Source organism: Dipodomys merriami, unplaced genomic scaffold (assembly GCF_024711535.1).
Source record: "Dipodomys merriami isolate MVZ:Mamm:240054 unplaced genomic scaffold, mDipMer1.0.p SCAF_70, whole genome shotgun sequence".
Lineage (NCBI taxonomy): Eukaryota > Metazoa > Chordata > Mammalia > Rodentia > Heteromyidae > Dipodomys > Dipodomys merriami.
The window spans coordinates 5,829,865-5,968,112 of NW_027206291.1; the positions used below are offsets into that span (position 1 = coordinate 5,829,865).

The 138,248-nt window shown below is 49.9% G+C and overlaps 7 protein-coding genes across 16 annotated transcripts; 4 read left to right on the forward strand and 3 right to left on the reverse strand.

Moving 5' to 3' along the window:
* The first annotated feature begins 251 nt into the window (after positions 1-251).
* Dot1l (DOT1 like histone lysine methyltransferase) lies at positions 252-66,902 on the forward strand. 8 transcript variants are annotated; one of them, XM_070007952.1, is made up of 29 exons: positions 252-588; positions 19,151-19,194; positions 23,720-23,794; positions 26,789-26,852; positions 28,970-29,198; positions 30,791-30,885; positions 31,445-31,507; positions 37,095-37,150; positions 37,850-37,929; positions 41,525-41,593; positions 43,392-43,498; positions 45,328-45,369; positions 46,473-46,583; positions 46,774-47,008; positions 47,378-47,491; positions 48,064-48,155; positions 48,353-48,454; positions 48,828-48,965; positions 49,601-49,726; positions 51,188-51,672; positions 51,833-51,968; positions 52,587-52,733; positions 54,213-54,342; positions 55,909-56,489; positions 56,979-57,184; positions 60,611-60,675; positions 60,967-61,923; positions 62,584-63,220; positions 64,321-66,902. In XM_070007952.1, the coding sequence occupies exons 1-28, from the start codon at positions 508-510 to the stop codon at positions 63,183-63,185; spliced, it is 5,232 nt and encodes a 1,743-aa protein (XP_069864053.1). In that variant the 5' UTR covers positions 252-507; the 3' UTR covers positions 63,186-63,220; positions 64,321-66,902. The 8 variants fall into 8 exon arrangements, with proteins under 8 accessions (XP_069864053.1, XP_069864047.1, XP_069864045.1 ...); XM_070007946.1 differs by lacking the exon at positions 62,584-63,220 and having other exon boundaries at positions 64,524-66,902; XM_070007944.1 differs by lacking the exons at positions 62,584-63,220; positions 64,321-66,902 and having other exon boundaries at positions 60,967-62,517.
* Positions 66,903-67,281: 379 nt separating this feature from the next.
* Positions 67,282-69,535, reverse strand: Plekhj1 (pleckstrin homology domain containing J1). Of its 2 annotated transcripts, XM_070007956.1 has the most exons (7): positions 69,444-69,535; positions 69,218-69,326; positions 69,067-69,134; positions 68,921-68,987; positions 68,029-68,119; positions 67,865-67,928; positions 67,282-67,792 (listed from the first exon to the last, which is right to left on the reverse strand). In XM_070007956.1, exons 2-7 carry the CDS (start codon positions 69,309-69,311, stop codon positions 67,685-67,687), a joined length of 492 nt encoding a protein of 163 aa, XP_069864057.1. In that variant the 5' UTR covers positions 69,312-69,326; positions 69,444-69,535; the 3' UTR covers positions 67,282-67,684. The 2 variants fall into 2 exon arrangements, with proteins under 2 accessions (XP_069864057.1, XP_069864058.1); XM_070007957.1 differs by lacking the exon at positions 69,444-69,535 and having other exon boundaries at positions 69,067-69,131; positions 69,218-69,388.
* An 85-nt stretch (positions 69,536-69,620) lies between these two features.
* Positions 69,621-77,938, forward strand: Sf3a2 (splicing factor 3a subunit 2). Its single transcript, XM_070007953.1, has 9 exons — positions 69,621-69,730; positions 73,738-73,901; positions 74,123-74,194; positions 74,345-74,391; positions 74,764-74,873; positions 75,910-75,959; positions 76,043-76,183; positions 76,886-76,954; positions 77,043-77,938. The coding sequence occupies exons 2-9, from the start codon at positions 73,776-73,778 to the stop codon at positions 77,817-77,819; spliced, it is 1,392 nt and encodes a 463-aa protein (XP_069864054.1). The 5' UTR covers positions 69,621-69,730; positions 73,738-73,775; the 3' UTR covers positions 77,820-77,938.
* Positions 77,939-78,468: 530 nt separating this feature from the next.
* Amh (anti-Mullerian hormone) lies at positions 78,469-81,139 on the forward strand. The gene is made up of 5 exons (XM_070008072.1): positions 78,469-78,874; positions 79,396-79,538; positions 79,713-79,821; positions 79,914-80,067; positions 80,160-81,139. Exons 1-5 carry the CDS (start codon positions 78,469-78,471, stop codon positions 81,043-81,045), a joined length of 1,698 nt encoding a protein of 565 aa, XP_069864173.1. The 3' UTR covers positions 81,046-81,139.
* A 998-nt stretch (positions 81,140-82,137) lies between these two features.
* On the reverse strand, positions 82,138-87,982 carry Jsrp1 (junctional sarcoplasmic reticulum protein 1). Of its 2 annotated transcripts, XM_070007955.1 has the most exons (7): positions 87,963-87,982; positions 86,508-86,658; positions 84,891-84,928; positions 84,642-84,759; positions 83,900-84,076; positions 82,818-82,909; positions 82,138-82,698 (listed from the first exon to the last, which is right to left on the reverse strand). In XM_070007955.1, exons 2-7 carry the CDS (start codon positions 86,623-86,625, stop codon positions 82,201-82,203), a joined length of 1,041 nt encoding a protein of 346 aa, XP_069864056.1. In that variant the 5' UTR covers positions 86,626-86,658; positions 87,963-87,982; the 3' UTR covers positions 82,138-82,200. The 2 variants fall into 2 exon arrangements, with proteins under 2 accessions (XP_069864056.1, XP_069864055.1); XM_070007954.1 differs by lacking the exon at positions 87,963-87,982 and having other exon boundaries at positions 86,508-86,828.
* Positions 87,983-100,158: 12,176 nt separating this feature from the next.
* On the forward strand, positions 100,159-104,209 carry Oaz1 (ornithine decarboxylase antizyme 1). Its single transcript, XM_070007959.1, is given in 6 exon segments — positions 100,159-100,382; positions 102,618-102,675; positions 102,677-102,763; positions 102,931-103,103; positions 103,409-103,494; positions 103,706-104,209. Coding segments are annotated over 6 exon segments (684 nt in total). The 5' UTR covers positions 100,159-100,236; the 3' UTR covers positions 103,840-104,209.
* Positions 104,210-112,615: 8,406 nt separating this feature from the next.
* On the reverse strand, positions 112,616-116,514 carry Lingo3 (leucine rich repeat and Ig domain containing 3). Its single transcript, XM_070008502.1, has one exon. The coding sequence runs from the start codon at positions 116,512-116,514 to the stop codon at positions 114,736-114,738; it is 1,779 nt and encodes a 592-aa protein (XP_069864603.1). The 3' UTR covers positions 112,616-114,735.
* Positions 116,515-138,248: the final 21,734 nt, after the last annotated feature.

A 138,248-nucleotide genomic window follows, 5' to 3' on the forward strand; every position in this document is an offset into this window, starting at 1 on the left:
GTAGGATTTCCCCGGGTTCTCATTTCCGGCTGCTGGGGGCGTGCAAGGGCAGCCGAGGACGTGAGCGGGAGCTTGCTCACGTGTGTACGTGCTTGCGTAGATACGTACAAGCAGGGAGAATCTACGGGGGCGTGGCAGCGGAGGGGTGGCGCGCACGCCGTGACGCGGAGATACGGTTGCGTACCGCCTCCTCACGCCGGGACTCCCCCGCATCCCCGCGGAAAGTGGTTCCGCCCAGCCCCTGGCTCATTGTGCTCACCTCACGCCAGCTCAAGATGGCGGCGGTGCTAGACATCCCGGGCCTGTGACTACAAAGAGGGAGCCGGGGGCCGGACGGGAGCGCGGCGGCGGCGGCGGCGGCGACAGCGGCCGAAGCCCAAGCCGGGCCCCCTCCCCTTGGCCTCCCGCCCCTCCCTCCACCCTCCTCTTTTGCCCGCCCTCCCGCCGGCGGCCCCGCCCCTCCCCCCACCGCCGGACTAGCATGGTGCGGCGGCCGCGCGCGCTGACATGGGGGAAAAGCTGGAGCTGAGACTCAAGTCGCCCGTGGGGGCCGAGCCCGCCGTCTACCCCTGGCCGCTGCCGGTCTACGTGAGTGCCGCCCGGGGAGGTCGTCCTCTGAGGCGCGAGGGACTTGGGCGACGGAGTCTTAGAATGGTGTTTGAGGACCCGGGTGTTCCCTCCGCGCGCGCGCGCGCGCTGGCCCGCGCCGGGCGGCTGCTGTTGCCCTGGTTATCCCCGGGGGCGGGCGGGCGCGGGCCGGCGCGGGTCCGGGCTTTCCCTAGGAGCCTGCGGCTTGCTGGCCTGGGTGTCCCTGGCGCAGGTCTGGGTGTCCCTGACGCTGTCAGCTTTTTGTGCCAGCTTTTGAGGACACGCTGTTCCTTGTGTTTCCCCCCACCCCATCCCCCTTCCCCTTTCCCGGTTGATGATTCTCAATGAAGGATTTCTGTCTCTGGAGTCTTGGGGGCCAGGGACAGAGTGAACCTGAGAAGTCGAGAATGGTTGTCCCTATCATGTTGGTAGACAGGACTGGAATGACTTTGGGAAGTCAGGAACGTCGTTCTTGTCATCCCAGTGACCCTTGTAAGATGTCAGGGAGAATGGAAAGTATACAAAGGCGTCCCTTCTGGGGGGTTTTGGGAAGTAGGGGGGGGCTGGGGCGTATGTATTTTGGGTCGAAGTCAAAGTAAGCAGTTTTGGTGGGTGCCTGTGGGCTAACACTGAAGTAGGGTGCAGTTTTGCCCGGGACCTAGTGGATAGGGTCCCCACATTGGTACCCTCTTCTGCTCTTTGGCTTGGCTTGTGGAAATGAGGCTGCCGGGTCTTGGGTGAGGTGCAGACTGGTACTCTGGCTTTTCCTGTTGGGCTGCTCGTGCATCCTGCCTGGGGTGGAAACTCCCACCGGGTTCCATTCTCAAACCTGGGAAACTTTTAACTCCTCCCACCACTCATTCTATTAGGCCCGAAAGATAACAGTTAATTTTGATTTCGTGCTCTTCCCATTAACAAACTCTTTTGGGGGGGGGGCTTGACAGGTACGTGGGGGTCTTATAACCACAGTCGAGTTGCAGAACAAATCCAGCCATCCTCAGACTCCCTCTCGCCTCCGTCACCTGTCTTTCAACTCTCTCGGTCTTAATGCCCTTAATTTAACCTTGTTTTAGAAAGTCAGAGGAATTGAATCTGGGTGTAGCCTTGCATTGTTTTGGGTCTCAAAGTCACGTCTAGAGTTTTTTGTTTGTTTTGTTGTTGTAATTGCCTGGGGGTCCAGGCTGGTGTGTTGGCTTGCTCAATTAGAGCTATGCCATCTGAACTACAGCTTTTTGCTGGTTATTTTGCAAGTTGAGTATCTCCAATTTTTCTTTTTTCTTGTTGTCAATTGTGGGGCCTGAACTCTAGGCCTGGGCACTGTCCCTGAGCTCTTCAGCTCAGGCTAGTGCTCTACCACTTGAGCCACAGCATCACTTTTGGCCTTTTCTGCTTATGTGGTGCTGAGGAATCGAACTCAGGGCCTTGTGCATGCAAGGCAAGCATTACTACTGAGCCAACTTCCCAGCCCCTCTCCAGTTTTCCTACCCAGCTTACTTCAAACTGTGATCCTCTGAATTTTAGCTCCCTAAGTAGCTAGGATTACAGGCCTGAGCCACAGGTACTGGGGCTGGTGTGCGTGCATGCGTGCGTGCTTGTGTGTGTGTGTGTGTGTGTGTGTTTGTGATAGTGATACTGGGGCTTGAACTCAGGGCCTCACTCATCTTTTTTGTTCATGGCTGGAGCTCCACGACTTGATCCACACCAAGAGAAGAGAGAAGAGTCTGTTAGATTTGGCTTTCTTAGCCTGTCTTTGAACTCTTGATTTTCAAAACTCAGCCTTCTGTGTAGCTAGGATTATGGGTGTGAGCCACCAGTAACCAGGCTTGCTGTAATATTCTGTTATTGCTGAGTTCAAAAACCATGGTCATGTGTGTGATCATGGTTTGTTGATCCATTCATTCACCTGCTAGTCACTGGACTCTGGGCTCTTTTCCAGTTTTTCATGACAAGCATAAAGCTGTTTAGACCTATAGACCTTCGAGTTTAGTTTTATGTGAAATGAGTTCCATTGACCCTGAAGACTCCTAGGAGCTGACATCTTAAAATTGCCATCTTTGAATGTCAAGGAGAGAGTTAATTTGTTGCCCCTGCTCTTTACTCTAAGGATGAAGATGAAGGCTAATGCAGTGGCAGTGGCTAGGTCCTGTCTTTCATGAAGGTTTCAGTTGAACCTGGCTGGCTTTGGCTTTCCATTGTCAGGCGGGAAAGATCACCAATGCACCAGTGCCTTTCCCTCCCTGGCTGGGACCTCATTTGGCAGGAGCCAGAGTGCTGGCCCTAATATACTTCTGATGTCTTGTGGGCTCTGTCCAGCTGTAGTTGTCATGGGGAGGGGTGAGATGGAGCATAGAAATTCCCTACTTCCTAAGCGTGAGTGAGGTGCAAAAGCTTTTTTTTTTGGTCAGTTGTAGGGCTTGAACTCTGGGCCTGGGTACTATCCCTCAGCTCTTCAGCTCAAGGTGAGTGCTGTACCACTTGAGCCACAGCACCACTTCTGGTTTTTCTGGTGGTTAATTGGAGAGAAGACTCTCATGGACTTTCCTGCCTGGGCTAGCTTTGAACTGTGGTCCTCAGATCTCAGCCTCCTGAGTAGCTAGGACTACAGGCCTGAGCCATCAGCGCCTGGCATGCAGCAGCTTCTTATAGCTCTACAGTGCCCTCTTATAGCTCTACAGTGCCCTCTTCTACCTCCTTCCACAGTTTCTATGAATGGAGGGATTCTGCAGGAGAAATGAGGGGCAGTACCTTGTAAGAAGGTTGCCATGAGAATGGTAACCCCATGACCCGTGGCATGAAATAGACTACTTGAGAAATTTGGATTCTTGGAGTGTCCCAGCAATTCCTGTGAGTGTGTACTTGTTAATAGTTCTGGAAGTGCCCAGGGCTGGAAGACTGTAAGACTGCATTCTTAATCTCTAAACCTTGTAAAGTGAAGGTAGGTCCTTTGTGCACAGAAAGGTCAGCAGTGTGATAGTGCCAGTTTGGTTGTGGGAATGGTATGGGTGGCTTCTTGGAAGGATCTTCTGTAGGAGGAGAAAGGGTCACATGGCCACAGCTGTCTTCACTTGGGAATGTCCAGCTTTAGGACTGGGTTTGCACATCTGACAAAGTGAGATTATTGAATTGAATCAGGTTCTGGGTAATCTCCTACGTAGGCAGTCCACAGCAGCATTTCTAATGCAAGATGACCCTTCTGATAGGAAAGGTACAAGTGCCATTTGTAGTGGCTTGCCTGGTGGGCAGCTTAGGGGAAAAACCAAGGTTGGCCTTCTCATTGGTGACTCATGAGGCTGTGGGTGGTGTTGGAGTCAGCCTCCTCTTGGCTGAGTGCCCCTCTGATGAGGGCTGCTGAGTAAGTTGGTGAGTAGTGGTGAGGGGTGGAGTGAGCCATCCTCAGTCTTCTCATTGACTCAGAAGGTATTTTCTGATGCTGACCCTGGAGGATGAGTGTCCTGCCTAGTCCCTGTACACAAGGGTAGGGGGAGGCAGATTAACCTTTAGATTGCCTTGTGTGGGCGGATGACTTGCTCTCCAAAGAGAAGGGATAAAAGACAAAGACTGGGATTCCATATTTGGCATCATGAGCTGTAGTTTTAGTGTTCTGGTCTCACAAATTCAGATTCACTGCTTACTCTGTTCTAGACAGATATAGCATAAGTGGGAGGGAGGCAAGCCAGGAACTGGGGAGATGTAGGGAGTTGGTGAGTTGAACTGCAGAGTTTCACCCCTTCCCCTTTCGCTTTGGCCTCTTGCTGAAAGTTCTTGTCTTTTTTTCAGGTTAACCTTTTTATTATGGGGTAATTGGAGATTCACGCAAGCACAGTCATAGGAAATAATAGAGAGATCCTGCTGTGTTCCCCTCGTTTTCATGGAACTCAGTCCCAGGTGAGGAAGGAAGGCCCCTCACCAACAGGATGGCAACCCTCTAGGCTGGGGGCCCATGCAGAAGTGATCAGTTCTGCTTCTCTTCTATGGAAAGGTTAAGCCAGTCATTCTATTGGGACTTTTGCCCTCAAGGGAAATCTGGGAATCTTGTGGGGTGGCGGTGGAGGTGGATGGGGAGAACAGGGATGTTGCGCAACACCCTGAAAGGCACAGGTGGCCCTACTGTGTAGAACAGGACCAGAGACTGAGAAAAATAATGTCCATTATTGTCTGAATTTCAAGGGCATGGGCTGCCCAGTGTCCTTAAGTTTAGATGGATGTCTGTTATATTTATTTCCTGGGATTCTCAGGAACTCAGGCTTTCACCAAAACTTTGGCTTGCTCTGTATAGGTTTTTACGTTGCCTGAGCATTAGTAATTTCAGTAGGCCTGATTCAGACACACACATGGGTGTGTGGCCTGTGTGGGTATGGGGCTGAAATGGGCAGGCACTCTCATGTGTAGGCAGGAGAGATATAATTATAATTTAGTAACTCTGCCCCTCTCCTGACACTGGGGGCCACTCATGGTCTGTAGCTGAACAATTTTTCTGGAGAGGTGGTTGGGAGTGGGTAAGATGGTAACAAAGGACTGGTTAGTTAGGACTTGGTTAGCCAGAGTAGGGACTTTAGTCCTGGGCCCTTTTTTTTCTTCTCCTTTTCAGGGTAACCTTTTTATTATGAAAAATTATAAAATAACCTTAAATAACAACTTGTCGCTAAGTGATAGAACATTTGCCTGGCATGTATGTAACCCTGGGTTTTGCCTCAGCACCACAAAACAAGAACCAGAACAAGTTTGAGACATAAACTCACATATCATAAAATTCACCCTTAAAAGTGTACATACAGGTCAGTGGTTCCGTCTTATTTGCATTTGAACTCAGAGCCTGTTCTTGTACAGCTTGCTTACCCAGCTGGCACTTTACTACTTGAGCTATACCTTCAGCCCAGTTTTTTGCTTATTATTTGGGAGATGGAGTCTTAAAGATTTTCTGCCTCAGGTGGTTTGGAATCATGATCATCTGGATCTCAGCCTCCTAAATAGGATTGATTACATGCATGAATGATTAATGCCTGGCAAATTCAGTATTTTTACAGATGGTACAGCCATTATATCTGTATAGGTTTAGAACACTATTTTGCTGAAAAGAAACACTGTCCCGGTGAGCAGCCCCTCTTCAACCTACAAATCCACTTCCTGTCTGTGGATTCTTCTGTTTTGTACATTTTCTGTCAATGGAGGCACCCCACACTGTGGGGCTTTTTTTTTTTTTTGGTGCCAGTCCTGGAGATGAGTTCAGGACCTGAGCACTGTCCCTGAGCTTCTTTGCTCAAGGCTAGCACTCTTCCACTTGAGCCACAGCTCTACTTTCTAATTGGAGATAAGAGTCTTAAGGATTTTTCCTGCTCAGGCTGGTTTTGAAATGTGATCCTCAGGTCTCAGCCTTCTGAATGGCTAAGATTATAGGTGTGAGCCATGGGTGCCCAGCTCACTGTGGTGCCTTTTGTGTTTGGTTCTCTCATTGAATAAATGTCCTGAAGGTTCCTCTACCTTGTAGCCTATTAGTTCATAGTAATCCAGTGTGTGGACAGACTAGGTCATTTGTAGTAAGCCACCAGTGAGGGATTTCATTCTGAGATGGGTCACTTGAGGGCAAGCCAGTGCCCCAGGTGGAATTTTTGTAGGTTCAGGGAGCCTCAGGGAGTTGAGTGTGTGTGTGGGGGAGCCTTTGAGCCAAGGTTCTTGAATATGTTCTTCTAGAAGGGAAAATCAATCCCTCTGTCACAGTGGTCTATGACAAGGAACCATTTTTTACAGTGAGGGCAAGAAGAGTTCTAAGAGCAATGGGAGCTTGTCATTGTGTCATGTGTCCTCCTGTCACTTGATAGTAGCCTGGGTAGGTGGCTTCAGCTTTTCCTTAAGACTTCCAAGCCCAAATTGTTTGCCCCCGCCCATTCAGGGGGAGACTTTTGTCTGAGGCCCTACCGTTGGCTTATGTGGGAAATTGCTATAGAAACAGCTGAAGATTTCATTTGTCTTTGGGCTCAGCCCTGCCCTGGAGCTCTTGTTCTATGGATAACTGAATCCCCATTCTATAACCACCTTCCTTCCTACAGGAAGAAGGCCAGCTAGGAAGCAGGGTTTCCTGATGTGTGGGCCAGTTTTTGTGTCAGTGAGCTGCCTTGTGCTGGGCCAGTCCCAAGGGCCCTATATAGATTTCTCAGTCAAATTTAAAAGTGTTTTTCTTGCCTGGTACTGGAGGCTTATGTCCATAATCTGTTACAAAGCGGTGAGCTCAAAGTGAGCTGGGGTAGGGAAGTCTATGAAAGTCTTATCTCCAATTAACTAGCAAAAAAGCTGGAAGTGGAGCTGTGGCTCAAGTGGTAGAGTGCTAGTCTTGAGCAAAAAAAGCTTAGTGATAGCTCCCAGGTCCTGAGTTCAAGCCCAGGACCAAAAAAAAAAAAAAAAAAAAAAAAAAAAAAAATTCTCTTGCCAGGTGCCAGTGGCTCACACACCTGTAATCATAGCTACTCAGTAGACTGAGATCAGAATCATGGTTTGAAGCCAGCCTGTGCAGACAAATCGAAGAAAGTCTAAGACTACTACTTCTTCTTCTTTTTTGGTTCTTGGACTGAGGCTTGAACTCAAAGCTTCTTTAACTTTTTCCCTTAAGCCTGGCATTCTATGACTTGAGTCACACCTCTACTTCTAGGTTTTTCTAGTTAATTAAGAAGGTAAGTTTCTCTCTCTCTCTCTCTCTCTCTCTCTCTCTCTCTCTCTCTCTCTCTCTCTCTCTCTCATCAGTTGTGCTACTTGAACTCTGGACCTGGGCACTGCCCTGAGTTCTTCAGCTCAAGGTGAGTGCTCTACCATTTGAACCACAGCGCCACTTCTGACTTTTTCTGCCTATGTGGTGCTGAGGAATCACACCCAGGGCCTTATGCATGCAAGGCAAGGGCCTTATGCATGCAAGGCAAGTGCTCTACCACTGAGCCACCTTCCCAACCTGACTTTTTTTTTTGCCAGTCCTGATACTTGAACTCTGGGCCAGGGCACTATCCTTGACCTTCTTTTGCTCAAAGCTAGCACTCTACCACTTGAGACACAGTGCCAATTCCAGCTTTGTATGTGTATGTGGTACTGAGGAATCAAACCCACGGCTTTGTGCATATGAGGCAAGCACTCTATCACTAAGCCATATTGCCATATTCCTAGCTGTCTAAGTAAGATTCTTTTTTTTTTTTTTTTGGTTGGCCGTGGGACTTGAACTCAGCCTGGGCATTGTCCCTCATCTCTTCAGCTCAAGGCAAGCTTTCTACCACTTGAGCCACAGCACCACTTCATCCAGGACTTTTATCTCCAATTAACCAACAAAAATTGGTAATAGAGATGTGGCTTTTATAGAGTGCCAGCCTTGAGCAAAAAAGCAGAGCAAGAGCTGGGTGCCAGTGGCTCACACCTGTAATCCTAGCTACTCAGGAGCCTGAGATTCGAGGATCGCAGTTCAAAGTCAACCCTAGGCAAGACTCTGATCTCCAATAAACCACCAGAAAACCAGAAGTAGCCCTGTGGCTCAAGTAGTAGAGTGCTAGCCTTGAGCTGAAGAGCTGAGGGAGAGCGCCCAAACCCAGAGTTCAAGCCCTAGGACTGACCAAAAAAAAAAAAGGGAGCAAGAATGGAAGGCCTGGAGTTCCAAGTTCCAGCACACACAAAAACATGTGGCTCAAGCCTGTCATCCTAGCTATTCAGAAGGTTGAAATCTGAGGATCCCAATTCAAAGCTAGCCTGGGCAGGAGAGTCCATGAGAAAGTGGCTCAAGTGGTAGAGCTTGAACTGAAGAGCTGAGGGATAATGCCCAGGCCCAGAGTTTAAGCCCCATGACCGACATGAAAAGAAAAGAAAGAAAGAAAAAAGAGTAAGTATGGTATAAGTAAGTAGATACTATATTGAAAATGAACTATAAAATTTGTGGGCAGGGATGGGAGAGAGAAGAAATGGGTGATATTGTCCAAAAAGTAAGGTACTCGTTATCTGGCATAGGTAATGTTAACCCCTTTGTATATCATCTTTATAATAACAGTTAAAAAACAAAAAAACAAAAAACCTGGCTAGGTGCTGGTGGCTCATGCCTGTAATCCTAGCTACCAGGAGGCTGAGGTCTGAGGTTTATCTCTGATAAACCACCAGAAAACCAGAAGTGGTACTGTGGCTCAAGTGGTAGAGCATTTGCCTTGAGCTGAAGAGTTCAGGGACAGCACCTAGGCCCAGAGTTCAAGGACCATGACTGACAAGAAGAAAACAGAAAACAGAAAACAGAACACACACACACACACACACACACACACACACACACACACACACACACACACACACACACACACACACACACACACACACACACACACACACACACACACACACACACACACACACACACACACACACACACACACACACACACACACACACACACACACCTCTCTAACAACAAAGTTGTGGAGAGCTGAGCACTGGTAGCTCATTCATATAATACTAGCTACTCTAGGGGCTGAGATCTGAGGATCACAGTTTGAAGCAAGGAAAGACTTACTAGCTACTCTAGGGGCTGAGATCTGAGGATCACAGTTTGAAGCAAGGAAAGACTTAGACTTAAATTAATCACCAGAAAATGGTGGAGGTAGAGTTGTGGCTCAAGTGGTAGAGTACAAGTGAACAGCACTTAGGTCCTGAGTTCAAGCCCAGTTCCTCCGGTACATACACATCCACACAAAGTTAGGGAGTAAATTTATTCAATGTACATGTGTGCACATGTTGGCAGTATGAATACAATCCAAGTAGACTTAAATTTTGGGCATTTTACATTCAACACATGCTCGTCTTTTTTTTCCCTCCCCCCAATCATTGGGCTTGAACTCAGGACCTGGGCAGTGTCCCTGAGCTTTTTGCTCAGTACTCTATCACTTAAGCCACAGGGCCATTTCTGGCTTTTTCTGTGTATGTGGTACTGAGAAATCAAACCCAGGGCTTCATGCATGCCAAGCAAGCACTCTACCACTAAGCCACATTCCCAGCCTCAGCTTGCTTTCTTTTTTTTTTTTTTTTTGTCCGTTGTGGGGCTTGAACTCTGGGCTTGGGAGCTGTCCCTGTAGTCTTCAGCTCAAGGTGAGTGCTCTACCGCTTGAGCCACAGCGCCACTTCTGGTTTTCTATTGGTTTATTGGAGATAAGAGTCTCACAGACTTTCCTGTCTGGGCTGACTTTGAACCGTGATCCTCAGATCTCAGCTTCCTGAGTAGGTAGGATTACAGGTGTGAGCCCAGCTAGCCTCAGCTTTCTTTTCTTTCTTTCTTTCTTTCTTTCTTTCTTTCTTTCTTTCTTTCTTTCTTTCTTTCTTTCTTTCTTTCTTTCTTTCTTTCTTTCTTTCTTTCTTTCTTTTTTTTTGCTGGTCCTGGGGCTTGAACTCTGGGCCTGGGCAATGTCCTTAAGCCTCCCTGTGCTCAGGGCAAATGCTCTACCACTTGAGCCACAGCACCACTTCTGGCTTTTTTTGTTTATGTGATACTGAGGGATCAAACCCAGGGCTTCATACATGTACTCTACTACTAAGCCACATTCCCAACCCCCTCAATCTTTCTTGATGCATGTCGTTTGCCACGGTTCGGTGTGGACTCTTTTTTTAGGGGGTCACCTTCCTCTGCTCCTTCATAGTATACTGTGCAGAACCATGTGGGATGCTACAGGCGCAGCCTTGGAAGTGCTGGGTGTTGAACACCTGGAGTAGAGGCTGCTTTGTACCTCACATGAGGCTGTGCCTGCCTTTCCTATCAACCTTTGGCTTCAGTCTCATCTGGACCCCTTACTGGATTCTCTGAAAGGCACCCAACTTTGGTTTTCTCCCTTCTCTTTTTCACCTGGAATTAAGTATTTAGGTGATCTTTGTAGGCTACTCCCCCCCTCCCCCCGCCCACACACACACACACACATCAGCCAGGGTTGGACTGGGAATATAAACTTCTTCCTGATCACTTGGCTAAGGACTCTAGGCTAGGATTCTGCAGCATTCCTGATTTGGGTTTTTCCTGATCACACAGGAAGTGTGTGTGGGTTGGGAGGGTGAGCTAGTATTGTTGGTGGGTCTGGCTAGCAGTGTGTCTTTTTTTTTAAATTTATTTTATTTTATTTGTGAACATACTGTACAGAGGGGTTACAATTACATGGGCAGGATAATGCGTTCTTTTTTTTTTTTTTGTCGGTCGTGGGGCTTGAACTCTGGGCCTGGGCGCTGTCCCTCAGCTCTTCAGCTCAAGGCGAGCGCTCTACCACTTGAGCTACAGCGCTACTTCTGGTTTTCTGGTGGTTTATTGGAGATCAGAGTCTCATGGTCTCTCCTGCCCGGGCTGGCTTTGAACCATGATCCTCAGATCTCAGCCTCCTGAGTAGCTAGGATTACAGGCGTGAGCCACCAGCGCCCGGCTAGCAGTGTGTCTTTAGCTGTGGTTTGGTTCTGATAGCTGTCACTGAGCAGGACAGTAGCCCAAGTGAATTTTCTTTCCCGGTGACCCACTGCCTGGGTGTGTTTTCTCAAAGCTGTGTCTGTGATAGAGCCAGATGAATCACAAATGTGGGCAAGTCTTGAGATCTTGACTCAGCCACCTTCCTGAGGAATCCTTTCCTTTCCCTTTCCTTTCCTTTCCTTTCCTTTCCTTTCCTTTCCTTTCCTTTCCTTTCCTTTCCTTTCCTTTCCTTTCCTAACTTCCTTCCTTCCTTCCTTCCTTCCCTCCCTCCCTTCCTTCCTCTCTCCTCTCTCTCTCTCTCTCTCTCTCTCTCTCTCTCTCTCTCTCTGTTTGTCATGAGGCTTGAACTCTGAGCCTGGGTGCTGTCCCTCAGCTCTTCAGCTCAAGGTGAGCACTCTATAACTTGAGCCACAGTGCACTTCTGGTGGCTAATTGGTGGTTAATCCTGAATAGCTAGGATTACAGGCTTTTTCTGTTTATGTGGTACTGAGGAGTCAAACCCAGGACTTCATGCATGCTAGGCAAGCACTCTACCACTAGGCAACATTCCCAGCCTTTACTCAACATTTTCAATTATAGCTGGTGTTCTACCACTTGAGCCATGTTTCTCTATTTTGCTGTGTATTTAGAGAAGAATCATGCCCTGGCTGTCACCATGACTCAGATTTTTGCCTTCTTAGCTGGACATTGGTGACTCATACTTAAAATCCTAGCAGCTTATGTGGCTAAGATCTGAGGATCGATCATTTCAAGGCCAGCTCAGGCATAAAAAGCATGAGCTGTGGCTCAAAAGTGGTAGAGCACTAGACTTGAGCAGAAGGAGCTTAGGGATAGTGCCTAGGTTCTGAGTTCAAAAGCCCCATGACCAACCAAAAATAAAATTAGTACCTGGCTAAGTATTTTTTATTTTGGTAGAATATCAGTACTGAACCTAGAACCTTACATTTGCTAGGCATGCAGTCTGCCACTTGATTTATGCTAACTCCCTTTGTGGGATTTTCGTTTTGTTTTTGTGTTGATCCTGGGGCTTGAACTCAGGGCCTGGGTACTGTCCCTTAGCTTTTTGTTTGTCCTCTAACACTTGAACCACAGCTCCACTTCCAGCTTGTGTGTGTGCCTGTGTGCCTGTGTTCCTGTGCCTGTCCTGGGGCTTGAAATCAGGGCCTGAATTTTGTTCTTGAGCTTCCTCTATCTCCTGCTCCCCACCCCCCACCCCACACCCAAAATCAAGGCTAGTACTCCCACTTGAGCCACAGCTCCACTTCTGGCTTTTTGGTGGTTAATTGGAGATAAGTCTCACAGACTTCCTTGCCCAGGCTGGCTTTGAACCATGATTCTCAGATCTCAGTCTCCTAAGTTGCCAGGATTACAGGCCTGAGCAACTGACACCTGGCTTCACTTTTGGCTTTTTGCTGGTTTATTGGAAATAAGTCTCATTGGCAGGGACTTTCCTTCCCAAGCTGGCTTTTTACCTTGATCTTCAGATCTTAGCTCCTAAGTAGCTAGTATTGTAAGCATGAGCTACCAAGCCCTGGAGATTTTTTTTTTTTTTGTCGGTCGTGGGGCTTGAACTCTGAGCCTGGGCGCTGTCCCTGTGCTCTTCAGCTCAAGCGAGCACTCTACCACTTGAGCCACAGTGCCACTTCTGGTTTTCTATTGGTTTATTGGAGATAAGAGTCTCCTGGATGTTCCTGCCCGGGCTGGCTTTGAATTGCTACCCTCAGATCTCAGCTTCCTGGAGTAGCTAGGATAACAGGCATGAGCCACCAGTGCCCGGCTTGGAGAGTGTTTTTAAGATAAGATCTTATTTCTTACTTCCTTTTGCCTGAGCTGGACGGCAGACCCTCCAATTTTTAGTACAGGAGTGTACCACTCACATGCAGCCACTCCTGACCTATACATTTAAGTTGATTCTTAGGTAGGTATATATGTATGTATAGATGAAACAGTTGTTTGCTGTGGCATCCACTGGAGTCTTGGAATATGGGGGACAACTCTGGTTGTATTTGCCAAGGAAAATTTTTGTGATCTCCATGGTAGAGGAATTGAGACAGTGAAGCCTGGCTTGCTACCTGTCTACTGCCCAGCATGGACAGATTTTTTTTTTGGGGGGGTCCAGTCATGGGGCGTGAACTCTGGGCCTGGACACTGTCCCTTAGCTCTTCAGCTCAAAGCTAGCACTCTACCACTTGAGCCACAGCACCACTTCTGGATTTTTTCTTTTTGCTTATGTGGTACTGAGGAATCGAACCCAGGGCCTCATGCATGCAAGGCAAGTGCTCTACCACCGAGCTGCCTTCCCAGCCCCTCCTTTTTTTTTTTTTTTTTTTTAAAGATTTTTTTTTTCGGGGCTGGGAAGGTGGCTCAGAAGTAGAATGCTTGCCTTGCATCCATGAGGTCCTGGGTACGATTCCTCAACACCACATAAGCAGAAAAAGCCAGAAGTGGTGCTGTGGCTTAAGTGGTAGATCTCATTCTCCTTAATAGCTGGGATTATAGGTATGAGCCACTGGCTCCAGGGCATGGACAGATTTTTATATGGAAGAACTACAAAGAACTAAGCTGCTTCTTTGACATCAGTGACACAGAATGTGCTAGTCATTCAACAGTTGGACTTCCTGGCTAGACTCGAATGCAGTGTCTTGTGGATGATAGATGTGGGTGCTCTTCTTGTGTAAGAAGATCCAGGCCAATGATAAACTCAGTATTCCTGAGACTGTTTTGTGTTCATTTTTTAGAAGGCTTCTGTATGATGCTCTCCTGGAGGCCTGTAGGATAAGTAAGATGAGGCCACAGCTGAGCCAGGGTTCAATGCATTGTTGATTGTGCATCTCAGGGCTTTCAGTGGACCTAATAATAGGAATTAGTTGTCATTTATAGCTTGATTCTTAGTGAAATTGAAAGATATACACTATAAAGTAATTCTTGCACTTGCAAGTTGGAGAAAGGAGGATCTCAAGTTTGAGGCCTGTAGTGAGACCCTGTCTCAAAAATTTAAGGGGTATAGCTTAGTGGTAAAGCATGTGCAAGGCCCTGAGTTCTATCTCTTGCAAATAAAAAGTTTTTAGGTGAGGGGCTGGGAATGTGGTTTAGTAGTAGAGTGATTGCTTAGCATGCATGAAGCCCTGGGTTCGATACCTCAATACCACATAAACAGAAAAAGCCAGAAGTAGTGCTGTGACTCAAGTGGTAGTGTGCTAGCCTTGAGCAAAAAGAAGTTCAGGGACAGTGCCCAGGCCCTGAGTCAAGCCCAAGGACTGGCCAAAAAAAAAGCTTTTAGCTGGGCTCTAGTGGCTCATGCCTGTAATTCTAGCTACTCAAGAGGCCAGGACAGTCTGTGAGACTTTTTAATTTCCAGTTAGTGTGGTAGAGGATTTTCCTTGAGCTTTTACAAGAGCTCTGGGACAGCATCCAGGCCCTGACTTCAAGCCCCAGGACTAGCACCCCCCCAAAAAAAGAAATAAAGCTTTTTAGTCTGGGCTAAAAAGAAAAAGTATAGCCAGGAGCCAGTGGGCTCAAGCCTGTTATCTTAGCTACTCAGGAGGCTGAGATCTGAGGATCGCAGCTCAGAGTGGTAAAGCACTAGCCTTGAGCTGAAGAGCTGAGGGACAGCATCCAGGTCCAGAGTTCAAGCACCATGACTGACAAAAAAAAGATATATGCCTGTAAACCTAGCTACTTAGGAGGCTGACATCTTAGGATCTGAGGGTCATGGTTCAAAGCCAGTCTGGACAGGAAAGTCTATGAAACTCTTACCTTCAATAGACCATCAGAAGACCAGAAATGGTACTGTGGTTCAAGTAGTAGAGCACTTGCCTTGAGCTGAAGAGCTGAGGGACAATGCCCAGGCCCAGAGTTTAAGACCCATGACCTACCAAAAAAAAAAAAAAAAAGTATAGCCCAGACTTCCCTGGAACTTGAGATCCTCCTGCCTCCAGTTCCCCAGTTGGCATTATAGGCATGTGCAGACTGGTACTTTTTTTTTTTTTGTAGAATTGCAGTTTGAATTTAGGTCCTCATGCTTCCTAGCCAAGTGTTTTACCACAGGACTATGCTTCTAGCACTTTTTCTTTTCTTTTCTTTTCTTTTTTTTTGGTCCGGTCATGGGGCCTGAACTCTGGGCCTGGGCGCTGTCCCTCAGCTCTTCAGCTAGAGGCTAGCGCTCTACCACTTGAGCCACAGCGCCACTTCCGGCTTTTTTTTTTCTTTTTGCTTATGTGGTGCTGAGGAATAGAACCCAGGGCCTCATGCATGCAAGGCAAACGCTCTACTACTGAGTCACCTTACCAGCCCCATCCTAGCACTTTTTCATGCCAGTACTAGGGCTTGAATTCAGGGCCTCACCACTGTTCATCTTTTTTGCTCAAGGCTGACAACTCTACCATTTGATCTATAGCTCCTCCACTCCTGGCTTTTTGGTGGAAATAAAGATCTCACATGCCTGGGCTGGCTTCCGTGATCCTCATAACTCAGCTTACTGAGTAGCTAGAATTACAAGCATGAATTACCAGCTGTGGCTTGCACTGGTTATTTTTTGAGAATAGGGTCTTGCTTTCTGTGCAGGCCAGATTCTCCTGTTTTTCTGCTTTCTGATATAGTTGGAATATCAGGACACCACTGTACTGAACTTCCTTGGTTAAGATGGAAGATGGACTTTGGTTGGTGGACTTTTCTGTCGGGGCTGGCTTAGAACAATGAACTTTTCTCACCCGCCCCCCCCCCCCCCTTCCTCCTTCCATCCCCATCTGCAGCCTTGAACTCTGGTGGGCCTGGGTTCTATCCTTAAGCTTTTGCTTAAGGCTGGTACTCTACCACTTGAGGTACAGCACCACTTCCTACTTTTTTTTCTGTGATTAATTGGAGATAGAGTCTCATAGACTTTTCTACTTGGGCTGGCTTCAAATCATGATCCTTAGATTCTTAGCCTCTTGAGTAGGCTTATAGGTGTGAGCCACCAGCCTGGCTTAAAGTGATGCTTCTGATCCCAGTTTTTCAGGTAGTTTAGGATGAGACTTAATGCCATGGTACCCAGCCATGGTTGAGAAAGGGGTCTTGCAAACTTTTCTGCGCAGATTGGCCAGTGGCCAGGTTTACTTAACTTTCATGTTTGTCTGCCTGTCTGTCTGTCTGTCTATCTATCTATCTATCTGTCTATCTGTCTATCTATCCTCTGTGTTAGAGATGGAACCCAAGGCTCCATGCATAGTAGGCAAATGTTCCGTTATTGAGCTATATTCCCAACTTGCTAGGTACTTTTTTTTGGTCGTGGGGCTTGAACTCTGGGCCTGGGTACTGTCCCTGAGCTCTTCAGCTCAAGGCAAACGCTCTATTACTTTGAGCTCAGTACCACTTCTGGTTTTCTGGTGGTTAATTGGAGATAAGAGTCTCACAGACTTTAGGGCCCAGGCTGGCTTTGAACCATGATCAAAGGATCCTTAGATCTCAGCCTTCTGAGTAGCTGGATTACAGGTGTGAGCCACTGGTGCCCAGCTAGGTACTTTATAAGACCCTTTAGTCCACATGTTTCTTTGTCTTCAGTTTCTGTGGGACAGACACTATTCTCCCTGCTGTAGAGCTATGAGAACTGTGGCCTGGGCTCAGAGTAGTCACTGTTACAGAGTGTCTTTCAGTATGAATTGGTCAGTTGTACTGCTGATGGCCTAGGGTAAACATCTGGCATGATATGGGTCCCAGACCTTCCTCTCAGTCTCAGGTTAAATTAGGCTATTTGTCCTTTTGTGCTAAGAGTTATGTTCTTTCAAGTCTCAGACTTGAACATGTATCAGGTTGCTCATATATCTAAGTGTCCAGAAGTGGGGACAGGGCTGGTCTACAGACACTGTGTGTTCCCTAGAAGGAATAGTCCCTCTCAAAACTAGATCTGAGTTTTTTTGTGTGTGGTTGTTCCTGTAGCCATGTTGATGGCAGAAAGGATGAAATAAAGTGATGTTTAATGATGTGCTTACTCATCATGTCTATAATATGTGATCTCCACACATGCACAATGTGAGGTTGTACCAGGATACTGTGTCCTCTTTTCACAAGTATAAGAGACACAGGACATGTGAGGGACGATCAGAGCTCATCTCAAAGTCTGCATGGGCTGCCTTTTCAGTGTTCTATGCAGCCCATTACTGCACTGGACAGACAACAAAAGTACATATCAACTCATTATGGTAGAGTAGAAGGGTGAGAGGTATAGGAAGAGGACAGCTTTGTGGGGAGTTGGAATGGGATGAGAGGGAGATCCAGCCATAGCAAGTGAGCCCAGGCTAATGGAGAGTGGCAATAGACATGAGCTGTGAGTGGCCTATAATGCCTGGAAAAGGGGTGGGCTGAGGATGGTTGGTGGCATACTTTATCTCACTGCTTCCTGGACTCTAAGGATTCCAGATACTGTTTGTGTGCATGTAGTGTCTCTCTTGATGGGTATGTGTGGTTCTTGTCCTTGCAAGTTCAGTGGTGGGAACCCATCTTTGGAAAATGGTGAGAAGTATAAATAGCTGCTTCAGAGATTCCAGATGGAACTGGCACTTCCTGATCCTCCTTGGCTGCCAGGGAGGTGAGGAACATGAGGCCTCTGTTCTTTTTCCTCATCCTTTTTTTATTCTTCTGATTTTTTTTCTGATGTTACTAGGATTTGAATTTGGGACCTTGTACTTGCTCAGCTTGCTTGCTTGCTCAGATGGTACTCTACCACTTGAGCCACTCATGGCTCTGCTTTTTTGCTGGTTATCTTAGAATCTTGTGAACTTGCCAGTTCTGGCTGACTCCACAATCTTGAGATCTCAGCCTCTTCAGTAATTAGGATTATAGGCATTATAGGCATGAGCCTCTGGTACCTGGCTCTTCTATTTTTATTTATTTGTTTGTTTGTTTGTTTGTTTGTTTTGGTTGGTTGTGAGGTTTGAACTCTGGGCCTGGGTGCTGACCCTCAGCTCTTCAGCTCAAGTTGAGCACTCTACCACTTGAGCCACAACTCTACTTCCAGTTTTCTGGTGGTTTATTGGAGATAAGAGTCTCATGGTCTTTTCTTCCCAGGCTGGCTTTGAACCGCGATCCTCAGATCTCAGCCTCCTGAGTAGCCAAGTTTACAGGCGTGAGCCACCAGTGTCCGGTTTCTCTTTCTCTTTCTCGTTCTTTCTTTCTCTCTCTTTCTCTTTCTCTTTCTTTTCCTCTTTCTTTCTCCTTCTCTTTCTCCTCTTCCTCCTCCCCTCCCCTCCCCTCTCATTTTGCCAGTCCTAGGTCTTGAACTCTGGGAATTGTTCCCCCAGCTTTTTTAGATCAAGGCTAGCACTCTACCACTTGAGCCATCGTACCATTTCCAGCTTTTTCTGTTATGTGGTACTGAGGAATTGAACCCAGGGCTTCATGCATGCTAGGCAAGCACTCTACCACATTCCCAGCCCCTGTTTTTTTTTTTTTTTTGTAAAGACCTGGGGAACATGTGTGCAATGATGTGGAATTGGTAGTTATACTTGGTCTCTGTGGTCACCTGACTTGGTCTCTATGGTTGAGGGTAGAGGTAGAGGTAGGGGGAAGGAGGAGCAAGAAACTTGGTTTCAGGCCTGGAATGTTCTGGGCTTGGGCAGCTAGGCATGTATGCTTTTTTTTTTTTTCTTCCTTTTTTTTTTTTTTTTGCCAGTCCTGGGCTTGAACTCAGAGCTTGGGCACTGTCTTTGAGCTTCTTTTACTCAAGGCTAGCACTCTACCACTTGAGCCACAGGGCCACTTCTGCTTTTTCTGTTTATGTGGTCCTGAGGAATCAGACCCAGGGTTTCATTCATGGTAGGCAACCACCACTAAACCACATTCTCAGCCTGGCCTCTGCTTTTGATGGGTGTTTCCCATTTCAAACACGGGGGAAGCGAAGCCATAGAGACTCATTGACTTGCTTGCCATTTGCTGTAGCTCCAGGCTGCTCAGCCTCTGGGGAAGGAATATTCTCTGTTCCTGTTGGGTCCAGGAAGGTAGTCAGTGCTGCTGGTAGGTGTCTGGCTCAGAGTCTGTATCAGTTAGAAGTGAAAGAAGGTGAGATGTCTCCAATAGAGCTGACCTAGGAAGAGCAGGCTGTTTGATTTTCACCCTCATCACCAACTATGCTGCCTTTTTGTTTTTCAGGACAAACATCATGATGCTGCTCATGAAATCATTGAGACCATACGGTGAGTCCTGGGGTGGTATAAGGCATTTGCATCTGGGTGTTTGTGGAGTTGTGATCCAGACAGTTCCTGGTGCAGCCTCTCTTGGAAGCCTTGTCAGAGAGGGGCAATATCAGCAGAAGTGATGAGGCACATATGTATACAGTACCGTCTGGTTTCTTTAGTAGGGCCAACAGCATTGGGCTTGCCATATACTTGGTGCAGGTCCTTTATGGTCTACTGTCATAGTCTATAACCTTCAAAAAATAAGATGCCCAGTTGTCATTGCTATTGTAGCTACTGCCCCTCCCGGTCCCAAAGGGATGAGTTAGAGCCTGTAGCATGCAGGCACATGTTCTACCATTGAGGCACATCCCAGCATTCACCGCAGTGGTGATTAGGGTTTCATTCACACTTCCTGTGGAATAAAGATGGAGCATCATGCTGGAGGGTATGGAGGCTTTCCCTCTTTCCATACCTCTACATGGATATGCAGAGATAAGCAGGTGATTTGTGTCGGTCCTAGGAGGATGCCATCTGCCCTACTGTGCTACTTACTAGCTGCTGTGGAATGATAAGGCAACACCTTTGTTGGGATGGTCACAACTCAGTCTCCTATCAAGCTGCACCTGATTTTCTGTTCTGGTGGCTTGCTGTGTAAACCTCATCCTCTGAAGTTTCCTAAATTTTAAGTAAATGGGAGAAAAGCTCTTTTGACTTAATTCACAACTCAGAGGCTGCAGAACAGCCAACTGGCCAGAGCTGAAACTTCTCAGGGAAAGGGATACTAGAGAGAATGAATTCTAGAGGGGTTTAGAGAGAATGAGTGGACCCTAGATTAATTTGGCAGAGATTAACTTGAGAATGGAATGAACAAATAGCACCTCAGGACAGTACCTACATGTCACATTCTTGACTTCCTTGTCAGACAGAAGATTCCAGGCAGGCCGACCATGAATTGTGTCCTGCTTTGGTGGGTTTGTCTTAAGGGAGATAAGAAAATTTCCGAGAGGGGCCCTCCCAGACCTTGGGGTGAACCAGACCCAGGTCAGACGGACACTGATATTGGGGAGGATGGAGTGCTGAGACCCCTCAGCCGTCAGAATGCCTAGGGACAGTTATCATTTCCTTCACATCAAACTGTCAGCCAGCAGTTATGCTACATGGCTGTGACATCTATATAAACAACTGAACTTGGGTGAACTTTCTGTAGGGGCTTATGCTCTAGGACTTTTGTCTTCATTGGGCTTCCCAGAGTGTTGGACAACAGTGAATGAGACCCAGGCCTTCCAGGGCCTGTGAAGCCATTTCTGTTTACTCCTTAGGCTCTGTGTCCTCCCTTCTTCTGCCCCATGAACAACAAAGCAGAGTTGTCTAAACTAGATTTTTGGTTTTTTTTTTTTTTTGGCCAGACCTGAGCCTCTCTGTACTCAAGGCTAGCACGCTACCACTTGAGCCACAGTGACACTTCTGGCTTTTTCTGTTTATGTGGTACTGAGGAATCGACCCCAGGGCTTCATGAATGCTAGGCAAGCACTCTACCATAAGCCACATTCCCAGCCCTACACTAGATGGATTTTTTTTTTTTTCCAGTCATGGGACTTGAACTCTGGGCCTATCCCTGAGCTCTTCAGCTCAAGGCTAGAGCTCTGTCACTTGAGCCACAGCGCCACTTCCAGTTTCTGATGGTTTATTGGAGATCAGAGTCTCACGGACTTTCCTGCCCAGGTTGGCTTTGAACCTCAGATCTCAGCCTCCTAAGTAGCTAGGATTACGGGTGAGCCACCAGTGTCTGACACTAAACTAGATTTTTTTTTTTTGCGCCAGTCATGGGGCCTGAACTCTGGGCCTGGGAGCTGTCCCTGAGTTCTTCAGCTCAAGGTGAGCGCTCTACCACTATAGCCACAGCGCCACTTCCGGCTTTTTCTGATTATGTGGTGCTGAGGAATTGAACCCAGGGCCTCATGCATAGGAGGCAAGCACTCTACCACTGAGCCACCTTCCCAGCCCTAAACTAGATTTTTGTGAAACCCTTTTTCTTATTTTCCCTAGGAAGATTTGTCACATTTTCACTGTATAGCAGTTAATGATTCCCCTTCACACCACATGTGTCTCAGAACCCAGTGGGCCTCAGTCTTACAGAGTCCTACCTAGCTAACTTTGGCCTTTCTTGGTTCTCTGCTTCTCTTGAGTTTTAGATTCAGCATCTATCTCCAGAAAGCCTCCCTTTACTTCCCACAGTGCTGTTCAGGAACAGGTCTAGAGAAGACTGAGCCTTGATTTTGTACTTGTAGACACAGTGTTCTCTATTTTACTTTGTCTTCAATTTTTTTTTTTTTTTGTCGGTCGTGGGGCTTGAACTCTGGGCCTGGGCGTTGTCCCTCAGCTCTTCAGCTCAAGGCGAGCGCTCTACCACTTGAGCTACAGCGCCACTTCCGGTTTTCTGGTGGTTTATTGGAGATAGGAGTCTCACGGTCTCTCCTGCCCGGGCTGGCTTTGAACCGCGATCCTCAGATCTCAGCCTCCTGAGTAGCTAGGATTACAGGCGTGAGCCACCAGCGCCCGGCTACTTTGTCTTCAATTTTGTCATCAGGTTTTTGGTTTTTTTTAAAATGGTTTTCAATGTTGATGTCTTTGTTTTTTTTATTTTTTTTGTTGGTTGTGGGACTTGAACTCTGAGCTTGGGTATGGTCCCTGCACTCTTCAGCTCAAGGTAAGTGCTCTATAGCTTGAGCCATAGCGCCACTTCTGGTTTTCTAGTGGTTTACTGGAGATAAGAGTCTCACGGCCATTCTTGCCCGGGCTGGCTTTGAATCGTGATCCTCAGATCTTAGCCTTCTGAGTAGCTAGGATTACAGGAGTGAGCCACTGGCTCCCAGCTTGTTTTTTATTTTTGTCTTTTTTTTTTCTTCTGATGCCTGTACTGGGGTTTGAACTTGGTGCCCATACCCTATCCTTGAGCACTTTTGCTGAAGGCTAATGCTCTACCACTTCAGCCACTTCTGGCTTTTTGTGGTTAATTTAGGATAGAGTCTTATAGACTTTTACTGCATGGGCTGGCTTCAAACCCTGATCTTAGGATCTCAGCCTCCTGAGTAGCTAGAATTACAAGTGTGAGCCAACAGCACCCAACCTGTATTTATTAATTTATTATTTATTTATTTAGGTTGGTTGGTTGGTTGTGGGCTTGACGAGCCTGAGCGCTGTCCTTGAACTCTTCAGCTCAAGGCAAGCTCTACCACTTGAGCCACAGTGCTACTTCTGGTTTTCTGGTGGTTTATTGGAGATAAGAGTTTCAAGGACTTTCCTGCCTGGGCTGGCTTTGAACTGTGATCCTCAGATCTCAGCCTCCTGAGTAGCTAGGATTACAGGCATGAGCCACTGTTTTGAGAGTCATATGAAGTCTAGGCTAGATAAGTACTACCCACTTTCCTGTCTGCCTCTTGAGTGCTTATATTAGAGGTATATATCACTACACCTATTTCTAGATTTTTTCCCCCTCTTTTCCCTTTTATTTCTTTTTTTGGTTGTTTTTTTTTGGGGGGGGGGAGTCTGGTTGTGGGGCCTGAACTCTGGGCCTGGGCGCTGTCCCTCAGCTCTTCAGCTCAAGGCTAGCGCTCTACCACTTGAGCCACAGCGCCACTTCCAGCTTTTTTCTTTTTGCTTATGTGATGCTGAGGAATCAAACCCAGGGCCTCATGCATGCAAGGCAAGCGCTCTACCACTGAGCCACCTTCCCAGCCCTCCCTTTTTATTTCTAAGAGTTGGTACTGCTTGGCCTTGTAACTTCATAAAATGTGATTCACAACCTGTTCATTAACTTCACATTTGTTATACTGTTGCCTTCCTTTCATACCTTAAGTTGGACAGTGAGAAATTTATTTATTATTTATTTTTGTGCTGATCCTAAGGATTATACTCAGGGCCTAGGAGCAGTCTCTTGAGTATTTTGCTCAAGGCTCTACCACTTAAGCCACAGCTTCACTTCTGACTTTTTTTGGAAATAAGAATTACACCAACTTTCCTGCCCAAGATGGCTTTGAACCTCAATCCTTAGATGTTAGCCTACTGCGTAGTTAGGATTATAGGTGTGAGCTACTAGCACCTGTCTAGGACCCCCCCCCCCCACCCAACCCTCAGCCCCCGGTCGTGGGGCTTGAACTCTGGGCCTGGGCACTGTCCCTCAGCTCTTCAGCTCAAGGCAAATGCTGTACCACTTGAGCCACAGTGCCACTTCAGGCTTTCTGGTGGTGAATTGGAGATAAGAGTCTCATGGACTTTACTGCCCTGGCTGGCTTTGAACCATGATCCTCAGATCTCAGCCTCCTGAGTAGCTATTATTACAGGCTTTTTCTATTTATTTGGTATTAATAGTCAAACCAGGGCTTCATGCATGTTAAGCAAGCACTCTACCACTAAGCTACATTCGCAGGCCCACCTGGCTTAGATTTTTGTTTTTATATTTGAGAGCAACTGGCATCAGGGAAGGCTTGAAAAGCAGCATATAGGCTTCTAGAAAAACGATGGCTGTTCTGCTTCTTTGTTCCAGATGGGTCTGTGAGGAAATTCCCGACCTCAAGCTGGCTATGGAAAACTATGTCCTAATTGACTATGATACCAAAAGGTAAGTGGTCCATGTCCAGCTTCTTTACTTTCCTGCTGAGGTCATGCTTCAAGTTAGGCAGGAACACAGTAAGAACCAGCCCCTCAGATTGTCCGCACTGGTGATATATTCCCTCATAGAATTGCCCCTGGTTCCCTGGCTCCCTTGTTATTTTGCTGGGAAGTGTTTATCAAGGATTAGGAAGGCTGTCACAATGAGGACATGATTGATTTCTCCAAGTTCCCCAGACTTGAAGTCATGTGGGTGTGAAATTACCCTGAGATATCCAGGGCTCTTTGTAAAAATATTATACAAGCTAGGTGTCAGTGGCTTACTCCTATAATCCTAGCTACTTAGGAGGCTGAGATCTAAAGATCATAGTTCAAAGCTAGCCCGGGCAGTAAAGTCCAAGAGACTCTTATCTCCAATTAACCACCAGAAAACTGGAAGTGGGGCTGTGGCTCAAGTGGTAGAACTCTAGCCTTGAGCTGAAAAGCTGAGGGACTGTGCCCAGGACTAGAGTTCAAGCCCCACAACTGAAAAAAAAATAAATTATTTATCTATTTATTCATTTTTACCGGTCCTGGGGCTTGAACTCGGGGCTGGGGCACTATCCCTGAGCTTCTTGTTTGCTCAAGGCTAGCACTCTACCACTTGAGTCACAGTGCCATTTCTTTTTATAACAGCTGTTCTGCCCAGAGCCTTCTGGAGGCTGGTCTTGGGCTCTGGCAGCTTTGTGTACCTTGGTTGGGTGTGGCTAGTAGCCGTGGCTGTTTCTAGCACTTTTCCTAGTGGAAAGTGGGTGGAGAAGGGCAAGGCATCTTAGGAATGTCTGTCTGGAATCTGTTGTTTTTCTTTGAGAAAGGACAGCTCTGGCTGGCGCCTGTTCAGTTCTAGGAGGTCTGAAGTGGACAGAGCTGTCCTGTTCAAAACTGCAGGACTGTTCTGCTCTGCATTTATTCCTGGAGTGGCTCTGAGTGACTTCTCAGGATGTATTGCCCACTGTGCTTTGCCTGATCTCCAACCTCATTGTTCCAAATGGAGGGACTTAACTGATAGCAATGTCAGTCTCTGTGACCACAGTTATATTCCCTGGCCTTAGCCTCCAACTCCATAATTGACATTTGGTGCCTGAATAGGAAAGGAGAAGGTCATACTTATGCCAGAGCAGTGGGCCTTAAGGTCAGGGGACTTAGGAATTTGGCCTCATGCTGTAGGCCCTGAAGAATCTGCCTGGGTATCTGTACTTAGGGTGGGGACTAGCCGTGGGCTCTTCTTTGCCCCACCAGAGCACAGGAACACTCTCACCTTTTACTGGTTTATTGGAAGATACAGACAGCCAGATAGGTGTTAGGGTAAGGCCTGGAAAGAACAGGTACTATAGCTTCTGTCCCCATGGTATTGGGTGTATCAGCCTTCTGCCACCCACTTTTGCTCACAACCTGGAAGCTGAATTGGATTTTTCCTCCCCTCCCCTCCCCTCCCCTCCCCTCCCCTCCCCTCCCCTCCCCTCCCCTCCCCTTTCACAGTGCTGGGGATAGATCAAAACTTGTAGCTAGGCAAGTACTCCCCATTGAGTCACACCTCAGCCCCTGCTTTACAGAGGCTTCATCCCTTAACAATGTTTTACTTTTTTTTTTTTTTTGTCCAGTCCTGGGGCTTGAACTTAGGGCCTGGGCTCTGACGCTGAGCTTTTGCTCAAGGTTAGTGCTCTACCACTTGAGCCACAGTATCATATCTGCCCTTTTCTGCTTATGTGGTACTGAGGAATCGAACTCCAGACTTCATGCATGGTAAAGAAAGCATTCTACCACTAAACCATATTCCCAGCCACATGTGTTACTTTGATCTCCAACCTTGCCCCTCTTCCAAGGATAGAGGCATGGCAGTGCCACCCTTATAGTCAGGGCTTGAGCTTTGTGCTAACCAGAGCTAGTCAGGAGCCCAAAAGTGGCCTTATCCAAATGGAACACACTCCTGCCACTCAGGACCTTCACAAGGACTAGCAACTTTGTCTGGGTAGAAATGGAGTTTTTTTTTTTTGTCAGCCGTGGGGCTTGAACTCTGGGCCTGGGCGCTGTCCCTCAGCTCTTCAGCTCAAGGCAAGCACTCTACCACTTGAGCTACAGCGCCACTTCCGGTTTTCTGGTGGTTTATTGGAGATAGGAGTCTCACGGTCTCTCCTGCCCGGACTGGCTTTGAATCGAGATCCTCAGATCTCAGCCTCCTGAGTAGCTAGGATTACAGGCGTGAGCCACCAGCGCCCGGCTAGAAATGGAGTTTTTATTTATTTTTTTATACTGTGGCTTGAACTAAAGGCCTCATGTTCTAGCTTATTTTGTTTTTGCTCAAGGATGTACTTTACCATTTGAATCACAGTTCTACTTTAACTTTTTTGTGGTTAATTGGAGATAAGAGTCTCTTAGAGGGGCTAGGAAGGTGGCTCAGTGGTAGAGTGCTTGCCTTGAGCTGAAAAGCTGAGGGACAGCACCCAGGCCCAGAGTTCAGGCCCCATAGCCAACAACAACAACAGCAACAAAGAGTCTCATAGACTTTCCTGGTTTGGGCTGGCTTCAAACCATTATTTTCAGATCTCAGCCTTCTGAATAGTTTCAAATTATGGACTTGAGGTGCCTGGCATGACTGATGTTATGTTGAGTACAGCTTGACCTTGGATTTGACTTAGGGTTTAAACATGTCTCAAATTACTTTTTTTTGTTGTTATTGGTCCTGGAGCCTGAACTCTGGGCCTGGGCACTGTCTCTTAGCTCTTCAGCTCAAGGCTAGCGCCCTACCCCTTGAGCTATAGTACCACTTCCAGTTTTTCTGCTTATGTGGTGCTGAGGAATCGAATCCAGGGCCTCATGCATGCAAGGCAAGCACTCTACCCTCAGCCAACTTCCCAGCCCCTCAAATTACTTTTGAGGCACAGGTATTGTACTCAGGGACTCCTGCTAGTCCGTGAAACCTGGTGTATTCTGGCTTCTGTGATTGTACTCTCCTTTCCTTTTGCAGCTTTGAAAGTATGCAGCGGCTATGTGACAAGTACAACCGGGCTATCGACAGCATCCACCAGCTGGTAGGTGGCTGCAAAACACATCCCTGCCCCTTCTGCTCCATGAGGGTCTTTATAGTACTGGCTCCTGGGCCCTCCAGACAGGCATTTGGACTCCTGCTGGCCAATGGGTGGAGAGAAAGGACTGGCAGGATAACTGGGGGTCAGGCAGCAACAGTCAGGAGCAAGTTGACTATAGAGGATAATTGTGTGCGCGCACACACACGTCTTTTTCCTGTCCTGCAACTGGCCTACAACATTTAGCCCCCATCCACACTAACTTCAGCCTGGTCCACCTACTCCAGACCTCATTTCACCCTCATCTGATTCAGCAGATAAACTAAGAACATAGTTGCAGAGTGCTTATATCCTATGTCCATGGTCTGCTTTCTAGAAAGTGCCAAAGCCAGTAGAAGAGACTAGGGATGATGCACTGAAAGGCATTCCTAAGTCAGAGGCCTGGAGGGTCTCTCCTAAGTCATAAGTATAAGATGATCTTAGGTCTAGTGACCTGCATATCATATGTTAATGGTATGTGTTGATATTCCCCACATCATCACTACTCTGTTTTTATTTAGTTAGTTTTTTGGGGGGAGGGAGGGGAAGGGTCAGTGGTGGGGCCTGAACACTGAACTCTGGGCCTGAACACTGACCCTCAACTCTTCAGCTCAAGGCTAGTGCTCTACCACTTGATCCACAGCACCACTTATGGCTTTTTCTACTTTATGTGGTGCTGAGGAATCGAACCTAGTGCCTCATGCATGCAAAGCAGGCATTCTACCATTGAGCCACCTTCCCAGCCCCTTACTTATTTTTTTATAGTACCAGTGTTTGAACTCATAACTCTATGCTGCATGCTGTACTACTTGAGCTACATCTTGAATTCAGCTTTTTTGGTCAGTTATATTCTGATTAGGTTAACTTCTGTGATCCTATTCAGATTCCTGAACACATTATGGACATAAGCTACTGGCATCTGATTTTTTTTTTTTTTTCCAGCCATGGGGCTTGAGCTCAGAGCCTGGGCACTGTCCCTGTGCTTCTTTTGGTCAAGGCCAGCACTCTGCCACTTGAGCCATAATGCCACTTCTGGCTTTTTCTGTTTATGTGGTACTGAGGAATTGAACCCAGGGCTTTATGCATGGTGGGCAAGCACTCTTCCACTGAGCCACATTCCCAGCCTATGTGTTTTAATCATGTTTTCTCTTATTTCTTTTTTCAGTCATAGAATGTATGTACATATGTACGTGTGTATGTATTTATGTCAGTGGTGGAGCTTGAATTCAGGACCTAGGTACTATCTCAGCTTTTCTGTTCAAGGCTAACGCTCTACTACTTTGAGCCATAGCTCCACTTCTAGTTTTTTGGTGGTTAATTGGAAATAAAAGTCGCACTGACTTTCCTACCCAGGCTGGCTTCAAACTGCAATCCTCAGATTTCAATCTTCTGAGTAGCTAGGATTACAGATGTGAGCCACTAGCACCTGGCTTAGAATTTTTTATTTTAAAATTTCTGTTAAGAAAATTAGGGAGGAGATTGGGTTGGGGCTTTTACTAATGAGCCACATCTCCAACTCACCACTGTTCTTGACCATGGGGAAGATAGTTGAGTCAGTTAAGTGAGTTTGGGGTTTGGAGTTTTCATATGGTTCTTGGTGCAGGGGGGTAGGCTGGGTAGGCTTTTGAGAGTTGAGCTTAGGCACCTGAAGCCTAATCAAACTTGGTTAAAAACAGCCATTTTGAGGTCAGAGAGCATAAGTGCACATGGCCAGCCACTGTTGTGCAAGGAGGTTTATCCTGAGTTAGGATATGATACCAGTGTTCCTGCATGGGAATTGGTGGCAAGAAAGGACTTTCAGGACCTAAGAATATGGAATTGAGGGAGGGAAGACAGAAATGAGCATTTCTTTAGCTGCTGATTGAAGTGAGAAAAGTTGAGTGCATGTTTTACACACACACAGAGGCACACATGCATTTACACTTTCTCTTTGTGATACTGGGGATGGAATCTGGAACCTTGTGTATTCTTCTAGGCAAGAGCTCTACCACAGTCAGGCTTGCATTGTTGTTTTCAGTTGGGTCTTGAGTGGTTGCTGCTAGCTGCCTGTGGTGTGTGACATGTCCATGTTGCTGTGTTCCTAGTGGAAGGGCACTACTCAGCCCATGAAGCTAAATACACGGCCATCCAATGGGCTGCTCCGGCACATACTGCAGCAGGTCTACAACCACTCAGTGACTGACCCTGAAAAACTTAACAATTATGAACCCTTCTCCCCGGAAGTATATGGGGAGACCTCCTTTGACCTGGTGGCCCAGATGATTGATGAAATCAAGATGACCGAGGATGATCTGTTTGTGGACCTGGGTAGCGGTGAGTGTTGGGCGACATGGCTAGCAAGTTGTTCTTGGAATTCTGAGTGCAATTCAAGCTTAAGTGCATTCTCGGAGAGGAAATGCCAAGGTAGGCTCCCTGCCTCTGCCAAGGTAGGCTCCCTGCCTGTACTCCTGCTCCTTGCCTGAAGTCCTTCTCTGAGGCTCAGATTCCTGCTTCCCTGGCCATTTTGGCTTCTTTCATAACTTTGTCCACATTTGCATCCCAAGAGAGTGTTAGTTTGTGTGTCTCCTTCACCAGAGCAGAGCTCCTGAGGCAGAGCCCCTTGACTTCTGGGTCAAGGCCATTGTGGGTCTTAATAGCTTACTTGATCAACATGCATTAAAGGAGCTATTAACTCGGGCTCAGTAACCAGACTTGAAGGTTGGCCCTGGCCTATCCTCAGCCCTCCTTGTAGTTTCTCTGCCTTTTTCTGTGTCCTCACAGGGAAGATAGTGGAAGAGCAGGAAGAGGCCTAGTTAATTTCTTCTAGCACTTTCATAAGGTGCTAATTTCATCTGTGAACAGAGTTTGTAAGACCTAGTCACCTTCCAAAGCCCCTGTACCGTGCCTTTGTGGTTAAGTTTCCACTTTGGAGATAATACTATCCTTGGGTTTTTCAGATAAAGACTTGATTTCTTCCATGATTCTAAATAGCCCACCCATCTGTTCTTACTTGACTATATAGTGTTCAACATAGAAAGTTGAGTGGCCCTTAACGTGTTATCTGCTTGAGATACAGAATTAATCTACCATAGTATGAGAGGCAGTTGCAGATCTTCCTGTGTTTATGATGCATCAATTTTCATGACCCTGGAGTGTGTAACCGTGATTTCACTTCTACCCAGGCCCTGCATGGGCATTGAGAAATAAGACTTCCAGGTTTTTTTTTTTGTTTTTTTTTTGTTTTGGGTCCGGTCGTGGGGCCTGAACTCAGGGCCTGGGCGCTGTCCCTCAGCTCTTCAGCTCAAGGCTAGTGCTCTACCACTTGAGCCACAGCGCCATTTCTGGCTTTTTTCTTTTTGCTTATGTGGTGCTGAGGAATGGAACCCAGGGCCTCATGCATGCAAGGCAAGCACTCTACCACTGAGCCACCTTCCCAGCCCCAGACTTACAGTTTTAAGGATACTTGCTATGCCTCCAATTCCAGCTCAGACCTCTTTGATCATGTCTGAACTCAAGGTGCTATGTAGCATCAGTAGCCACATGCTGCCTATCTGCACTGCAGCCATGACTTGCAGTAATTTGGGCACCACTCTAGGTGCCCCTAAGCCTTGTGCAGCTATGCTAGGTCTGAGCAGCCATCCTATGCATAGCTGCAGGGAGCAAACTGCTTCTGGTGTTTGAGTGCTGCTGTAGGTGATGGAGGAGCGATAGCTGACTCATGGTAGGACCTCTGCCCAGATCTGCTCTCTAGACGTGTCTGAGTGACCTGAGAGAGCAGTGTGTTTTTGAGGAGTACTATGGCCTCCACTCTATGTCAGTGGATATTGTCAAGTGGTCATGCCCTTGACTCTGGCCTAGCCCCCATAGGCTCTTAAGCTACTCCCAAATGCTGCATGGGACTCTGACCTCTCTTTCTCTGGTTGAAGGTGTGGGCCAGGTTGTCCTCCAGGTTGCTGCAGCCACCAACTGCAAACATCACTATGGAGTGGAGAAAGCTGACATCCCAGCCAAGTACGCGGAGGTGAGTAGTTAGTAGTTCTGCGTGAAGTTGTATGGACAGCTTAAAAGATGACACCTGGTATTCTGCATTCCACTGCTTCAGGGTTTTCCTGTCTGGAAGGCATTCTTCCAGCCCAAGGAATTAATAGCTGAAAGAAGGATTCACCTGTGTTTTCAATACTCAGCTCCCTCCTAGCAGATCACCCAGCCCTCTGTGTCTTGGTTCCACTGTTGTGGGACAGAGCTCCCATCTTCTTTTGGAAGGTGTTGGCTACACTCTTGCTTAACTATCCCTGTCTTAGCCTCTGTCTCAGATGGGGGATCAGCAGGGTCTGGAGAGTGGGACTATCCAGAGTTTGTGGCCTGGTGGAATCTGGCCTTGGAGAGTGTGCTCTGTCACACTGGCTGTTTCTTAGCCAGACTGTCTCTGGTAGACTCCGGTATTCCAGCCAATGCAATCCTGTCAGAGCAGAAGGGACCACAGGAGCTGCAAGCTATCTGGGTGTGTTCAGGGTCCCTGCTGTTCCTTCCTTTCTGACTGCACCAGGTTTCTGATGGGTTGTATGCTTTCTTTCCTCTAGACCATGGACAGAGAGTTCAGGAAGTGGATGAAATGGTATGGAAAAAAGCATGCAGAATACACAGTGAGTGCCATCGCTCCATGCCCTCGGCTATGGTTCCAGCCCAGCCCCTTGATTCCTGTTCTGTTCCCACTTCTTTCTTGCCTTGGGCAACTTTGCATCTTGCACATCTCCCTCTGATGTCCCAGTGCCAGAAGCTGGCCCAAGAGCCTTTGCTATAGCCTGGCCATTCCTAGTCTCTGTCAGGTCCCTGTGTCCTTCAGGTGATTGTGAACTCTGGCAGGAGACTCATGTTTCAGTGGAGCAGAGGCCTCCTAGCATTGGTTCATGGCTCTGGGTAGCCCAACATCATCTTGAAATCCTTGAAACATCTCTTTCTGTCATTAATGTCTTGGGGGTGCCTTATAGGTTGTGTGTAGCTCCCTGGCCCTTATACTTATGGTGGAAACACAGATGAGTGTGGGCCATGCTGCCCTCTACTGCCCACAGTTGCCTTGGCTTGAAGTACCCTTTGGGGCTACCCCCTTGAGTGTTTCACCTTGCTTAAAAGTATGTGGCTCACGTGTAGGACATATGAGCAGCTGGCTGAGTGAACACTGAGTGAATAGGATCATTTGACTTACATTCCATAATTCATCGGTTGTTTTTAATGCTTCATGATCCTGCGTGAGAGCTGGGGCCTCATGTGGCATGAATGAACACTCATCATTGAACTACCCCTTAACCTTCACCTTACTGCTGTGGCAACTGAGAATATAGCCATGTGAGGGTTCTCTTAGCTCAGCTAAGAAGTTGATGCCTGTCAAAAGATTCTTGAGGCTGGACCATGTGACATTATCAAGCATCTCCTGTCCTTCCTGTGCATATTTATTAGGATGCACCCTTTTTATTCAGCAGAGGGTATATGGATCACTGAGGGAAGGGAAGGGAAGCCACACGCCATGTTGGGAGGCAGCGGCAGGGGTCCGAAACATGAGATATCCTTTACTGCAAGATACCAAGGAGATTCTACCCTATGCTATGTGCTTTGTTGGTCTGTGATCATCCTGTCCCATATCTACTTTTAGTGTTGGACAGTGCTGGCCTCTAGAACTGAGTTAAAGTTGTTTTTTTGTTTTTTTTTTTTTTGCTCCCCCCCCGCCCCCCCCATCATGGGGCTTCAAGTCTGGGCCTGGGCACTATCCCTGAGCTCTTCAGCACAAGGCTAGCACTCTACCACTTAAGCCATAGCACCATTTCCGGCTTTTTCTGTTTATGTGGTGCTGAGGAATCGAACCCAGGGCCTTGTGCATGTGAGGCAAGCAGTCTACTATTGAGCCAGTTTCCCTGCCCAAGAAAGTATTTTCTCTGTTTCTGCCTTATTTCTCTTATGTCTGGGATGTAGGGTCTTAGCCCTCTTACCTCTTGTTAAAGCTTCCTATAGAATCTTGTCCCTCAGTGAGAGGGAGGACTAGACAGACTCTCCTGTCTATCCCATGTCTGAGGCTCATGTTTGTCCTCAGGCCCGATGAGGCTAGAAGCGTGTTTGCCTTCTGTTCTGACTCTTCTTCCTGCCAAGGAAAAGTTTCTAGGTCAGTCCATGTTCCTGATTCCCTTGTAAAATGATGATTCCCTAAAAGATGTCAAGGTTATCCAAGTTGACGGTTCATACACATGGTTAGATGTTATCATCAGTACACTTCCCTGAAGAATCCTTCTCAATCCCAAGTGGCCTCTTGGGCTTCTTCCTGGGAAACTGAGCTTTGCCAACTCCTGGGCTGGCTTTGAACCTCGATTCTCAGATCTCAGCCTCCTATATAGCTAGGATTATAGGTGTGAGCCACCAGCGCCCCACTCCCCTTGGCTTCTTATCTAGACAGAGGAGTTGGCAAAGCTCAATTTCCCAGGAAGAAGCCAAAGAGGCCACTTGGGATTGAGAGGGATTCTTCCAGGAAGTATACTAGTGATAACATTTAACCATGTGTATGAACCATCAAAAAAAAAAAAGAATTTGAAGGAAAGGGCATAACTTTCTCAAGATCTTGATGACAGTTGGATATCACTAGGCAACAGTGGATGTCTGAACTGGCCTCTGTCTCTACAATCTACAGTGTGTGTGTGTGTGTGTGTGTGTGTGTGTGTGTGTGTGTGTGTGTGTGTGTGTGTGTGTGTGTGTGTGTGTGTGTGTGTGTGTGTGTGTGTGTGTGTGTGTGTGTGTGTGTGTGTGTGTGACTCAAGGGCTTGAACTTAAGGGCTTCGGCTTTTTTGCTCATGTCTGTCACTACCATTTTACGATTTGAGCCTCACTTCCACTTTTGTGTGTACTGGTCTTGGGCTTGAACTCAGCACCTGATCATTGTCCCTGAGCTCTTGCTCAAGGCTAGCACCCTGCCACTTAAGCCACAGTTCTACTTTTTGTTGTTGCTGCTGTTCTTAATTGGATATAAGAATCTTGTGGACTTCCCTGCCTAGCCTGGCTTTCAATTCTCAGTAGCCTCCTGAGTAGCTAGGATTACAGATGTGAGCCACTAGTGCCTGGCACTTCTGACTTTTTGCTGGTTAATTGAAGATAAGAGTCTCATGGGCTTTTTTTTTTTTCCATCTTTCTGATTTTGAACTGTATTGCTCACATCTCAGCCTCCTCATTGGCTAGGATTTACAAATGTGAGTCTTCACTGTCTGACTTTGCAGCACCTACTCTCTTATCCCACAGTAGCTTATATGACAGCCAGCCTTCTCCAGGAGGGCACAGTCTGCCTGGCTGGGTTAGCCCCCTGTTTTGGCAGGAACTTGTGTCCTGATATTGGAACATGCCTCTGAGCAGCTTTGTGGCTTTGATGTGGTACTCTGGTTGGCAAACTGTGTGTCCTGTCTTCAATTATTGGAGAAACACAGAGGAGAAAAGCCAGCTTAAAAATAGCCCAGTGTACTTTTCCAGGCTCCGAGCTGCATTTAGGGATGCCCCTCCTCCTGCTTTTGAGGTTTGATGTAAGCTGCTGCCAGCCAGAGATTTTCCTGTTAGATTGCTCCCTCTTGTGGTCACATCTGAGTTCAGTTCTCAGGCTCCTGGGGTTGCTCTCCCTTCACCCCCAATCCCTCCCAGTCAGAACTCCTGTCTTTTTCTGCCCTCTCCCTTGTACCGTCTACCAGTCCCTGCCAATTCTCCAGGGCTCTGGAACCAGATTTGGGGCAGAAATTAGGTCAGTCTTTCTTCTGTGCTGTTGGCACTTCTTGATGGGATTATGCTTGGCTTGTGTCATACACCCAAGTGTGCCAGACCCATTGACACTGTGGGTGGTCATGGTGCTAAAGTACTTACAGGGGTACCTTCCTACGTATCAGACTAGGGCAAGTACATCAGGATTGTGACAGCAGACTGTGACAGGGTAGCATGAGTCTGCAGCTCCTAGAGAATCTGTTAAGGCTTCTTTACCAGGATAGGTAGCGGGGCTGTTTATGCAGGCCCTGGCACCTTTCAGCCTTCATGCCCTCTGTTGAGTCTATGCTGGCTTTCCTTCGTTTCCAGTGAAGTTGAAAGATAGTTCTTTAGAGTTGTGGCTATGCTTATTTATCTGCTGCTTGACATTTTGGCAGGAATAACCAAGCCACAGAATATGTGTGTGGTCATGGCATCCTGTAGGTCTCTCACCCATAGTGACAATGTTTTGGCTCTTTCTGGGTTCAAGTCGAGCCTACCTCAGTCTCCTCACTGGAGGAAGTGCTTCATGCAGGCCTTATCTGCAGGGATGGGAGCTTTAATCCTGCTGTTTGTTGGTGGTCTCTATGAGGGGCAGGTGTGTAATAGTCTTAAGGCTGTATGGAATGCTGTCCTGCAGGGCATTGAGAATCATAGTCATCCCTGCTAGTGTTTTTGCCCCTCACTTTCCCTTTCTGTTTTTTTTCTGCCAGTCCTGAGTCCTTACCTTGAAGCTCAAAGGCTAGGCAAGTTTTTCTAACTGTTGTGATTCCAGAGTATTTATTTGGCCCTAGACAGATTTAGCTCAGCCAGGTCACTGGCAGATAGCCCCTGGCTTGGTGTGCAGTGATTGGAACCATCCTCTTAGTCATGGTCTATAAATGCCAGGAGAGAACCAGCTTTATACAGTCACAGCCTGCCACACCGGGGAGGAACTCTTCTTATGTAGCCACAATTTGCTATGCAGGCTCAAGCCAGGGATTTGCATGAGTGCAAGAAGGCTAATTCTGGTGGTGCTCACGTGGCATGCTATGCTTTGTAGTGATGTGGTTAGAGGGCTGAAGTTGACTCTGCACAATGAGCTTCAAAGGAGAGAAGTCACATCAGAGAGGCCAACATCACCCATGTTAGGGCTCCAAGACCACCTCCTATGTGAGGACCTCATAACCTAGTTTGTGACAGAAACTGCCTTGGGAAAAGGTGTATGATGTGGGTGAAGAAACTTGGGACAGGTTAAAACCTCTAGAATCCTCTCCCTAGGAATCATGCAGAAGTCTAGCAATGAACTAACTCTAAGCAAATGTTGGAGTATTGTCACCAGGAGCTTACACAGACACCATGTACAGGGTGTGGAAAAGGATGTCACATGGTTCTGTCATGTGGCCCTTCTATTTGTCACATGCCAACATCCCAGATTTGGGAGGAAAGCAAGGGTTTCAGCATAAACTTCACATAGTTCACACCAATGGTTTAGGTCCAAGAACACCTGGCTGGGAGGGTGGGGCCTACAGGTCAGATCCCCATAAATCCTAAGGGCCAAGTTGGCAGGTACTTTCTGAGTACATGCCACAGGCCTACAGGGCAACTCTTGTGTTGCTCTGGGCTGTCAAAGACACGGATTTTAGTCACCTCTAATACCTGGCGGAGGGATGACTCATCAGCCAGGTGAGTGAGGGTCCTAAGGAGATGTATTGCACTCCTGCCACATGGAGGCTGCCTTGCCCTCTGTGCTTTCACTGTGGGTAGTGATGGAGTAAAGATGGTCAGCCTCAGTGGTGCCTGTTAGCTACATGAACAAATCTCACATGGTAGTGAGCTTTCTTTTCTTTCTTTTTTTTTTTTTTTTGGCCAGTCCTGGGGCTTGAACTCAGGGCCTGGGCACTGTCCCTGAGCTTCTTTTGCTCAAGGCTAGCATTCTACCACTTGAACTACAGCGCCACTTCCAGCTTTTTCTGTGTATGTGGTACTGAGGAAGCAAACCCAGGTCTTCATGTATGCTAGACAAGCAGTCTATTACTAAGCCACATTCCCGGACATGCTGGTTTCTTGAGGGAACAGATCACAGCACAGAGGGGATGGCCTGGACAAGGCTTCTACAGGTTACTCGGAGAAGTCTGCCAGCAACCCCTGACATAGAGCACTGGGGTTTTGTAGTAGAACTTCTGTAAGAAAACTTGTTCATAGCATGAAGACTTTCCGATGCTTTCTGCTCTGTCTTTCTCCTTCCTGTCCTGGGATGGATGCTGGCTCTGTGCCATGTGCTCAGGCCCTGTTCCCAGAGTCTTGGCTGGTCTCAGCTCATTACCCCCCCACTAGTCCTGTTCCCCATAGAGCCATTGACTTGGTTTCCTGCATCCTTCCCACTCCAGCAACTTTGATCATTTCATGTTTCCTTCACGGCAGTAAGGCAGGGCCAGGACAACAGAGCTTGAGTGAGACCCTAAGTAGTAAGTGTGTATGTGTTTTCTTCCTCAGCTGGAACGAGGCGATTTCCTCTCAGAAGAGTGGAGAGAGCGAATTGCCAACACAAGGTATGGCCTTGCCTGGGTGGTACTGACAGGACAGCTGGCATCCCAGGGTGCTCAAGAACTAGGGTGGTTTATATTGAGTTGGCTGGCCATGTCTCAGTGGCAGCTGTGAAAGGTGGCCTGGAATGTTAGTCCCACCCATACCATCTACCTCCTTGTGCTGGTCACACTTTAATTCCTAGTCTCTCTACACATTCCTCAAATGGAGTGGGTCAGCTTTGAGACCCCAGCTTTCATGCTGGTCCCTATGAGGTTCTTGGCTGTCCTTATGAAATCTGTCCCAAGGTACCGTGCGTGCCTTCACCCTTGATATCAAGCCTTACCATCTATATCATTTCTGTCCTGTCACCTTCACCCCCAATTGGTCTTCACAGTGGGTTGTCTTGCTTTTTCGTTTCCTTCCTATACTTGAGTATACCTTTCCAATTAACCCCTTCATGTGTGTTCTCAAACATTTTTTTTTTTAATTTCAATTAAAAATTATCAAGATTCACAATAGGCACCCCACTGTGAAAATCAGTTCACAGTTTTCTGGCATGTTCTAAAGAGAAGATATTAACTTCTGTCCATACTTCGAGACCCCAGGTGGCATTTGCTACATTAATCCTTAGCATTTGGGGTGGGCAGGTGGCATTGCACTGGGACTCTACATGCACATGAAATGGAGCCTTGGTTTTACTCAACTGGAACATTGTTTTGCAGTGTTATATTTGTGAATAACTTTGCCTTTGGTCCTGAGGTGGATCACCAGCTGAAGGAGCGATTTGCAAACATGAAGGAAGGTAACATATTACTCTCCACCCACCCCTCATGACTCCAGCCTGCTTGACCCAGAGGCCAGGCTGTGGGCCATTGTCTTAGGTGGAACTCTGTGAACCCTGAGCCAGGTCTCCTTCAGCTGTATAGAGTAAGCCCATTGTTTGTGGTTTGCAGGCCTGGTCTGCTCCTCTCCAAAGATCCTGGTGGCATGTTTGCAGGACCCTGCCTCAGTTGCCATAGTTCTTCAGGGTCATATGGGCAGGTTGGGTCTTCCTTGAAAGGACCATTATATTTCCCCAGACTCCCAGAGGCTCCCCATTACCCAGAGGTTCCAGGTTTGCCTGCCTTGGAGGATGCAGCTATTGTATCCTAATGTGAGCTCCCTGGGCTCTCGTGGAGACTTGACTGTAAAGTAAGGGACGTCTAACCAAAAATACTTCAGTGCCTTGTTTCCTAGGGGCTAGGATGTCCATTTGTCATGGGGGTGATACAGTGGGATAGGTTGGCCAGAGCCTTCTGTTATAATAAATAGGCCTCTGCCCTCTTACCTGATTGTGTCATTAAAGCTCATCACCAGGTAGTTAGTCCGCCTGTGTTGATGAGCACATGAGACACTGTAGAAGGGCATTTGGTGGTAACTGGCTGCCCTACTTACTCATAGGCATTGTATGTAAAATACATGCTTAGTGAGTAGCAGGCTAATTCCACCATGGCTCTTTCAGAAGTTCAGATGATACCAAATTGGCCCTGCCAGTTTCATCTCATCCCCCATCACCCATGAGTGTGAAGATTACCCCTTTGCTGGCACAGCTGGGGCATGGACTAACCTTGACTGAGCTAGACAAGACCATCCCTCTTGTTAGGGGACAGGACCTAGAAAGCAAGGCTTGACAGGCTTTGAGATGAGAGCCCAGGTGTGGGCTTATCTGAATGGATGTGTGTAATCAAGTGTGTGCATGTCTGTATGTGTACACTTTTGAATGGACTTAGTTTGAATTTTCTGATTTAAATTTTGCATAATCATCTCCAATTTTATTTGGCTTTCTCTTCAATTTTTATTTTATCTTTATTTATTTATTTTATCTTTTTGTATGCTGGTTCTGGGGCTTAAACTCAGGGCCTGGACATTGTTGCTTACCTTTTTTTTTTTTCCTTTTTGTTGGTCATGGGGCTTGAACTCTGAGCCTGAGCGCTATTCCTCAGCTCTTCAGCTCAAGGCGAGCACTGTATCACTTGAGCCACAATGCCACTTCTGGTTTTCTGGTGGTTTATTGGAAATAAGAGTCTCACAGACTTTCCTTCCTGGCTGGCTTTGAACTGTGATCTTCAGATCTCTGCCTCCTGAGTAGTTAGGATTATAGGTGTGAGCTAAGAACTGGGCTTCCCTTTGCTTGTTTGTTTTTTTTTTTTGGGGGGGGGGGTGTCAATCGTGGGGCCTGAACTCAAGGCTAGCACTCTACCACTTGAGCCACAGCACCACTTCCGGCTTTTTCTGCTTATGTGGTGCTAAGGAATCGAACCCAGGGCCTCATGCTTGCAAGGCAAGCACTCTACCACTGAGCCACCTTCCCAGCCCCTTCCCTTAGCTTTTTTGCTCAAGGCTAGCACTCTATCACTTGAACCACAGCTCCACTTCTAGCTTTTTGGTGATTAATTGGAGATCCAAGAGTCTCACAGATATTTTCTGCCTAGGCTGGCTTTGAACTGAAATAATCAGATCTCAGCTTCCCGAGTAGCTAGGATTATAGATGGGAGTCACCAGCACCTGACTTGTGTAAAAAAATTTTTAAGTCTGACAATGAAGATTACTTAGTATATGAATCAAAATTATGTACATTTAAGATGGTCTTTAATTCAAACATTTGTTGTGACTGCTAACTGGATAGCAGAAGTGGTCCTGTGGGTCTCTTAAAGCTGAGTTTTCAGACAGCTAAGCTGAGACACCCACTCTGGTAAGAGGTTTACAGTATGGGAAAAAGTCACTGAGATTTCTGATGGATGAAAAGCCACTGGGTACTTTATAGTTCATGAGTCCAACTTTAGGAACACCACCAGTTAATTACCATGGAGCTGGTTTGCAACCCTTAGCATTTAAACAATTATATCAAAGGTGAATCCTAAAATCCTTTTTAAATTCTTTAATTCAGGTTTTGTGATAAGAAAGACAACACAGGCTGGGAATGTGGCTTAGTGGTAGAGTATTTGCCTAGCATGCATGAAGCTCTGGGTTTGATTTCTCATTACCACATAAACAGAAAAAGCCAAAAGTGGTGCTGTGGCTCAAGTGGCAAAGTGCTAGCCTTGAGCACAGAGAGGCTCAGGGACAGAATACATGTTATGAGTTTAAGCCCCAGGACTGGCAAAAAGAGAGAGAGAGAGAAATACAACACCTTACTTAGAGTTCTTTTTTTGGGGGGGGTGGGGGGGGAGTCCAGTCGTGGGGCCTGAACTCTGGGCCTGGGCGCTTTCCCTCAGCTCTTCAGCTCAAGGCTAACACTCTACACTTGAACCACAGCGCTACTTCCGGCTTTTTTCTTTTTGTTTATATGGTGCTGAGGAATCGAACCCAGGGCCTCATTCATGCAAGGCAAGTGCTCTACCACTGAGCCACCTTCCCACCCCCTTAGAGTTTTTTACAGTCTGTTTTAAAATAAAACAAGACAGGTGATACAACTACCTTCTAAAGGGAAACAAGCCACGGCACAGTGGGTTTTTGAGGAAGCTGTTTTTCCATGTGCTAGCTGATTGCCCTGCTTCTCCCATGTAATGATAAAACTGGGGGGCTACAGTGCTCTCAGTGATCTTTCTCCCTAGGTCCTTCTGTGATTCTCTTCCCAGGACATCCCGGGTGCCACTCACAGTGCAAGGTTACTGCTGTCCATGGAGGTTTGCTTTTCAGGGTCCATCTTTTGTTCTGTTTGTCCTTGAGTAGAAGGTAGAACTAGGCAGATTTTGTGAGAACTGGAGAGCAAGTTAACCTAGTGGACATAATATCCTTTTCTTGTAAGAAAATGGACAGAAGCTAGGTAGTGGTGGTTTGTTCTGGTAATCTTAGTTTCCAAGGAAGCTGAGATCTGGAGTATTGTAGTTTGAAGTCAGCCCTGGCAGAGAAAGTCTGAGATGCCCATCCTCCCCAAAATAACCAGTAAAAAGCATGTCTGGAGGCAGATCACCTAGCAAGCAACCTGAGCAAACATGAGACCTTGAGTTCAAACCCAGCACTGATGGGAAAAGGAAAATGGACAGGATTGTTATTTATGTACTCAAAATGCGAATTTTTTTCTTTAGGTTCTTTTTGTACTCTTTTTCTTGTTGTTGTCGGTCCTGCCTGGAGCTTGAACTCAGGGCCTGCATACTGTTCTGCGTACTGTTCTTGAGCATCTCTGTGCTCAAGGCTAGCACTCTACCACTTGAGCCACAGTGCCACTTCAGTTTTCTGGTGGAAAGGAATCAAATCCAGGGCTTCATGCATGCTGGGCAAGCACTTTACCACTAAGTCACATTCCCAGCTCCTCTCTGTACTCTTTTAAATTTCACACTTTACACACACACACACACACACACACACACACAATTTATTTTCCCTACAAATGGCAGTAATGGGTTTTCTTGTTTCAGGTGGCAGAATTGTGTCCTCAAAACCCTTTGCACCTCTGAACTTCAGAATAAACAGCAGAAACTTGAGTGGTAAGAAATGTTCATTTAATTTAATTTTGTTGTTGTTTGTAGTGGTCATGGGGCTTGAACTCGGGGCTTGGGTGCTGTCCCTGAGCTCTTTTGCTCAAGGCTAGTGCTCTACCACTTTGAGCCACAGTGCCACTTCAGTTTTCTCGTGGTTAATTGGAGAGAAGAGTCTCAGGGACTTTCCTGCGTGTCTGGCTTTGAACTGGGATCCTCAGATCTTAGCCTCCTGAATAGTTAGGATTACAGGCGTGAGCCACTAGTACCTGATACTATTTATTTGCTTGTTTTTGTGCTGGTCCTGGAGCTTGAACTTAGGTCTGAGGGTCTATCCTTGAGCTTTTTTTGGCCAAGGATGGTAGTCTACCACTTGAGCCATGGGTCCACTGGACCTTTTTGTTGGTTAATTGGAAATAGCCTTGTGGACTTTACTGCCTGAACTGGCTTCAAACCTTGATCCTCAGATCTCAGCCTCTTGAGTTGTTAGGATTATAAATATTTGCCACTGGCACCCCCTTAATTTTTTAAGCGTGCGCGCGCGTGTGTGTATGTGTGTGTGTGTGTGTGTGTGTGTGTGTGTGTGTGTGTGTGTGTGTGTGTGTGTGTGTGTGTGTGTGTGTATGTATGTGTATGTGCCGATTCACTAGGACTTGAACTTAAGGCCTTAAGCTCTTTTTTTTGCTCAGGTCTGTTACTCTAGCACTTGAGCTTCACTGCCATGCGTTCGTGTGTGTGTGTGTGTGTGTGTGTGTGTGTGTGCGCGCGCGTGCTGGCCCTGGGGCTTGAACTCAGCCTAGGTGCTGTTTCTTAGCTTTTTCACTCAAGGCTGGTGCTCTGCTTCCTTGTTCAGTTTGTTAGTGGAATGACTTTAAGCTGCTGAGGTGCATTAGGACAGGGAGACTCCCTGAGCAATAGTGGTACTGGGCCTGGTCCTCTGTGAAGGCATCCTGAGCACTCTAGAATGTAGAGTAATGCTTTGGTCTCCATTTGTTACATGGTAGGAGCATCTCCGTTGTGACAGCCACACATACCCCCAGTCATTGTCCAGCCTCCCCTGGAGGTAGAATCACTTCAAATGAGACTTGTAGTTTAAGAGAAAGTAGTGGTGAATCACAGACCCTAAAGCCAGGAAGAGGCCTTGGGTATACAAAGCTGCAGACTAACTGGTCACTACAGGATTTCCTTTGGTCTGCTCCCTTAGGCCATGTTCCATTAGGTGATGGCCATTCTCTTAGCCATCATCTAAGTTCTTTCCAGGTTATAAAGCAGGGCTCTTTTGCTGGTCTCTGGTGGCTCACACTTGTGATCCTAGCTACTCAAGAAACTGAGATCTGAAGATCATGGCTCAAATCACCCCAGCCAGGAAAGTCTGTAAGACTCTTTTCTCTAATTAACCACCAGAAAACCCGAAGTGGTGCTGTGGCTCAAAGTGGTAGAGCACTAGCCTTGAGCAAAAGAGCTCAGGGACAGCACTCAGGCCCCAAGTTAAAGCCCTATGACTAAGAGCAACAACAAAAAAGGGCTCTTGTGAGCCTACTTGATTGGGCTTGCTGCTTGGGCTTGCATTTCCAAGAGCTGGCCCCATCATCCCTGCTCTGGTATCTGGATCAGGCTTGGGGACATTGCTAGTCACACTCAATGTAGTGGGTAGATATGGTCATAGGCCTGGCCCACATTTCAGGAGGTTGGCTTTAGTTCAAGTTTTCTGCCCCCTCCCTAACTGCCAGGGCCTTTGCGATGATGTGCACATGCGCCTCTTGTAGGGTTGGTCCAGACACGGCCCTGACCTGTCTCCTCCCTGCAGACATTGGTACCATCATGCGTGTGGTAGAGCTGTCGCCCCTGAAGGGCTCCGTGTCATGGACGGGGAAGCCAGTCTCCTACTATTTACATACCATTGACCGCACCATAGTGAGTATACTGTGGGGTGCTTTCCCACCCTGAGGGTCCCACTTTCCACCTGCCTTTTCCCCACACTGCCCATGAGACATTCCTTCAGAATACCCCTTCTGCTTAGGTATCACTGAAGGGTATTCGCTATACTATAGGCGCGGGTGGGTCCTTGGCAGAAATGGAACATGTGGACTGGGACCTGGGTGAGGTGTGCAACAGTTCTGGTCTCAGATCCTAGTCTGGGCACACATCTTCCTAACACAGGATATGGGATCTACTTCATTACCCATAGGCCTCCAGTGTCTGGGGAGAGCAGTCCTGTGTTTTCATTTCTCTTTCTCAGTTCATTCTGTATGAACCAGGGGTCTGGGGCTATAGGGGGTGGGCTTTCGTTTTCACCTCTTCTGCCTGCCTGCCTGCCTGCCTGCCTGCCTGCCTGCCTGCCTGCCTGCCTGCCTGCTTGCTTGCTTGCTTGCTTGCTTGCTTGCTTCCTTCCTTCCTTCCTTCCTTCCTTCCTTCCTTCCTTCCTTCCTTCCCTCCCTCTTCCCCCTCTCTATTTCTCCCTCCCTCCTTCCCTCTCTCTCTCCCTCCCTCTCTCTCTGTCTCCTTCCTTCCTTCCTTCTTTCCTTCCTTCCTTCCTTCCTTCCTTCCTTCCTTCCTTCCTCTTCTTCCCTCCTTCTCCCCCTCTCTATTTCTCCCTCCCTCCTTCCCTCTTTCTCTCCCTCCCTCTCTCTCTGTCTCCTTCCTTCCTTCCTTCCTTCCTTCCTTCCTTCCTTCCTTCCTTCCTTCCTTCCTTCCTTCCTTCCTTCCTTCCTTCCTTCCTTCCTTCCTTCCTTCCTTCTCGGTTGTGGGGCCTGAACTCTGGGCCTGGGCGCTATCCCTCAGCTCTTCAGCTCAAGACTAGCACTCTACCACTTGAGCCATTGAACTACTTTTTTCTGCTTATGTGGTACTGAGGAATCGAACCCAGGGCCTCATGCATGCGAGGCAAGCACTCTACTACTGAGCCACCTTCCTAGCCCCCTGACCTGCCTTTCTTTCCTACCATTGCCTCTTCCTTCCTTCCTTGATCTGGGGCATCAGCCCTATCCTGTCCTCTCTTGATTGGCTCTGTTGTCCTAGACATAGGACCTTTCAACAGATCTACATGTTTGGATATTTTTTTTTCCATTTTGTATGCATCTGCCACTGGTTAGAGCCTCAGTTTGGATCTTTCCTGGGCACACTTCGATGTAAACTGGTGACTGCCACAGACAGGGATACTTCTGCCTCTCTATTGGAAGTGATGAAAAATTTCTGTTCCTGGGCTGAGATGTGAGCCTCCCACCTGTTGCCAGTCCCATACTAGCAGTCTTGACACTTTAGCTTCTCAGTCCTGTGGCCATATGGTCTATTTTGTGTATTGGCAAGCTGAACAGGGAGCCCATACAAGCCAAAGAAGGCAAGTACTCAGCATAACAGGAGTCAAGACAGTACTGAGTCACCTCTGGGCTCTTTCTGGTTCAGTCTCACCCAGGTTTTCCACCTTTGGCTCTCCTGATTGGGCCCAGCCTTTGCTCACTGCTGCTGTCAGGGGTATTTTAGTAGTTTCCCCTGGCTTTTTTTTTTTTTTTTTTTTTTTTTTTTTTGTGGTACTGGTGCTTTAACCTAGGGCCTTGGATATGCTAGATAAACTCTTAACCACTTGAGTCACACCCTAGCACTTTTTGTTGTGTTTTGTTTTTGAGACAGGATACTGCTACCTTTACCCTACCTGCTTTCAAATTCTTAAAGTTGCTGGAATTAAAGAAGTGTATTGCTACATCAAGCTTTGGACTCACTTCTAATAACTTTTTTTTTCTTTTCAGCTTGAAAACTATTTTTCTAGTCTGAAAAACCCAAAACTCAGGGTAAGTTTGTGTTTCTTCTTGACTAAGTAATATGAATGTGTTTGCTTTGTGAAGTTTTAAGTACTAGATTGCTGAGCCACAGTGCTTCATGTGGCTGAACCATGCTTTCCCAACTTCTTTCATTATCCCCTGTCTGTGCTTGGCCTTTTCTCTATTGGACTTAAGTGGGTGTACTTCCTGCTAGGACTAGTAGTCTAGGGAAGATTGGCAAGTCAAATCCTTCCTGGGTGCTATGGTGTATGTGCTGGATACCAGAGGTGAGCTGCTGTGTTGTACTGCCTTGTTCCTGGTAACTGATGGAGACTGGGCCATAGTCTGCTGTATGGTACTTCTCATGTTCTAGCTGTACACAGGCCCATCCCTGTGACCTTCCTTTCTGAAGTCCAAGATAGTCAGTGTTGGAAGAGGCTCCCTCCGTTTTTTGTGTCTGGCTTGGGGAAGCTCAGCCCCCATCCAATCCTCTGAGACCTAGGCCTTCATTCTTGCCCAGGGATGAGGGTCTTTTTTTTTGGTCCGGTCATGGGGCCTGAACTCTAGGCCTGAGCGCTGTCCCTCAGCTCTTCAGCTCAAGGCTAGCGCTCTACCACTTGAGCCACAGCGCCACTTCTGGCTTTTTTTTCCTGCTTATGTGGTGTTGAGGAATCAGACCCAGGGCCTCATGCATGCAAGGCAAGTACTCTACCACTGAGCCACCTTCCCAGCCTTGGAATGGGGGTCTTAAGGACAGATGGAAATGTCCCAGTCTGGCTGGCATGATCTGACATTCTTTCCTAGACATTGCATGGTCCCTCAGTCTATATCTACATGACTATATCTACATGGAGATATGCATGTGGACTCTGTATCTCCAAGCTTCAGGGGGGCTCTTAGCCATTATCTGTCCTCAGGGTCTGTCGATCTGATTGTGTTTGGAGTACTTTCACAGATAAGAGTGCCAATAGGTGCCTGGTTTCCTGTGGACCTGGCATGTTTGTACATGTGCATCGTGCGTGTCCTGTCACAGAGTCACTCTGTAACTCTGTTTCCTCATCTGTGCTGTGGGCAGAGCTGGGACTATACCAGCGCCTTCTGGCACCTTCTAGCCTCTCATCCAACTCTTCCAGGAGGAACAAGAGGCAGCTCGGCGCCGACAGCAGCGAGAGAACAAGAGTAATGCCACCACCCCTACCAAAGTCCCAGAGAGCAAAGCGGCTGGCCCCGCTGAAGCCACCGTGGTAAGGTGCCCTGCCCTGCGCACAGCTGAGTGTACATAAGGAAGTACTGGGTGCCCTCTGGGCTGCCCGCAGGTGTTAATCCTCATAAAAGCAGCTGCTCTCCATGGCCTCAGAGCCCCCATCCTGGTCTTTGTCATTAGCTAGGTGTCATTCCTGCCATGCCCTTCATTGCCCTTCCTCTGCCCATTAGGATTCTGGTGCTGAGGAAGAAAAGGCTGGGGTGGCCACTGTCAAAAAGCCATCTCCCTCCAAAGCTCGGAAGAAGAAGTTGAACAAGAAAGGGAGGAAAATGGCTGGTCGAAAGCGTGGACGTCCCAAGAAAATGAGCACTGCAAACCCTGAACGTAAGCCCAAGAAGAACCAAACTGCACTGGATCTCCTGAACACCCAGACCACATCCCAGACCACATCCCCCTCTCCCCAAGGTGAGCCCCTACCCCGCCCCAGAGCCCTTTCCTAATCTGTGGAGAGAGCCCAAGTCTAGAGGCTGCAACACTTGCTCACACTCCCCCTACCAGGCCTGCTAAAGTCTCCCTGTATCCATGAGGGCCTTTATGTCTTCACCAAGAGAGTATCATAATATAGAATCTGGAGCATCTGGGCATCTTTCTACCAGTCTGGAGGTTGATTTATTGTGGGGGTTAGTGCTGCCAAGAGGTGGTGGCGTGTGGTATTCTCTGGACTCCAAGAATGATATTTGAGTTCAGATTTGCAAAGTCAGAAAGTGCTTAAAATAGGCAAGGCTCTTGGGCATATGGCTGGTGGCTAACCCGGAATACTACTTTCTCCTGCAGATGCTTACAGGTCACCCAACAGCCCATGCTACCAGCTACCTCCAAGTGCACAGTGGCATTCTCCCACCCCACTGCTGGTGGCACCTACCCCGCCTGCACTGCAGAAGCTGCTAGGTGAGCTGCTTCCCAGAGAAGCTCAGCTGGGCAGTAGCCCTGGCCATTTTTGGTGGTCCTCGGATATTTTGTGCATTCTGTATGTCATGGCTTTGACCTCACAACACAGAGTAGGGGCATGGAACTGTTGGATTGACATGGACTTACTGGATTTGGCAGGCCCATTAGATGGGTCAATAGAGGCTCACAGGCCCCTTGTGAGCAACTGAGGTTGACTTACCTTGGGGGACCTTGGGTCATTGTCATGATTAGGGGAACTTCTGTCATGGAATAGGTATAGTTCAGGGACACTGTCCAGTACCCTATAGCACTTAGGATGCTTCTACAGAGAGGAACTCACTCTTGAGTGGCCTGTGCTAGGAGCATGTAGAGCTGCCCTCTGTACCCATGACACCTGGTGTGTAATGGTAAACTGAGAAGAGCTGAGGTCACAGACAGATGGCAGGCAATTGTAGCAGGCTTCCAAGACATTCCAAATGAATGTTTGTGTCTTCATCTCCCCCCACACTTGAAGGGTTTGTTTCTGTATGCGTATGTGCTATCTTCCAAACCTACTCTCCATATCTCTCCAGAGTCCTTCAAGATCCAGTACCTGCAGTTCCTGGCCTACACGAAGACGCCCCAGTACAAGGCCAACCTGCAACAGCTGCTGGACCAGGAGAAGGTGTGTGTGGCTTCAGCCCCAGAGCCACCTGCCTACCTGTCCTGCTGCCAGGGGCGGGTTCCAGCTTTTCACTCCAGTGTTGGTTCCAGTGCTACGAAGGTGTTCCATAGGGGGCTTGAGCACAGCCCTCGGGGAAAGAGCTTGGTTATCCTTTTCTGGTGGGCTCTGGACTTACCTGCCACGCATCCCACCCACAGGAGAAGAACACACAGTTGCTGGGCACAGCACAGCAGCTTTTGGGCCACTGCCAGGCCCAGAAAGAAGAGATCCGGAGACTCTTCCAGCAGAAACTGGATGAGGTAGTGCCTCAAGGCTATGCCATCATGTTTGTCCATGCCATAGCTTGGGATTTGGTGGAATGGGGAATGGGAAGTCTAGGGATGGTTTCTTCCCTAGACTTCCTTTCCTTGAGTGAAAGAAAGTGTTGTGTTGAGAGAATGGCATAGAGTCTGGGAAGAAGGGTAGGCCTGCTGGCTTACTCAGGTGTGGACAGCTTGGTCCACTTGGGTTCTGGAGCAATGCTTGGGTGGTCAACCCTTTTGACTCTTCCTTCAGTGTCCCCAAGGAAGTAAGAGGCCCATTCCCTTTAATCCATCCCTTTTCTTACCCATGTTATTACCTGTGGCCTGCACACCAGAACTCTACTTACTCTCTTGTCCTCCTTGTTCCCAGCTGGGAGTGAAGGCGCTGACCTACAATGATCTAATCCAGGCTCAGAAGGAGATCTCTGCTCACAACCAGCAGCTGCGGGAGCAGTCAGAGCAGCTAGAGAGAGACAACCTTGAACTCCGGAGCCAGAGTCTGCAGCTGGTGTGTGCATATGCACCCATCTGGGCAGCCATTATGGAATACGCCAGAAAATGGAGTCCTGAGTGGAGGATTGGGTTCTCTTCAGCTATTAAGCCAAGGGCCTGTCAACCTGATTCCTTGGGCAGTTGTGTGGGCCCTGGGTGCAGAGATGACCATAGGATCCCTGCTGGGGGCAGGATCCTGAGGAGACTATATTCCCATGACCACTCATCTGCAGTAGGAGGTTCTAGGGCTCCCCATGATCCTGTCCTGTGCTACAGAGTTGTCTATGGAGCCCTGTTAAGTGTGCCAGAACACACCACATAACCTCAGATCCACTCAGACACCTCAGAGGATTCACTAGAGCAGGGTGTTTCCCTAGACTTCCCTGGATTCCTCTTGGCTTTCATTTCTCATGGAGTTGTTCATTGGTCATATAGCTATTTGCATCTCACTCTGAGTTCAGGTGATGATGAAGTGACGTATAATTCTAAGGGGGACCCTGGCTTCTTGGCTTCTTTATACCATTCCAGGCATGGAAGCCAGGCAGTTGTGTCAGGTACCCTGGTCAGAGATAATGGCCCTCTGTGCTATTGAGTATCTGCAATAACCTACCTGCTGGACTCAATGTCAATCTCTTGTCCCTGTTTCCACAGCTCAGGGCCCGGTGTGAGGAGTTAAAGTTGGACTGGGCCACACTGTCCCTGGAGAACCTTCGGAAAGAGAAACAGGCCCTGCGGAGCCAGATCTCTGAGAAGCAGCGGCATTGCCTAGAGCTGCAGGTGGGGTTTGGGGCCCAGTGGATGTCCATGTGGTAATGTCACAGTCCAGACCCCAGCGTCCCACTTTGGAAGAATAGGTTATTGGGGCCTCAGGCCCTCACCCTGAGGTCCTCAGGCTGTCAACATGGAGGTACTATCTAAAACTTACACATCTAAAACTTAAGTTCTGAAGGCCTTCCAACAAGTACTTTTTGAAACAATCACTGACAGAATTTGCTTAATCAGAAAGCTCATAGGTTGGGGGCTGGGAAGGTGGCTCAGTGGTAAAGCACTTGCCTTGCATGCCTGAGGCCCTGGGTTCGATCCCTCAGCACCACATAAGCAAAAAGAAAAAAGCCAGAAGTGGCACTGTGGCTTAAGTGGTAGAGCACTAGCCTTGAGCTAAAGAGCTGAGGGACAGTGCCCAGGCCCAGAGTTCAGGCCCCACAACCGGACCCCCCCCCAAAAAAAAAAAAGAAAAGAAAACTCATAGATTGGGAATGTGGCTTATCGGTAGAGTGCTTGCCTAGCATGCATTAAGCCCTGGATTGAATAAATCTGTACCACATAAACTGAAAAGGCCAGTAGTGGTGCTGTGGCTTAAGTGGTAGAGTGCTAGCCTTGAGCAAATGAAGCTCAGGGACAGTGCCCAGGCCCTGAGTTCAAGCCCCAGGATTGGCAACAAAAAAGGAAAGAGAGAGAGAGGGAGGGAGCAGACGGAAGGGAGGGAGGGAGGGAAAGGAAAGGAATCAAAGAAACCATCTGGTGATGAGAACTGTTCACTATGTCAAGTAGAGAAAGTAGTTGAAGGTATGACAGCTGATGGCATATAATCCCAGAATCAGAGAACTGAGTCCTAGGCCAGCCTAAGTTACATAGTAATACCCTATCTTAGATGTATTTGCTTGCCATCATTACCAAAACAAGCTTGATTCCACAAGTTTGTCCCTGAAGCAGTCTTCCCATCCAGGTAATAACCTACCTACTTAGCTTTTGAGAGCATATGAGAACCAGCAGAGCCAGCAGAGAGGAGAGAGGAGAGAAAGAAGTGTGGTCCTGGGGCTTGAATTTTGGGCTTGGGCACTGCCCCTGAGCTTCTTTTGCTCAAGGCTAGCACCCTACCACTTGAGTCATAGCATTACTTTTAGGTTTTTGAGTAGTTTATTGGAGGTAAGAATTTCACAGACTTTCAGGCTGGCTTTGAACTTTGATCCTCAGATCTCAGCCCCCTGAGTAGCTAGGATTATAGGTGTGAGCCACTGGTGGCTGGTGGCATGGAGTTTTTATATAGGGATATGTTTTGGTTTTCCTTCCCTGCACAAGCAGTGGGTGTCCTGGCAGCTCTTGGTAGCTAGCCTTTGCTCCTTCACAGAATCCTCTCAGAGTCTCAGTGAACAAATGACTCCCGGCCTGTGGGGTACACCTTAGGGCAGGTGCAGCCTCGTCCTGCTTACTTGGTCTTTTCTGCCTGCTACCCCACAGATCAGCATTGTGGAGTTGGAGAAGAGCCAGCGGCAGCAGGAGCTCCTGCAGCTGAAGTCCTATGTGCCGCCTGATGACACCCTGTCCATGCATCTGCGTGGGAAGGGCACCCTGGGCCGTGAGCTAGAAGCTGATGTTGGCAGGCTGCACCTTGAGCTGGACTGTGCCAAGTTTTCCCTGCCTAACTTCAGTAGCATGAGCCCGGAGCTCTCTATGAATGGTCACACTGCCAGTTATGAGCTCTGCAGTGCTCTGAGCCGACCCTCATCCAAGCAGAACACCCCCCAGTATCTGGCTTCTCCCTTGGACCAGGAGGTCGTGCCCTGTACCCCCAATCACAGTGGTCGGCCACGGCTAGAGAAGCTATCTGGTCTGGCCTTGCCTGACTATACTCGGCTCTCCCCGGCCAAGATCGTACTAAGGAGGCACCTGGGTCAGGATCATGTTGCAGCTAGCAAGGCAGCTACCAGTGAGCCACACCCACGGTGAGTGCAGTGCCCTGCATGCTGTGCTCACCTGTCCACACCTAGCAGGAATATATTCATTTGGAAGAGAGGTGGGGTTTGCTAGGTCTGTGCTGCCAGCTTTGCGCATATAAGCCCACAGCTTACGCAGGCTCCCAAGTAACATAGCCTCTCATCACAGAGCTGAGCACACCAAGGAAAACAACCTACCCTACCAGAGCCCAGGCTTGTCAAACAGCATGAAGCTGAGCCCCCAGGACCCACGACCTCCCTCCCCTGGGTCATTGCCCACAGCAGGAGAAAAGAGCAACGAGAAGGTGAGGTCTGGTTCTTCCTTCTTTCTGTGCCTGTGTCCCAGAGCTCCCCAAATTGTGAGGGTGCTCATTAGAAGCAGCCTGAGCATACCTGTTAGGAGGGATTATAGTGTGGCCTAGAGGGACTCATGGAGCCCTAATTTTGGGTACCTGGGGAGGAGGTGGATGGGCACGGATGGACATGTGACACCAGTGGGTACTGGTGGGTACTGTACTGTGGGTTATGGAGACGAGCTTGTCATATCTCCCTTGGGCAACTTTGTTCTCTGTATAGAGACCAAGGCACTGGCACGATGCTGGAGTTTAGGAGGTGGTTGCCCAGGGGATCTGCCATGGGGACCCTGCTTTGGGTTTGTGCAGGAATGGGGTGGAGGTTGTGAAGGGGCCCTGGGAGGTTGAGGTGGCCACAGGCAAGGCCATTATAGCATCAAGAGGTCAGGAGGAGGAAGAACAACGTGGGAAGACACCAATGTTCCCACTCTTCAGGGGGGTATCAAGGGACTCAGTGGCTGACTATCTGAAGGGTCCTTGTTTGGCCAAACAGAGTTGTGCCCCTATCTCCTGCCTGTGGACCTTCCTCTTATCTGGGCCTGCAGTAGACAATGTGGTATTTATTGGCAGGGTGTGAAGGAACGCTCCTATGGCAGCCAGGGGGAGACCATCACTAGCCTGCCCATCAGCATCCCACTCAGCACGGTGCAGCCCAACAAGCTCCCCGTCAGCATCCCCCTGGCCAGTGTGGTGCTGCCCAGTCGCGCCGAAAGGGTGGTGAGCCTGGGCTGGTTGTGGATGTGTGGGGTTAATTTTGGGCTTTGTGTTTTTGTGGCATGATGTATTCTGTTGCATGCTGTTAAATCTCAAGCATCCCAAGAATGGACAATCCCCAGAACAGACAGTATCAAGTCTGGGTTTTATTGTGGTGTATTTTGGGTATCTTGGATTTTAGTGTTTGGGTGGTGTGTTTTTTGTGCCAGTACTAGGGCTTGAACTTCTTTTGCTGCAGCTGGTGCTCTACTACTTGAACCACAGCTTCACTTATGCCTTTTTTGCAGGTCCTGGGGCTTGAACCCTGGGCCTAGGCACTGCCCCTGAGCTCTTCCCCCCCCCCCCCCAGCTTCTTGTGCTCAAGGCTAGCACTCTACCATTAGAGCCACAGTGCCACTTCTTTTTTTGGGGGGGTCCAGTCGTGGGGCCTGAACTCTGGGCCTGGGCACTGTCCCTCAGCTCTTCAGCTCAAGGGTAGCGCTCTACCACTTGAGTCACAGCGCCACTTCCGGCTTTTTTTTTTTCTTTTTGCTTATGTGGTGCCGAGAAATTGAACCCAGGGCCTCATGCATGCAAGGCAAGCGCTCTACCACCGAGCCATCTTCCCCACCCTTCCACTTCTTTTTATTTGAGTAATTTATTGGAAATAACAGTCACGGACCTTCCAGCCCAGGCTGGCTTTGAACAGTGATCCTCAGATCTCAGCCTCCTAAGTAGTAAGATTATAGTAGTAAGCCACTGATGCCTGGCTCTTCTGGCTGTTTTTTTTTCCTTTGTCAGTCATGGAGGTTAAACGCAGGGCCTGGGCACTGTCCTTGGGCTCTTCAGCTCAAGGCTAGCGCTCTACCACTTGAGCCACAGCACCCACTTCTGGCTTTTTCTGTTTATGTGGTGCTGAGAAATCAAACCCAAGGGCTCATGCATGAGAGGCAAGCACTCTACCGTTGAGCTACCTTCCCAGCCCTCCCTCTTCTGATTTTTGATAATTATTTGAAATAATTATCAAATATAAGAATCTGCCTGGTCTGGCTTTGAACTGTGGTCCTCAGATCTCAGCCTCCTGAGTAGCTAGGATTATAGGTGTGAGCCACCCACTGGCACCCATCTCTGTTTTTGTTATTTTTTGGTGAAAGGCAGGTGAGCTGGTAGAGGAAGGTCTAGGGAATTCCCACTCAGGACAACTCCAATCTTGTGGCTAAAACCTGGCCACTGGTACATGGATGCCAGAAGCACCCTGTTTGAAATGAATGAGGTGGAACAAAAAGCTTAGTCTGACTCTTTTTAGGGATGAATGTAGGGATTGAATATAATTCACCTAAAATCCACTTGAAGTTTTGGGGGTTTTAGCACAGCCACAGTTCTGTCCCCGTGGCCTTTATCCAACATGTAAGTGGCCCTGACCCCCATATCTGGCTGGCTCCAGAACTCTCCCCAAGCCCTCTCCTGCTGTTGCCACTGATCCACTGTGGATTTCTCTGGCAGAGGAGCACCCCAAGTCCTGTGCCGCAGCCTCGAGACTCCTCGTCCACACTTGAGAAGCAGATTGGTGCTAATGCCCATGTTGCTGGGGGCAGTGCTGCAGGGAGCAGGAGCCTCACTCTGGCACCCACAGGTAACCTGTCCCTCCAGGCCTTTAAAGTGGATAAATGGGGGTTTCTGGGGACTGTGGCCCATGACCCTATGCCACTGGGCATTGCTAGTAGTGCCTTCTTGTCCTTCAGCTGTGGGAAAATGAGCTCTGTGTCAGCCAGGTGCCATCTGGTTTGATCCCAGCCTATGAGGTAAACTGTGCTTGCCAGATGTTATTCCAGGTCACCTGCTCAGCCTGAAGTTGGGGTTTTCTGGGACCCAAGAATTGATCCCTGTCCATGGTGATGAAAGAGCTCTATTGTCTCCTTAAAGGGCAAGGGAGATCTCTAGGTTGGCCTTTGACACAACTATTAAGCTTAAGTGGGAGTATATAGCAGATGTACCTGAATAACAGGACATGGCTGTGTGCAAGTAAACTCTTAGTCACACTGGTTGTAGAGCGTAGACCAATGAGCTAGAATCCTTCAGGCCAACAGTGACATAGGCCTGTTTGGCAGTTAACTCTCAGGAGTGTCCACATGGTCTCTATCTGCACAGGCTTCTCTGTGGTCTCCTTGCCTGGTGCTGAGAGAGGGGCTAGTTACCCACCTGGGGCTGCTTGAGACACCTTGGAAAGCTGGTGGCTTCATCCTGTGGTGACTTCTCTAGGCTAGATAAGGTCTAGTTCTGTGTAAGGCACTATGGAAGTTTCTAGACAGGGGCTCTATGCAGGGACCATATTGGGGAGCAGTTGGGTACCTGCTGTGGGACAAGCCTATGGCCTTGTGTCTCCAGGCTCCAGCCTGTGGTCTCTAGAATGGGAAGAATCACAACTTCCCCTACCCTCTAGCACCTGTCCACTTAAGTTTCCTGTGTCATGGCCTAACAGCCCGAGGCTCATCTATGGCTCAGGATGCCATCAGGCCCCCTGGTCTTCTGAGCCACACAGGTAGATACAGGTGAGTGGCCATCTGCTTTTGGTGCTGAGCTGTTGTACATGACTGGGGAACTATTCAACACATGAGGTGCTTGTACTGGAGGTGTTTTCTGGCACCCTGTGACTGTGGAGTCTGTCTCTCAGTTGCTGATGGCTTCATCACACAATGCAGCATGTGGGACAAAATTCTTGTGTCACTGGCCTCATCACTGCTGCCAGCAGTGACCCACCACACTCATTTCCCTTGTACTCCTCTTGACCCACTGCCAAACTAGTGCCTGGCCCCTCTTCATGGGCCACAGTTAGGAACTTCTGTCTTTGTGACTTCTCAGCAAGCAGTGCAAGGTTTTGAGCCCCAAATCACCTTTTGTGCCAAAAAGGGAGAAGTTTTAAGTGTATGTAGGGCAATAGCAGGGTGACCTCCTTTGCTTTCAGAACATCTAGCTGGCAGGGCTATCTCCAGAAAGATATCCTAGAGAGGAGGTGTCTGAGCTGAGCCCTCACATGGGAGGGCAGGGTGTATGGTGTGCAGAATAGACCCTGAGCTCTGTAGAGATGGTTGGTAGAAGCAAAGCTGGTGTGGGACATGGAGAGCCACCTAGCCAGGATGGGGCTGCCTGTGTCCTGCTCTGCAGTCTCAGACACCTGAAGATCTTGTGTCCTTTCTGGCAGGCTTCTACACTGGCTCGGTGGCCATCAGTGGGGCCCTGGCTAGCAGCCCAGCACAACTGGCCTCTGGAGCTGAGTCAGCTGCCTTTGACGAGTCCTCCAGTTCGGGGAGCCTCTTCACCATGGTGGGGTCCCGCAGTACAACACCACAGCACCCTCCTCTGCTGACACAGCCTCGGAACTCTGGCCCCACCTCTCCTATCCCCCAGCTCTCTGCCAGCCCCAGGTTCAGTGGGGTTACTCAGGGCCTGCTGCCTGATGCTGGCAAGGGAGACCTGCCTTCTGATTCTGGCTTCTCGGACCCGGAGAATGAGGCAAAGAGGAGAATTGTGTTCACTATCTCAGCTGGCACAGGCAGCACCAAGCAGTCACCTTCAACCAAACACAGCCCCCTGGCGGCGAATACCCGTGGGGACTGTGGGCAGAGCCATGGGCAGGACAGCCGAAAACGTGGCAGAAGGAAGCGTGCATCAGCTGGAACCCCCAGCCTGAGTGCAGGCGTGTCCCCCAAGCGCAGGGCCCTGCCTACTGTTGCTGGCCTCTTCACACAGTCCTCAGGGTCCCCCCTCAACCTCAATTCTATGGTAAGGACAGGACAGCTTGGTGTGGGGGGAGGCAGAACCTAGTGTGGTCAGGAGAGCTTGACTGGGACTTGGTGGGGCTCGGCACAGGATGAGGGGGTGCTAAGCCCTAGGTTGAACTCTGAGGGGCCAGAAGTCTTTATGTAGCTCTTAAATTAGGAATCCTGCTTCAGGGCCCATTGGTCCAATTTGTGGTCTGCCTGTGTATTTTTTTTTTTTTTTCTTTTGTTGGTCATGGAGTTTGAACTCTGGGCCTGGAAGCTGTCTCTGAGCTCTTTAGCTCAAGGCTCTAGTGCTTTACCATTTTGAGCCACAGTGCCACTTTGGGTTTTCTGGTGGTTAATTGGAAATAAGAGTCTCATGGATTTTTCTTGCCCAGGCTGGCTTTGAACCGCAATCCTCAGATCTCAGCCTCCTGAGCAGCTAGGATTATAAGTGTTAGCCACTGGCACCCGGCTGCATGTGTATTTTTTTAAATCTCTGATACCTCAGGTCAGCAACATCAACCAGCCCTTGGAGATTACAGCCATCTCGTCCCCTGAGAACTCTCTGAAGAGCTCCCCTGTCCCCTACCACGACCATGACCAGCCCCCTGTGCTCAAAAAGGAACGACCTCTGAGCCAGTCCAATGGGGCCCACTATTCCCCACTGACCTCAGATGAGGAGCCAGGCTCTGAGGATGAGCCCAGCAGCACCCGGTAAGTGGGCTGGGGGCTGGGGTTCCCAGAAGGAGGCCTCAGTGATAGGCCACAGCTGTACCCCCACCTGCCCAGGAATTAGGTGAGGGGTTGGCCTACTGACTGGCATTGACCTTGAAAAGGCTTTATTTTTAATTAAGATTTTTAAAATTAGCATACGTTAGTTGTACAATGGGGAGGATTGTTGTGACATTTCCATACATGCATACAATATATATTACTCTCTTGCCCTGACTTTTTCTTAAGACAGTTATTTCAAAAGGTTTCATTGTTGTGTTTTCATACACATATATAAAGCACTTAGACCATATTCACCTCACTCACCCTCTCCATTCATCCTCCCCCCTCATAGATATTGGACCCTGACAGAGCTCACTTTCTTGTTCTTTTTTTTTTTTTTTTTTTTAAATTGCACCAAAGAAGCCAGGTGCTGGTGGCCCACACCTGTACTCCTGGCTACTCAGGAGGCTGGGATCTCAGGATCACTGTTCAAAGCTAGCCCGGGCAGGAAAGTCCATGAGACTCTTATCTCTAATAAACCACTAGAAAACTGGAAGTGGTGCTGTGGCTCAAGCAGTAGAGTGCTCACCTTGTGCTGAAGAGTTGAGGGACAGTGCCCAAGCCCCAGGACTGACAAAAAAAAAAATTGCACCGAAGGGTTTTACCATGGTATTTAAGACATGTGTATATTGTATTTTAATCAGAATAACCCCTTCCATTGTTCTCTCCCCATCTCTCCAGCCCCCTGTCATTCAACAACTTTCAGTGTAAATCCTTATGCCATCTTCATACGATCTACTCTCTCCATTCATTCATTCTTTTTCCCTCTCCCACATCTCCTTTGTTTCCTCAAACAGTATCATAGTTGTGTTCTATGTATGGCATTTACTGGGATATGAACTTAAGACTTGGGGTAGACTTTATGTTTGCTACTACTAAAGCCATGCCTCCAGAACTTGTTGCTGTTTTGTTTGTTTTTTGCTGGTATTGGGGTTTGAAATCAGGCCCTCATGCTTGCTTGGATTGCTTGCTTGGCTGGCACTCTACCACTGGAATCACACCTCCAGCTCTGCTCTGTTTTTGTTTTTGTTTTTGTCAGTCCTGGGGCTTGAATTCTGAGCCCTGGGCTTTTTTTTTTTTTTTTTTTTTTTTTCCCCTCAAGGTTAGCACTCTACCATTTGAGCCACAGCACCACTTCCATCCAGCCTTTTCTATGTATGTGGTACTGAGGAATTGAACCCAGGGTTTCATGCATGCAAGGCAAGCACTCTACCACTAAGCCACATTCCCAGCCCTGCTCTGGTTATTTGAAGTAGAGTCTCACTTTTTTTTTTTTTTTTTTTTTTTTGCCTAAGCTGGTCTGGACTCTCATCCTCCTTATTTATACTTTCCACTGTAGTGCAGTCCTCATATTAATAGCTTTGCACTGTAGCTGGAATTACAGGCTCACACTATGGTATCCATCTTTTTCTGTTGATCTTGCTAACTTTTTGCCTGGGCTGGCCTTAAACCATAATCCTCCCCTTCTCTGTCTCCCAAGTAGCCAGGATTATAGGCATGAGCCACTAGTGCTTGGCTGTTTTTTGTTGACTTTTTGAGATACCCTTGCCCAGGTTCACCTAGAATTTTCAGTCCTCTCGGTTGCTGGGCCACCAAGCCCAGCTCTCACTGGTTTTGATTTGCATTTCATATTCATGCTCTGGACTGTTTGTATTTGTCATGTGGAGAGAGTGTATCAGGTGTTTGCTCTTTAGTTGTCAGTAAGCTTTGCATATCTGGGTGTAACCTGTCAGTTAGTGGGGCCTGTAGCACTCACTGCTATCCTTTCCTGGGTGATGTGTGTTAGTGTGTTTGTTACTAGGGATTGAATGAAGAGCCTCAAACTTGGTAGGCAGGCACTGCCACTGAGTCCTGCTTCCAAGCTCTTTTTTGTACTAATTTTTGAGATAGGATATTCCTTCCTTCCTAGCCATGTACCTGAACTATGATTTTTTTTTGGGGGGGGTCCGGTCGTGGGGCCTGAACTCTGGCCTGGGCGCTGTCCCTCAGCTCTTCAGCTCTACCGCTTGAGCCACAGCGCCACTTCCGGCTTTTTTCTTTTTGCTTATGTGGTGCTGAGGAATCAAACCCAGGGCCTCAGGCATGCAAGGCAAGCACTCTACCACTGAGCCACCTTCCCAGCCCCTGAACTATGATTCTTGTAGTTTTTAGCTTCCCTGTATTACCTAGGATGGCAAGCACAAGCCCACCACACACAGCTTCTTCCTTTGAGATTTAATCCAATGGATTTTTCTTCCCTGGGTCTCCTGGAACTATGATCCTCCTGATCCCAGACTCTTAAGTAGCTAGAATTACAGGAGTGAACCACTGGCATCCGGCTCTCTTTTTATGTCAGTGAAGTCCAACAGACTTACATTTTTTTCTTTTTAAAATACAATTTTGTAATTTTGTAATTTTTTTAAATTTTATTGTAAATGTGATGTACAAAGGGGTTACATAGGTAAGGTCATTACATAGGTAAGTACATTTCTTTTTGGGGGGAGTGGTTGGTTGTGGGGCTTGAACTCTGGGCCTGGGAGCTGTTCCTCAGCTCTTCAGCTCAAGGCCAGTGCTCTCCCACTTGAGCCACAGCACCACTTCTGGTTTTCTGGTAGTTAATTGGAGATAAGAGTTTCACCGACTTTCCTGCCCAGGCTGGCGTTAAACTGGGATCCTCAGATCTCAGCCTCCTGAGTAGCTAGGCTTACAGGCATGACACCTGCTTAGTACATTTGTCAACAATGTTATTTATATCTCCTTCATTTTCACCCATTTCCCTCCCATCCTGTTTTTTCTCTTTAACTATCTTTGGTGCCATATCCAGATTATTTTGTGTGTTCCTCTTTCATATATATAAATTGTGTTAAAACTTTCATCCTTGGGTGTGCCATACTGGCATTGGAGAATAGTCTTTAGTAGCTTTAGGACCTTCGGGTTTTTTTTTTTCTGTGTCCTTGGAGCACACATTGACCCTAGAAATGTGTGATAGACATTGACCCACACAGTAAATGGCTGAAGAATGTGATGCTGGCTGAAGAATGTGATGGCCTGGTCCAGTGCCATCTTGTGCCACACTGGGCTCCAGGACTAAGAAAGGGCTTGGGACACAAGCGGCCCTACTCAGGCCCTACCTGCTTCTTGGTGCATTAGGAAAATGGATCCTGCTCACCTGCTGTAGCTCAGCAGAGGAACTCTTGTCTCTATAGAAAGATGAGACTGAGCTTGGATTCTACTGGTTGCCAGGTCTCACCTGGCTGTGTTCAAGTGTCCTCCTATAGGGATCCGGAAAATGGCTTTGTGTCCATTGCTTCCTGACCTCCCTCAGCTAGCTGTTCAGTGTTAGTAGCCCTGTTAGGATACACTGATGCTGTTGTCTTTCCTTAACAGAATTGAGAGAAAAATTGCAACAATCTCCTTAGAAAGCAAGTCTCCCCCGAAGACCTTGGATAATGGTGAGTACAATGTGTCTGGGACCCAGGTGTGTTTATGTCAGCCTGGGATAGTCTGTACTTGCTTCCTGGGGAAGGTGGGCTCTGAGCTCCCTTCATGGGGTGGACAAGCCCTTTCTGAGTGGTCTCATGCCGCCCACCTCTCTGTCTCCCATCCACCTCAGTCCTGTCTCCACATCGTGCACACCTGTGGTGTGAATAGCAGGAGCACTGGGTCCCAGATCTTGTGCTCAGCGTCAAGAACAATCCGGGCAAGCACAGTGGCTTCACCTTTCTGCCTTTCCTGTCTGTCAGGTGGCAGCTTGGTGGGGAGGAAACTGGCACCTGCAAGTGAGCCCATCAACAGTAGCAAGTGGAAATCCACCTTTTCACCCATCTCCGACATCGGCCTGGCCAAGTCCACAGACAGCCCACTGCAAGCTAGCTCTGCCCTGAGCCAGAACTCATTGTTTTCGTTCCGGCCAGCCCTGGAAGAAGCCTCGGCGGCTGAGGCCAAGCTCACTGCACATCCAAGGAAAAGCTTTTCCAGCACCCTATTGGGTGCTGACGGACTCAGTCCAGGTGCCAACCCCCCCAATGGCCTGGCCTTCAGTGGGGGCCTGGCTGCAGACCTCAGTTTACACGGCTTCAATGACGGTGCTTCCCTTTCCCACAAGGTCCCTGAGGCAGCCAGCCTGAGCACCCCACTTAGCTTTCCTTCACAGCGGGGCAAGGAGGGCACCTCGGAAGCCAATCCCTTCCTCAGCAAGCGGCAGCTGGAAGGCCTGGGTGGCCTGAAGGGTGAGAGCAGTGCTGGCAAGGAGGTGGGAGAGCTGGGCCTGCCCCTGTGCGGGCCCACGGACAAAACAGCTCTGCCACACAGCAGCAGGGCTAACAAGGGCCGGGACCGTGACCTTGACTTCAAGAGTGGCCACAACCTTTTCATCTCTGCTGCGGCGGTGCCTCCCAGTGGCCTTCTTGGTGGCTCTGGCCTCCCCACAGTGGCATCCTCTGCAGGCAGCACAGCCCCCACCACTCAGACACACCGCCCTTTCCTGAGCACCTTCACGCCCGGGCCACAGTTCACCCTGGGCCCTATGTCCCTGCAGGCCAATCTCAGCTCAGTGGCCGGCTCATCTGTGCTGCAGTCCTTGTTCAGTTCTGTGCCGGCCGCTGCAGGCCTGGTACATGTGTCATCTGCTGCAACCAGACTGACCAACTCCCACGCCATGGGCAGCTTCTCCTCCGGGGTGGCTGGTGGAACTGTCGGAGGTAGGCAGAGGTAGTCCAGCTTCCAAAGGGAAGGGGGCTCTGGTTTCCAGACAGGTGGTGCCTCCCAGGAGCACTCAGTTCATCACAGGCTGCTTCACTGGTTCCTTACACAGCCCTCTAGAAGGGGTGAGGCCAAGCCACACAGTCCCCTGTACCCTTGTCGCCACATCCAAGTAGGCGATTGTTGTGAGGCTGGGACTGTCTTGAGTTAGCCTATTCAAGTTGTCGTATAACACGTGCCCTCTTATTTCCAGAAGACCACGGTGCATATAATTAAGGCAGTCATTTTGCCTGGGTCTCGCCTGTTTGAACCCATGTGCCCTGCGGCAAGGCCATGGGAGCTGGCATTGGGCAAGGGAACCCTGACAGCGCCAGTGCAGATGCAGGACAGAGTGTAGCCCGGGCCAGGTGGGCTGCACTCTGGGCCTTGGCTGTGCTTCTGGCAGGGCGGAGTCGGGCAGGTGTGCCCTAGGGGCGGGGCCTCAGTCTGGCGCAGGTAAGTGTCCTGTGCTGAGCCCCACTGCTTGCCGCTTGTGCCTGCACATATAACTCGGAGCCGCCGCTGTCATTCTGCTTTTCCCTGTTTTGTGACTGTGCCTTTTCTTCGCTCGCCTAGCCCATGCCCGCCTGTTGAAGCTGAGTTTTCTCTCCTGTTTGCAGGTATCTTTAGCCACACGGTGCCCTCCGCCTCTGCTCATCCATTTGGAGTCAGTGTCAGCAGTGGGGCTGTGTGTAGCAGCGCCAAGCTGGGCCTGAGCCCGCTGCAGGCAGTGGCCAGCACCTCGGCCTCTTCCTTTCAGGCCGCGGCCTCCGTGGAGACTCGGCCGCCCCCTCCGCCCCTGCCTCCCCTGCTTCCTCCTCAGCACCTGGGCCGGTCCCCTGCGGGGCCACCTGTCCTCCACGCCCCCCCTCCACCTAACGTCACCTTGCCTCCTCCCCCTGCGCTGCTGGCCTCTAACTCTGAACCCGTGCTCCTGCAGAACCTTGCTTCCCTCCCATCTAACAAAACTTTCTTAGCCCCCTCCTCTGCCGCCTCTCTGCAGCCTGCTAACGCAACTCTGTCTGTCAAGCTCGCCTCCCTCCCGCACAAGGTCTCCCATCCCTCATTCACGGTGCACCACCAGCCTCTGCCCCGGCTGGCCCTGGCACAGACAGCACCCGCCGTCCCGCAGGCCAGCTCTGTGGGTCCACCTGCTGTATGGGTTTCCCTTGGCATGCCGCCTCCCTATGCCGCGCACCTTTCGGGGGTTAAGCCCCGATAAAGACCTTGCTTAGCTAGCAGTTCATATTCTGTAAGGTAAGGCTAGAGCCACACGAGGTGGTTCCCTCGAGAAAGCAAACCATCCTTCCTTTTGCCCAGAAGACAGCCTGGCAAGGCTTGGTAGAGGTCTCTGGGGTTCAAGCTGCTGTGCCCGTCTTTCCAAAGGGGTAGAGCTGGGAAAGGGAGGCTCAGGGAAGCCCTCAGGGTCACAGACTTGAGCATTGGGGTGTGGGCCTCCTGAGTCCAGAGGATGCAAGCTCTGCGTGACAACTCTAGCTAGCACATAAAGGACAGTCCCTGGTAGTCCAGACATTGTGGGCAGTCAGGGCTCATGTAGCCTCATTGCAGTGCCCAGTTGCCGTGCCACTGGCAGAGTTGCTGTGTGATGAACACTCATAGGCCTGTGTCCTCAAGCACTTGAAACTTCATAGGGTGTTGAGAGTTGAAACTTCATAGGGTGTTGAGAGTTCCAGAGCTTTATGCCTATAATCCTAGCTTCTTAAGAGGCTGAGGTCTGAGGATCAGTGTTTGAAGCCAACTGGGGCAGAAAACTTCTCAGGACTCCTAGCTCCAATTAAGTAGCAAAAAGCTGGAAGTGGAGATGAGGTCAAGTGGTAGAGCTCCAGCCTCGAGTAAAGAAGTTGAACAAAAGCATGAGCCCCAAAACTGGTTCAAAAAAAAAAAAAAGTTCTAAGCATGCAGTGCCCTTGTTATACAGTAGGCTGAGAATGGGGGGTGGGGAATGCAGCCAGCTTTGGGGGGGCAGGGGTGGACAACCTAAGAGGTCACCACACTCTGGCCTGAATGGGCCAAGTCTAAGGCTGCTTGACTAGGAAGTGGGGAAGAGCTTGCTAAGGTTGCTTGGGGGTCTAGGGTTGTAAGTGAGAACAATGTGCACCTTCCTTGGGTGAGAAAGTAAAAAGGCCTGAGGGCAGCTTGCCTGGCTTATTATTCAGGGAAGGAAATGTTTTAGTGAGGTTGTGCCTTCCAAGTGAGGCATCCATGGCGGAAAGTCCAGGGGCTAAGGCCATGATGTCCTTTTCTTGGGTATCTGTAAACTTCTAGACAGAAGTGTGGTTGTAGGGGTGGTAACAGCCTCTAGACAGGCTGTAGCTACCCTACTTTTGTGTTCTCAGAGGGTGACTGGTGGAAGTAGGCCAGCGGCTGGCTGCAGTGGCTCCAGGCAGTGTTTGCTAGCAGGCAATACTTGTCTGTCCTGTCCCTGCCTTCACTCTGTCTGCCTGGGTGTGTTTGTAGATCTTTATTCTACCTGAGTGAGTGCTGGGCCCCTCCAGCGGGCTGCTAAGCGGCTGCTCTCCCTCTCCCTATGCCCCTGCAGGTAACTAGGACTTCTACCTCAACCGTGCGACCTATGCAAGGACGGTGTGGACCAACGCCTGCTGCCTGGTGCTGCCAGCTTGCTGGGCTCCACCCAGAGGGCGGAGACAGGAGAGGACAGGAGCTCCACTGTGAATCGGTGGCACCCGCAGGAGGTGCTGGGGCTGGTCCAGTTTGTACTGTCGATAGTTTTAGATAAAGTATTTATCATTTTTTTAAAAGTATAAACAATTCTGACTTATTTTATTCCATCTAAGTCGTTAAAGGCAACCTATTGAGAAATGTCTATATAAGAGAGAATCTATATAAAGACTCGAACTTGCAGGGCTGGCCCACCAGCGGAGACGCCGACTGCCTGCCTGCTCCGGTGCTATCTCACCACCAGGCCCGCACTAGCCTCCACCTTGGTGCTGCCCTGGACATTGACCAACGCCAAAACCAGTTCTCAGAAGCGCCGGCTGCTTGTTAACTGTACCAAAGGCATGCCCAACTCTGGGGTTTTTTCATAGGGTCCTTCAGAGGATGCCAGAGCTTACCTTCAGACCTCCCCACCCTCCCACCCTTACCCCTCTGTCAACCTTGCCCCGTCACTGTGAATGCTCCAGCTGGTAACTGGCTAGCTAGGGCTGTGCCTTTGGCATATGAGCAGGGCTGGCAGGTGCTGGGGTGGACTGGGACCTTGGTTTGGTGCAGCAGGCGGCATTTCCAGCTGTTCTGAGTGGTGCTGCACACATGGCTTTGTACTTGATTCCTGGAGGCTGGTTTGGCTTGTTTGACAAGTGCATTTACTTTTGTATTCCTTTGCTTTTTCTGACTTGTGGCAAGCTGGCTGGGTGACATGGGGCAGGCCCGCCGTGGGTTCCTTGGTGTTTTGTGTATAGGAGAGAGTCACACTGATGGGTGACAGTATTTTATAGAGATGTGATGAAAATTTATAAATTTCATAGACTTGACTGCATTTATTTTTAGATTGTATAATGCACAATGAACTTAAAAATGAAAGTGAAGGGGGAAAATTATTTATTTGAAGGCACAAAAATGGTTACCTGCCCTGGGGCTGGGGACCCTGCAGGAAACATGGCCCACCGTGTCCTCTGGTCAGCTCCAGCTTGCCACTGCTCCTCTAGCTGCTGTGGATGCTCCTAGCTAGGCATCCTCAACCCCCCAAATTGGCATCTTTAGCCTGGGGGCAGATGTGTTAGATGTAGCCAGACTGGCCAGGGCACAGCAAGAGCAGGACTTCCTGGGCTTGCTTATAAGCCTACCCTGGTTTTGACCTAGATCTGACTCAGAAGCCTGAGCCTCGGCTTCTAGTTGGGAAGGGAGGGCCTAAAAGCATCAGGCCTATCTCTGCACTCAGCCCCAGGCAGGGGGTCCCCTAAGGAATCCTGTGTATCAGGTCTAACCCACCCTGACTGGAGCCCCGAAGATGGTGCTGGTGACTCCTCCCCTTCTCCTCCTCATTCAGTGTTGGTGCTCTTCTGCTGGGCCTATAGGTGCTGTGCCTCATTCCCTTGGACCCTGGGGGTGGAGTGGGGAGAGAAGGGCCCTCTAGGACACTTCAGGGTGATAGTAGCAAAGCTGGCACATAATCCCTGATTTGGAAGAAAACACTCTTTTAACACTTGTGTGTTCTTGCCTGCCTGCCCACCCAGGCAGCCACAGCTCGGTGCACTTGGGCCATGCTACTGCATGGATTCCTGCTGACAGGCCATATTTAATAAATATCTGTCCTGTGACCTGATCTACATACTTGAGTGCTGGGAGACAAAAGCGTTGTTTGGGGCGTGTGCCCAACACAGTGCTGGGTGGCAGAGTACCCAGCACCCAGCATGAATACATGTCCCCACTTTGAGCCACCAGAGGGACAGACACTGGCTCTGGCTCCAACAGGCCCCTTGCTCCCTGCACAGATACCCACTGACTTAAGTGTTTTCCTGCAACTGGTATTGGGACAGGTGGTATTGTGTCAGAGCCTGATGTCATTTTGGTGGTCCAGGCCATTTGGATTGAGGGCATGCTGCTGTGGACCTAGTCTCCCTGTGGCTCTTGCCCAGGAACTGACCAAGAAATTGTAGAGATTAGGACAATATCTCCTCACACACAGATCTGGGAGGCACCCTGCTAACTAGCAGGAACTGGCTCTCATGTCTTTATGCTATACCACTGGTAGAGACTAAAACTCCCTCATTCCTCTGTTCCTCCCGCCCCACCCTCTACTCCATTTATAAGTCCAGTACCACACAGCATTCCTCCCTCTGGCCTTCATCTGTAACTTGGCACAGCTCTGCTTCTTCCTGTAGTGAGCTCTGTACTTAACGGGTGTCCCACTGCATTGTTTTTGCCTCTAGGCACTGTAATAAAATCAATCTTCACTTGAACCTGGTCTGGATTACAACGTTTCTTCTATGGGCATTCATTGACATGGGAGTAGACAGTGGCAGAGACCCCCAACTCAGGGAGAGTCAGCCCTCTTAGAACCACATGTAATGGACCCAAGCCTTCCAGATGAACAAAGCCCAGGGACCCAGCCACAGCAGTAGAACTGGTCTTATCCCCAGGGATCACCTGGGGTCCCTTCAGAATTTCTACCACAATAGGAATGCTGCCCTTATCTGTGAGCTCTCTAGCCTAGCCTTTCCTAACTTAGGGTCCAAGGTCTCCTCTCAGAGTCAATAGTCCAACCCTGCTTGGGTAAAACGAAGGATGTGTGCTCAGGTGCCTCAGCTGCCTGCATCCTCTTCCTCACTCCACCACCATTTAGTTGGAAAAGAGGTACCTTTATTGAACAGAGTAAGTGAATTGGGAGGACCAAGGCCACCCCCATCAGCAGGAGTCGAGTTCACAGCTGGTCGAGGGAGACTCCCTCCCCCCCTCCCTTACTATTCACAGCTTCACCTAACTATACATTCAGCTGGTACGGGGCAGGAGAGCTGCCACAATCAGGTGTTCTCAATGGATGCACCTGAGCTGGTGGCAGCAGCAGCACATACACAGAAATGCCAGACCTGTCAGGTGGGCTCCAAGGCACCAGGGCAGGGGTGCTTGCTAAGCTGTTTCTCTTAAACCCTATAGCCCCTGTTCGCCCCCACTCAGCCCTCTAACAACTCCCATCACAGACCCAGGCATTCAGAAATCCAAGGCAGAGGCCTTGGTGGAAGGTCAGTCCAGTGCATCTAGCCTGGAGCCAATGCAGGACCACCCATCCACTGGTGTGCCAGTCAGCTGGAACCTGGCCTCCTCGGATATGCCGAACTGCTCCAGCGGATCCTGTGGAAGTGGACAGGTGGCATTAACTAGGAATAAGGAGGCTGCCCTTCTTACCTCCAGCCTTGCACATACCTTGCCTGTCATCTTCTGGATCTCATTCCTGTAGAAGATGAGGCTTTTCCGCATATACTCATAACTGGGGAAGACAACGGTGCTTATTCGTTTGTTGTGTCAGGTTCCCAATTCCACCCCCTCATGGCTATTGTGCCCTACCCTCCAGGCTGTCCGAGCCCCACCTGGCCCGCCGCAGGGCCTCCACCCATGCCTGACACTGCTCCTGACTGCAGCACTCAAAGTGGTACTTCCTCTCTGGGTCTTCCAAAAAGCCTGCAAAGGAGAATGGGGAAGAGGGAGGGAGTTGCTTCTGCTCTCTGACCATTTGGTCCCCACCCTGCTGGCCAGTACCAATATCCTCTTTCCAGGCCCCAAAACTGCCCCTCCTCTGGCTCCCTCACAGGCTCATCTGCACCACACCACCACACCTTAGAACCTGAGGGCTGCCTGATGTGAAGCAGGGCTTTTCGACATAGAATTAAGATGAGATCATTGGGGAGGACACTGGACTGTTGTGTTTATATAGGAGAGACATGCAAACAACCACACAGATAAGGAGAATGCTGTGTGGAGATGAAGGGAGAGGTGGGGATGAGTGAAACCTCAAGCTAAGAAACTAATATGGGGGCTAGGTTTGGGATAGAGTTCACCTTGACTGGAGTCACACTTGCCCACACCTTGTCTCTGGCCTCCAGAATCTAGAGACTTTCTGATATTTAAGCCACCGAAGTCACAATACCGAATCTTTAATGGCAGCCCTAGAAGACGGGCTGAGACCTCATCTACCCTGGTATAACATTCCTAGTCGCCAGCATCCGGGGCAGGCACTGGAGGTGGGAAGAAATGAACCACCAGGCAAGGCCCTCTCACATCCAAAGGACCGAAAAAGTCCTGGTGCTATGTTTGAGTGACAGCGGAGGCAGATGTACCCGAAGTTGAAGAGCCATTATGAGAATGACAGCTAAGACAGGTGTGCCGGGCAAAGGAGACGAGAACCTGACCTTGACCCGCCCGTAGCCAGTCCAGGGGCTCCCGTTGGAGGGGAGGGAAGGAGGGAAGTCTGGATCCACTCACTGATGGAGAAGGCGCTGGGCTCTTCCTGGGACACTCTGCAGCGCTCCAGCAGCAGGGCTCCGAGGGGCTACACAAGACAACGGCCATGAGCATCGGCCGCTGGCCCACGCAAGGCCCCTCTCGCTCTTCCCAAGACCCTTACCTACCTCGGCCTCGTCTGTGCGGAAGTAGAAGAGAAAGTTGACCACCAGCTTCACCAACCGCCTCTTGGCTACTGCAGGCACAGGGCGGGGTCAGCGTGGTGGCGGGACCCCCCGCCCGCCCCGGAGCCCCAGCCCCGGCCGCCGGCCGGCTCACCGCTGCCTTTCTTGGGGCCCCGCATGCCCAGCTCCGCCGCCATTTCTGCTGGCTGCCGGGATAGTGCGCGCAGTTCCTTTTCGTTATAGCGCATCGCGCGGCCCGGGTTCTGGAACCAGAAAACACAGGGCGAGGCCGCTGAGCCCCCTCCCACCCCCAGCCCCAGCCCCCACGCTCGAAACTCAGTCTGCGCCACAAAGGTCTCAGAGAATCATCCCGGAAGTACCGCCAGGGGTTACTGCGCCTGCGCGCTGCAGGCCGGCCATTCCCGCCTTGTTCCCGGGAGTCCGCCAGGTGAAGGCGCATTTCCGGATCCGGCCGGGGCTCGCATCCTCCATCCACTTCCTGCTCTTAACCATTCATCCGGGCCACTGGGCGGGCGGGGCATGCGCACACAAGAAGTTCCGCCTCCATTTGACCCGGAGTTGGTTCTTTCGCCCGTAGTACGCCTGCGCAAAGCCAAGTCCTGGTGGTCGCTGAGAAGGCCTTGGCTGTTTGAGGCCTTTGGCCCGGGTGAGGGACGTCGGAGACTGGGGCTAGCAAACTGCTTGGGGTAGTGGGGATGGGGGTGGAAGTGGGTGGCGGCGGGGAATCTCGGGGATCGCTGGAAGGGGGCGGGTTTGGGAGCGTGGTGCCTGCGGCGGCCTGCACTAACACCGCCAGAACCCGTTCTTTCGAGGGTGGGCGGGCCCGCGCACTCCTGGGAGGGCTTGTGGGGTTGAGGCCGGAATTCCCACTTTGGAGGTCTAAGGCCCTCCCGGTCCGTCCCCCCCTTTGGCATCGCAGCATTTCCTGGAGGTTTTCCCGGGCTTTGCGCGGGGGGGGGGGGGGGGTGGGCTGAGGGTCCTCTTGGCGGGTCCCTTAACCCAGATAAGCGCCTCTATTCCTTTAACTGTAAAACGGCCAAGGCGACACCCAAAACGTTCTATGGTTCCGTTTTGCTTAGGGCGCCCCAAGAAAGCGGACTTGAATCACTTGGACCGAGGCGCCTGCCCACCTAGCTTATAGAACCAGCACAGAACTGCTAGGAACTTCGAAAAATAATCGTTCGATAGGTGTGACATAGTATTTCCACCAAAAACTAATTTTATCTGTGCTCCCTGGTCCGGAAGCCATCTAGTCTTGTCTTTTTGTTGTTCTTTTTTTAAGCCATTTGCTTCTGGTTTTAGGCATCTGTTGACTTTTTGTGCATAGTTGATAAGGTCTCCTGCTCCCTCGTCCTCTCCCTGATTATTCACCTTCATGTTCATCAAACCTTTTATTTCTAAGATTGGAAATATACTGCTAAAGCAAGTAATGTGATCAGAGGGTAGGTTATCATTGTACTACACATTTTAGAAATTAATTATTTTCTTTGCCAGTTCTGGGGGTTGAACTCAAGGCCTGAGTGCTGTCCTTAATCCTTATTTCCTCAATTCTAGCCCTTTTCCACTTGAGCCACAGTTCCACTTGTGTCTTTTTTTGGGTAGTTTCCCTCTCCCCAGAGCTGAGGACTGAATGCAAAACCTTGCACTTGCCAGGCAAGTGTGCTTCCACTGAGCTAAATCCCCAATCCCCTTTTTGGGTAGTTAATTGGAGCAAAGAGGCTCACTGTCTTTCCTGCCCTAGGCAGTTTCAACCATGATCCTTAGATCTCAGCCTTCTGAGAAGTTAGGATTACAGGTGTGAGTCATAAGTGCCCAGCGTTTGTACTTTTTGGGAGGAGGGGGAGAGTTGTGAGGCTTAAACTCTGGACCTGGGCATTGTCCCTGAGCTCTTAAGCTCAAAGCAAATGCTTTACCACTTGTGCCACAGTGCCACTTCTGGCTTTTTTTTGCTTATGCAGTGCTGAGGAATCGGACCCAGGGCCTCAGGCATGCAAGGCAAGCACTCTACCACTGAGCCATCTTCCCAGCCCCCTTGGCTGGCTTTTAATCATTATTCTCAGGTCTCAGCCTCTTGAGTTACTAGGATTACAGGTGTGAGCCTCTGGCCCCTGGCTTATACTATTTTTTTTTTTAAATTTAGGTTTTTTAGGGTTCAGTTTTGTTTTAGGTTGATTTAAAACTCAACTGTTGGGCTGGGGATGTGGCTTAAAGGTACAGTGCTGGCTGGGAAGGTGGCTCAGTGGTAGGGTGCTTGCCTTGCATGCATGAGGCCCTGGGTTCGAGTCCTCAGTACCACATAAGCAGAAAAAGCCAGAAGTGGTGCTGTGGCTCAAGTGGTGGAGCGCTAGCCTTGAGCTGAAGAGCTGAGGGACAGTGCCTAGGCCCAGAGTTCAGGCCCATGACCGACCAGGAAAAAAAAAAAAGGTAGAGTGCTTACCTAGCGTGCATGAAGCCCTGGGTTCAATTCCTCAATACTACATACACAGAAAAAGCCAGAGTAGCGGTGTGGCTCAAGTGGTAGAGTGCTAGCCTTGAGGAAAAGAAGCTCAGGGACAGTGCCCAGGCCCTGAGTTCAAGCCCCAGTCATGTCACAGACTTCCTTGCCCTAGCTCTTCTCTTGGCATTTCGTGGTTTGGTTTGTTCTGTTTTGTCAGTCATGGGCTTGAACTCTGGGCCTGAGCACTGTCCCTGAACTCTTCAGCTCAAGGCAAGCACTCTACCACTTGAGTACAGTGCCACTTCCGGTTTTCTGATGGTTTATTGGAGATAAAAGAGTTTCATGGACTTTCCTGCACGAGCTGGGTTTGAACGGTGATCCTGGGATCTTAGCCTCCTGAGTAGCTAGGATTACAGGAGTGAGCCACTGGGGCCCAGCTTAGTCATTTGCATGGGTGGGTGGGTGGGACTGACTGTTCTGCTCAAGGATGCTAAGCTGCTGCTTTCCTGGGCAGTCTTCTGTTTTTAAGGAAGCCAATGCATTGTGGTCTTTTGTTGCTGTGTTGTTTTGTTTTTTTTGCCAGTCCTAGGACTTGAACTCAGGGCCTGGGTTCCAAGGCACTATCCCTGAACTTCTTTTGCTCAAAGCTAGCACTCTACCACTTGAGCCACAGCATCACTTTTGGCTTTTTCTGTTTATGTGGTACTGAGGGATCGAACCCAGTACTTCATGCATGCTAGGTAAGCACTCTACCACTAAGCCACATTCCCAGCCCTAGCCAATGCATTGTTCTGTCAGAGCATGTCTTAAACTTGGTAGCTCTTGTAGAAGTAGCTGACTTTCTAGTTTTGAGTTCTTTGTTATTTGAACATGGATTTATTTAGAAATTTGGCTGGGTATAAAATGAGTCCATAGGCTGGTTCTTCCTGAGGTCCTAGGGGCAATCAGTATCCTACCTGTCCCAGCTTCCAGGGGGCCATAGCCCTCAGCTCAAGGCTCCTTTCTCCTCATTGAGAGTAGCAGCACAGTTTCTCCCAATCTGGAGTAGGGCCCTGTGATGATGACATTGGGCACAGATGATCACCATGTCAAGATTCTTGATCACATCTGTACATTATTTTAGTCATAGGATTTTTGTTTTAAGTCATCACTGTAGCTTGAAATCAGGGCCTTGCATTCACCTCACACTTGGTATTTTACAATTTGAGCTACCCATTGGATATGGAATCTCAAGACTTTTCTGCTTGGACAGGTTTCAGACAGTTCCTTTGGTTCTCAGCCTCCTAAATAGCTTGGATATAGGCATGAGCCAGCAGCACCTGGCTGTTAACAGGTTTTGGGAAAGAAGACAAAGATGTCTTAAGTAGCTGTCCTTCACTTGATCTGGGCCCTGCGTCTGAACCCCCTAGGTTTTAAACCTGGGTCAGATGTTAAAAGTCCACAGTGTTGGGTGGTCATGGAATGCTTCTGGGAGATTGGGTTTGATTGAGCCTGAGAGAATGTGGGAGGAAAGAACCCAGAGGCATGGAAAAGATTTTGAAGGGTTCAGGAAAGCCTTCTTGGGCTACATATGGTCTCTGGGTGGGTGGGGGGGGGGAGGGAGGGAATTTTTGCTGGTTAAGTGAAGATAAAAGTCTCAAGATTTGTTGTCAGAATCTCAGTCATCAGATCTCAACCAGTAGCTAGGACTATAGGTGTAAGCCACTTGCACCCAGCTACAAATGATTCTTGAATGTATCTTGTTTGTCAGACAGTGGAGGTCCAGACATGGATATCTTCCTGGCCTTCAGCAAATATATAGCAGTCTAGAAAAATATGTCAGATTGTGGAACATGTAGTCATCTAAGAAGTGAATTCAGAACAGGAGACAATCTAGGATCCATCTAGGAAGGCTTCCTGGAAGTGGTGAAGTTTGTTGACAAGAACTGGCCTCACCTTCCCTGTTTGTGTCTTGTCCTTTCTGATCTCAGGCTTTTCATTTGAAGGCCTACAGTAACTGCCTTCTTTCCATGGTCACTTAGGAATCATTAAGTATCTAGATTGGAGTTTCTGCAGATAAGTGCCAGTATCCTTGTTTCTGTGTCTGGCCTGCAATAGGCCTTGGGGGTTGGTTAAACTTCAGCAAGTACAGTGTGGATCCATGGATGGCCTCATACTTGCCTCATGCCTGGCCACTCCATGGTCCTTATTGCTCTCTCTCTCTTTTATTTCTACAGGTTTCTCCCCTGTCTCCTAAAGCCCTAAAGCCTTCACCATGGACTTCCAGCATAGACCCGGGGGTAAGACTGGCAGTGGAGGTGTTGCTTCCTCTTCTGAGAGCAACAGGGACCGGCGGGAGCGCCTGCGACAGCTCGCCTTAGAAACAATCGACATCAACAAGGTGAGCTAGGCCTCTTTTTCTCTTCTCTCTTCTTGCTGGGGATGCTCCCACTGGGCCACAGACCAGGTCTCAGAAGCATCAAAACTAGTACCATTAGGGAGAGCCAGGCTCCCCCCAGGCTTGACTTTGTCTGGGCATGGGGTTTAGGGACTAGGCAGGTCCCAGAGGGACCTGACCCTGGGACCATATCTTGTACTAACGAGGATTTATTCCCTTCCCAGGACCCATATTTTATGAAAAACCACCTGGGATCTTATGAATGTAAGCTTTGCCTTACACTTCACAACAATGAGGTGAGTTCTCAGCTTTACTATTTGAAGGGCCTAGCCCAGGTTTACTGACCTGTCACCAGCTCTGCTAACCTGCTTCCTGATCAGCCAGGGATTGTAGGCCATCCCATGCAGAAGCCCTTTGGGTCATGTGTGTTTCCTTTCCTTCTTCAGGGGAGTTACCTCGCACATACTCAGGGGAAGAAGCATCAGACCAACTTGTGAGTACCTCCCTCTCCTCAATGGGATGCCATGTAGTATGTATAGAGGGTGTGAAGCCACCCTGGGCTATTACTGGCATCCTTCATGGATGGGTGGGCATGGAAGAGAGGATTGGATCCCCCACCCAAGTATGGGTGTGCTCTCCCTGATGTTAACTTCTTGGGTGAGCCAGAGAGCTCCTCAGCTAGGTGAGGTGGGACTGGGAAAGTGTTTTTACTTCTGCTGCCTTACTGTAGCTTTGTTCCAACCCTCTTGTTTTTATTCCTCTACTTGGAGATGAGCTCCAAGGTTGTGGGGGCTCTGGCACCTCGGCCAGTGGCCTTGGTAGCCTGGGTGGAGGGGCTGTATCACCATGTCTTTTCTGCCTGTAGGGCTCGGCGTGCGGCCAAAGAGGCCAAGGAAGCCCCTGCTCAGCCAGCACCAGAGAAGGTCAAGGTGGAGGTGAAGAAATTTGTGAAGATTGGCCGCCCCGGTTACAAAGGTATGTCTATGGGACAGGCAGCCAGCCAGCCCACAGCTGCCTTGGGCATGAATGAGCTCTTTGCACCCTGGGCCACACAGAGCTACTGTTCTTTGACCTTCACACAGCAGTCTTCCCCTCACCCACAGCCATTGCTGCTGCCAGGAACTGGCAAGCGGCCAATAAGTACCCTGCCTCTTACCTGTAGCAACCCCCTTTTCTTAAGTTGAACCTGGGTGCTAGTTCCAGGTAACCTCAGGAGAAAGGAAAAGTAGGGAAGGAGGAATAGTTTGTCTAACAGGTCCATTAGTGAGTGCTGTTGGGTGACTTGGGGCAGAAAGCTGGGTAAGTGGCCAGGTGGGAACCGAAGGAGCTCCGCAGAAGGTGGTGGGGATGGACCTGCCTGGTGCACATGGGCCCGCAGGAGTAGCAGGATCCAGTGGGAGACCACTACTTTCAGCAGCTGTTAAGGACACAAGCAAAGCTTCCTTCCTGCTTGTCTCCAAACACAGGGCTAGCCATTCAGGTTGGCTGCACTTGACCTTCCTGGATGCACTCAGCATCCAGTGGTGATGGGAAAGCCTGACAACAGGTCCAAGTGCAGAGAAATTGCCTGTTGGGTAGTGGTCTCGTCTTTAGAGTTTCTGGAGCAGAACATATTCTGTTGTCCACCAGAGTAATCAGTCACATGCTCCAAACCCCACATGTCCTGTCTCTTCATTATTTTATTTTATTTTTTGTCTGTCATGGGGCCTGAACTCTGGGCCTGGGTGCTGTCCCTCAGCTCTTCAGCTCAAGACTAGCACTCTACCACTTGAGCCACGGTGCCACTTTTGGCTTTTTCTGCTTATGTGGTGCTGAGGAATCAGACCCAGGGCCTCATGCATGCAAGGCAAGCACTCTACCACTGAGCCACCTTCACAGCCCTGTCCCTTCATTTTTGCCAGCCAGGAACTCCCCAGATCCTTCTCCCCCTCTGTTGAGTGTGTATATTAGACCACCCTGAGGCCTTTGGCTCTGGGAATATAAATCCCTTGAACTAAGCCTTGTGTTGCAGTGACCAAACAGAGGGACACTGAGATGGGCCAGCAGAGCCTCCTGTTCCAGGTAAGACAGGGCAAAATCTTGAACAAAAGGGGGACCCTAAAGATACCCCTAAGGCAGTGCTAAAACTGGCTGTGTCCCCTCAGATCGATTACCCTGAAATTGCTGAGGGCATCATGCCCCGTCACCGCTTCATGTCTGCCTATGAGCAGAGGATTGAGCCTCCAGACCGACGCTGGCAGTATCTGTTGATGGCCGCTGAGCCCTATGAGACCATCGCCTTCAAGGTAATGTCACTGAAGTCCCCTGTGAGAGGGTGCTGCACAGGGTAACTTGGCAGCCAGTTCCCATTTCAGACTGGAGATGTCTCCAGCATGAACCTTCATCTTAGGGTGTTGCCTTTGGCTCCATGGTGTCCATGAAAAAATGAGGACCAGCTGGGCACCAGTGGCTCATGCCTGTAATCCTAGCTACTCAGAAGGCTGAGATCTGAGGATCGTGGTTCAAAGTCAGCTTGAGCAGAAAAGTGTACAAGACTCTTATTTCCAACTAACCACCAGAAAGCCGGAAGTGGCACTGTGGCTCAGGTGGTAGAGCACTCACTTTGAGCTGAAGAGCTCAGGGACAGCTCCCAGGCCCAGAGTTCAAGCCCCATGACCAAAAAAGACCAGTATTGGTTAAAGTCTGGATCTGTGAGGCCTTTGGCCACATTACTTTATCCTTGAGTCTTATCTCCTGTGTCTCCATTGAATTAGTACATTACAGCAAGGGCTGAGCATAGTAGCACACTCCTGTTATCCCAGCACTCAGGAGGCAGAGGCAGAAGGATTGAGACTTTCAGGTCAGCCTGGGCTGCATAAGAAGATCCTGTCTCAAAAAAGGAACATAGATCAGTTGATAAACAACCAAGATTAAACTTCCTGCATAAAGGCCTACAGCTATAGGCCATAGGGTCCTAAAGACTTCTTGTGGCTTCCTTTATATTCCAGGTGCCCAGCAGGGAGATCGACAAGGCAGAAGGCAAGTTCTGGACCCACTGGAACAAGGAGACCAAGCAGGTTAGCTGTAGGGCATGGGCATTCTGAAGCTTCCCCATGGGGCCATGGACTAAACTAAACCTACACTAAACCCTCTTGTGTCTCTTAGTTTTTTCTCCAGTTCCACTTCAAGATGGAGAAGCCTCCAGCACCACCCAGCCTTCCTGCAGGGCCCCCAGGTGTGAAGCGGCCCCCACCTCCGCTGATGAATGGCCTGCCCCCTCGGCCTCCACTACCAGAGGCTTTGCCTCCACCTCCACCAGGAGGCCTTCCTTTACCCCCTATGCCCCCCACCGGGCCTGCACCCTCTGGACCCCCGGGACCTCCCCAGCTGCCTCCACCAGCCCCTGGGGTCCATCCCCCAGCCCAAGTGGTCCATGCTCCCACATCTGGCGTCCACCCAGCTGCTCCTGGGGTCCATCCACCTGCCCCTGGAGTCCACCCTCCAGCTCCTGGAGTCCACCCTGCAGCCTCAGTGGTCCACCCCCCCACATCTGGGGTTCACCCCCCTGCTCCAGTGGTTCACCCACCAGCCCCTGGGGTCCACCCACCAGCTCCAGGAGTCCATCCACCAGCCCCAGGGGTCCACCCTCCTCCATCAGCTGGAGTTCACCCCCAGGCCCCTGGGGTGCATCCTGCTCCTGCAGTTCACCCCCAGGCTCCTGGGGTGCACCCACAAGCCCCTGGGATTCACCCACAGGCACCTGGGGTACACCCTCAACCTCCTGGGGTTCACCCTGCTGCTCCTGGAGTACACCCTCAGCCTCCTGGGGTTCACCCCTCAAATCCTGGGGTACACCCTCCAACTCCCATGCCTCCCATGATGAGGCCTCCACTCCCCACCGAAGGCCCTGGGAACATTCCCCCTCCTCCCCCAACCAACTGAAAAATGCCCCCCCTTGTGAGTCTGGTTTTCTGTTTTCCCTATTTTCCCATGGAGACATTGCAAGCTTTTGTATTTTGTACTGTCCCTGGAGCCCAGTAAACAGCCTCCCCATGTCTGCAGTGGACTGATGTGTGGCTATGGGTTATGGTGGGGTGGAAGGCTGAATCCACATGGGAGGAAATGACAACTGCTAGGAGCACTACAGGTGGCTCATAGGACAATGGGAACCTTTCAGACTATCCCAAACTAGGAAGGTTCCTGGGATGTTCTCTTGGGTGTTCAGGCCTGGAGGCCTGAACTTGGGCCCCAGAGATGGATTTGTGAGCTGGACTGGCACTTTGTCCTCCAGCCATGCCTATCCAGCCTATGATACAAACTCCAAGGCAAGAGATCTGCCTGGGACACCTGCCCCACCCCCAGTTTACAGTTCTAGGAGGGATCCTCAAGGACGACACCGGCCAGTGTGATCACAGGCCCAGCTTTGTTAAGAGATAGGTGGCCTGCCAGGAACAGAAAGCCCTTTGAGAGGACTGCCACCCACCTGTCCAGGCGCCCAGTGGGGCACTACACTGTCCCCCAAGGTCACTCCCTCCCCCTCCGGATATTGTGTCTACCATATAAACGTGTTCCTGCCTAGTCCCTCAACACCATGATGCTGCATCTGCCTCATACTCAGTGGGTCCTGCTGCTATTTACTATGGGGATTGTACTGGGAACTAAGATCCCTGAAGAGTCTACTACCAGCACTGGTGGCCTTGTCTTCCATAAGGACTGGGTCTGGCCAGCAGGGAGCCTCCTGGACCCCTTGTGTCTGATGACCCCGAGCAAGGCCAACAAGAACAAAGACCCTCTGCAGGTGGTGGGGTCTCTGAGCACCTATGAACAGACCTTTTTAGAGGCTGTGCAGGTGGCCCGATGGGGACCCCTAGACTTGGCCACCTTTGGGGTCTGCAGCTCCAGTGACTCGCAAGCTACTCTGCCTGTCCTACAGCACCTGGGGTCCTGGCTGGGGGACCCTAGAGGGCAGCGATTGCTGATCCTGCACCTGGCTGAAGGTATGTGAAAAGCCCAGTGGCTCCATTTACTCAGCACCACTCACATTAAAAGAAGGATCCTCCCAAGTAAGATGGAGTGCTGTGGAGCCTCCACCAAGGCCCAATGCCACCTGTGGTTCCAAGGCCAGACCCAGCAACTGGGCTGTGGGTCTCTGCCAAGGAAGCAGCAAGTTATCTCTGCTGTGTCTGGGAACTGGAAGTCCCTGGGCTGGCTCCCATAGAAGCAGCCAGGAACCAGACTAGCAGGCCCACAAAGTAGGACTGGGCCTGGAACTCCAGAGCCAATCAACCTAAAGGTAAAGAGGGTAATCCCCATCCTGCTACTGTCAGCCATTACCACCGCCAAGCTCACTTATTTTCTGGCCACAAGAGGGTGGCACAGATGGGCAGAAGAGCAGGACCAGACAGCTTTAGCCGCACTGGGCTCTGGAATGCTCCAGCTGGGGAGGGGCTCTCCCTTCAGGATGGGCTTGGGGAGTTACTGGCCACTGACTTATGTTGTCCCCTTGTCCTGGCTGCAGTGACCTGGGAGCCCACGTTGTCACTGAGATTCCAGGAGCCCCCACTTGGAGAAGCTAGCCCCATGGAGCAAGCACTGCTGGTGCTATATCCTGGGCCTGGTCCGGAGGTCACTGTCACTGGGACTGGGCTGCAGGGCATTCAGGTACTTGGGAGTTGCCTGGGCTGCTAGAAGTCCTCTATGCAGGGAAGAGGCGTTGGGCTTTTCCTAAGGTCTGCACTTAGTGAAAAGGCTCCAAGTGCAGAATTTTGAAGGGGTGGGAAGCTGGGCTGGGCATGACCATCCTCATCCAGCCTGGCTGAGTCACCATTTCCACAGAGCTTCTGCCCCACCCAAGACACACGCTATCTGGTATTGGCTGTGAATCACCCCGCAGGGGCCTGGCATGGCCCTGGACTCACCCTGAGCCTTCGAACCCGTGGAGACGGTATGCCTGTGTGGAAAGGGAAGGGACTGGGCGGCAGGTGGCTTGCTTGCAGCTTAACTGATCCTGAGCCAACTCTGTGCTAACCTCCACAGATGTCTCCCTGAGTACTGCCCAGCTGCAGACCCTGCTGTTTGGCTCCGACATCCGCTGTTTCACAAGGATGACCCCAGCCCTGCTCTTGATGTCTGGGCCTGCCCTGCTGCCCGCGCACCGCCAGCTGGACATCATGCCCTTTCCACAGCCCAGGTGCGCGCAGGCCCGGAATATGAGCAAAGGAGATGGGGGCTGGAGGTCAGCACAGCTTCTTCCCCTCACGATGCCCACTACTGCTGTTCCAGGCCTTTCTCCCAGTCAGAGGAACTGCCGCTCAGCAGCGACCCCTTCCTGGAGACGCTCACGCGCCTGGTGCGCGCGCTACGGGGATCCTCGGCCCAGGCCTGGCCACCCCGCCTGGCTCTGGACCCAGCAGTATTAGCCAGCTTCCCACAGGGCTTGGTCAACCTATCGGACCCCGCAGCGCTGGAACGCCTGCTCAACAGGGAGGAACCGCTGCTGGTGCTGCTCCCCCAAGCTGCAGCCACTACCGGGGATCCTGAGCAGCTTCGTGGCCCCACATCGGCGCCCTGGACCTCAGGTCTGGCACGCCGGGTGGCTGTAGAGCTACAGGCGGCAGCCGCTGAGCTGCGGGGCCTCCCTGGGCTGCCTCCAGCTGCACCTCCACTGCTGGCGCGCTTGCTCACACTGTGCCCGGGTGATCCTGGCCAATCCCGCGATCCCGACAGCCCCGGGGACCCCCTGCGTGCGTTGTTACTGTTGAAGGCGCTGCAAGGCTTGCGCACAGAGTGGCGCAGGCGCGATCAGCGTCGGGCGGGGCGAGCGCAGCGGAGCGCTGGAGCCCCAGCCAGGGCTGTCAGCGAGGGGCCCTGCTCCTTGCGGGAACTGAGTGTGGACCTCCGAGCGGAGCGCTCCGTGCTCATCCCGGAGACCTATCAGGCCAACAACTGCCAGGGTACGTGCGGCTGGCCGCAGTCCGACCGAAACCCGCACTATGGAAACCACGTAGTGCTGCTGTTGAAGATGCAGGCCCGCGGGGCTTCCTTGGCACGCCCGCCCTGCTGCGTGCCCACTGCCTATGCGGGCAAGCTCCTCATCAGCCTGTCCGAGGAGCGCATCAGTGCGCACCATGTGCCCAACATGGTGGCCACTGAGTGTGGCTGCCGGTGACCCTCGAACCCCACAGACTTCTGTGCCCAGGGGGAGGCCAGGCGTGCCACAGCCAATGAATACCCTTCTCATATATTTATTCAGACTCTAAGCATCACCCCAATAAAGACCAGCAAGCACCCGGCTGGGTTGTCTGTGCTTGTATGGGAGCCCTTTTGCCTTCTGTCTTCTCCAGGGTAAAGCTCCATCACTGCTGTAGGTGCTTGCTGACAGTTTTCCTCGCCAGTAGCTTTCCATCCCCATCATTTAAGCCTTGTGTTCAGGCATAGAGGAGTTAGCTGGCCAGGTGTCTGTCAGTGGCTCACGCCTGCAATCCTAGCTACTCCGGAGGCTGAGATTTGAGGATACTGGTTCAAAGCCAGCTCAGGCAGAAAAAGTCTGTGAAACTTTTTTTCCTTGTCATTTGTGGGGCTTGAACTCATAGCCTGGGCTCTGTCCCTGAGTTCTTTTGCTCAAAGCTAGCTCTCTACCACTTTGAGCCACAGAGCCACTTCTGGCTTTTGAGTAGTTAATTGGAGATAAGAGTCTTATGGGAACCTGTCACTGGTGACTCACACCTGTAATCCTAGCTACTCAGGAGGCTGAGATCTGAGGATCCAGGTTCAACATCAGCCTGGGCAGGAAAGTCCATGAGACTCTTATCTCCAATTAATCAACAGAAAAACCGGAAGTGGCCCTGTGGCTCAAGTAGTAGGGCCCTCGCCTTGAGCTGAAGAGCTCAGGGACAGCACTCAGGCCCAGAGTTCAAGCCCCACAACCAAAAAAAAAAAAATTCTTATGGGGACTTTCTGCCTGGGCTGACTTTGAACTGTGATCCTCAGATCTCAGGTCCTGAATAGCTAGAATTACAGGTGTAAGCCACCCATACCTGGCTGGCTCTGTGAGACTCTTATCTCCAAATAACCAACAAAAAGCTGCAAGTGGAGCTCAAGTGGTAGACACTAGCCTTTAGCAAAAAAAACTCAGGCACAGCATCTAAGCCCAGGACTGGCAAAGCATTCAGGCTCAGGACTGGAAGGAAAAAAAAAAAAGGTTAGCAACACAGTATTTGTCAACACTTTATTTTGCTGGAGCAAAATAAAATTTGTGGGCATCATAAAATGTATTTTGTGACAGCCACAGCAGGGTTCTGGGATTTGGGCTTGGGATCCAGGTTCAGCCCCGCCCCTTACCCTTGCGGTGCTTCTGTTGTACTTCCTCTTGTCCGTGGTGTGGGGAGGCCCAGGTGTGTCTCTTCCTCTGACTGGAGTCTCTGGGGTCCCTGGAGTCCCTAGTCCATGGCCGATGTCCCCTTTCCCTTGCTTCCCAACGCTGGGGCAGGGCTTCCCGGGACTCTCTGGAGGCTCGTGGCCTCTCTTCCTTCCACAGCATCTCTTTTCGTGGCCTCTCTTCCTTTCGAGGCTTCTCTTTTCGTGGCTTCTCCTCCTTCCGTAGTTTCTCCTCCTTCCGTAGCTTCTTCTTCCTGAGTTGCTCTTCCTTTTTCGGCTTCTCCTCCTTTAGCGGCTCTTGGTGGCCGAGGGAAGTTTGCTCCTCCTCAGTGATCTCTGCAGCCTGGGGAACCTCGGGTTTGTCCTCTACCTCCACTTGGGGCACGAGGGGCACCGATTTGGGTGCAGGTGGTTCTGATGGCAGGGCCCGAGCTGCAGGCTTAGGCTGCAACATGGATAGTGTAGGGGGACTGGGGTCAGGACCCACCTCCTTGAGAGCCTTGTTTCATTCCCGCTGTATGAGCGCCCCACTGCAGCCCCCAGTCAGAGAAAGGAAGTGCTTACTTGTAGCAACACTGGCTTTTTGGGTGGTGAGCTGGGTGGGACCCATGGCTCCTGGGCAGGTGTGGGAACAGCAGCTTCCCCAACCACAGCATCTGAGGAGCAGGGTGGGAAAGTGGGTTAGCCTGGGGGAGGGGACAGACCTCACCAGCGCTTGCGAGTGCTCTCCCTCCCTCCTTCCCTTCCTCCCTCCCCCCCCCACGGTTAGGCTCTCCTCCCAGGGGACAGATGAAGCAGCCTCCGCCCCCTGCCAAACCCCTCCCCAAAGTGATCACTGACACCTTCTCTGGATCCCTAATGGAGAAAGCCCCTCTCCCCTCTGGGCCTCATTGTTTCCTAGATAAAAAGCCTTTGTTCTGGATCCTTTGGAGAGCCTGGGTGGCTCACACTTGTAAACCTAGCTACGCAAGAGACTGAGATCTGAGGATAAAAACCAGCCTGGGTAGGAAAAGTTTCTGAGACTCATCTCCAATTAACCACTCAAAATCTAGAAGCACCTAGGCTCTGAGTTGAAGCCAAAAGAAGAAAAGAAAAAGGATGAGGAGGAGGGAGGAGGAAAAAAGGAAAAGGAGGAGGGAGGAAGAGATGGAAGGAAGGGAGGAGGAAGAGCGAGAGAAGGAGGAGGAGGTGGGAAGGAAAAGGAGGAAGAGGAGGAGGAGGAGGAAAGCAGCACCAGGAATTCTACACACTACAAAGGAAGGGGATTGGGGGTTGTTCATAAGGCCCATGCTGGGATAAAGGGGATGCACAAGTCCATGCTGAAATCAGGAGAGACCCATGCAAAGTACCAAGAAAGCCCAGAATTGACCTTGGGAGTGAATGAGGCCCCCCAAATGGTAGATGATTACAGCCTATTCACAGGTCCCCAGTGAAAGGTTTAGGATGGAGAGGGGGGCATGTAAGGTTTAAGGAAAGGGAAAGGTGTGGGTGGCCTCAGGTCAGTATGTGCAGGACTCAGTCCTTGGAGAGAAGGCACACAGACACAGCCCCCCGGCCCCCATAGTGTGTCTAAGGACCTTTCCTGGAGCAGTGGACACACAGGCCAGTCCTAACCCCACCCCATCTCTGGGGGAGGCCAGGCTCACCTCGGCACAGCTGGAAAGCTGAGCCCAACAGAGCCACCAGTGAGGCCAGTACCAGGATCTTGTTGAGTGACAGATCTCCCCAGGGTAGTTCCGTGCTCAGGGCTGGTGGTGGTGGCGGTGGTGGCTGCAAGGGTGGTGCAGTCTGTGATTTCTTGCGTGTGGGGCCACTGCGAGGAGCTGCAAGGCAAGTGTGAACTACTCACTGGTCCCCAAAGTGCTGGCTTCCCAAGTGCAGGGAGCAACAGGTGACCTGCAACATTGCACCTTGGGCTGGAAAGGTGGCTTAGTGGGAGAGTGCTTGCCTAGTACACATGAAGCCCTGAGTTCAATTCCTCAGTACCGCATAAACAGAAAAGGCTGGAAGTGGTGCTGTGGCTCAAGTGGTAGAGTGCTAGCCTTGAGCAAATGAAGCTTGGGGACAGTGCCCAGGCCCCTGAGTTCAAGCCCCAGACTGGCAAAAACAAAACAAAAGAAAAGAAAAAAAACACGTTACAGCTGTTGGCCACATATGGCTGTACCTGGGTCCCAATGAACAATGCTTGGGTATAGCATCAGGAGATGCCCCCAAGTGTGGCATGATGGTTTGGTGTACTCAGTAGTCACTGTATGTTACATCTGGAGTTAGCCAGAATCCTCCTCCACCTTGCCCCTAAGTCCCTCAAATTTGAGGACCCAACCCCAGGCTGCTCTCCATACCAGTCCTGACTCACCCCCACCTCACTCATGCCAGCTATAAACTTACTCGCTCCAGCTTTTATCATCTCCTTTCCTGATCCTCGGCTCCCACCAGCTACAGACTCCTTTTCCATCTTTTTGGGCCTGGCATCCACATCACCAGCTGCAACCAGCTCCTGAGGGTCCTATAGGGAATCCAGAGACATTCTGAAGGGTCTTTGTTCTGAACCAATCCAGCCCTTCCTTTGGGGTGCAGAATACCCCTTCCCTTCTTGGCTAACCTTCCTCCCCAACACCAAGAATCCCAGCTACTCACATGGGGCCAGTTGCTGGAGGCTGCCGGCCTGGCTGAGGCTATTGGTGAGAAAAGAGACAGAATCATGATTATGAGATGATGGCAGGTATCCACAGCTCACACCACTAATCCTAGCTATTCAGGAGGCTGAGATCTGAGGATCCAGGTTTGAAGCCATTTGGGCTGAAAAGTCCATAAGACCCTTACCGAAGATTAACCAGGGCTGGGAATGTGGCTTAGGAGGAGAGTGCTTGCCTAGCAGACATGAAGCCCTGGGTTCAATCCTCAATACCACATATACAGAAAAAGCCAGAAGTGGCGTTGTAGCTCAAGTGGTAGAGTGCTAGCCTTGAGCAAAAGGAGCTCAAGGATAGTGCCCAGGCCCTGAGTTCAAGCCCCAGGACTGGCACCAAAAAAAAAAAAGGATGTGGGATGCCCAGCCCCGTTCCACCTTGCCTTGCCACACTGCCTGTGGTAGGTAAGTAGCATGCTTGCTTAATTTATTTTGTTAGTTTTTTAATGGTGCTAGTTCTGGGGCTTGAACTAAGGGTATGGACATTGCCCCTTAGCTTTTTCACCCAAGGCTGGCACTCTACCACTTAAGCCACACCTTGACTTCCACAGACTTTCCCACCAGGGCTGGCTTCAAATCTCAGTCTTCGATCTCAGCCTCCTAAGTAGCTAGGCTAATCACACCTATGAGTCATCAGCACCTGGTTTGGTAGGTTATGAGAAAGGAAGCTGGGTGTTGGTGACTCATTCCTGTAATCCTAGCTAGTCAGGTGGTTGAGATCTGAGGATCACAATTCAAAGCCAGCCTGAGCAGGAAAGTCCATGAGACTCTTATCTCTAGTAAAACACCAGAAAACTAGAAGTGGAGCTGTGGCTCAAGTGGTAGGGTGCTCATCTTGAGTTGAAGAGCTAAGGGACAGTGCCCAGGTCTAGAGTTCAAGCCCCATGACCACCACCACCAACAACAAAAAGCCAACCCCAGCAGGAAAGTCTGTGAGATTATGATCTCTAATTAATTCCCAAAAAGTTAGAAGTGATAGCTTTGAGCAAAAAAGCTAAAAAGCTCAGGGACAAAGCCCATCCCTGAGTTCAAGCCCCAGGACCAGTACACAAAAAATAACTAAGTAAAACCTCTGCATATGCAATAACAAGAGAAATTAAGATAATAGAAAAAATAAATAAGCCGGGCGCTGGTGGCTCACGCCTGTAATCCTAGCTACTCAGGAGGCTGAGATCTGAGGATCGCGGTTCAAAGCCAGCCCGGGCAGGAGAGACCGTGAGACTCCTATCTCCAATAAACCACCAGAAAACCGGAAGTGGCGCTGTAGCTCAAGTGGTAGAGCGCTCGCCTTGAGCTGAAGAGCTGAATGATAGCGCCCAGGCCCAGAGTTCAAGCCCCACGACCGACAAAAAAAAAAAAAGAAAAAATAAATAAATGATGAGGAAGGAGATGGAGCTCAGAGACAGCTTTGCCCAAAGACAAACAGCACTTGAGTGGTAGCCAGCACCTGGGCTATTGACAGACTGATGGGCCCTGAACTGGACACCAAGAACAGTTTAGCTAGTCCAATGTGGGACTAGTCTCTGGAGCTAAGCCATATGGCTCAAACATGATGGTCAAGGTACCTTGAGCCTTGTTTTCCCGCAGCCGGCCTGAGCAAGGCTCCAATAGCGCAGAGAGGTTGTCGCTGACCAGGCAGCTGCCCAGTCCTCCATCCAAGTCCTCCGAAGCTCTGGTTGTCATGGAGACTGAAGCAGTAATGGATCCAGAATGTGGCTGGGAGAGTATGTAAAAATGACTCCTTGTGTGTGTGTGTGTGTGTGTGTGTGTGTGTGTGTATGTTAGTACTAGGGCTTGAGCTCAGAGCCTGTCACTGTCCCTTAGTTCTTTCACTCAAGGCTGGTGCTCTATTACTTGAGCCACAGCTCTACTTATGGCTTTTTTTGATGGTTACTTGCAGATGAGTCTTATGGACTTTCTTGCCTGCCCAGGCTGGCTTCAAACCACATCTTCGGATCTCAGCCTCCTGAGTTGCTGAGATTATAGGCATGAGCCATCGGTGACTGGCCAAAAAGGGATTCTTGCTCTGTCATACTTGGGTGTGACCCTGAGGCTCTAGGCAGCAATCAAGCAGCCCCTTTCCCTTATCTAGAAGCTTCCACTGGTCTCTCTCTCTGTCCTGTCCAGTGGCCTTCATATTCAGTCTTGCATGACCTCAGGGCCTATAAGGGCTCCCTCCTACCTCCCCCAATGCCTGCCAAAGTCTCTTCCCTATAGCCTATCCTCTGTAACAACTCTAAATGCAGCAGTGAAAGCTGTTGGGGCTCAGAGTGGCCTGGAACCCACCCAAGGTCACACAGCAATGAGTCAGAGACACACAGCCCCCATCAGAGCCCCAGGCCTTAGGGCCAGCTCATGTTCTCTGAGACCAGGGACTATTTTTATCTGGTGTCCAAGGCCAGCAGAACAGAATAGGCTGTGGCCTAGCCCCTCCCTGGTCTTATCTCCCATGGAGGTCTCCCTCCAGATCATCCTTACCCATTATTCCTAGTACTAACCCCCTGCCCTTTCCCCGGCCAGGTAACTCCATGAAGCTGGGGGCCAATCACAGCAGCAACCACAAGCTTGGCCCTGGCTATAGAGATTGACAGGGGAGGGGTGGTCTTGGACTCTTCCCATCCCAATACTAGGTTTCCTGTTCCTCTCACCACTCCTGTTCCCACAGGGAAGCTAGGGAAACTGAGGCTGGAGATCCTGTCATTGGCCAGAGTTCTTGCCCAGTTGAAAGTCAGACAGACCCAAAGCCTTTCTTTTTGCTTTTTTAGGGACCCCATGGTCTCTAGCTACTAGCATTAATGTGTCCCCATCCTTGAGAGAAAAGACCACCCTTCCCTAGGTTTCTAAAAGCATAGAGGGGTAAGTGGGGGAGGGGATCAACATACAGGGAGATAGGAATCTGGGCCTCTAGGTGAAGGGGGTTGTCAGCCACAGGAGTTGGGGACCATAGTGGACCCTGAAGATACCCTCCCCAAGACCCTGGGCACCCAACCGCCACCTAGGTCTTTTCCAGCCCCTCTTACCCCTCAGCCTCCGCGCTAGGCCTGGCGAGCAGGATGGAGAATGGGAGGGTAGCTGGAGACAGACAGCAACAGGTGGCTGGGCCCAGCTGGGGGACCAATCAGTGAGAGCTGGTGGAGCCAGGGGGAGGGGTTGGCAGGGGGTCACTCTCCCCTACAACTGGAGCAGGACAGGGAACTGACCAAGGAGTGACCCCTTCTTCCCCTTGTCCATTGGGCAGGCTACTAAAGGGACACTGCCTCTGAGTCTGGTAATGCAGTACCACAGGCGTTCCTTCTCTTTGTGATTTGACTAGCAAACCTTTATCTTTGTGTGTGTGTGTGTGTGTGTGTGTGTGTGTGTGTGTGTGTGTGCCAGTATTCTAGTGGTTTTAGCTTTTTTTTTTTTTTGGGTCCAGTCCTGGGGCCTGAACTCTGGGCCTGGGCGCTGTCCCTCAGCTCTTCAGCTCAAGGCTAGTACTCTACCCCTTGAGCCACTTCCGGCTTTTTTCTTTTGGCTTATGTGGTGCTGAGGAATCGAACCCAGGGCCTCAGGCATGCAAGGCAAGTGCTGTACCACTGAGCCACCTTCCCAGCCCTTCTAGTGGTTTTATTGGAGATAAGTCTCACGGCCTTTGCTGCCCAGGCTGGCTTTGAACCGGGATCTTCAAATCTCAGCCGCCTGAATAGCTAGGATTACAGGCGTGAGCCACCAGCACCTGGCTAAATCCTCCCTAATCTCCTACTTCCCCAAAATATATAATGGCCGTGTGTGTGTGTGTGTGTGTGTGTGTGTGTGTGTGTGTGTGTGTGTGTGTGTGTGTGTGTGTGTGTGTGTGTGTGTGTGTGTGTGTGTGTGTGTGTGTGTGTGTGTGTGTGTGTGCGTGTGCGCGTGCGCGTGTGCGTGCGTGTGCGTGTGCGCGTGCGCGTGTGCGTGCGCGTGTGCGCATGCGCATGCGCGCGTTGATTCTGGGGCTTGAAACCTGCTGGGCACTGTCCTTGAGTTTTTATGCTCCCAGGCTAGCACTCTACCAATTGAGCCACGCCATGGCTCTATTTCTGGCTCTTTGGTGGTTAATTGAAGATAAATATCCCATGAACTTTCCTCCCCAGGCTATCTTTGAATGGAGAACCTCAGATTTCAGCCTCCTGAGTAACAAGGATTACAGTCATAAACCAGTGGCTCCTGCCTCTAACTTATTTTGCTCTTTTTATTATGTTGGGGATAAACTCAGGGTTTTTCATGATAGATAAGTGCTTGCTTTGTCCCACAGCACCACACTCAAAGAGCCATGTAGCTATGGGATGTACTAGTTTTTGTTTTTTTTTTTGGGTCCGGTCATGTGGCTTGAACTCTGGGCCTGGGTGCTGTCCCTCAGCTCTTCAGCTCAAGGCTAGCGCTCTATCACTACATGCAAGGCAAGCGCTCTACCACTGAGCCACCTTCCCAGCCCCTGTACTAGTATTTTTGTCAACAATGAGCAGTGGCTACATGGTGATCCCTTGAGATTATAATAGAGTTGGAAATTTCCTCTTATCTGTTGATTTTTTTCTTTGATGTTGCTTGGTTTTGTGGTGCTGCATATGAAGAGTCTTGTGCATTCCAGGAAAGTGCTGTACCACTCACTGAGCTGCACTCCTTACCTATTAGAATTTCCTTACTGTTCGTGGCTGAGTGATGTTCCAGAGTGTGGATGGGACATCCACTCATCTCTTCATGGATACCTGTACCTTTTTCCACCTTTTGCCTGTTGTGAATTGTGTATCTGTGAGCATGAGTACTTGACTCCTGACTTCAATATTTGGGGATAGCTACTTATGACATGGAATCAGTCCTTTCTTCCCTTCCTTTCTTCCTTCCTTCTTTCCTTCCTTCCTTCCCTTCCCTTCCCCCTCCGTCCCTTCCTCCATTCCCTGCCCCCCTTTCTTCCTTTCCAGTACTGGGACTTGAACTCAGGGCCTTGTGCTCTCACTTGGCTTTTTCACTCAAGGCTGACACTCTGCCACTTGAGCCACACTTCCATTTCTGGATTTTTTTTTTGCTGGCTAACTGGAGATAAGGATCTCTAAGATTCATCTGTCTGGGCTGGCTTCAAACCAGAATCCTCAAATCTCAGCCTCCTGAATAGCCGGTATTACAGGTATGAGCCACCGGTGTCTAGCTAAGACTATTAAAACTAGCACTTGGGCTGGGAAGGTGGCTCAGAGGTAGAGCACTTGCCTAAAACTAGCACTTGCTAGTCTTCTATTTAGGAAATATAATGTATAAAGATGAGGCTAAGGGGGCTGGGAATGTGGCTTAGTGGTAGAGTGCTTGCCTAGCATGCATGAAGCCCTGGGTTCGATTCCTCAGTACCACGTAAACAGAAAAGGCTGGAAGTAGTGCTGTGGCTCAAGAGGTAGAGTACTTGCCTTGAGCACACAGAGGCTCAAGGACAGTACCTAGGCCCTGAGTTCAAGGCCCAGGACCAGAAAAAAAAAAAAAAGAGGATAAGCTGGGTACGGGTCGTTCACACCTATCATCCTAGCTACTCAGAAGGCTGAGATCTGAGGATTGAAAATTGAGATCCAAAACAGCCCAGGCAGGAAAGTCCATGAGACTCATATCAAATTAACCACCCAAAAGCTGAAAGTGAAAGTGGTGTGACTCAGGTGGTAGAGTGCTTGATAGCATTATCCCCCACCTCCAGGCCTCAGCTCTTTGCAGACCTGAGCTCCTCCCTGCCCTAGAGTTCCCTCACCAGATAGCTGGCCACTCCCTTTCTCTGCCAGACCTACCTGAGCACGCAACTTGCCCCTGAGCTACCCACCTGGATGGGAGCAGATGCCTTTTATTGCTCCCTCTCCTGGGAAATATGGTCCCTCTAATAAACCTTATAATAGTCTTTCTCCTGGGTCAACCTGCCTCCACATGATCTACTGGGTTGTGAAGGATCCTAACAGTGCCAGCCTTGAGTTTTATTTTCTTTTTAAAGCTCAGGGACAGCACCCAGACCTTGAATTCAAGCTCCAGGACAGAGACAGAGACAGACAGACAGAGATACAGAGTCAGAGAGACACATACACAGAGAGACAGACACATACACCGAGAGGTAAAACCTTGTGATTCTAGAGTCATGGTCATGTGAGGCAGGAAATGCAAGAAAGCTCAGAGCAGTTATTTCCAGACATTTAACTTGAGACAAGGCCTTTTTTTTCCCCTGTCTTCTTTTTGTCCAAACCTTGGAAAGACTGCAAAATTCAAATTTGAGAACTTTGTAATACAGGCATACAACAAACAGGTCCAATAACGTGAGAACCAACACTGTCCCGAGATGGGCTTGCTCATCATGGGCGGCAGTTCTTCTGGTCACCAGTGTTCTTAGCCTTGTGACTAGGCAGCTTGCCAACAGGATTTGGAGCCCCACACTTTATCACCCCGCAGCAGACATGGCAGTGCGTGTATGACCCAACCTCGGCTGTTCTCACTACTCCTGGCAGCCTCTGGCTGTGCCAGGATCGTTGGCCTCTGGTATTTTCTTCTTTTCCATGTGGTTTACTCCAAAACATTTAGGGCTTCTGGCTTTACCATAGAAACAGCCAGGCTTGAAAACCATGTGGTGGAGTAATGACAGTCTTTTATTTCCCCCTTCTTCCCTCCTCCCTTCCCTCCCTCCCTGCCTTCCTTCTTTTCTCCCTCCCTCCTTCTTTTTTTTTTTTTTTTCTGGTTGTTGGTGGTGGTCATGGGAGCTTGAACTCAGGGACACTGGGTGCTGTCCCTGAGCTCCTCAGCTCAAGGCTAATGCTCTACCACTTGAGCCACAGCTCTACTTCTGATTACAGGCCTGAGCACCCCCCCCTGCTCTCCCCCCCCCCCCCCCCGCCTCTTCTGTCTCTGTATTGATCCTGGGGCTTGAAACTCAGGGTCTGGACACTGTCCCTGAACTTTCTTCACTCAAGGGTAGTGCTGTCACCTGAGCCACAGCTCTATTTCCAGGATTTTGGTGTTTCATTGGAGATAAAAGTCTCATGAACTTCCCTGCCCCAGCTGGCTTTGAACTGTGATCACTGATCTCAGCCTCCTGAGTAGCTAGGATTACAGGTGTGAGTCACTGGCACCCGACTTTATTCTTTTTTTTTTTTTGTCAAGGGGCTTGAACTCTGGGCCTGGGCGCTGTCCCTCAGCTCTTCAGCTCAAGGCTAATGCTCTACCACTTGAGCCACAATGCCACTTCTGATTTTCTGGTGGTTTATTGGAGATTAGAGTCTCACGGGCTTTCTTGCCCAGGCTGGCTTTGATCTGCGATCCTCAGATCTCAGTGTCCTGAGTAGCTAAGATTACAGGTGTGAGCCACTGGCACCCGGCTCTGTCTTTATTCTTTTTTTTGGTCCGGTCGTGGGGCCTGAACTCTGGGCCTGGGCGCTGTCCCTCAGCTCTTCAGCTCAACACTAGCACTTGAGCCACTTGAGCCACAATGCCACTTCCGGCTTTTTTCTTTTGGCTTATGTGTTGCTGAGGAATCGAACCCAGGGCCTCATGCATGCAAGGCAAGCACTCAACCACTGAGCCACCTTCCCAGACCCTGGCTTTATTCTTATCTATTAAAAAAGTTTTGTTTTTACTGTTGTGGCATGCACATACATACTGTGTGTGTGTTGTATGTGTATGTGTGTGTGTGTATATATTTTTTGTTATTGTTTAGTTTTTGGAATACTGGAGTTTGAACTAGTACTGGTACCTCACTCTTACCAGGCAGACTCTCTAACACCTGAGCCACACTCTCAGCTCTTTTTACTTGTTTATTTTTCAGATAGGGTAAGTGTTTGTTCTATACCACAGCACCATACACAGAAAACAGAAAACACAAAAAGCGCTGGGCACTGGTGGCTCACACCTGTAGACTTAGCTACTCAGGAGGCTGAGATCTGAGGATCACAGTTCAAAGCCAACCTGGGCAGGAAAGTCCGTGAGACTCTTATCTCCAATTAACTACCAGAAAACTGGAAGTGGTGCTGTGGCTCAAGTGGTAGAGTGCTCATCTTTTTTTTTTTTTTTTGGGTCCGGTTGTGGGGCCTGAACTCTGGGCCTGGGCGCTGTCCCTCAGCTCTTCAGCTCAAGGCTAGCGCTCTACCCCTTGAGCCACAGTGCCACTTCCGGCTTTTTGCTTATGTGGTGCTGAGGAATCAAACCCAGGGCCTCATGCATGCAAGGCAAGCACTCTACCACTGGGCCACCTTCCCAGCCCTAGAGTGCTCATCTTGAACTGAAGAGCTAAGGGACAGCACCCAGGCCCTGAGTTCAAGCCCCACAACCGGCCCCCCCAACCCCCCCAAAACACAAAAAGTCATGGAGCCATGGGTTGTATTTGTATTAGTATTTTTGTCAACAGTGTGCAGTGGCTAGGAGAGATGATTCCTTGATATAATAGAGCTGGAAATTTCCTCTGGTCTAGGAACATGATTCTCCAACCTCAGCCTCTTGTACAGCTGGAATAATAGCTTAAAATTGTGTGTGTGTGTGTGTGTGTGTGTGTGTGTGTGTGCGTGCGCGCACACGCACGCGCATGCTTGCATGTACTGGGCTAGGTGCTGTCCCTGAGGTGTTTTTTGTTGTTTGTTGTTTGATTTTGCTCAAGACTAGAGCTCTACAGACTTTCATGTTTAGCTTGTATTTGAGCTTTGATCCTCACCCCTCAGCCTTTTGAGTAACTGGGATTATAGCCATGAGTCACTGGCTCTGCCTCTCTCTTATGCAGTAAGGATAATGGGTCCAGCTTGGTTTTTTTAGCTTGATCCCATCTTCACGGTCCCATCTGCCAGGGAAGGTGACATATCACAAATGTTGAGTGATTTTATTCATCCAATCAAACTATATGAATCCTTTTTTGGGGGGAGGAGGGACCTGAACTCAGGGCCTATGTATTGTCCCTGAGCTTCTTTTTCTCAAGGCTAGCACTCTACCACTTGAACCACAGCTCCATTTCTGACTTCTTTGATGGTTAATTGAAGGTAAGTCTCAGGGATGTTCCTTTCCCCAGCTGGCTTTGAATTGTAATCTCAGATCTCAGCCTCTTGAGTTGCCAGGATTACAGGTGTGAACCACCAGTGTCTGTCTCTACTTTGTTTTTTTTTACCCAGTTACATTTTTTTTCTTTCTACCCACAGTGTTTCCAAATTAAAGTCTGCTTTGGCCAGCCATATCCAAAGATCTGCCAAGAAAGAAACAGATTTCCCCACTGAGTTCCCTCTGGACACTTCTGTGGCTTCAAATGGCGGGATAAACCTGGTGTCAGCTAAATATCATTCTTGGGCCTGGCCTGGCAGTGAGGAATGCTTTTGGGACCAGCTCTGTGTGGACTTGCAAAGCTGGACAGTCTCACTCATACTGTGCAAGGGTCATTTGTGGCTTTACTCACTTTCTGGCCTGAGTCTGATAACACAGTAGGGAGCCAAATCTGCATGCTGGACACCTGGCCCAGCCTTACCCTTCTTTTGGCTGTGGGGAGATATTCAGAGATTAGAAAATAGATTTGGAGCCAGGTGCCAGTGGCTCATGCCTGTAATCCCAACCACTCAGGAGGCAGAGATGTGAGGATTGAAGTTCAAAACCAGCCTGGGCAGAAAAGTCCATAAGCCTCTTATCCCAATTAACCACCAAAAAACCAGAAGTGGAAGTGTGGCTCATATGGTAAAGCACCAGCCATTTATTTATATTTGGTGGTCCTCAGGCTTGAACTTAAAATCCTAGGCACTGTCCCTGAGCTTTTGTGCTTAAATTTAGTTCTTTACCACTTGAGCTACAACTCCACTTCTGGCTCTTTGGGAGGTGGTTAAGTGGAGATAAGAGGCTCAAGGATTTTCTTACCTGGGCTGGCTTCGAATGATTCTCAGATGTCAACCTCCTGTGTAGCTAGAATTATAAGTTTATACTGTGCCCAGTATAAACACCAGTCTTGAGTGGAAATAGCTAAGCAGAGGGAGAGACCTTGAGTTCAAACTTCAGTATTGCATAAAAAAAGAAAGGAAGAAAGAAAAAAAGAATTGAAATCCCTAGGTTGTGCTTGTGCAAAGTCTTAGAATTATCCCCTTCACTGCAAAATATAAATAAGATCTACAAATTTGTCCAGTCTGAATGGCAACAAAGACATCTAAGAATGTACATCCAGGACTGGGAAGGTGGCTCAGTGGTAGAGTGCTTACCTTGCATGCATAAGGCCCTGGGTTCGAGTCCTCAGCACCACATAAGCAGAAACGACCAGAAGTGGTGCTGTGGCTCAAGTAGTAGAGCTCTAGCCTTGAGCTGAAGAGCTGAGGGATAGCGCCCAGGCCCGGAGTTCAGGCCCCATGACCGACCCCCCCAAAAAAAAATGTATATCCATTGTCTACGCCATGCAAGTGGGATGAGGAATCCTCTGAATTTAAAAAAAAAAAAAAAGTAGCCGGGTGCCGGTGGCTCACGCCTGTAATCCTAGCTACTCCGAGGCTGAGATCTGAGGATAGAAGTTCAAAGCCAGCTTAGGGGCGGGGCAGGGGAGGCTACAATGCTTGATAAGAAATGTACTCATTATCTTGCCCATGTAATTGTAACCCCTCTGTACAGTATTTTCACAATAATAATAAAAAAAGAAATATACTTGTTATCTTGCCCATGTAATTGTAACTACTCTGTATGGTAGTCTCACAATTAAAAAAAAAAAAAAAAAAAACAGCTTGGGCAGGAAAGTCCGTGAAACTCTTATCTCCAATAAAACTACAGAAAACCGGAAGTGGTGCTGTAGCTCAAGTGGTAGAGCATTTGCCTTGAGCTAAAGAGCACAGGGATAACGCCCAGGCCCAGAGTTCAAGCCCCACAACCGACAAAAAAAAAAAAAGTACAAATTCTCTGTGGGAAAATTTGAAACAGCTATAACCTTAAGTAGGGCTGGGAAGTTGGCTCAGTGGTAGAGCGCTTGCCTTGTTTGCATGAGGCCCTGGGTTCAATTCCTCAGCACCACATAAACAGAAAAAAAAGTCGGAAGTGGTGCTGTGGCTCAAGTGGTAGAGCGCTAGCCTTGAGCTGAAGAGCTGAGGGACAGCGCCCAGGCCCAGAGTTCAGGCCCCACGACCCGACCAAAAAAAAAAGAAAAACAACCAAAAAAACCTTAAGTAAAAATCCATCTGTTGCCGGGCGCTGGTGGCTCACGCCTCTAATCCTAGCTACTCAGGAGGCTGAGATCTGAGGATCGCGGTTCAAAGCCAGCCCGGGCAGGAGAGACCGTGAGACTCCTATCTCCAATAAACCACCAGAAAACCGGAAGTGGCGCTGTAGCTCAAGTGGTAGAGTGCTCGCCTTGAGCTGAAGAGCTGAGGGACAGCGCCCAGGCCCAGAGTTCAAGCCCCATGACCGACAAAAAAAAAAAAAAAAAAAATCCATCTGTTTAGGTTGAGTGTGGTAACACATGCCAGTAATCCTAGCCAAAGTGAATAGTAGCATGGTACCAAGAGAGCTGAAGAACAGTCTTATGCACCAGAAAACTAACTGAGGAACAGCAGAACTTGGCACTGGTTGTTCATGCCGGTAATCCTAGCTACACAGGAGGCTAAGATCTGAGAATCATGGTTCAAAGCCAGCCCAGGTAGGAAACTACCAAAAATGCTAGAAGTAGAGCTATGGTAGAACTAGACTAGCCTTGATCATAAAAGCTCAGGGATAGCTCCCAGGTCCTGAGTTCAAGCCCCAGGACCAGCACCAAAAGAAAAAACAAAAACTAAACAAAGTAAAACAAAAAACAGAAAAAAAGAAAAGGACATAGAGCCAAGCCATCCTTGAATTTCCCCATTTTTAAGTACTTGTAAATTGAGATGCCATAATTATTTAATGCAAATCCAGCTGTAATATCAAATGGCTGTTTCTCCTCAAGCACTTTCTCTTTTATGAGTTTGTTTACAATTTTAGCAGACTCTCACCATATCCTTCCTTTTTTCCTTTTTTTTTTTTTTTTTGTCGGTCGTGGGGCTTGAACTCTAGGCATGGGCTCTGTCCCTGCGCTCTTCAGCTCAAGGCGCATGCTCTACCGCTTGAGCCACAGCGCCACTTCTGGTTTTCTAGTGGTTTATTGGAGATAAGAGTCTCACGGACTTTCCTTGCCTGGCCTGGCTTTGAACCATGATTCTCAGATCTCAGCCTCCTGAGTACTAGGATTACAGGCGTGAGCCATCGGCGCCCAGCTTAGAAGTTTACGTATTGTTTACTGAGGTTTTACCCAGAGGCAGTTTCCTTCTGCAGTATCTTTGGTCTACTCAGCAAATTTACGAAGCAAATGGGACAGGCCTTGTGACAATGGGCAATCTCCCCCTTATCTGTGTTTCAGGATGAGCCAATAGTGGCTGCAGTGTGCATCCTGGGAAATTCCTCCTCATACTTCTTCCATTCTCCCAGGCTGGAAGGAACCAGTGTCTCTTTTTTTCAGCATCTTTGTGATCAGGTGCTCAAAGAATTTGTACATTAAAAGGCTAGGTGAGCTGGGCACTGGTGGCTCACACCTGTAATCTTAGCTACTCAGAAGGCTGAGATCTGAGCACCATGAATGGAAGCTAGCACAGGTAGGAAAGTCCATGAGACTCCTATCTCTATTTGAACACCTAAAAAAGCCAGACATGGAGCTGTGGCTTGAGTGGTAGAGTGCTATCCTTGTGCTATCCTTGAGCACAAAAGCTCAGGGACAGTGCCCAGCCCGAGTTCAAATCTCATGACTGGCACACACACACACACACACACACACACACACACACACACACACACACACACACACACACACACACACACACACACACACACACACACACACACACACACACAGAGTCATTGTAGGTAGCTAAAGTTGGGAGCAGGAAAGAAGGGAACATTCCTCTCAGCTGCTTCTGGCATATCTCTAGATTTGGCCACCATAAACAACTGTTTGACTATTTTCCCTCCTAGCAGGACCCAAGAGCACCACACTTCCTGGTAGGAGCATGGGGTAGAGGGTGGTTTCTTCTGGCTGGCTTGCTCAAACTGTTACCAGAATCAGATGTACCTGCTATATTCTACTTTAATGACCACAAATTTGGGAGACAGAACTCAAAGCTAGTCAGGAAAAATAATTTATTTTTTCTTTTACTTTTAACCTCCAATCTCTATTTTATGGGGGCACGGTGTGGGGTGTGTGAAAGGTTTTAATGGGAGGGAAAGAAGTCCATGTAATTGAAGGTTAGACAGGGGCCTTTGCAAGTTATGGTGTTTTCTCTAGAACACCCCAAATATCTTCCTGTAGCTGACAGTCACTAAGTGACTGAGTGGTGTTACAAAGGCCACTGGTGTTCTGCAACTTAGCAGTTAACATTTTACCACCAGACAAACACACACATACACACACACGTAGCTCACACTGACTACAAACTTGAGATCTTCCTGACTCATTCTCCTGAATGATGTGAATATAGTTAGGCACCTCCATGCCTGACTTCAAAGGAGTCCGATACAATTGGACTGGGTGTGTAGTCAATGTTATAGTGCTTGCTTAGGTAATGCAAGGCCTTGGATTCTATCCCTGATATTTGAAACAGGGAAGAGAATTGTAGCTCACTGGTAAAACATGTCTATAGCCTGTGCGAGATCTTGGGTTCCCTCCTTAGCATTAAAACCAAAACAAACCATGAAACAAAGGACTGCAAGGAGTACTATTTAACTCACACATAAAATATGAAACTATTTTACTGTGAGGTAAAATCTATCTGCTTGGTAAATCCAAGATTTAAACTACATATGAAATAGTTTTTGGATTTTTAACTGCAAGAAGTTCTATCTTTGCTCCTTGAATACAAATTCTAGTTAAAAACGAAATATATTTCTGAATTTAACCAAGAGGTAAAATATTTTTGCTTCAGTCCAAATTGTAGTTCAAATATGACATGCTTTGCCAAATTTAGCTGCAAAAAACTATCTTTGCTTGGTAAATCTAATTTAGTTCATACACAAAATATTTGTGTGTGTGTGTTTGTTTGTGTGCTGGCTTGAACTCAGGACCTGGATGCTGTTCCTGAGCTTTTGTGTCCTCAAATCTGGTACTCTACCACTTGAACCACTGCTCTACTTTTGGCTTTTTACTGGTTAATCAGAGATGAGAGTCTTACAGATTTTCCTGCCCTGGCTGGCTTTGAACTCTGATCCTTAGATGTCAGCCTCTGGAGTAGCTAGGTTTATAGGCCTGAGCCACAAGTTGTTGGCTGTTTCTAAATTTTAACTTTTCTTGGGGGGAGGAGGGGATGATTATATACACATACAAATGTGAATTTAGGAAGGGGAAACAAAGGAGGAGGCTACAATGCTTGATAAGAAATGTACTCATTATCTTGCCCATGTAATTGTAACCCCTCTGTACAGTATTTTCACAATAAAAAAAATAAAAAAACAACAAATGTGAATTTAATCTTTGGCAAGAAATAAAATAAAATTTGGCCGCTACTGAGTTTGTCAGGACCTCAGTTGTGGTGTTAGTGCTCTGTCCCTTAAGCCACACCTCCAGCCCTAACATTTTTGCTTATATCCACGTTTTACAGGAAATATTTTTTCTAGATTTCCGTAGCATGAACCTTGAGGTTTTTTTTTTTAATTACCAAGTTGTTTTCAAACTGAGAGGCCAAATTAAGAACACAATAATAACCGATTATTACAAGGTCATTACTGAAAATAATTTTGTCCTGTGGGGGATGGGCACCCTGGGGGACCTCCTCCTCTTCTCCCAAATACCCAAGAAGCTTTGACGCCGTCAGCCGCCCCGGAGACAAGTTCTTCTGGGTGAAGGGACCCTAGAGTACGTGGCAGGAAAGGTGAGCGACCCAACTGATGCTGGGGCCTGGAAAATAACCCCGAGGAAACAGGTACGTTCTGGCAAGACGCCCCGACCCCCAAGCCTGGGTGTGGAGGGCGGGGCGACGGCGGGACGCACGCGGCGCAAACTCCGCGCCACAGTAGCCCCGCCTCCTGCACTCCCGCAAGGTGACGCAGCGGGGCAGGACCTCAAATGCTATGACCAATCCATGGCACGGATTGATGGTCTCTCTTCACCCTTCACCAATCAAACGGCGAGACTGGACGGCGCGCCGGGTTCTTCCGGTGGCCCGTAGGGCTCCGCCCCCTCGTGCGGCCGCGTTCGCGGCGGCGTGGGAGGGGGCGTGGCCTAGGAGCGGCGTCTATAAAGGTGGGCGGTGGCGGCGGCGCCATTTTGCGAACGGCGAGCAGCGGCGGCGGCGCGGAGAGGCGCAGCGGAGGTTTTCCTGGTTTCGGACCCCCAGCGGCCGGATGGTGAAATCCTCCCTGCAGCGGATCCTCAACAGCCACTGCTTCGCCAGAGAGAAAGAAGGGGATAAACCTAGCGCCACCGTCCACACCAGCCGCATCATGCCGCTCCTCAGCCTGCACAGCCGCGGCGGCCGCAGCAGCGAGAGGTGAGCGCCCCGCCCCCCGCCGGATGCTTCCAGAAGCGCCGGCGGCGCAGGTCTGCGACGGGCTGACCTCAAGACGCTAGGTCGGCCCTAAGAGCGCGAGATCCACCCCTTTGTCGAGGCCACAATCGCACTGGGCGCGGGTTCTCGCCCTAGTGGGGGCGGGGCCGGTTCCTAGATTCTCCCCCCCCCCCGCCCCTTCCCCGCCTGGCAGCGCTTTCGGGGTTTTGGGTTAATTGGCTTAGAGGGCGGGGGGTTGTGGGTAGGATTGGGGGAGTCGCAGGGTGAGGACTCTTTTAATTTGGGGACTGGACTCGGTTAATCTTTCTAGTCTTAGAAATTCGGGGGCACCGAATGGAGAGTTTGATTTGGAGGAGGGGCCTCGAGTGACAGATTTAGGGTGGTCCCGGGTGGGGAGACTTTGTCTTGGTGGAATCATGGTTCTTCCCCATTTGAGGGGGAGAGGAGGAAGAGTTGTTTGGAGTGGGGTATGAATTGGAGAGTCGGATTTGGGGGTTCGAGGGTCATTTGGAGCTCTCAGCACAGGCAGTCTGATTTAGCAGGGAGAGGGTAGGTAGAATTGGGTCGGATTTGGAGTCACGCGCGGAAAGCGGGGGTGGGGAGAGGGGGCAGGATCGGAGTTGGGGACGGCTGTTACCGCCCGAGTGGGGCTGCGAGATGAATGTGCACTTTTCGGGCTTGGCTGATAAGTGTTGGTTGTGAAAACATGAGCGCTTCGAGGATGCACCGATGGCCTGGACTGCTTCTTAAGCTTCGGAGCCAATCGGTGTGGATGGCGCTGGGCACCTTGCGTCGGCCGCCCAAGTAGACGGCGACCAGGAGCTGCCTTGTCCAGGAAGAGCGGGCTGGTACTAACGCGATCGGCGGTGCCGAAGGTGTAGTGGGCAGCGGTGCTGGTGTGGCTTGGAGTCCTGGCCCCTCCTCCCAGGGCTCCCACGGTGGGCCTCCATTAGCTTGGTCACGAGAGATTGAGCCATTGTCCCAGCGGGGTTGATGGAGGCCTAGGGAGCCGTGCAAAATGGAGGCGACTTTGGGGCCTGTTTACACTGCGCAGCAAATGGCTGCTGGCGCTGCTGCTGCTGCGCAATTGTGAAAATCTCCCCCCGGGCGCCACAACGAGATGACGCAACCGGGAGATTGCGGCTGAGGTGGGGAGGGGCCCTAAGACTTTGGTATTAGGATCAAAACAGGCGGTGCCCCTGGGTGTGTCCGACCAGCTGAGGTCTGTGGCCATCAGCTTTACCTCGGAAGGCTGTGGCTGCTTCCTAGAAAAAAGCTGGAACTGAATCTGGCTAGGGTAAAGGAAAAGAGGAGCTGAAGAACTGAGGGGAGAAATCAACATTTAAGACTGTATGAGGGGGCTGGGAAGATGGCTCAGTGGTAGAGTGTTTGCCTTGCATGCATGAGGCCCTGGGTTCGATTCTTCAGCACCACATAAGCAAAAAGAAACAAAGCCGGAAATGGCGCTGTGGCTCAAGTGGTAGAGCGCTAGCCTTGAGCTGAAGAGCTGAGGGACAGCACCCAGGCCCAGAGTTCAGGCCCACAACTGGACCCCCCCCCAAAAAAAAAAAATTATGGGGCTGGGAAGGTGGCTCAGTGGTAGAGTGTTTGCCTTGGATGCATGAGGTCCTGGGTTCGATTCCTCAGCACTACATAAACAGGAAAAAAAAGCCAGAAGTGGCGCTGTGGCTCAAGTGGTAGAGTGCTAGCCTTGAGCTGAAGAGCTGAGGGACAGTGCCCAGGCCCAGAGTTCAGGCCCACGACCGGACCCAAGAAAAATAAGTAATAAAAATTAAAAAAAATTCTTAAAAAAAAAGAGGGCTGGGAAGGTGGCTCAGTGGTAGAGCGCTTGCCTTGCATGCCTGAGGCCCTGGGTTCGATTCCTCAGCACCACATAAGCAAAAAGAAAAAAGCCAGAAGTGGCGCTGTGGCTCAAGTGGTAGAGCGCTAGCAGGACCAGCCAAAAAACAAGACTGCATGAGGAGGGCTGGGGTGGAGAGATAGGTGCTCATCCAGATAGACACCAGAGAGTACTGAGGTGCTACATTAAATTTTAAATGTAGCATCTGCAGCCAGGAGAGGGACATGTCCCAGCAGGGCTGTAAGCCTGGGCATCTTAAATTAGGCAGGGTTGATAGAAAGCCTTCCGGGTACCTCAGCATGGGGAATTTGGGTCGATTTCTTTTTTCCTGCCTTCTAATCATCTTGTCTCCTCAGTTCCAGGGTCTCCCTCAATTGCTGTAGTAACCTGGGTCCGGGGCCTCAGTGGTGCTCCTGATGTCCCTCACCCACCCCTGAAGATCCCAGGTGGGCGAGGGAATAGTCAGAGGGATCACAATCTTTCAGCTAACTTATTTTACTCTGTAAGTACTGGGCCCTGGGCTGGGGGACTGAGCAGGAGGGGCTTCAGAAATTAGGGTGTCTCAAGCACTGCTCCGTGGGTGATTGGGGCCTCTGCCTTTTATTTGGGGATTTTTCTTTTTGTATAGAGGGGGTGATCTCTGATACAGGGTTTGGCTCTGTGCCACAGGATAATCGGCTGAATGTAACAGAGGAACTAACGTCTAATAACAAGACGAGAATTCTCAGCGTCCAGTCCAGGCTCACGGAGGCCAAACACATCACCTGGAGAGCGGTGTGGAGTGGTAGCAGTCTCTACATCGAGCTCCCAGGCGGCCCTCTGCCCGAAGGGAGCAAGGACAGGTGAGAAGCAAGGCCATCCTCAGGCATGTGACCCTGAAATGAGGAGTGAGCCTTCTGATTTAAATAGAGATCTAAGCTGTGGGGAGGGGCTTCGAGTTCCGCTCCTTAGGACAAACGGGTAATGTCTACGGGCCTTTTTTGGCAAGGTGGGGACAAGGATGCTACTCAGATCTGGCTCTGCCCAGGTTGGTTATCCCACCACAGAGCTGAGTGCCTTTGTAGGTGTAAAGGGCCAGGGCTAGTAGTGTGTGTGAGGGCGGGAGGGGAGGGCAGGCAAGGTGCTGATGCTGCTGGTTGTGCTTTAGTTTTGCAGTTCTGCTCGAGTTTGCTGAGGAGCAGCTCCGAGCTGACCATGTCTTCATTTGCTTCCATAAGAACCGCGAGGACAGAGGTAGGCAGTGGCTGGGACACCTGCTTCTCTGGTGTGCTGGGAACCAGAGGGGGGAGCTGGGCATTCAGGCTGCCACATCTGTGCTTTTGGAAGCCCAGGATTTTCGTATTCACTCCCCCATGCTGCAGGGAGGCCCCTGGGCTGGCTCTACAAGTGACCTGGGCATGGGGGCTTTTCTGATGACCTTTGGGTTCTTATGTTTTCCCCACAGCCGCCTTGTTCCGAACTTTCAGCTTTTTGGGCTTTGAGATTGTGAGACCAGGGCATCCCCTTGTCCCCAAGAGACCCGACGCTTGCTTCATGGCCTACACATTGGAAAGAGAGTCTTCAGGAGAGGAAGAGTAGTGAGCCCGCCTTGCCCCCTGCAGTTCATTGTGTCCTGCTGTGGGTGGGCTGGGAATTCAGACTCTTCTCTCTCCTGTTTTGTCCGCATGTCATGATTGTGCAAATAAACGCTCACTCCAAATTAGCGGTATATTTCTTGAAGTTTAATATTGTGTTTGTGATACTGAAGTATTTGCTTTAATTCTAAATAAAAGTTTATATTTTACTTTTTTATTGCTGGTATAAGATGATTCAGATTCTCCTTGTACTTTGAGGAGGTGTTTCTTATTTGAAGTCTTGGAAAGTTGTAGGTCTCCTAACTTGGTAAGATAGGTAAAATAATCTACCCTTCTATTGCTCTCAAAAATCTAAATAAAAACGATCACCTCTACCACCTGTGTTTGCTTTGTGGTGTTGTGGGTGATGAGGGAGGCTTGGCTGAGGGATCTGTGTTTGTCACCATGGAGCTATTGCTTGGCATCAGGTGCATGGCATGTGGTCATCCTTCTGGGAAGGTGGTGCCTAGTGATTGGGCTGTTTGGGTCTCTCCAGCCTGATTACCTCGTATGCCAGGTAGGTTTGCGTAGAGATATAGTACTTTTCTGACCCATCTGGGTGGCTGGTTATCAATACCTTTCTTGGGTCCCAGTCATCCCTGAGGCCTTGTTGGGAAGTTCTGTGCCTGACTCCTGGACTTTGGGGGTGCTGGAGGCCTGAGGGTTAGGGTTGGTTACTCGGGTTGTGCAGCCCACCTGCAGGACCTGCAAGTTCTTGGCAGGTTGTAAAAAAGTGAGCAAACTGCCACAATCCGTAGGGCTGTAGTGCCACCTGCTGGTCATATCTGAATACTGCCCAGAGATTCATGCCCCTCAAAGTTAGAAAACAGGATACTAGAATGCCAGGCAGAGCTTAGCCATTGAGGTACACTTGGGGTGAGGGTGTTAACATTCAACCATTTGAATGATGAGGGTACAATCAGGGATAGGAAGACAACTGGACATTTCAAGAAGTGCAAATGTGGTGGTGGGGTTGCAGAATGAAGTAGAGGCAATTAGAAGTGTTCTAGTGGGAGAAACTGGTCCCCAGGTACCAGTGGTCACATTCATGCAAAGACAGAGCTGAGGATTGTATTTGAAAGCCCGTCCTGACAGGAGATTAATCTGATTAACCAAAAAAGCCATAAGAGGAGCGAGCTGTGGCTCAAATGGTAGTATCAGCTTTAAGCAATAAAAGCTAAAGGACAGCACCCAGGCCCTGAGTTAAAGCACAATAAAATATTCTGGGGGGGGGCAGGGAGTGGGGAATAAAGGCTTGACCCTCCTAGGTTGAATGTAAAAGCTGGCCAGAGAATTGGCAGATATGTGGGAGAGCTCTCTATTGAAAACACTAGGAATGTATTTGAGCAGGAGAAAGACCCTGCCCTACCTGGAGGTTAGGATTCCTGATTGCTATGGGAGGGGGTTGTGTGAGCATGTGGGCACCACTGAGGTCCCAGAAGAAACTTTGAGAGATAACTAGAGACTCTATCTGTCACCTCACCCTGTTGGTCTTGTCTGCTCAATTATATATATATATATATATATATATACAAAATAAAAAAAAACATTTTTGTCGGGGCTGGCAAAGTGGCTCAGTGGTAGAGCACTTGCCTTGCATGCTCAAGGCCCTGGGTTTGATTCCTCAGCACCACATAAGAAAAAAGCCGGAAGTGACTCTGTGGCTCAAGTGGTAGAGTGCTAGCCTTGAGCTGAAGAGCTGAGGGACAGCGCCCAGGCCCAAAGTTCAGGCCCCACCACCGGACCTCAAAAAAAAATTTTTTTTGTCAGTCATGGGGCTTGAACTAAGGGTCTGGGTGCTGTCCCTGAGCTTTTTTTGCTCAAGGCTAGTGCTCTACCACTCAGCCACAGCTCCATGTCGTTTTGGGGTGATTATTTGGAGATGAGTTTCACAGACTTTCCTACCCAGGCTGGCTTTGAATCACAATCCTCAGATTTCATTTTTCTGAGTAGCAAGGATTACAGGCATGAGACACCAGTGCCTGGCTTGACTCATACTAATAGAAGCATCTATTGTGTGTCATGCCTGGCTGGTTCCTGCACTCTGGGAGCTCAGGGTCTTGTGGGCAATCCTGGCAGTAACAGATGTAGAGAATAAATACTTCCAGCTGGGGGCTGGCTGAGAGAAGCCAGGTGAGGAACCCAATAGGACAGGAACCAGGAGACACCTTATTTTCTTAGAGGCAGAGTGAACAGCCTATGCAAAGCTTTGGAGACTGGAAGAATCCAGCAACTGTAAGAGGTCAGATGGGTGTAGCAAGTTGGAAAGGGGAAAAGAAGAAAAAGCCAGACATATGGGTGTGTCTGATGCCTGAGAGTCCAGACTTGGCAAGGGATTGGATGATACAATCTTGGAGAGTCACTGGCTGTGCTCAGCACACAAGGCAATGTAGGCTCCAGCAGTGCTTCAGGTTCTGTCCCTGTAAGGACAGTGTTTATCTTCATGGAGACAGTAGCAGACCCAGCACCTTAATGGCAGGGCTTTGCATATTCTTTGTAAGCATTGGCCATTAGTCTCAGTGTAGGGAGGGTCAGGAATTATAGAGGGAGATGGCACATCCTTGAGCTCTCTGCTGGCCTCTTGATCTCTGTTGGAGGGCAAGTAACTGCTCTAGCATGGAGATGTTGGCCATCAGCATTAGCTCTGGGCAAGGGTGTCCGCTCTTGGGATCAGTCCACAGCAGCACCAGGGTTTGCCCCAGCAACACTTCGGTGGCCTCAGTCAGGTGCTCACAGCAAAGCCAGTCCTGGACCAGGTGCCTGGCTTCCGACAGCGTGTTCAGCTAGGGGCATGAGCAGCACTGCGCATTGCAACTGCAGCCAGCATCCTAGTGGAGCACCCTGGCAGCGCAGCTCTGGCCCTGGCCCCTAAAGTAGTGCCTGCAGTTCCTGTCATGGCTGAGTAGCAGAGGGTCTGGTGCAGGGCAGCAGGACAGCTAGGCACTCCAGGCTGGCAGCCAAGAGTGTGGCTGAGGGTGTGGTATGGCAGCTGAGCTGTAGAGCATGGGCACCTGGCAAACACTGACAGATACCAGCCAAAGTCAGCAGCAAGTGCCAGGCCACAGCCCTGAGGCTCAGCCAGCAGCAGATTCTTGGGCCTCAACTTGGCCAGGGCCACACCATGCTCCTTCAGGAGCTCTAGGGCTGAGCATGGCCCATTAAGGCAGAGGCTCACTGACCTCCTCCAGCCACTGGGCCACTGTGTGCTCAGGTACCTCTGTGGCCAGTGTGGCTGGGCCTCTTCAGGGCATTGCAGTCAGTGTGCCCTCTGGCAGAGTCCCTGGAGACTAAAATGAGGGGGGCAGGTAGGCCTGCAGCTCCACGCCCGTTTGATGGAGTAATTCCACTCCAGAATTGGGTACCTGCGTTACAGAAGGGAACATCATGTCCTAGACCACTGAGTTTTCCCAAGCAGCCCCACCTGCTAATGGACTTACTTGTTCTGAGTCACCCAACCACCCCAGTCACTTCCTACAAGTTTGGGTGGAAGGCAGGGGGGAGGAGGGGCTGGCCACAGGGATCCTGGAAGCAGGGCTCAGAGTTGATGTGGATATTAGCATCCAGTGATGACTTTTGAGGAAAATTATGCTAGAGAGGATGGTAATTAGGGACCCAAGATTTTGTGTGTGTGTGTGTGTGTGTGTGTGTGTGTGTGTGTGTGTGTGCGCGCGCGTGCGCACGTGCATGTGTATGAATGTGCTTGGGCTTGAACTTAAGGCCTGGGTAATGTCCCTTAGCTTTTCTGTTTGAGGCTGGCACTCTACCACTTGAATCACAGCTCTACTTCTGGCTTTTTTGACAGTTAATTGGAGATAAGAATCTCCTGACAAGGGGGGAAACAATGCTCAACAAGAAATGTACTTACTGCCTTTCTCATGTAATTGTAACTCCTCTGTACAGCATCTTTACAATAAAATAAAATTAAAAAAATACAAAAAAAGAGAGAATCTCTTAAGTAGCTAGGATTACAGGTATGAGCCATGGGTACCTGGCTCCCAAAGGGCTTTTTTGTGTGTGTGTGTCAGTTGTGGGGCTTGAACTCTGGGCCTGGGCCCTGTCCCTCAGCTTTTCAGCTCAAGACTAATGCTCTACCACTTGAGCCACTGCACCATATCAGGTTTTCTGGTGGTTTATTAGAGATAAAGTCTCACAGACTTTCTTGCCTGCGCTGGCTTTGAACCTCGATCCTCAAATCTCTCTCCTGAGTAGTAGGATTACTGGTGTGAGCCTGGAGCCCAGCTCCAAAGGGTTTTATTTTTTTGTGGTTCAGGAGCCTTGAACTCAGGGGTTGGGTACTGTCTCTGAGCTCCTTTGCTCAAGGCCAGCACTCTACCACTTTGAGCCACAGCTCAAGCTTCTGTTTTTTTTTTTTTTGACATAACTTTTTATCCAATACATAGAAATTAGGTCAATGTACATGTGTCATTTAACTTTTATATAGTACATTTAGATTCCTGTTTGATGTAGGTATCAGCTTCTGGGTTTTTTTTTGACAGTTAATTGGAGATAAGAGTCTCACAGACTTTCCTGCTCAGGCTGGCTTTGAACTGTGATCCTCAGACAGATCTCAGCCTCCTGAGTAGTGAGGATTATAAGCATGAGCCACCAGCACTTGGTCCAGAGGGGTTTTAATATGACCCTATTGCAAATACTTCAGGCTACAAGTGGTTTCACCCTTTAGAAACATGGTTCCAAAAGCTCCCAAATTTAATCAGAGTTGAGCACGTATGTTTTGGTTATATTTAATTACCCCCTCCCCCCTTTTTTTTGGCCAGTCCTGAGGCTTGAACTCCCGAACTTCTTTTGCTCAAGGATAGCACTCTACCACTTGAGCCACAAAGCCACTTCGGCTTTTTCTGTTTATGTGGTACTAAGGAATTGAACCCATGTCTGAAGCCATGCTAGGCAAACACTCTATCACTAATCCACATTCTCCTCCCCTGTTTTGGTTATATTTTAAGATGGAAATTAAGGAAGCAGATGCTGATGGTTCATGCCTGTAATCCTAGCTACTCAGGAGGCTGAGATAGGAGGACTGCGGTTCAAAGCCAACCTGGGAAGACAAATGTGAGAGATTCTTATCTCTTCAATTAACCACCAAAAAGCTGGAAGTGAAGCTGTGGGCAAGTGTTAGAATGCCAGCTTTGAGCAAAAAAAAACAAGTGAGAGATTAAGTCCTTGGGTTCAAGCTCCAGTACCAGCACAATAAACTAACAAACAATAAGATGGACAGTTGGGGACATCTGGAAGAAGGGTAATGTGACCAGCCTGACCCTGCAGGCTTCACCGTGGTGGCAAGCATGTGCCATACATGCTCATCCACACACACCAATCGGTAATAGAGTGCATTCTTGCTCCCTGTACAAGGCGTGCTGTTCAGCAGGTGGAAGCTAGAGTTGGTATGACAAGGCCCAGGGCAGCTACTGGCGAGCTGTGCATGGAGCTGCGAGTGGATGGCATGAAGGGCATCTAGCTGCCAGGCAGCTAACGTAGCATGCTGGCCTCAGGACTATGCAGAATTAAGAGGAAGGGGCCTAGTGCATCATCAAGTGTGATGAAAGCCAGCTCTTCAGGGGGACAGGTAGATGTCACCTTGGCCTGGCTCTCATCTGCACTGTGGGAGCTCAGGTGGGGTCTTGAGACTGCTTGGTGGGCCCCAAATGGGGACTCTGTGAGTAGGCAGAAACAGGGTCCAGGTGGGGGTCTTTTTCAGTAGAGATGGGGACTTGATCTGAGGAGAGGGACCAGGAATTCCAGGTCAGTAGGCCTTGGAGGGCAGTAGGTGGGCATGGACCTCCCCTGTGGAGGGAGAGATGGGGTTGCAGACACATGGGGCATGGATGCTTTACATGTGACTCCATCTTGCTCTGGATCTTCCATCCTTAAAAGAAATTAATTAAATATGCAAATACTTGGTGTTCTCCAGGGAAGGAGGTCACCCTCAATTTGTAGAGGAGGCCAGGAAAGAGGGCTGGGTCAAGTAAATGTAGAGAGTTGTGCCATCCAGCACCAGGTGACCCCAAGCTTTCTGCACAGATCTAGGCAAGACACCATCCCAGAAGCCTCTGTAGATGCCCCTGTATGGGCCCTATACTCATGGTTTCCAGTTTGTGGCAATTCCCCTGGCCGCTCCCAACCTGGCCCCACTCAGCTGGACTGCTCACCAAGGTTGTATATATGGGTTGGGCTGGCAGGTGGGACTTTCAGGCTTAGGAGTCTCAGTAGGTGGCTCCAGGTGACTCATGCTGCTGGGGACACCTGTGGGGTGATCATGTGCACAGGTGAAAGCTCTTTGTATAATAGTGCCAGAAAGCCCTCCAGCATATCAGGGATACCCCATATCAGGGACACCCCAATGTATCAGGACTTCTGAGTCCAGCCATGACCATGGGTAGGTTTCTTTCCCTTTCTGGGTTCTATTTATTATTATTATTTGTGCTGATACTGTCTGGGGCTTGAACTCAGGGCCTCCTGCTCTTGCTTGGCTTTTTCTACTCAGCTGGTGCTTGGGCTGGGAATATGGCTTAGTGGTAGAGTGCTGGCCTAGGATGCATGAAGCCCTGGGTTCGAGTCCACAGTAGCACATAAACAGAAAAAGCTGGAAGTGGCACTGTAGCTCAAGTGGTAGAGTGCTGGCCTTGAACAAAAAAAGTCCAGGGACAGTGCCCAGGCCCTGAGTTCAAGCCCCAGGACTGGCCAAAAAAAAAAAAAAAAAAAAGCTAGTACTCTACCATTTGAGCCACACTAATACTTCCAGCTTTTTTTTCTTTTGGCCAGTCCTGGGGCCTTGAACTCAGGATCTGGGCACTGTACATGAGCTTCTTTTTCTCAAGACTAGCACTCTACCACTTGAGCCATGGTGCCACTTCTGGCTTTTTCTGTTTATGTGGTACTGAGGAATTGAACCCAGGGCTTCATGCATCCTAGGCAAGCACTCTACCACTGAGCAGCAACCAGCCCCCAGCCCTCTCTGTATGTTACCTGTCAATCACTCAGGGGAAGGATCCACTGTACTTTTGGGATGGGGATAGAATGTCCAACCCATAAGACATCTTGGGGACAGCTGGACACGGACATTCCAAAGGAAGCCACTATTGAGCCTAGTCAATAGGCACTCAGCCCTCACCAGCAAGCCAAGCAGACACTGAAGGAACCTCCCCGACTTGGACCCCAACAATACAGTTATTACTGCTGCCCAGCCCCCTCTTGGTCTCCCCTGCCTTCAGACCAGAGTGACCTTTGAGAGGAGAGTCTCTGAGGGCCAAGTCCCTGTAGTTGCAGGCCCCAGCTTCCTAGGATATATCTAATTGGGGCCAGCAGCCCAACAGGAAATGCTAGGGAACTATTAGAATGCAGGCCAGGCCCCATGGTGGGTTTGAAATCTTTGGGCATCACTTCCCATCAGTGGGCTGGGAGCCCCTCCCCCTGCCCTCAGAAGACAGGAGGGGGACAGGAATGCATACTAGAAAGAAGCCACTATTAAGGACTGGTGGAGCTAAAAGCTGTGTGTGTGGCAGGGGTAGGAGCATGGTGGAGTGGGATGGGATGGGAGGGATGGATAAAAAGATGAGCTGAATTTTCAGAGGCTGTGTCAGGGTAAGTGGTCATGGGGAGCCCCCTGTGAGACTGGGAAGTGGGACATATTTGGCTTCTTCATCTTAGTGGAGGGTAGAAAACTCCAGTGGGCCAGGTACCAGTGGCTCATACCTGTAATCCTAGCTAATCAGAAGGCTGAGATCAGAGGATCACACTTTGAACCCAGCCCAGGAAAGTCCATGAGACTCTCCAATTAACCTCCCAAAAGCCCAAAGTGGGGCTGGGAATATGGCCTAGTGGTAGAGTGCTTGCCTAGCATGCATGAAGCCCTGGGTTTGATTCCTCAGTACCACATAAACAGAAAAAGCTGTAAATGGTGATGTGGCTCAAGTGGTAGAGTGCTAGCCTTGAGCAAAAACAAGCTCAGGGACAGCATCCAGGCCCTGAGTTCAAGCCCCAGGACTGGCAAAAAAAAAAAAAAAAAAGGGCTTAGGGACAGAGCCCCAAGTTCAAAGCCCCAGGACTGGCACGCATGTGTGTGCCTGTGCACGCGCACGCACACACACACACACACACACACACACACACACACACACACACACACACACAGAGAAAACTCTAGTCATGTCTGTTCAAAGAAAAATGCAACCAGGCTCTTTGTTCTGAGTTTTCACTTCCTAAAGAAGCACTTCCCCTTCTGCTTGGCCATGTCCCCTGTTCAGTTCCAGAATCTTCAAAACTGAAACACCAGGAGAACCTGTTGTCAGTACCCAGAAACCATGCTAGGATGGCTGGGATGGTGGCTCAGTGGTAGAGTGCTTGCCTTGCATGCATGAGGCTCTGGGTTTGATTCCTCAGTACCACATAACCAGAAAAAAAAAAAAAAAAGCCAGAAATGGTGCTGTGGCTCAAGTGGTAGGGGCCTAGACTTGAGCTGAAGAGCTGAGGGACTGAGCTCAGGCCCAGAGTTCAGCCCCCATGACTGACCAAACTAACAAAAAAAAACCCCAAAACATGCTAGGAATGATATGGCTGCTCCTAAAGTGTAAGATGTGATGTCATCATGACATGTCACTCTCTAGGTCTGCTTTGGTAACAGAACTAGGTCACTCTCCCCAGAGACCTGGCAACCCCTGCCTCATGCTCATGTACTTCTCCCATGGGCATGAAAAATAGTCTGAAGTTGGTTATTAAATCAGTTTCAATTTTATTAGATTCCAATCAAACACAGCAGGATGGGGAAGTGGGAGGCTGGGGGGGAGGGAGGGGCTGCGAAATTCCAAATGGACTGATACTCTGTAGACCCCTACACTGCTGGAAAAGCATCTCCTCCTGTCTTTTAGTGATGCTAAAGGCACTTGGATGTCATTTTGGAAGGCCCTCAGGGTTGTCATGGCAATTGAGGGTCAGGAGGATGCTGAGGGACCAGAGTGGTGAGTTCTGCCAGGCTCAGGGGTGGGGCCTGGGGTTATAGTCTCCACCCCTCACTCATGTCCTGCTATCCATCTGTATATCAAGGGCAGGACTGGGGTTCCCATGTTCCCCTGCACCAAGCTCTATCTCAATCTTTTACCTTAAGATAGTTATCTCTCTGGTCAGAACTTTGAAGGGTTTGGATCCAAATTGAGTCAAAAAGCTCATTTGTAGGCCTGGCCTGGGAGTATTGGGCAAAGGCTAGACTGTCACACCTTGTGTCTAGAGGAGGATACAAGGTGGTCCTCAGATCACGCTGTTGGGTGGGAGGAAGTAGAGCTGGCTCCAAGCTCTTCTTACCACATCCTTGGGGAGCCTGTCCTCCCCTTCTGGCCAACGCCCAAGCCCTTTTTAGGCTGAAATCAAGCTGCACAAAGTTTCCCCTGCCTCTTCCTTCAACAGTGTCCTGTTATCTGGCCAACATGAAGAGTGGGACAAGAACAAGGTAGGGGAAGGCTGGGTTGTGGCCAGGCCTTGTCAGGTGCTGGAATCCCTCTGGGTAGGATCATTCCTGTTTGTTCTCCCCTGCAATGGGTGCTCACCACCTACTGAGCACCAGACAGTGAGACAGGGATCATGGGAGAGGGGCTTTCTGCTTCACTCTGGCCTGGAGTCCCCAAGCTGATCCTAAGTCTGAGGCCCTAAAGTTGTAGAGACTCAGATCCTCTGTGGCTTTCCTAGAGTGATTGGGGATCTAGGCCTCCCTAGGGGACACAAAACCTTTGTTTGGTCTGGTTGTTCATTACTGCCCCTGGAGGGTACATGGAAATGACTTTGAGTGCCAGCCTACTTGCCATCTTTCCCCACCTGGGTGTCCAAAAGGAGGCCACACTTAGGTTGTCCAAGCTGGCTTGCTTAAAAGATAACCCAGATCTCAGAGTGGCCACAGGGAGCCTGTGGCAGCTAGGTCTGCTGTGAGGCTGTGGGACATGGTTTCTCTTAGTGGACAGCTCCTTTGGGCCAGAGGGGAGGAAAAATGGAGGATAAGGTGTGGAGACCCACAACAAGGAGCACTGGTGTGTGCTTGGCTTCAGTGGTGTGTCTGACCTGCTCAGCAAAATCTGGCCAGCCCTTAGGTCTGTGTGAGATCACCTGCTGCTTAGCTGTGTCTGGGTGTGAGCTGAATGTATCTGTGGTGTGGGCTCAGCAGGTCCTGGGTGTGAGCTGTGTTTGCTTATAAGGGCTCCAGTGCCCTGCCCTGGTTGTAGGGTCAACTTGGGGGAGAGCGGGGAAGGCGAGGTCCATCTCTGAGTAATAGGTCTTGTGTGCCAGATTGTGAGCAAGTGTGAACCCTGAGTGTGAGCTCAGGGGCACACAGGTGTGAACGGTGCAGACATTCCTGTGTGCTCCCTCAGGCTGGGGGTCCCCTCCTGGGTTTCGGGAGCAGACCATTTCCCCATGGGAGACTTGGGTGTGGACAGGGAAGGTGGGAGCCAGGACATACAACCTCCTGGCTTTGAATGGAAACATGGGGGGGGGGGAGAGGAGGGAACTCTTGAGCTCTGAGCCCCTAGCCAATGTGTAGAAGGAAGCCCACTCTCCATCCCTTTACCCCTAAATCCTTCCACCCTCCATTCCAGCGACCCATAATATAGCAGGGGCAGAAAGACAGGATGAAACCTTTAGAAAACACTTGAGAAACTGCAAAAGATGCGTTGTGATGAAAAGGAGTCCTTTCTACAAAAACCATAAAGGGGGAAGTTTTCCTGGAGAGCAGGCTTGCTGCGGCACCTTCCCCTTCCCCCCAGCCTGCAGGAAATGCATAGGTGGAAATCAGCAGGCGCTGGCTCCCCTTCCTCCTCCCCGGGAACAGTGGGGGCGGAGAGGGAAGGTGGGTGGTGATGGTGGGCGCTTAGATCATCTTCATGTTGAACTTCCGAGCGCCACCTTGGCCGGCGGCGGCTGCAGGCCCGTCGGCTTTTCGGAAGGAGTACTCCACGGAGAAGTTATTCTTGTGTTGTCCACGGCCACGGCTCCACACGAACAGCAGCACGAAGCAGAAGAGCACCACGCCCAGGAAAGTGATACAGCCCATGGCCGTGGACACCAGGATGGTGGTGAGGTCCAGTGGGAAGCGTGTGGCCAACAGTGTCTCGTTGTGACCCTCACCCGGGGTCCGGTTGGCGGCCGGCTCGGGCTGCACGGTCAGGGTGGCGAAGTAGGTGTCGTTGCCACCCGCATTACTGGCCACGCATGTGTAGGTGCCGCTGTCCTGTGGCCGCGTGTCCAGGATCTCCAGGGTCCCGCCGAGCAGCACGCGTGCACGGCCCGGGCTGGCGATCGTCACTGCCCGGTGCTGGGGTGTCACCCAAGCTACGGTGGGCGCGGGCTCGCCCTCGGCGCGGCACAGAAAGCGCACGTCGTCGCCAGCGGTGGCTGTGATGTGCTGCAGGCGGCGCTCGCGGATCTTGGGCTTCCGGCAGACGAAATATTCAAACAACACCGAATCGGGCAAGTTGCGCAGTGCATCACCGCGCACCTCGGCTGGGGTGGCGCAGGCCGGCAGCCGCCCGTCGAAGTTGAGGGTTTTGCGACGTTGCACGATCCACAGCAGGCGGCAGTCGCAGGCCAGTGGGTTCCCGTCCACGCGCAGCGTCTCTAGCGTGTTGACCGAGTGGAAAGTACTCTCCTCTAGGGTGGAGAGCATGTTGTTGGAGAGGTTGAGCAAGCGGATCTGGCGAAGCCCCAAGAATGCTTGTGGTTCCACCACAGCCAACAGGGCCCCAGCTAGGTGCAGCTCGCGCAGGCGCACTAGGTCCCGAAAGGATCCGCGTGGCACCGTGCTGATTGGGTTGTGTGACAGGTTGAGGCAGGTCAGGTGTGCCTGGTGTCGGAGTGCAGCTGCCGGCACGGCAGTGATGTTGGTGTGGGTGACCGACAGCGACGTCAGGTTGAGACCCTGCAGACTGCCTGCGGCTACTTCCTCCAACAGCGGCCAGTTATCGATCTCCAAGTGCAGCAGTCCTGGAAGCTTCTGGAAGTTTTGGTCCTCCAAGGCAGCGATGGCCAGGTGTCGCAGGCGCAGGGCCCCCAGACCCCGCAGATGGCCCAGCGATTCTCCGGATAGGGCCGTGAGATTGCAGCGCTCTAAGGTCAACTCCTCAAGCGCCAGCAAACCGGCGAAAGCCCGACGCGAGATGAACACCAGGTCGTTGTCACCAACCTCGAGCCTCCGCAAGCTGCGCAGGTCCTGGAACGTGTAGTCCAGCAGGATGACCAGCTTGTTCTCGCTCAGATCCAGCAGTGTGAGGTTGTCCAGGCGCGTGAAGACCCCGGGCGGGATGAGCTTGAGCTGGTTGCCACGGAGACGGAGCACGCGCAGACGCGGCAGGTCAGCGAAGGCACCGGGCTCCACGTGTGCGATGACGTTTTGGCTCAAATCTAGCTCCTCCAGGGCGGGGAGCGCGGCCAGGTCGCCCGGGTTCAGGCAGCGGATGCGGTTTCGGCTCAGCTCCAACAAGCGTGTCTCGGCGGGGATGCCGTCGGGTATGGTGGTCAGGCGGCGACGCGCGCAGGCCACGGAGCGCGTGGGGGCTGCGCACTCGCAGCGGGCCGGGCAGCCCCCGGCTGGGGGTGGCGCCGCGGGCAGCAGCAGCATGTGCAGGCTGAGCATGCGCAACCAGCAGGTCATGGTGCGGAGCTTGGGCCTAGGGCCTTGCCACCATCCTCATGCGCACCTGGTAGGTCGAGGCAGGGCAGCATCAGCACCTGACTCTCAGACCACCTCCTTTCTAATCTTTCCCACTCCAGCCCCTTCTCCCCTCCCCTCCCCCACACCGCCTCAATCCCATCCATCCCAATTATCCACCTGGACAATACTGTGTGGAAAAACTGACCCATGCCTCTCTCCTCAGAACCTTGTATATATGCCAGGTGCCTTATGCAATACTGTATATAGGCTGACGCCTGTAATCCTAGCTACTCAAGAGGCTGAGATCTGAGGATTGTGGCTCCAAACCAGCCTGGGCAGGAAAGTGAGGCTTTCCAATTACCCACCAAAAAGTTAAAATGAAAAAATTAACCAACATCTCCAATTAACCACCTATAAAAGGCAGAAGTGGAGCTATGGCTCAAGTGGTAGAGCACTAGACTTGAGTGAAAAAGCTAAGGGACAGAGCCCAGACCCTGAGTTCAAGCTCCAGGTCTGGCACTGAAAGAAGGAAAGAAAGAAGAAAGAAGGAGAGAAATAAAGGAAAAAGAGCAAAATCAAAAGAACCCCAAAGAAATCTATATACAGATATTCACATAGCAGTATTCCTAACAGTGAAAAGGTGGGGAGGGGGCTGGGAAGGTGGCTCAGTGGTAGAATGCTTACTCCGCATGCATGAGGCCGTGGGTCTGATTCCTCAGCACCACAAAAACAGAAAAAGCTGGAAGTAGCGCTGTGGCTCAAGTGGTAGAGCACTAGCCTTGAGCTGAAGAGCTCAGGGACAGTGTCCAGGCCCAGAGTTCAAGCCCCACAACGGACAAAAAAAAGGTGGGGAGGCTCTGACACATATCACAATCAGTAATGTGTAACAACCAGTACAAAACAAAACAATAAAAAAGTCCCACACTATGTGGCTCTATTGATAGGAATGTCCCGAACAGGCAAATCTGTATACAGAAAGTGGATCCCTAAATGCTAGGGGTCCATAGGGGACTAGGTGACTACTCATGGGAAAGGACCTTCCTTTTGTGGAGATGAGACACAGGTCGTGGTGATACAACCTTGTGAATGTACTAAAAGCCATCAAAGCACACATTTTCAAACAGCCAGTTATGTGTTATATGAATATTTGTGTGTGTGTGTGTGTGTGTGCGCGCCAGTACTGGGGCTTGAACATAGGGCTTAGGAACTATCCTTTAGCTCATTCCACTGAAGGCTTGCCCTTTACTACCTGAGCCATGCATCCACCAATGGCTTTATTTGCTAGCCCCGGGGCTTGAACTCAGGGTCTGGGCACTGTCCCTGAGCTTCTTTTGCTCAAGGCTAGCACTCTACACTTGAGCCACAGTGCCACTTCCGGCTTTTTCTGTGCATGTGGTATGGAGGAATGGAACTCAGGGCTTCATGCATGTTAGACAAACACTCCAGCACTAAGCCACATTCCTAGCTCCTCCACAGTGGCTTAATGTTTAATTGTAGATAAGAGTCTCACAGTCTTTCCTGCTTGGGCTGGTTTCTAATTGAAATCCTTAGATCTCAGCCTCCTGAGTAGCTAGGATAGCAGCCATGAGCAACCAATGTCTAGCTTCATGTTGTGTTAACCTTATCTCAATAAGAACATCACCAGCTGGGTGGCTCACACCTGTAACTCTAGCCAGAGTTACAGGTAACTCTAGTCTGAGATCTGAAGATCATGGTTTGAAGCCAGCCCAGGAAGGGAAGAACTTAAGACTCTTTTTTTTTTTTTTTCCAGGGCTGAGAACCGAACTCAGGGCCTTGTGCGCGCCAGGCAGGCACCCTTCCACTGGGCTAAACCCCCAGCCCTGACCTTAAGACTCTTATCTCCAGTTAACCACCAGAAATCTGGAAGTGGTGCTATGGCTCAAAGTGGTAGGGCACTAGGCTTAAGCAAAAAAATCAGGTATAGCACCCAGGCCCTGAGTTCAAGTCACATGACTGACAAAAAAAAAAAAGAAAAAAGAAAAGGAAAGAAAGAAAAGTCTGTGAGACTCATTTCTAACTAACTAGTAAAAAGCTGAAAGTGGAGGGGTATGGGTCAAGTGGTTGAGCACCAGCCTTGAGTGCAAAAGCTAAGTGAGAGCCCAAGGCTGTGTGTTCAAGCCCCAGCACTAGCACATGAGTGTGCACATGCACACAAATAAAAAGTGTCTGAAGCCTGATGATTGATTGTCTCTTCCCATGGATTGTCAGGTCTCCAATGCCTTCTTCTTTCACATGGCTGTCACCGCTGAGCTAAGAACTATGCAGGGTACACAGTTCCACTTGGTAACCATCAGTGTTCTAGATAAAAATGGGCTGAGATTTGAGGAACACTGGTATGGTGTAACAAGGTCAAAGGTCATAATAATACATTTGAGCTGGATGCTGTTCTGGGCTGAATTGTGCTCCCCCACACTTCCAAAGACTTATTCAAGTCTTGTTCTCTAGTCTTTCCTGATGTGACCACAATACACTATCGTGATGGTTGAAGGTGGCCTTTGTCCAATGACTGGATCATTATACCAAGATGGACATTTGAGCCAGGTGCCAGTAGCTCATGCCTGAAATCCTAGCTACTCAGGATGCTGGGACCTAAAGGATGGAGGTGTGAAGTCAACCTTGGACAGAAAAGTCCTCAAGACTCCATACTAGGCTGGAAACATGACTCAAATGGTAAAAACACCATCCAGAAGCAAGAAAGTGTGAAATCCAGAGTATGGGCACAAACACATGATGGAAATTTGGGAATGAAGCTGATTGGAGATGGAAGCAGGGAGTAATTTGGAATGGAGTAATTTGGTCAGAAGCCAAGGGATACCTGGTGCCCCCAGAAGCTGGGAGAGGTAGGAAAGACCTTCCAGAGGCAGGAAGGACCCAGGTGCTCCAAATACTGAAAGACACGGGAACCACCCTTACAGAGACTCTAGATGGAAGACTGTGGCCCTAATATTAGACTTCTGGCCTCAGCACTATGAAAGCAGACATTTTTACTCTTGTATCAATCCAATTTGTGATGCTTTGTTGAGGATGCTTGGGACACTCAGGGATCTACAATGGCTGGCTGGGTGAAGGGAGCTCCAAGCTGAGAAAATAGCGGTGCAAAGGCCCTTAAGTAGAGTGAGCTGTGGATGAAGATGAAGGCAGAGTATTTGGTGTAAGGGTCCTGGGGGCAGAAAGCATGAGGCTGCAGTAGCTAGAAGGCTCAGTTGTCAACATGACAGGCCAGGAGACAGTGGATCGTGCCTGTAATCCTAGCTACTCAGGAAGCTGTGATTAGATTATGGTTTAAAGCCAGCCAAGGTACAAAAGTCTGAGACTTTTCAATTAAACACCAAAAAGCTAGAGGTGGAGATAATAGCTCAAGTGACAGCCTTGGGTAGAAAAAGCTAAAGGACAATGCACAGGCTCTGAGTTCAATCCACAACACACACACACACATTCACACTCAACTATGACTTAGGTCCCCATGTAGTATCTTTGATACTATCTCTCTGCTGGTCCTGTTCCTCCCTTGTCCTGCTTGGCCTCTGCCCAGACCCTGGGAGTTGAAAAAGAGGGCGAGCCAGATGGCAGCTGGATGGTGCTGCCCTGGTCTCTTCTGCATGGCTGCTTCCCGTCTGCCAGGTGGCTATTTTTGGCATCTTAGCAGCTGAATCCCCCCGGGCATTCCCCCCCAATTCTCCTTGCCTATGCCAGATTGCCCCTGTCTCCATTGTCCAACAAGTGTCTTAGTGAAGACACTTTGCATATTCCAGCCACTGCTCATTTTATGCTAGAGAAGAATGTGCAGCTTCAAGTGGCTCAATGGTGAATGTTTGCCTGGCCTGAATCCCCTGCACTGCATGAAACAACAAAACCTCAGGGAGGGCTGGGAAGGTGGCTCAGTGGTAGAGTGCTTACCTCACATGCATGAGGCCCTGGGTTTGATTCCTCAGCACCACATAAGCAGAAAAAGCTGGAAATGGTGCCTGTGGCTCTAGTGGTAGAGTACTAGCTTTGAGCTGAAGAGCTGAGGGACAATGCCCAGGCCCAGAGTTCAGGCCCCACGACTGACAAAAAACAAACAAACAAACAAACTCTCAGGGATGGCCGGGTGCCAGTGGCTCATGCCTGTAATCCTAGCTACTCAGGAGGCTGAGACCTGAAGATTGTAGTTTGAAGCCAGCCTGGGCAGGAAAGTCTGTAGACTTTTATCTCTAATTAACCACCAGAAAACTGGAAGTGACATTGTGGCTCAAAGTGGTAGAGAACTAGCCTTGAGCAAAAAAGCTCAGGGATAGCACCCAGCCCCATGTCCAAAAAACCCCAAAAAACCCAAACCCTCAAAAAGCCCTCAAGAGAAATCATGTGGAACTGGGGGAGAGTTTGTGTTCTGCAGATGTTGTTAGTTAAGGTAATTAATGTCACCCTGGATGACAGTAGACCCTGCTCCAATGGCTGGTGTCCTTCTAAGAGGGACATTTTGAACTAAACACACAGAGAGTGATGCACCCCCATGCCAAGAACACCAAGAACTGCCAGGAGCTACTAGAAGCTGGAAGGGACAATAAAGATCCTCTTTGTAGGTCCTCCATAGGAAGCATGGCCCTTCCACTCATAACTGAGAAGTGCTATGTATGTGTCCAAATGTGGTTGTAGGGCTTAATTCAGGGTCTGGGGACTGTCCCTGAGCTTTTGGTTTCAATGCTAACCATTTACCACTTGAGCCAAGTCTACTTCTGGCTTTTATTCTTTTTTAAAGTGATTAATTGGTGATAGGAGTTTCATGGATTTTCCTGCTCAGGCTGGCTTAGAACTGAGATCCTTAGATCTCAGCTTCCTGAGTAGCCAAAATTACAGGCATGAGCCACCAACACTCTGCTTGAGGGAGTACATTTTTATCATTTGAAGTCCCTCAGTTCATCCTCTCTGTTGAGCTTGGGATGAATGTAAGATTCAAATGCCAGCTGGGCGCTGGTGGCTCACGCCTGTAATCCTAGCTACTCAGGAGGCTGAGATCTGAGGATCGCAGTTCAAAGCCAGCCCAGGCAGGAGAGACCGTGAGACTCCTATCTCCAATAAAACCACCAGAAAACCGGAAGTGGCGCTGTAGCTCAAGTGGTAGAGCACTCGCCTTGAGTTGAAGAGCTGAAGCACAGCGCCTAGGCCCAGAATTCAAGCCCCACGACCGACCAAAAAATAAAAAAAGATTCAAATGCCATCCTAAAACAAATCCTCTGGTATCAGAGTGGCATGAACAAGAGGTGACATCTGAGTGAAAAACCACAACTAACCTAACCTAAGTGGCCATCAATAGGGGACTGAAAAAGTAAACCATAGTTTGGGCCTGTTTTAAGATGTAGGAACATTTGTTAAGTAGTGACCAGAAGAGATGATGGAAATATAATCATACCTGGTTCAGGGGGGAAATATAGAGTTAACTTAGGCATCCATTACTAGAGAATCCAGGAAATAAAATGGTGGTCCATTCCTGTAGTAGATTGCAGGGAGATTCTTTTTTTTTTTAATTTAAAAATTTATTTAAAAAAATGAGCAGAATTTTTTTTTAAATAGATACTTCACCATAGAAGAGAAACAAATAGCCGAGAAGAACATGAAAAATTGCTCAACTGTTAATCACTGGAGAAAGTGAAATTGAAATCATAATGAGCTGGGTACCGGAGCTCATGCCTATAATCTTAGCGACTGAACTCAGGAGGCTGCAATCTGATAACAGTTCCAAGCCAGCCTGGGCAGGAAAGTTTGTGAGGTTCTTATCTACAATTAATCACTCAAAAAGCTGGAAGTGGAGCTGTGGCTCAAGTGGTAGACCACTAACCTTGAGCAATAAAGCTCAGGGAAAATGCTCCGGGCCCTGACCTCAAGCTCTATCACTGACATAAAACAAAAGGACCCCAGAGGCCCCTGCAGCCCCAGACTTCAGGGGAGGAAGGCAGCCAAGGGGTGGGAGGAAAAGTGAAGGTAGATGAGAGGTACTGTTTGTGAGCCACATTAAGAGGCTGGGCACCATTAAGAGGCTGGGTTCTGTGGCTGGTGCATTGACTGCAGGGAGATTCTTAAGTACCAACAGTAAAAGTCAGCTTAGTCCTGATTATATAGGGGAGGGGGCATGGAGGTATCCAACAATTAGGGATCAAAAATATATGGACATTGGGCACTGGTGGCTTATACCTGTAATCCTAGCTACGCAGTAGGCTGAGATCTCAGGACCCAGGGTTGAAGCTACTGGGGCAGAAAAGTCCATGAGACTTTTATCTACAATTAACTGCCAAAAAGACAGAAATGGAGCTGTGATCCAAATAATAGAGCACTAGCATTGAGCAAAAATGCTCAAGGACAGCACCTGGGTCCTGCGTTCAACCGCCCCCCCCCAAAAAAAAATGTGACTAGGTGTTGGCGGTTCATGCCTTTAATCACAGCTACTCAGGAATCTGAGATCTGAAGATCGTTTCAAAGTCAGTCTGGCAGGAAAATCTGAGACTCTTCAGTTAACCTGCAAAAAGCCAGAATTGGAAGAGGTGGGGCTCAAGTGTTAAAACACCAGCTTTGGGGCTGGGAAGGTGGCTCAGTGGTAGAGCGCTTGCCTTGCATGCCTGAGGCCCTGGGTTCAATTCCTCAGCACCACATAAGCAAAAAGAAAAAAGCCGGAAGTGGCGCTGTGACTCAAGTGGTAGAGCGCTAGCCTTGAGCTGAAGAGCTGAGGGACAGCACCCAGGCCCAGAGTTCAGGCCTCATGACCGGACCCCCAAAAAAAACAAAAACAAAGAAAACATAAAACACCAGCTTTGAGTGAAAAAGCTAATGGATAGAGCTAGGCTCTGAGTTCAAGCCCTAGTACCAGCATACACAAAAACAAAATAAAACAATGGCGACTTACAGACGGAGGTCACCGGGGAGGCTGGGGAATCCATGTGGGGTTGGGGTAAGAGCTGAGGTGTAGTTCTATGATGTAGTGTCCAACAGTTACGAAGCACAAATCTCATTCAGAACTCAACATGGCCACAGAAACATATTCTCTACAATGCTGGAATGTACATACCCTGCCGTGGGCCAGCACTGTAGGGGCCAGGCAGTGGGAAGGAAGTTTCCATAGCTGAGAATGTTAGTAACACCAGGAGCACTGGATTTCTAGGAGGCCACTGGCCCCTGCCTGTTGGAATTGCCTTAATCCTCACCTGGGTTTTGCAGGGGTGTAATCCTTTCAGTAGCAAACTCCTTGTCCTGGCTGTTTTTTTTTTTTTTTTCTAGGTCATTCTTTTCTGTGCTGCATGGACAGACAGTATGTGCATGAGAGTCTGTGTCCCAGGAGAGGGGACTATAGCCAGGTGGTTGAGGCTCCCCTAGGCCTCAGCCTCAGCCCTCCTGTGACTGGGGCCACTGTCCCTTAGCCTGGGAATGGGCCTGTTCCAGGGGACTGTGGCCTCCTTGGCTCTGGCTCTGCCTTGGGGGGAGGGGGATGAAGCTGATGTTTGTTTTAGCTTTAAGCACAGACTTCTTGCAGAAACAGAGCTGCTGGTCTATGCTCTTAAATACAAATTTAAAGTCTTAGCTGTTTGCTGGTGGCTCACCCCTATAATTCTGTCTACTCAGGAGACTGAGATCTATCTGAGGATTGTAGTTTGAAGCCAGCCTAGGCAGGAAAGTCCATGAGACTATTATGTCCAGTTAATCACACACACACACACACACACACACACACACACACACACACACACACACACACACACACACACAGAGTGGTAGAACACCAGCCTTTGGACAGGGCCCAGGCCTTGAGCTCAAGCCCTAGGACTGGCACAAAAAAATAGAAAAACTAGCTGGGTGTCGGTTAATCCTATTTAAGAGACAGATCTGAGGATCACAGTTCAAAGCCAGCCCAGGCAGGAAAGTCCTCAAGACTCTTTTTGTCAATAAATCACTAGAGGGGGGCGGAAGGTGACTCAGTGGTAGAGCGCTTTCCTTGCATGCCTGAGGTCCTGGGTTCGATCACTCAGCACCACATAAACAGAAAAAGCTGGAAGTAGTGCGGTGGCTCAAGTGGTAGAGCACTTGCCTTGAGCTGAAGAGCTAAGGGACAGTGCCCAGGCCCAGAGTTCAGGCCCCACGACCGGCAAATAAATAAATAAATAAATAAGTAAATAAATAAGTTGAAATACCCCCCCCCCCCAAATAAATTACTAGAAAACTGGAAGTGGTGCTGTGGCTCAAGTGGTAGAATACTTGCCTTGAGCAGAAGAGTGCAGGGACAGCACCCAAGCCCAGAGTTCAAACCCCATGACCGACAAAAAAAAAAGAAGAAAAAAAAAAAGAAAAAATAAGTTTTAGCTGGGCTACTCAGGAAGTTAAGATCTGAAGATTGAGGCTTGAAGCTATCCTAGGAAGGTAGGTCAGGACCCAAAAAGCCAGAAGTTGACGTGGTAGAGTGCTAGCCTTGAGCACAAAAGCTCAGGGACAGCACCTAGGCTCTGAGTTCAAGTCCCATGACTGTCAGTGGATGAATGAATTGAAGTCTACTCTTCAGCCCACTCATCCCTTCACTACCTGCCCTGATCCTTTCCTGCTTCTCTTGCTCCTTCTGTCCTCCTTGGACTGCTGTCTTAGTTCAGTCCTTGCCAGGGTAAGCTAATTTATCCATCCCAGCTTCTTCTTGGGGCTTTGAACCTCTCCCACTCTCTTCACTGTTTCTGAATATGTGCACAACCATTCTTGGGCTGTAGGACCCAGCAGGAGGTGGCCTTTCCCACTAGGCCTGACATCATACCAGCCATGCCAGCTCCTCCTGTGAGCATAAGACCTGCACCTTGCTGCTGCCACCCCAGGGCCTCTGCAAACCTCTCTCTCTCCTCAGTGTGCAGACTATCAGCAGAACTTTAGGGTCCCCTCCTGTGCTCCTTGTGTCTGCTCTGTAGGGGCTCTAGGAGCTAAGAGCCCCTACCTGGGTGCTAGTAGCTCATGCCTGTAATACTTGCTTCTCAAGAGGTTCTAAGCCAGTTTGTCAGACAAGTCTGACTCCATTTAGCCAGTAAAAATCTGGAAGTATAAGTGTGGCTCCAGTATTAAGAGTGCCAGCTTTGATAAAAAAAAGCTAAGGGGTGCCAGGCACTCAGGGACAGCACCCAGGTCCTGGGTTCAAGCCCTAGCATGCACATTTACCCATTCACACACACGCAAAACCAAATGAAAACACTGTTCTATTTTTGCTAAATCCCTCCCTTCCTTTTTTTTTTTTTGTCAGTAGTGGGACTTGAACTCAGGGCCTGGGCACCATCCCTAAGCTCTTTTTTCTCAAGGTTAGTGCTCTATGACTTTGAGCCACAGCTCTACTTCCAGTTTTCTGGTGTGATTGGAATTAAGAGTATCTTGGCCTTTCCTGCTCTGGTTAGGTTCAAATTGTGATCCTCAGATTTCAGCCTCCTGAGTAGGTGGGATTATAGGCGTGAGTCAGTAGTGCTAGGCTCTCCTTTTCTTTCTTTCTTTCTTTTTCTTTTTTTTCTTTCTTTCTCTTTCTCCTTCCTTTCTTCCTTCCTTCTATCCCTCTTTCCCTCCCTCCCTCCCTTCTTTCCTTCATTTTATTTGAGCCACAGGTGTACTTCCAGTTTTTTGCTAGTTAGCTGGAGATAAGAATCTCATGGACTTTTTTGTTCAAGCTGGATTCAAATTTTGATTCTCAGATCTCAGTCTCCTGAGTAGTTAGGATTACAGGTAGGAGCCCTCTACCACTTGAGCATTCTACCACCTGAGCCACAGCGCCACTTTCAGTTTTCTGGTGGTTTATTGGAGATAAGAGTCTAACAGACTTTCCTGCCTAGGCTGGTTTTGAACCAGGATCCTCAGATCTCAGCCTGCTAAAAAGCTAGGATTACAGGTGTGAGCCACTGGTACCAGGCATACTTCTTGTTTTTGTTTTTTTTTTTTTTTTTTTTTTTTTTGAGGCAAGGTCCTGCTGTGCAGCTCAGGCTGTTCAGAATATTTCAATTCTGGGGCTGGGAAGGTGGCTCAGTGGTAGAGCGCTTGCCTTGCATGCATGAGGCCCCTGGGTTTGATTCCTCAGCACCACATAAGCAGAAAAAACCGGAAGTGGTGCTGTGGCCCAAGTGGTAGAGCGCTAGTCTTGAGCTGAAAAGCTGAGAGCAGCACCCAGGCCCACAACCGACCAAAAAAAAAATTTCAAAGTTTTTGAGGGCACAGATAAAGCCAAAAGCAGACACTCTGGCTCCCACAGGTAAGGGGTGCTTGCTCACAGAGCAGGAGGCCTGAGCTCTGATGCTGTGTTATCTCTGACCCGACCCTGTCAAAGCACAGGCACAAGGGCCCTCCAGGGTGGCCTTGAGTGCTAGCTCTATAATTACTCCTGAGACACTGGGACAGCAGATGCCTAGTGCCTGCCCAGCAGGGGCCACTCAAGCTGTGACCTAGTTTTTCAACTCTAACCTCTTCCTGCAGGCCCAACCTTGTTATTTTCTCTGCAGGGTGGTAGGAATTGAGGGAGTGAATTAACAGTTGGATTGGAGTTTCTGACACCCTGCTCAGAAAGAAGTTGGTTCCTGCAAGGACCCTAAGTTATGCCCAGGGGCAGCGTATATTGCCTCTGGGTTCCATTTCTTTGGAAATGCAGGGGTGTCTTGTATGGAGGTCATGGGGCCACATAGCTAATATGCCAGAATCCCCCTTCCCAAACTCCTGCCAGTTTTGGATAAGGGAGGTGCTGGGTGCCCTGGGTAGGTGGTAAGCCTCTTTGGGCTGGCTTCCTCTCCCTGGAAGACCAGAACCTCATTTCCTGGTTGTGACTGGGCTCTGGATTCAAGTCTTGCTTCTGCTTCTGGGTTTTAAGACTCTGCACCCCAGGTGGGAAATCAGCTGCTTGGGTATAAGGAGTTTGGGGGGACAGGAGTGGTAAGAGAGGAGCAGAGAAGGTAGGATGAAGAGGCTGACAGAAGTGGGAAGCTCCAGAGAAGATGGGCCTAAATCCTTCACACCCTCCATCTCCTCACCAATGCCCTTAGAGGAGGGATGTCTGTGGAGGCCATCTGTCTTGGTCCCTACCTGGGACATTTGTTCTTGCCTTTCTGTGACTCTACTACCCTGTACCCTGATAACTCTAAACTGTGAGAGTTGTGGCCACCACGATCTTGCTGAGCTCCACCCCTGGGGGAAGCCAGCATGTCCTTCATGACTCCTGGGTGGTCTCACAGTGTCCCAACCTCACAGCTGGTAGCATTAAGCTATCGTAGCTCCACTTTCTCCCCTCACACAGGGCAGAAACATTGGGGTGTTTTACTTGTACCTCCCACTCATCTGATCTGTCACCAGGTCCTGTCAGCTCAGTCTTCAGATATATACTAGACCTTGGCATCACATAGCATTGTCAAGCTTTCATGACCTACCCCTACCTCCCTCCTTCCAGACAGGCTCCAGCTCACATATGAACCTAGAGCTTCTTGTCTGTAATCCTAGCTACTCAGGAGGCTGAGATCTGAGGACTGTGGTTTGAAAGTTAGCACCAGCAAGAAAATATGTGAGACTCTTATCTACAATAAACCAGAAGTAGAGCTGTGGCTCAAGTGGTAGAGCACTAGCTTTGAGCACAAAAGGTTAGGAACTGGGGCTGGGAAGGTGGCTCAGTGGTAGAGTGCTTGTCTTGCATGCATGAGGCCCTGAGTTAAATTCCTCAGTACCACATAAGCAGAAAAAGCCAGAAGTGGTGCTGTGGCTTAAGGTGGAGCGCTAGCCTTGAGCTGAAGAGCTGAGGGACAGCACCCACCGGCAGAATTAAGGCCCCACAACCAACAATTAAAAAAAAAAAAAAAAGGGTTAGGGACAGTGCCCAGGACCTGAGTTCAAGCTCCAGGACTGACGCTTGCGTGTGGGCACATACACACATACATACATACACACACACACTCTTACTATGAAAGAACCCAGAGGTCTCCTCCGTCTCCTCCTCCTCCTCCTGCTCCTCCTCCTCCTGCTCCTCCTCCTCCTCCTCCTCCTCCTCCTCCTCCTCCTCCTTCTCCTCCTCCTCCCCCCTCCCAGTCCTGGGGCTTGAAATCAGGGCCTGGGCACTGTCCCTGAGCTTCTTTTGCTCGTGGCTAGCACTCTACCACTTGAGCCACAGTGCCACTCCTGACATTTTCTGTTTATGTGGTACTAAGGAATAGAACCCAGGGCTTCATGAATTCTAGGCACTAAGCCACATTCCCAGGCCAGGTCCCTCTTGCCTCTGGCCTCAGTATACCCACCTAGGGCTGACGGATGAGACCTCAATTCCTGGGACTCCTCTCAGCATTTACACACTGGTATGGGGCATCCTCTGGTGGGGTGTTCCTAGCCGCTGCAGTGTACTGAGCAGCATTCCTGGCCTTCACTCATCCATACCAGAAGCTCCCTGGATGTGACAGTCACAAATATAGCTAAATATTGCTCCCGTCCCGTGGGGATAGCCTTTCACCTTAGTGAGGGTCCCTTCTGTACAAGGTGCTGGTCCAGGGTAGATGATGAGGTCTAGAAGAGGCAATGATAAGATTCAGCCACAGATGGGAAGCAGAGGCCCAGAGAGGACAAAAGATATGCCCAGGCACATAGCAGGTGAAGGGCTGTTCTGAGTCTCAACTCCCTGAACTGATATCCCATACTCCCATGGCATTCCAGGATGGGAGAATCTCTGTCTTCCTGGAGACCTGACTTCTGCTTGTTCTGTGGACTAGAAGCTTCCCTGGGGCAAGCAACAGCCCCCAGCCCCTGTTCTCCACACTCGCAAGGCTGTAGGACACCAAAAGTTTTGAGATCAGTGCATTTGCTGCACAGTGGGGGGATATGTGTGGGAAAAGTGAGGGAAAAGGGGCTCAGCCCTAGCTCTGGGTGCTCCTTGTGCTGCAAGGGTGGTCAATGCTGGGGTTCAATACCAGGCACTCTATAATCACAGACCAGATCCAAAAGCACTTAAACCCACTGCAGAACCGAGGCCTCCAGCAGCCTGTTTGCTCTCTCTCTCTCTCTCTCTCTCTTTCTCTCTCTCTCTCTCTCTCTCTAGTGTTGGTACAGGGGCTTGAACTTAAACTCAGGGCCTGAGTGCTGTTTCAGCGTTTTCATTCAAGGCTGGCTCTCTACCACTTTAACCACACCTCCATTTCTGGATTTTTTTATTTTTATTTTTTGTCAGTTGTGGGGATTGAACTCAGAGCCTTGGCACTGTCCTTGAGCTCTTTTTGCTTAAGGCTAGAGCCCTACCACTTTGAGCCACAGTGCTACTTCTGGTTTTCTAGTAGTTAATTGGAGAAAAAAGTCTCACGGACTTTCCTGCCTAGAGCTGGCTTTGAATCTCAATCTTTAGATCCCAGTCTCCTTTGTAGCTAAGATTACATGCATGATCCACTGACATCCTTCAGCCTGTTTGACAGATAGGGAAACTGAGGCGTGGTGAGAAATAAGAGGTATCCACACTCTTCCTACATGCCTGGGAATCACTGGCTCATTTATTCTAGCATTTTTCCAATGGCAAGGTGTTTGGCCATGTACCAGGACCACAGCAAGGAACAAAGACATATGTCCCTGTCCTTAAGGGGCTTCTGACCTGGTCCAGATGATGGACAATGACACCAGCGCATGGTGCATTAGGAACTGTCAATTATGCCTCCCCAGCAAATGTCACCTCCCTAGCCATGGGAACTGGATATTGCCCACCACAAGTACACAGCTGGAGCCAGGCTGTGTACCTGTGGTTGGAACCATTCTGTCCTGTCCACACCCAGGGCCAGACTGCCCCCAATCAAGGCCACATGGCCTGGAACTGGGATGCTGGGCCTTGGGGGTCCAGGACTGCGCTATCAACACATGCAGAAGGGCGAAGGCTTCATCAAGGACACAGGCTCATTACCATGCATGGGGAGCTTCAGAGGCCTTGGCAGGGTGGGCAGAAGGCCAGCCTCAGCTGCATTGTGTGGAAATTCAGGGGCTTATTTTGAATGAGATGGCAGCCCCTGCTTCTCAGCCTTAGTGTACCCCACACATGCCAGCTGTGAGTCAGTGCTGGGACTCACAGGACCCCAATCTCCTGGGTTACACTTCCTCATGGCAAGTGTTCCACCCAATGCTGTAGTGTATTCCCAGATAGCTGTTGCCACTGCCTTGAATTCTAGGACATTCATCACCTCAAAAGGCAGCACTGGCCCCAGGAGCAGTTACCCAGTCCCCTCCCCAGCCCCTGGCTCCCATGAGTTCACTTCCTGTCTGTGGATGATTCCTATTGATAAGAGTCACACCTTGTGGCCTTTTGTGTCAACTTCTCTTACTGAGGATGAAGAGACAAAAATCACATAAAGTCAATTAGTGTCTGGAAAAACACTGAGGAGAAAGAAAGCGAATCAGGGAGCCAGATGAGAAGGTCTGCTCTTTTTCTGCAATAACCAGTATGCAGATTAGATTTTTTTTTAACGGTTTGAGCTCAGAACCTGGGCATTATACCTTAGTTCTGTTGCTCAAGACTAGCACTGTACCACTTGAGCCACAGGTCCACTTTGGCTTTTGGCTGGTTAATTGGAGATAAGAATCTCACCAACTCTTCTGCCTGGGTTGGCTTTGAACTGCCACCCTCAGATCTCAGTTACCCAAGTAGCTAGGATTACAGGCAGAAGAGATGCACTTTGAAGACACATTCAGCTTCCTGCATCCTGACTCTAGCTATCCCTTCTGACCTGAATCTGCAAATCTCATTTCTACTTAAGCTCTGACTTCAAGAGAACAGAGGCCCTGCCATGGAGAGCTGGGTGCACGGAGAGGAGCAGAGGAATGGACAAGAGGCTGAGCCAGAAACTAGGTGACCATCCACCACTGGGTATGAACTCCAGGGACCCCCACAGACTGCCACTGGCCACACTGGGCAGTCAACTCTTCAAGCCTGTTTCCTCTTTTTTTATTTTTTGTCTTGCTGGAACTCAGAGCCTCACTCCGGCCAGGCGAACATTTGGCCACCCCCAGCTCCTTCATTTGCATATTGTTTTAGAGATAGATTCTTACTACTTTTGCCTGAGCTGGCCTCACACTTGTGATCCTCCTCAAGCCTCTGCAGTAATTGGGATAACAGGTGTGCACCCCCACACCCAGCCTCAATTTTCCTTTTTGCAAAAGGGACCCATAGGATTTTAACCACCTCCTTGGGCTTGCATGAGAAGAAAATCAACCAAGGTTTTTCATAAACTGGCATTGCTTTGGCAATCTCCATTGGGAGCTGGCTAGACCAAGAGTTGTAAATCTGAAACTGACTTTCACTCCATTCATTCATTCATTCAAAAGTATTTAATGATGCTGTTCTCATTCATAGGGGAAAAGAATAGAATAAGATGGAGAAAATCCCTGTGTTCTGTCTCAGAGGATGGAAGGAGGGGAAGCAGAGTGCCACACAGTTGCTGGGTGACTGAAAAAAATCTAACCAGAGCAAGTGGGGTCAGTGGAGAAATGGCTCCTCAGGATGTCTATATTCTTATTCCGGAAACCTGTGATTGTATCACTCCTGTAGAAGCAGAAGCAGGGACCCTGCAGAGAGAGGAAGGGAGGGAGAAAGAGAGGAAGACACACACACACACACACACACACACACACACACACACACACACACACACACACACACACACACACAAGAGAAGACTATGCTGCTTCTTTGAAGAGGGAGTAAGGGGCTGCAAGCCAAGGGAAGTGAGGCCTCTAGAAGCTAGGACAGGTGGCCCGTGAATTCTTCCTGGATTTAGACTGCAAGAGGATGAATCAACATTGTCTTAGGTCACCAGACTTGTGACTTGTTACAACAGTCTGGGACTCTCACAGAGGGTCATTGAGGTTTTTGACAGGAGGTGGGATCTGCCCTTTGCACAGCCAGTCACTTGCTTCCTAGGGGTTGGAAAGCAAAAGGTGTCCAGCTGCCCTGGGGTATGTGTGTGACATCTATACCAGCCAAAGTGCCCTAAAATCTTTCCTGATTGAGGAATTGGGGAACCTTCTTCCTCTAGGCCCCAGTTCTCCTTGATGATGGATTCTGGGATGAAGTTAGCAGGAAGTGTTTAGCCTTGAGGGGAGGCAGAGTTTGGCTAGGGCTGTCTAGATACTTTGACTCATGGTCCAATATTCAGCCCCTTCCAGGGCATCCTGGCTATTCTGAACAAGACACAGTACTCTTGGGGTCCCCAGATTACTTCAGTCAAATTCTGCCTCCTGTCCCTTCTCTAGGGGTCCCCCCTTGGGAAAGGCTGCCTGGAAGATCAGCCTGTGGAGGGCAGGGAAGCCAGATGCTTTGGAGATGTCCCCACTGCCTCCATGCTTTAGAAATCTCCCATCCTCAGCCTCCTGTCCTCTGCCATAATCAGGACATGGTAGCATGGCCTGGAGACCTGCATCCCACGCATAACCAGCTCTCTGTGGTCTACTTTTGGGGATACATTGTCATCCCCCTAGGACTGGTACCTCCTCTGTCCTAGATCTGGACCCTCCTGGGTTTTCATCCATGACAATTCATTAAGCTCTAATTAGTCTCCATCTGCTCTTAGTAGCTGTTAACCTTTTGGGAGCCTAGGGGAGGGCTCCCGACCCACTTTCCATGCATAGGCTATGCATGGAGGCTGTCAGCGCCCTCTGCAGGGGCATGTCTCTAGATCAGAATTACTTTTGCAATACCTACTATATATCTGATGCTCACCCCCTAGCCTGGATGAAGCTCAGTGGAGAAGAAGGTAAGTGAGGGTCAGAGTGTACCCCAGGTCATGAGTGAGTATTGGAATTCCAGTCTCATGCCAGCTTCTTTCCACCAGAATCCCAGCTCCTTACTCTTCCAAGGCCCAGGATTGACATGTGGGGTAGTGGGTGGCTTGCTGGGGCCCACACCAAGCTTTCCTTGGAGAGTTCTCCAAGAGGCTCTTTACCTGGTGACTAGGGGGTGACTCAGGGGTGCCCTGGAATGACAGCATCGTGGGAAGAGACATCACACCCGGCTCTGAAGCTGCTTTCTATTCTCACTCAGCAAAGCACATTCAGATGCTGGGCTTCATGTGAGGGCGGACAGCAGCCGCCACCCCCATTGTACAGATGGGAACACTGAGGCTTGCTTAGATGCGGGGTGAGCAGGGCTGGCGTGGGACCTTCACAGACATCACAACCACCTGGGGTCTGTAAGCATCTATTTTATGGTGACACTGATCTGGGATTCATCTCAATCCCGGGGAGGGGGCAGAAGGGAGGAAGTGACTTGTCAGATGTCACTTGCCAGAAGGCAGTGCTGGCTGGGACAGGGAACAAAGAGCAAGTGGGAAGCTGCATGCAGTCTTCCTGAACCCCCATCTCTACTCATCTGGCCTCTTCATGTCAACCCTGGTCAACAGGAAATCTGGGAGAAGCTGAGTATGAGCAGAGAATCCTGGCTCTTCTAGTTCAAACCCTGTCTCCAAGGGGTGAAGATGGGTGGGCTGCTATTTTGGTACTGCATCAGGTGATGCTGTACTTAACAGCCCATCCCAGCCCTGGGTCCTTCCTCATTCCTAATCCTATCACTTGCAAGCCCTATATTTCTTAGTCTGGGCACCTCTTCCAAGGATCCTCCTAGACTGCTGCTCCAGGCCTCATGGCTCTCCTGTCCGGGAAAGTCTCTGGGCTTCAAGCCCTTAGATCTGTCCACCACCACAGCATGCTACATGCCCCCTTCCCCAACCCACAGGAATCAAGATGCTGCCAGGCACTGCTGTGCACACATAGATCCCCCCACCCTGCAACCCAGTCCCTCCATAACCCAGAAGTTCTGGTTCCTCAGAACTGGGGGTGAGGAGCAGACACCTACATCTTAGCTCCCCCTTTCCCCACGTGTTGAAACCCAGATGATATGAGGCTAGATCTCTCCCAGTGCCCAGACTGGAACACAAAGGTGCCCCCCAACTTGTTGAATGGGGGGGGACTCTCTTGGCCTTGAAAAGGACTTAAGCCACCCCTACCACCTTAGGTTTTGCTCAGACACAGGCCGCGGAGAAGGGCTCAGACCCACACACCTATCCCTTCCTGCCAGGATGGTCTTTCCCCAGCCCCAGGAATCCCACGGGTCCCGATGCGGACCCCCAGCACTCGGTTTGCCTTCCTGCTTGGCCTCCCCATAGAGCGGATCAGAAGTCGTGGCGCTGTGCCTTCACCCCCAGTGTCTCCCTAACCCCCAGACCCAGACAGCGCTCCCTTCACGCGCGCCCCCCCCCCCCCCCATGGAGGAGACGCAAGCTCCCATGTGGCCCTACAGTTCCCGGAGATACCCACGGGCTCCCCGCTCCGCAGCACCCCAGGCGAGGGTCAAAGGACCCTGGTGAGAGAGAAATCACCCCTCACCTAAAGTTTCCAGGGGGTGCGGGTGGGGGGGGGAGGCTGGAGAGGGGAGATGCGTCGGGACCCGGGGAGCGCACGGGGGGCCTGCGAGGCGGGGCAGGGGCTGCATGGTGCGGATCCCGGGGCGGGGGCTCGGGCGCCACTCACCTGGGCGGCTCTGCTGCGGACACGGCGCAGGCTGCGGCGCGGGGGCCGCCCGGAGCCTACGCGAGCCTCCGCCGCCGCCGCCGCCGCCGCCGCCGCCGCCGCCTCCCCCGGCTCTGCCGTGCGCGTCCCCCATGCGCGTCGCCGACCTCCTCGTGAGCGGCCCCGTGTGCGCGGCGGGGACGCGCAGATTGCGAGGGATGCGCGGCGGAGGGGCAGGTGGACGAGCACACGCACGTGGGTACAGGTGGGGGCGCTCTGCTGGCGTCTCCTGAGGACCTTCCCTCCCCAAGGTCTTGAGCGAGGGCGGCCAGGCCACCAGGATGGCAGGGGCTCCCCAAGTGCAGCAGGTTGTTCCAGCTGGAACCTCCTTGAAACTCTCCTCCTCCTCTGCCCATCCCTCTCCAAATTCCAAGCCCCCGCCCTCTGCGTCTGGACACTTGGCACCAGCCTGGCCCTTCAGGTCCAGTCTCCACTTGGTCCAGCTTTACCACTGCAATCCAGAGCCCTTTGGGGTTTCCTGCTGCCCTGTTTCTTCTATCTCCCCGGAGCTACTCAGTTCCTTGTTTCCCAGGGGGGTGATTTAGAATCACCCTTCACATCCTTGGTGAGAAACTTGGGCTTCCTTGTCGGAACAATCCAGGTCAGAAGGCAGACCAACAGTAGGGTATGATGACTGTCCAGGATGGGCCTTGCCTAACTCTAATCAGGATTGGTTACTGACCCTGTGGGGGCCCACTCTGTGGGGCTCCAGCATGGGGAGAAAGGGCAGTGGAGAGGGTGAGGGTGGTCTAGATCTCATTGATGAAGGTCAGCCATGATTCAGGAGTGCTGAATGTGTGTGTGTGCGTATGTGTGTATACCAGTACTTGAATTCAAGCCTGGGCACTGTCTAGTAGCTTTTTCACACAAAGCTAGCCCTCTACCACAGCTACATTGAGCCACAGCTAAGTTTTTTGTTGGTTCATTGGAGATAAGATCCTCACAGTACCAGGCACTGTGGTGGATCATGCCTGTAATCTTAGCTATGCAGAAGGCTGAGATCTGAGGATTAGGATTTGAAGCCAACTGAAAGTCTGTGAGACTCTTAACTAAACTACCAAAATAGCTGAATCAGAGCTGCGGCTCAAGTGGTAGAGTGCTTGCCTTGAGCAAAAGAAGCTCGGGGACAGTGTCTAGTCCCTGAGTGCAAGCCTCTGGACTAGCGCCAAAAAGAAAGAAAATAAAACAAAACAACAAAGAAAAGAGTTGGGGTGGGAAGGTAGCTCAGTGGTAGAATGCTTGCCTTGCATGCATGAGGCCCTGGGTTTGATTGCTCAGCACCACATAAGCAGAAAAAGCCGGAAGTGGTCCTATGGCTGAAGTGGTAGAGCGCTAGCCTTGAGCTAAAGAGCTGAGGGACAGTGCCCAGGCCCAGAGTTCAAGCTCACGACTGACCAAAAAAAAAAAAAAAAAAAAGACATGGACTTTCCTGCTGGCTTCAAACCTTGATCCCAGGTCTCAGTCTCCCAAGTAGCTAGGATTACAGGTATGAGACACTGGAGCCAGAGTGTTGATTATGTTCAGAGATCTTTCTAAACAGCATCCATTGCTTCTTACTATACAACCTGGCTGTCACATAGCAAGTATTTAAACGGCTCCATTTCACAGATGAGCAAGGAGAGGCTCATAGATGTTACTGATCCCAAGGGAGAGGGGGAACTCAGGTCTGATTGGTGGAAGCTTGGACATGTCATTTTGCATTGTCCATTTTCTCAACCACCTCTTCCTCCTCCTTTTCCTCTTTCTCCTCCTCCTCCCCTAGCAGCTTCAGTGGTGGTTTGGTGACCACTCTGCCACCTCTTATTCAAGCAGGCTTTAATCCCAGACTGTTACATTGGCTCAAGGTCCAGAAACTGCATCCCAGGAGGCTTCAGGACAGGCCCCCTTCCATGAGACCAGACTCGGGGGTGGTAGATTGGTTTCTGAATGCAGAAAGAGGACATAAATGCCCCTTCTCCACTGTCCCTCACATCCAACACTTGCCTGTCTCAAGTTGGGCACAAAGAACAGGCTCAGTGCTGCTGTTCTGAGAACTCAGGCAGGTCACTTCCCAACTCCAAAGCCTCTGGGCTCTGATGCATGCTTTTAGGGCTTTTGTTGGGGTGAGGGTATAGAGCACCAACTCTGTACCAAGCCCAGAAATGGAGAGAAACACTGAAGGGGCCAGGCACCCATAGCTTACACCTGTAATTCTAGTTGTGTAGGAGGATCTGAGGATTGTTGTAGCTTTTATTTTTCCCCCCAGGGCTGAGGACTGAACCCAGGGCCTTGCGCTAGTCAGGCAGGCGCCCTTCCGCTGAGCTAAACCCCCAGCCCCATGAGGATTGTTGTTCATAGCTAGCCCAGGCAGGAAAATCTATGAGACTCTTATCTCCAGCTAACTAGCAAAAAGCTAGAAGTAGAGCTGTGGTTCAAATGTTAAGCACCCAGCCTTGAGTGAAAAGACTAAGGGAGAGGGTGAGGTCCTGAGTTCAAGACCCAGTATTAGTGCAGTGAGTGTGTGCATGTGTATGTGCATGTGTGTGCACACACACATGCAAGTGGGCATGCATGCATGCACATGCACGCACACGCGCACACACACATACACACACACACACACACACACACACACACACACACACACACACACACACCACGAAGTCACAGAGACTTGCTGCAGGCTAACGAGCAGACTCATGAATATCATGAATAAGCACAAGACAGCAGAGATCAAGCAGAGAATGGTTCTGGGTTTAAGTCTAGACCCTGCCATGTGACTGGTATGGATCCATCTCCTCTAGCCTCACTTCTGGGAAGTGAAGATTAGGACAATTCCCATCTTCCAGAATGACAGGCTGACTCTTCAATGACAAGGGCACTTGATCATTCTGTCTAGTTTCTGATCATTGCCCTGGAAATGTGACTGGTGAGTAGGGAGACTTTGAGGCATGGGGACTGGACTCCTACCTCAGGGTCTTTGCACCATTTTAGCTGTTCTCTTTGCTGAGAATCTTTCTCTCTCCAGCCCCCATCTGCCCTGCCCGCCCCCTACTTCCCCCTGAGTCATATCTCTACCATGGCTGCCTTCTGTCCCTTGTTCTCAGCATCCCTGCAATTTCCTAAGATACTCTGTAATTTATTCATTTATCCTGTTTGTGCCCTCCATTTCTAATGCTTTGTTCCAGCACCTAGAACACAGTCAGTGTCTG

Bases quoted from the DNA above. Each gene is read 5' to 3' on its own strand.
- Dot1l (XM_070007952.1), top strand. From the start codon at position 508: ATGGGGGAAAAGCTGGAGCTGAGACTCAAGTCGCCCGTGGGGGCCGAG. The intron at 23,795-26,788 runs GTAAGTGGTCCA...TTCCTTTTGCAG, and splicing joins ATTGACTATGATACCAAAAG to CTTTGAAAGTATGCAGCGGC. The intron at 43,499-45,327 runs GTGAGTATACTG...TTTTCTTTTCAG, and splicing joins ATACCATTGACCGCACCATA to CTTGAAAACTATTTTTCTAG.
- Sf3a2 (XM_070007953.1), top strand. From the start codon at position 73,776: ATGGACTTCCAGCATAGACCCGGGGGTAAGACTGGCAGTGGAGGTGTT. The intron at 74,392-74,763 runs GTGAGTACCTCC...TTCTGCCTGTAG, and splicing joins AAGAAGCATCAGACCAACTT to GGCTCGGCGTGCGGCCAAAG. The intron at 76,955-77,042 runs GTTAGCTGTAGG...TGTGTCTCTTAG, and splicing joins GGAACAAGGAGACCAAGCAG to TTTTTTCTCCAGTTCCACTT.
- Amh (XM_070008072.1), top strand. From the start codon at position 78,469: ATGATGCTGCATCTGCCTCATACTCAGTGGGTCCTGCTGCTATTTACT. The intron at 78,875-79,395 runs GTATGTGAAAAG...TCCTGGCTGCAG, and splicing joins GATCCTGCACCTGGCTGAAG to TGACCTGGGAGCCCACGTTG. The intron at 79,822-79,913 runs GTATGCCTGTGT...TAACCTCCACAG, and splicing joins CCTTCGAACCCGTGGAGACG to ATGTCTCCCTGAGTACTGCC.
- Lingo3 (XM_070008502.1), bottom strand. From the start codon at position 116,514: ATGACCTGCTGGTTGCGCATGCTCAGCCTGCACATGCTGCTGCTGCCC.
- Jsrp1 (XM_070007955.1), bottom strand. From the start codon at position 86,625: ATGACAACCAGAGCTTCGGAGGACTTGGATGGAGGACTGGGCAGCTGC. The intron at 84,077-84,641 runs GTAAGTTTATAG...CTTGCCTTGCAG, and splicing joins GATGATAAAAGCTGGAGCGA to CTCCTCGCAGTGGCCCCACA. The intron at 82,910-83,899 runs GTGAGCCTGGCC...CCTGCTCCTCAG, and splicing joins AGCTTTCCAGCTGTGCCGAG to ATGCTGTGGTTGGGGAAGCT.
- Plekhj1 (XM_070007956.1), bottom strand. From the start codon at position 69,311: ATGCGCTATAACGAAAAGGAACTGCGCGCACTATCCCGGCAGCCAGCA. The intron at 68,988-69,066 runs GTAGGTAAGGGT...TGTCTTGTGTAG, and splicing joins TCCGCACAGACGAGGCCGAG to CCCCTCGGAGCCCTGCTGCT. The intron at 67,793-67,864 runs GTATGTGCAAGG...CCACTTCCACAG, and splicing joins TCCAGAAGATGACAGGCAAG to GATCCGCTGGAGCAGTTCGG.